The sequence below is a fragment of the Argentina silus genome, assembly GCF_951799395.1.
Source record: "Argentina silus genome assembly, chromosome: 13".
NCBI lineage: Eukaryota > Metazoa > Chordata > Actinopteri > Argentiniformes > Argentinidae > Argentina > Argentina silus.
Window position 1 is genome coordinate 9,268,187 of NC_139667.1, and position 129,741 is coordinate 9,397,927.

General features: G+C 41.7%; 4 protein-coding genes across 4 annotated transcripts in view; all 4 read right to left on the reverse strand.

Annotated features, from left to right (window-relative positions):
* Positions 1 to 21,030, reverse strand: part of LOC310813702 (potassium channel subfamily K member 5-like) — a gene marked incomplete at its 5' end in the record, with an annotated part of 23,489 nt that extends 2,459 nt beyond the window's left edge. Inside the window, 5 exons of the mRNA XM_083682793.1 lie at positions 1 to 3,168; positions 3,713 to 3,881; positions 4,036 to 4,202; positions 4,869 to 4,980; positions 20,845 to 21,030. The exon at positions 1 to 3,168 is cut by the window's left edge and continues 2,459 nt beyond it. Of these exons, the coding sequence (XP_083538919.1) occupies positions 2,228 to 3,168; positions 3,713 to 3,881; positions 4,036 to 4,202; positions 4,869 to 4,980; positions 20,845 to 21,030 (1,575 nt within the window). The 3' untranslated portion in view covers positions 1 to 2,227. The remainder of the gene's footprint in view (positions 3,169 to 3,712; positions 3,882 to 4,035; positions 4,203 to 4,868; positions 4,981 to 20,844) is intronic.
* A 23,410-nt stretch (positions 21,031 to 44,440) lies between these two features.
* On the reverse strand, positions 44,441 to 49,642 carry LOC310814225 (potassium channel subfamily K member 17-like; the record flags this gene model as incomplete). The annotated part of the gene is made up of 5 exons (XM_083683524.1): positions 44,441 to 44,673; positions 44,854 to 45,022; positions 45,737 to 45,903; positions 46,216 to 46,330; positions 49,430 to 49,642. The coding sequence occupies 5 exons, from the start codon at positions 49,640 to 49,642 to the stop codon at positions 44,441 to 44,443; spliced, it is 897 nt and encodes a 298-aa protein (XP_083539650.1).
* A 3,418-nt stretch (positions 49,643 to 53,060) lies between these two features.
* LOC310814226 (potassium channel, subfamily K, member 16-like) lies at positions 53,061 to 56,532 on the reverse strand (the record flags this gene model as incomplete). Its single annotated transcript, XM_083683525.1, has 5 exons — positions 53,061 to 53,284; positions 53,628 to 53,796; positions 54,098 to 54,249; positions 54,411 to 54,525; positions 56,320 to 56,532. 5 exons carry the CDS (start codon positions 56,530 to 56,532, stop codon positions 53,061 to 53,063), a joined length of 873 nt encoding a protein of 290 aa, XP_083539651.1.
* A 2,675-nt stretch (positions 56,533 to 59,207) lies between these two features.
* On the reverse strand, positions 59,208 to 121,408 carry kif6 (kinesin family member 6; the record flags this gene model as incomplete). Its single annotated transcript, XM_083682947.1, has 22 exons — positions 59,208 to 59,295; positions 61,945 to 62,060; positions 62,960 to 63,028; positions 64,552 to 64,637; positions 67,466 to 67,601; positions 67,790 to 67,874; positions 69,191 to 69,241; positions 79,650 to 79,705; positions 80,252 to 80,354; positions 88,925 to 89,122; positions 92,779 to 92,929; positions 96,432 to 96,537; positions 99,398 to 99,501; positions 106,561 to 106,647; positions 106,855 to 106,998; positions 107,275 to 107,481; positions 109,306 to 109,431; positions 111,885 to 111,998; positions 113,148 to 113,295; positions 118,461 to 118,535; positions 119,345 to 119,454; positions 121,349 to 121,408. The coding sequence occupies 22 exons, from the start codon at positions 121,406 to 121,408 to the stop codon at positions 59,279 to 59,281; spliced, it is 2,349 nt and encodes a 782-aa protein (XP_083539073.1). The 3' UTR covers positions 59,208 to 59,278.
* Between the last annotated feature and the right edge of the window lie 8,333 nt (positions 121,409 to 129,741).

Sequence of the window (129,741 nt, forward strand, 5' to 3'; positions counted from 1 at the left end):
CGTTTTGCCACTATGGTGCGCACCTAGCGTACGGAACACATGCTCACAAAAAAGGTGCTCACAAAAAAAAGTGCAGCTTCTGAGTTTGAGTTCTTAATGGGCAGTTAAGACATTCATGTATTTATTTAATTGGGAAATCTTTCATTTCATGGTGCTCACATCAGCATTTGTGTATTAACTGATAATGTTGTTTAAAAACACTGCACTAAGGGAATAGATGTGGGGCTTTGACACTCAATCATTAACACAGTCATCTGGAGCAGTGTTAGCAGCTAACTCATTAACATTGTGTCAAGAAGAAAGTATGCACATCTCTAACTAGACCAGTCAGACAACTGATTAACAATCAGTCTGAAGACGACTCAGTAAATTTTGATCTTTTGGGAAGCTCTCAAACTCAATCTGGGAGAAAGAAAAATAAGATTGGGAGTACAAGATAGCCCTGCTTGACATTGCACAAAACTGATATTGGACATGAAAAGTAACACTGTCAAGGTTTTTGTGTGCAAGTGTGTGTGCAAAAGGGAAGGGAGAGAAAGAGGGGAAGGGGGGAAGGATAGTAAAAAAAAGACCCTGACCATAACCCCATCCAGGCTACAATTGTCAACAACAGTGAAAAGCAATGGACAAGAGATTTTTTTACTCAATTTCACTAATGATGAAATCAATGTATGGAGCAAAACAATAGTATATAAAATCATGAACATTACTGACATGTGTCATGACTGACCTTACAGTACGTCAAGGGAGCACTGATCTGTCACACGCTAACCTTGGCCACCCACGAGTTATGATTGTCATTCATGCCAGCACAAGCCCCCAAGAGTAAATACAGGCAGCAAGGCCATGTCCTGGACAAAGCAGTGCCGGTGGCGACAGTCAGGCACTTTTCCAATGTTTACATGACAAATACAAAGATCTTTCAAAAGGGAGACAGCATAAAAAAAGAGGGGACAGAGTGATAAAAAGGGTTATTGTGACTGGAGGGGCCTGCCCCAATTTTGGATTTCAAATCACAGCAGGCCCAATGTGAAAGAGAAGAGCTACCTGGCTGCTTGAAGCAAAACTAACTGGTAAAGATGAAGTTCACACAACCAGTTTAAGCATGCTCTGTGAAAAAGTCATCTCAGGTTAAAAAATTCCTCAGGAGGACTGTTTCAAAAGAGCAGAATTAGAAGCATTCAAAAGAGACAAGGGACTATTAAATATTAAAAAAAAAAGAGTAAGAAAAAAGAAACCATGAAACAGAGAGTGAGCCTGGAAGTACACACAGGAAACAGGCTTTTAAACTCACAAGGTGGTTCGGTGCTGTGACGCAGGAGGATTGTGTGAGAATGCGTCTGCCAGGCACGCTGGACTACTCTGCACTGGTCCAAAAAATACTTCAAGGTTTCACTTTCCAGGTTGGTTCAAACTGGCTCTGGCAATCTTTGACATAGAAAGTGTCTAACACAGCGAAACAAAATGATAAAAAGAAGAAAAAATAAATCAAAAAGGTGACATTGCACTAAAACCCTCTAAATCAAGGCTCAGGTGGTTCATCTGTATTGAAATGGACCTTATACTGCACTCATCAGTTGATGAATTAAGCAATGAGAGAGATATTTATTTAGGCTTATTTTTCCTTCATTATATAAATATGACAAAAGCACCAATATGGTGAATATAAATAAGGAAGCCAGGGGCCATCCTCTAAGGAATTGTCACCCCCCCCCCCCTAATTTCCTATTAACCTTTAAGCAGAAAATAAGGCATTATGAGATTGATCAACTCAATCTGGTTTCTGATATGGACATTATTCTAACAAATACTGTACATGTGTTCTAAAAAACAGTAGTGAATTAATTGAGGACAACTTTGTATCTCTTGGTTCATACGTGTCACTCCATCTAATCCATAGCCAACATGAAATTCATAGGACAGCACATTTGTTTATGAAGAGAATAAACCGGAGGCCGCACAGCTCTTTGAGTCCATATGCAGCTGGCTGTATCATTTGATCGATTGGGGAGACACAGTATATGTACATGTCTCTAACTCTTTGGTATGGAATGGAACATTTGAAAAGTCCTATTATTATTAAGTTCATAGAGAGGAAGGCTAGGGAATGCCTGAAACACTTCTAAAAACCCTCAAAGTAACCATCCTCATAACAGACTTCAAAACCAACCCAATCTACAAGAGATCAGGAGGATGTAAAATCACTCCAACTCCCAATGAAAGTTCCTCAGGACTCTGTGTTATCCTCCTTCGTATACTCCTCAACAAGCTTCTCATAGGAGTGACCATGTTCCGACCCGTCGCTGGTGAAGACTGACTCTTCAGATTCAGAGCCCTGCTCCTCTTTGGAGTCTGTCTCTGACTCAACATATTCATCACAAGTGGTTATGGACAGCTTGGCTTTGGCATCATCGTTGTTGTCGTCATCCTCCAGGTTGTTATTAAGGAAGTTCTCCTCGTCAATAAAGGTGATGTTTGCATTCTGGAAGATCAGGGACTGGTATTCTTTTGAGTCCCACATTCGACGGCCACCCATACCGCCACCTCCCACTCCTCCCCCATTCTCCTGGTCGACCTCCTTGTCTAGCTGGTTCTCGTACATCCTCTCCTGGTCGCCATCCAGATCCCCCTCCCCCTGGTCCTCTGTTAGCAACATCCCACTCTCAGTGCCCAGGAGGTAGTTTTTGGACTTTGAAAAAGCTACAGTGACCCGGTCGCTGAAGCTGTAGCGCCGCTTCTGCCGTGGCGAACGGTCTAAGCTGAGGATTGTGTGGCCGTTGGATGTAACAGTGTCGCTGCAGCTCTTGGAGCGACATGTCTCCTTAGTTTTGTCAGTGCTGCCGCTGCAGTGCACCCCAGTGTCTTTCTTGGCACCAATCTGCTTGATGAGGTCGTTGTAGCCCTCTTGCTTCTTGGACAAGAAGCTGAAGATGTTGACGTCGTTGGCGGAGGGTGGCAGATGCAGGGCCTTGTGGCTCTCCTTATAGTGTGTCAGCTCGTCTAGGGAGAGCTTGCGCCGCCTCCGTCGTTTCTTCAATGCCTTATGTGCTTCAACTACCATGCGCACCTTCCAATTGAAGAACAGGGAGAGCCAAGCCAGGCCTAGGTAAATCCACACCTCCACAAAGTAACGGTAGAGGGTGGGGTAGTCAGCATTAGGATCCACACCTGAAAAGATGGAATAAAAAGTTAGATTTCATACAAATGTCAAATCATGAACAGACCTTGAAACATTTATTTAGACTTATTTGTACAGCAACATAATTAGCCATAATCTCTTATTTATGTTTGCACAATAAATCATTTAACTTATAATTAGAGCTGTTATCAAATGTCAACTTGATGATTCACAATACTTAGCAGTATCAAAAGAAAGATTAGAAAACAAATTACATTCCATGAAGTATATCTGTAATCAAATGGAAACATTTCTAAGGAAGGAGGAACATTTCAATAATTACAAATTATATAATAAGCAAGTTGGCTTGCCAACACCTACCAACATGTATGCACTTTTTCAAGAATGTTTAAACTAATTTAAGTTTCTCACAGAGAATCATTCAAACCATTTTCAACACTTTGTTTGTGTCAGCATTAGCTACACCTGACCTTATTTATTCAATGGAAGACCACTGTCAGTACATGCATGAAACAGAAGTCTAAACCCCTACAAAAGCCAGTTTGTTGATAAAGCAAGGGTGCAAGAGCTTACCTGCTACAAGGTCACCAAAGCCAATCGTGGTCAGAGTGACAAAAGAGAAGTACAAGCCCTCCACGTAGGTCCAACCCTCTTGAGACATGAATACAAATGGGGGGATGACAAGATGGACCAGCACACCCCATAGGACAAAGATGGCTGTGCAGGTAAATTGGGCCTTCCGCTGAAAAACAAAATAGCAGGTTAAGGGGGACTAATGGACTACAGCAGTGAAGGTAAACACAAGATTTGCTGGTGAAAACCGTTCTTATTAGACAAAAACAAAAGAGAAAAATGAATGCAAGAAGTGAGATGCTCAACTGCTCAAAATGCCTTACCAGTGTTAAACCTCTCTTGGTAAGGTACTGGCCCAGATGCTTGGCCCTGCCTCCAAAAAACTTCCCCAGCTCACTAATCCAGGTAAGACATAAGGGCACCCCAAAGAGCCCATAGAAGATGCAGAACACCCGTCCTGCTGACGTTTTGGGGGCAATGTTCCCATAACCTGTCAGAGCAGGAGGTGAGGGGTTAACTTAAGTATTCAAAGTATCAGAATTCAAAGTTTAACACTTCTTTCTTTGCTGTGGTTTTGCTCAATATTTGAAAAGACTGACTGCTCATAGAGGAAAAAAAAATCCTGGCATAAGAAACAGCACATTTCATAACCACAATTTATAAAATCATCTTCTGAAGCTAAGTGACAGAGACTTGGCAAGGCAGAGAAAATATGTCAACCATTGGAAAACCCTGCGGACATTTCAAGATGTGGCTTGGTACCAAAAGAAGAAAAATTACTCAAACGAAACCAACAATAAAGACTGGTCCTCTAATCAAGATTTTCTTAACCCAGTCCTGTCTTATCTGTTAAATTGTACTTAGATTGTACAGACATAGACAACAGGGGCAAGGAATCCACCCTAACAGAGCATCTATCCCATTGGAGGAAAGTTAAGCAGGTCATTGAGAGATTACAAAAATAAATCCACAAATCATTGCAAGACATACAATTTCCGTGTCTTGTTGACTTCATGGAGACATTCCTTTTTCTCCCCTGCATCAAGTACGATCAGCAGACACAATACAGTAAGCTCTATTTAATTGAATTCACCACATTGGTTTTCCTCAAAATCAAACAGCTCAAGTGTGCCCATTGCACGTCTCCTACACCTACCAATAGTTGTGATAACAGTAGCAGCGAAGATGACTGCATTGGGCCAGTTCCAGTTGTTGAAGGTCTTGCTGCCTGTTATAGTGACACCCTGTCCCGCAGCGTCAGACACCATCTGGGGACAAAAGTAAGAGTCAGTGAGTTAATGGAATTAAGCTTGAGGCAAAACTGGAAATTGACTCCATCCACATTCCTCTAGCTACAAACAACATGTAATGCAGCATAAACACACACACCCAACACCAAATGGTCAATGGACAATTTTCTGGCAAAGCCGTGGGGGGTGGAGGGTTGTTGTGTCTGAGACCCATTTCTCCCACCACATCCTTCCTGTGAGCCATTGATAATATCTCCAGATGCACCGATGAGCTGGCCATTGGCAACGATTGCTCTCAGGGACCCGAGTATCATCCCTTTTATAATCCCAAATTTACTGCTTATGCTGGTAGAGAGACATTAAAAAGATGGGCACTTGTCTATCCTAAACAACCATTTTGCAATCACATTCTAAAAGATAAAAGGGTGACACACATGGTCGTCTTAGGAGTTGGATTTCAGCTGGCAAAAATCCCAGCCTCTGCAATTTCAGTTGAACAAAGGTTTTGGCCTTTCAGTAATAATGTGGATCAAGTGGATTTAAAGGTAGGAACTCTTGATCTCTGGCAATACAAGTCTTATTTGGCTTACACTGGGGAATACGTAGAGGGCTAGTGGAAAATGTGGGGAAACTCATTAAGAATACTGTGAACTCTACTTAAGAAAGTAGCATTGCATATTTACTAGGTCATGCTCTTTTCATATTCAAACTGCACTGGTGCACTTCGTGTATGAATTTTCTTTTCAATATACATAATTGAGCATTGTGCTATACGAAGTGAGGAAAAATCTTTGCAGGGACTCGTGATTTCATGAAATAAGTATTGGTGCAATGCTGAATGGAAAACATGAAGGGGGAAAGAAATGGTTTCCATGGACGACCTAATTAATCATTACAAACTCTGTGCGCTTGAACAGCCACAGGACAAACTGAGGCCATTCCCCCAGGTATGAACACCCCAGGCAATAGCTTCTGAACAGGGATGGGACAATGCATTCCCCCACACCAAAGCTCTCAAATTTCTCTAAATGTGCTCTTGAGGGGAAAATGCGCAGGGCTTGGCAAGACGTGCTTGAGCCCCTAAGTGCTGGCAGTGCAGAAGATGAGGACACTCCGCTCTTTAATAATGGGCTTGTGACAGCTCTGTAATTAGAAGTGCACCAGGGGAGGGAATTTCTTTGCCTGTTGAATCAACACAGTCATCCTTCATCTCCATTGGGCTGCATGGGAAGGGAATTGATGGACATGTTGTACCTTCCAACCCCAACTGGAAATGTCCCCCCACACCAGAGATGAGCGTTATAGGTGTCACATGGAAGGTTGCCTTTAGCTGAAGGAGTATGAATTATGTTGAAGAGCAATATTGGATCATCAGACTACCGACTGTGAGAAAGGAACACCTGTTGACACCAGTTGAACGTTTTTTTACTCACTGGCCAAATAAAATGTGTCTTATTTGCAGTAGGGCTGCGCCTTAAACAGTGTTTTGTTGGCAAAGCATGTGATCCTGCGATCACAAAAAGCTAACAGTAAGGAACTGACTCTAGCCAATCATTTGGAAATGATTAATTGCCCCAGACATTCTGTTGAGATACAGCTGCACAGAAAGGGATTGTTGTTGGTGAAAATGGCACTTACACAAAGCAAACTACTGTACTTTTTGTGTTTGTCATCTACTCTGAATAGCTCATCCTCATCACAGTTATGGGAGCTCCATTCCTCCAACATCTCTCAGAAACCATAAAATAGAAGAGTCTCCAATTGCATACAGACAAAACATCCATAATCCTACCATTATTCCACACTTGAGCGGATCTACAAACCACTGATTCACAAGAAAGGTAGAATGAGTGTGAGGGCAGGGACTGAGCAACTCATACCATGTAGCCTAGATGACAGATTACATCTCAAATTGAAGAGCAGCCAAAAAAGTCAACAATGTAATGGTCAATAACAAGGCCAATTGGGCCAAGGGTCAGCCCTAGGGTCAATCCAAGGTCAAACAGGTGCAGAAAGAAAGGCCATAAAGACAGTGCTATAGTATGTGTAAAAGATGAAAGACACACTGGCCAGCAATACACAGACCTGCTCCTTAGGAAGCCTTTAAGTAGGTCAGTCATACAACCACTCAGGGTAATGTTGAGGAACTGACAATGTGTTTGATGTCTACTACAATCACTTTTATTTTGGCAATATCCTTCATCAATGAAGGCTAAATCCAAAAATGCTTACAGTTGTTTCCTAATATGCTGGAGGGTCTGAAGGAATTTTACCTGATGGGAGAATCTTCTACCAAATAAAACAATTTAATAAAATTGACAGAAAGGATCATTCACATGCAAAATGACTCATCCAGAATGTTAACATCCTCTTTAATAAGTCAAGACAATAACTGCCATCATGAATACGTGTTTTGGTAAGTGCAAGTAAACTACCACACCCCACTACCATGTTGGAATCCTCTCTAAAATGGTATCTAGATTTCAATACAATTCACCATATATCGTATAACATAAAAGAAGCAAGGAATGTAGATAATCCAGGGTGTCAGGTGAAATGGCAACTACGTTTACTGTATAAACAATTTAGGAAAATAATGGAGGCCTTTCCTAAGTTTCCTAAGGCACTTTGCCAAGTAATGTCGTATATTGAGTACTATCAAGACTCTTAAATTCATTGACAGCCTCGAATCTGTTTTTGTAGTTTTATATAACCCAATTGTCCAATAGAACTGTGACTTCCCTTTCATGCAGCCATTTAATCTTACTCTTGGTTTTGTCTTTGTGTCATGTTTGTTACTTTTCTTAGAGGTATTTTATTATATCTTTGCAAAAGATTTAGAAAGTGGAACTTAAAAGAGATCTGTAACCATTAACATCAAGTCTAAACATTGGCTACCAAAGCTTGAAAAATGGGATCCTGAATCAATCAGAAAATAAAAAAAAATATTTTGAAAACAATGGAAATTCCAAGTTACCGCGCAGTTCTTCAAGATGCAAAAACCCAGAATATTAGATAAAGGGACTTATGACAAATGGAGAATCTGTCAAGAAAAGCACACAACAAAAAACAATTGTATTTTTAAATGGTTGCTTGACGCAAGTCACCCGTCAAGTAATTCAAAACGTAGGTTTGGGGCCAATGCTACAGCTGCCACCCCCTAAACCCCAAAGAACTGCCATCCTCCTCTTTTTCCATGTGGTAACTATGAGCAGCATGCCACTGCTGACAGCCACAAGTAAGCCTCTAGCCCTAAGAGGCAGCCTCCAGGGAGCAAATGGATTTCAATGGGAGGTTTCCTTTGCACTCTGACAAACCACTCAAGGGCCAATGCTAATCGAGTGCACTGCAGAGGCTTCAGTAGAAAATAAAACCCATCAGCTGGATGCCCCTTGGGGCAGTAACCCCTAGGTGCCAAATAAAGGTGCCAAATGTGTGTGTGTGTCTGTCTGTCTCTCTGTTAGGAGGAGGGGCGTAAGGAGTATGGGAAATCTTATATTGTGAGTTAGGTCAACTACTTCCGAGGATGGGCTGAGCAGTCAGAATCAGCAGTCAGAAAGACCAAATGTACGGAATTTCTATGAAAATATTGATAAAAAAGATCCTTTGTTTGGTCTGTAAAGCCACAATTATGGTGTAAATATTTGTTGTGTTATCTGAAACTTTATTGAACCACCCTACAGGCCAAGCTCAAGGCCTTCTTGTTTAAAGAAGACCCTTCATCTACTCAACACACACAAGCTATAGTATTAAGATTTTCAGAGGAGGAATTTTAGGTTAGTGTTTCATGATATTCCTGAAATACTATACAGGTGACCTACAAGAAGCTGTTTACATGCATCTGTGCCTATCCCCTTCACTAGGTCCTGATTCCTGAGTTCCCCCAGTTTGCACGTGTTCTCTTGCTACAGTCTGAGCTGAATGACAACACAAAGGAATGGTCTTAACATTATATGACTGGCATCTTAAGAAAGTGGCTGCTCCACATTTTTTGTACAAAGTGAAGGCATGATTTCTCTGCAGGCAGTTCCTACAAATGTTGCTAGGCGTGAGCTCAGAGCCCCACTGCTGTGTCCTGATAACTAAAGAACTGCAAAACCACAATGACAAACTCCAACTGTTATCAGGACAGCTGGCTGCAAAGAGCAGCGCTCCTCTGTGAAGGTACTTTTCCACTCTCAGCGTGAGCGGCTGAGCGCACGAGGCAGTGGTGGTGGGGGACTGGGAACAGCTGCTAGCGAGGCTGATTGACTGTGTCGCAAACAATGGAGTCACTTACTACCCTTTTTCTGTCAGCAAACCGATTGCCAATATGGTGGGTGCAACAATGTTGAGAAATTACTGAAGAGACTGGAGACTTTCATTCCTCAATACACGGGACAAAGTTTCATGAACTGGTTAGAGTTGTACTGTGAATAGGTAAGAGCAGTGAATGGTAAGTAAATGCCACTAGAAAATAACAAATGCAACATTCAATATCTGCCCCTCCATCCACTTTTGTAGATCTGAAAGGATGGGAAAGGTAGAATCAATGTGTAAAAAAAAAAAAAATCAACTTCTGTAGGGAAGGTGAAACATGTGACTAATTATTTCAGATTTTCTGGGTGGCATGGAATTCAGCAATAGGATGAGACATAGGCCTCCTTGGGCCTCTTTGTCCACACTGCCAAAATGGTCTTCTCTCTGATAATAATATGCACACTATTGTCCAAACATGATAATCAGATCACTATCCAATCATGGTACAGTGCATTTAAACATGGTATAACCCCCCCCACACACACACACACACACTGTGCACACATTTACTTTCCCCACACTTTAATTACTATTACTAGGTTGTACGTACTTTTGGTAGCCAGATTGCATCTACAATGCCATCTGATAACCTTACGGACCTCTACACCTCATGCTGGGGTGCGGCTGTATTCTGTTGATAGGTTGCATGCAAATGCAAGGTGCAGTAAATAATCTACATCAAAGATCCATTGTCTTTAGCATCAACTGTCTATTTGGTTCTTACAAAGACAATTTGTATCAATGCAAGCCATGGAATAAATTAGAATAGGGTTCACTGATACACTGTTGTAACCAATTTTGTGGAGACATCATACAAATCAGATTCTCTGTTTTATTGTGGACCAATGTGTTGTATTCACATCCAGTAACTCAACTTGGTACGGAACATTAAAGTGTTGTACTTTTTATTTTCAGCTCTATTTTACAGTACATATAACACCGTTATGGAGTCTTGGAAAAGTTATTTCATGAATTCTTTGTTGCCTTTGTACCCCCTACCCCCACTTCCGGAGAACAGCCCCAGCACATGACAAAGGGGACATGCCACTCACACGGTCACTGCATCATCCACTGCTTCTGTTCCCTTACACTTCTGTTTGCAGACCTCACTAGACGAGAAGTATTTCATTCAGCATGTGTCAAGAAGTGTGTTTGCAAACAGTGCTCCAGCAGTTCCACATTCAAAGGTTTCTTGTTGTTTGGCCGCTCAAACATGATTAGTCATCACTGAGTCAGCTGCCAAACTGCAGCTATTCAATGCCGACAGCTGAGAATTTCACTTCTAAGTCTGTTACTGCTACCTATTCAACAAGCTAAAATGCAAATGTTGGCCTGTCATTCCTTCTGTTGCCAGCCTCTACAATGCAGACTTTCATGCTGAACCATGTAGAATAAGCCTACTCACTGTTTGGTGAAATGTTGCTGGCCACACAAATGTTGTTCATTGTTTGGGAATGCCTAATGAAATTTCATGCCATCCATACAAGTTCAAAGTCTAGATTATATTACTGATAGATTGTTGTTGAAGTTCCAAGAAAGCAATCAAATTCAGTCTCGTGAAAGAGGCAATATAATAAACCAATAAATTCCATTTATCGTGAACAGTATCCTTTTCGGGCATTTGAGGATCATTTTCTGTGGAACTACAGCACAGGCAATAACTGACTGTTGAGACTCTGACCTTAAGAAATGCAACTGTTCTCTTGGATTACAACATTAAAGTCATCCAGTGGCAACACATTTTAGAGCTTTACAGTAGTGGCTTATGCCAACACCGACTGTATTCACATAGGGCACCAACAAAGTGTTGCAGCGGAGCCATTTGTCCATTTTAGAAACCCAACATTACCCTTAAAAGTCAAAAAGCACTCTTGTTGATGGCAAACAAGGGTCCTTCCCCTTCCCGGTTTCTTGTAGACAAGTGATTCCTTGCATTCATTTCTCCATTGACATGAATTCAACCAACTGGCATTAACATTCAATTAACCTCTAATCTGAGTCTGCAAACATGTCTTCACTTCAAAAAGTAGGAACTGAAATGTGTCTGGTCTTAAAATCAAATTTACTATAAACTCCAGCTCAAGGGAGACTAATCACTGGGTGTACAGTATAAAACAAACTGTAGCAAGTAGGCATGGAATAAACCACAACACAAATTAACTGTTGCTTTCAAGTGCCAAAAGCAACTAATGTTCAGGGAAAGTATCATGAAAACTGAGGCCCTCATTCGGATGTGCAGAATCAGCTGAATACTCAAAAAGGTTATCTTGATGAGATGAAGTAGCAGTCAACTACTCTCACACTCAATCTTTGACACTCACTACATCTGACTCAATTCTATAGCAGACAGCTTTTTTACAAGTTGAGGGCCAGATTCAATAAGAGCATACTGCACCTGTTTATTTCCCAAAGAAAATTCAACATTGAAGGTATAACAAAAAGATAAACTAAAGGTTAAGAGAAATAGGTAGAAATATACAAGTGCAGTTTGTACCTGGTGCAAACACTTGGTGAATCTGTCCAGGAAAGCAGACTTTATAGAGCACTGTTTAGTGCAAAGTGCTTTTGGACTCTTGACATAAAAGGCTGGCGTGTCCTCTAATCTTCACTGGCCTGTCATCCAGGGCACCAGTTCATTACATTCCTGTTTAGGAATAGGCTATACCTTTTCCACTTAGGAAAAGGTATAGCCACCAACCTCTTAAACTAACTTTTGCGCTAACTTTTTAAGGGCTTGATGGGCCATAAAATCCAATCCAGTAAAGCCCCTAGTAAAACTGCTACCTCTCCACCTCACACATTCGTAATAATATAACTTGTCTAATGTCCTGTGTCATATAGCCTATAGGCTATCATTTGTCTATAACATTGATTTAGTTACCGTTATGAGACTATGCTCTGGGAGTCCTAATTCCACTTGCTTCTTTTTGAGTTCTCTCTTTCGGGGCCAGCAGTGAGAGAAGGCGGCGGTAATGGCACCACAAGACTCAGAGGGCCTACTCTATCTGTTGCCTCTGGTCCTGCACTGCGTTTGTCACCGCCAGATTGAGGTTGTGGCCAAAACAGTTGAGCCATGGGCAATTCAGGGCCCTGATGGTGGCTGCAATGTTAGCAGCAATGTCAGTCGTTATGGCCGAGAGTTTATTTGCACCTAATTTCTAAAACATAAGTGCGTGCAGAGTGCATCAACAACGTTGTTGTCTGCTGTGTGGTTTTCTGGAAAAGTCTGTAGGCATTTTGACTGTAGCTTCCAGTCAGGTATGACATAGTGGACGTTAAATGACGTGTATGGCGTCATGTTAACTGACGATCACATATACGGTCAGCGAATAGCGGTCTGAACCCGACAGCAGCACTTGATACAGACACATATCCCATCCGTGCAGCTGTTAATGGGCGTTTCAGTTTGAGGTACGAGTGCAGATTAGTTCCCATTAGTGTTCCCATCTCTGGCTATTATCTTTCATGCAAAGATGCAAATCTTCAAGCAAATCTTGCAAATAACCTCGTCCAAATTTGCAGGCTCTCCTTTATAGTCGGGTCAGAACTCGAAATGCTGCCATATTTTTTTTTAGAGAGCTAGTCATTAGCGCTAGTCATCGTTTTCTTTTTGGAAGAGGTCACGTGCAACACCCCAAGTTACACTTCTGAAGGTGAAATATTGTAATTCTTTCTCCGACCATGCTGGCAGGGGCGCTGTTACACACTGTGAATTGACAAACAGAGCTGAATTTGGCAGTTTGATAGATAGAGCAGACATTTTATGAGAGTATTGAAAAGCACACAGTGGGCATTATCAAATCCCGCGGGATACCGTATTACTGTCATTGAAGTTGTGTCCCATTAAACAGTGCAATAGTTCCAGAGAATGTCCACTAGATGGCGCTGCCCATACTATTAGGTGAATAAAGTATTACATTGTTATTGTTCAGTGTTAATTCACAACTTTACCTTCAAATAATAATGATGTATACATGTACATCATCTGAAAGAATATAGATAGGAAAGCAATTAAAGTAAGGCAACAACATTGAGGACTACTCATTGAGAGTAGGGTGGCTGACCAGGATGGGACAAAGATTTGTTGTCTCATTGGGTGGCCAATGATGATTATTGAAAATGGACAGAGTAGATGGTATAGGCAGCAAAGCTATTAGCTAGGCAGGGGCATACATTTAGCTAAACCTAGGGGGTGTATGACTAATTTTCTTTCGGGGACACACTAGACCTGCAAACTTTGAGTCAAAGAAGGTGCAGTAACATCCAGGTGGTTGAATCTCATGAAAGTCTGAGGAGAACCCCAACTGGTTGGAGCATAAATCTCCGAAACAGAGATGCCCTTGAATAGAGCCCCTTATAGTTGAATGCGGCCGGACTCCGAAAGGGGGCTACAGGCTTTTAGAACTGCAACCTCTACTATACAGTGAGAAGGCGCTGTTTGGATAGTGCCCTACCCCGTACAAGGTTGGTGAAACACACAAACAGGTGATCACACCCCTTAAACGCCTTGGTCCTTGTAAATTCATAGTGCACGCACCGGGCAGAGAGTGTTCAGACGCCTATCCTCCGGAGAAGAAGTGACTACTGTAGGTCATAGAAATTACTTCAGGAATGAACATGACGTTAGGACGTATCTCAACCCTAGAGTCGTCAGGGGCAAACTGAGTGCATGAAGGATGAACTGAGAGCGCATGGAGGTCGCTAACGCGCCTGACTGTGGCCAAGGCAAGCAACAAAGCAGTCTTATAAGACAAAGTCGACGGTCACCAAAGGTGGGGACAGATGGCCTGGAGACCAGCAGTTAGTCCCTTCACAAAACGATGGACGGAGGGGATGTGTCCCTATAGTCACCAGGTCCAACATGACATGCCGGATGGCATCCAGGTAGCCTTTAATGGCAGGTTCTGTAAGAAGGAGAGGGCTGTGAGAGTAGAGCACTGAAAAGGCACCACACCCCACCTCTCAAACCAACCCTCAAAACACCCTCCACTTGAGGTTGTGTGGAGGGGGTTCTAGAACCCTGAATCTTGGCTAAATCATGTTCAGGGACTAGCTCTCTGAGTGCAAGTTGGACCTCAACTCAGGGTGGTGTGGGTGGAATATTTGGCCCTGCACATTGTCCTGTGATGTGTAAAGATCTATGACGGCCCTGCCATGATGTGGAGACATCTCTTAGACAACAGGGTGTAGTTGTGATTCCCCTGCTTGGGGGGCCTCCACACGACAGTAAATTCGGTCCCGAATTTAGTCTGTCTGACACGTGTTGCTCTGACCCAATAATGGATGTAAGAAGTTTCTTCTTTCGGTTCAATAAAGCACAAATAGGCTGGGGCTGTACCCCATGCCAAATAAACACACTCTTTCAAACAAGAAAACAGCATTGAAAGACAACAGCAGCAGCGAGGGTCAGCGTTGTTCCCACCATAGTTTTACTGTTTCTGTTTACATATGGAGATAGGTCCACCCCCTCAGTTTACAGGTGACATGTCAGAAGGTCACTACATTATTCATACTGCCCAAACGTCGAGCCTGACTGCCTGGCTTTATCTGTGATGCTCTGCGGCATTCATGCAAAAAAATAAATCATAATATTATGTCGCTCTCTCACTGACCTATTCTTGCATATTGCTCATCTATTGTGGCTGAGGTTTTGCATGTGTATGCCTAGTTCTTGAATGTTTTTTCTTTTCGAATAGGATTTTTATTTGTCTTGCAGGATAGTGATGGGATAAAATTTTTGTAATTTAACAGCAGTACACCTTCCGGTGTGAACCATGGAAATTAATGACCAAAAACTACATTTTAGTGAGAAGTTATGGCTTGTCAAAGACAGGAAATTCTAAATGAGCACCACCACCCTAAAACTTCACCTATGAACTAAATAAGGTTTTCCAGCACACAGCTTTGATATGTGCTATAGTGATTTATATTTTTGCATGACAAGATACAAGTTCGCAACAATGCAAAACAGTCCAATGCACTGTAGATTGCACTCTGTCCATGTAACACAGGATCCTTTTCCTCTCATTGTTCACTGTTACGTGGTAATGTTTTGGGTACAGTCACATGCCTTTGTGACAGTATAAGGTCTAGAAAACTTAAAATATGTGTTCATGTCTGTAAACATTTCCCAAGCTCACTACCACAAATATTATCGTAATTATCCATTATCGTGTAAAGGATTCCTGGACCTGTTATATCAATCACTGTGTAACAAAGAAGAAACATGGTCTGCAAATATGTCCTTAAAATACCCTAGTACTTTTTCAGATCATTGGATAGACATCACTTAGCCATAGTGTTTATATGTGTGTCTGTTTCACAAGAAGTCATGATACAATTAGAATATGGATAGGCTTAAGTTCTATTACATACAAATACATGTGTGTAAACCACCAAACATACCTGCATCAGTGTTTCCTCAGCCTTTTATCTAAAGCAGGGGCTCAGAAGCTCCCAAATCAGCATGCAGGATTTACTTTCAGGACAGATTTTTAGGTGGGGTACAACAAACCTATTCAATGGAACACTGACCTGCATATTCTTCTGCATGCAGCCTGACCTCTATGGGTATGTATTATCACTCTGAAGAGTAGATATCAGAACAAAACAGCACTATAGCAGGTATCAAAACTGTGTGCTGGAAAACCTTGTAAGTGCATAGTTATGGGTGGTGGCACTAATTTTTCATTTCCAGTGTTTTGTGGCTTTTGAGAAGCCATAACTTTTCACTTAAAACATAGTTTTTGGTCATTCAAATCCAAAGTGCAGATTATCAGCTTTTATTTGAAGGTATTTGTGTACATATTGGCTTCACCATTTAGAAATGACAACACTTTTTTACATAGTCCCCCTATTTCAGGGCACCAAAAGTAATGGGACAGACACATATAATGCCCAAATTACCCAAACTCATGTTTAGTATTTGGTCGACAATCCTTTGCATACAATAACTGCCTGAAGTCTGCGAACCATTGGCCCCACCAAACGCTGGGTATCTTCTCTGGTGATGCTCTGCCAGGCCTGTACATTTGCGATTGCTAAGCTCACCAGTGCATGTAGTTTGCTTCCTTGACTTTCATTGACACCTCTTTGGTCCTCATGTTGACAGACAGCAATAGCAGACTCCAAAGGCAAATACAAAATCTAGAATCAATACGAGACTTTGACAGCTCTCTTATGTCTGAACAAATGATGATTTTTGGTGCCCTGAAAAAAGGGGGACTATGGATAAAAAGTGTTGTCATTTCTAAATGGTGAAACCAATACGTACACAAAAGCTGAGAATAACATAAAGCTGAGAATCTCTACTTCAACCTCATAGTAATTTAGTAGTTTGATTTAAAATCCAAACTATTGGAGTATAGAGCCAAAAGAACAAAAATCCTTCACTGTCCCATTACTTACAAAGGGCATTGTATATGATGTTGACCTTGGAGCACTTTGGGTTGGAATTCATCAATTGAATCAGCATAATACACAGAGAACCGGTAGTAACAAATATGAGAGGGCAGGGCTGCCCAATTTGTCCTTTGCATTTTTGCATTAGCTATTGAACCCCTGACCCCATCATTTTTTCCACATTTTGTTATGCTATAGCCGTATTCTAAAATGGATTAAATTATATTTTTTCCCTTATCAATCTACACACAATGCCCCATAATGACAAAGCGAAAACAGATTTTTAGAAATGTTTGCTAATTTATAAAAAAAAAAAAGAAAAACTGAAATATCACATTTACAGACCCTTTGCTATGACAATCGAAATTGAGCTCAGGTGCATCCTGTTTCCATTGATCATCCTTGACATGTTTCTACAACTTGATTGGAGTCCACCTGTGGTAAATTCAATTGATTGGACATGATTTGGAAAAGCACACACCTGTCTATATAAAGTCCCACAGTTGACAGTGCATGTCAGAGCAAAAACCAAGCCATAAGGTCGAAGGAATTGTCCGTAGACCTCCGAGACAGGATTGTGTCAAGGCACAGATCGGAGGAAGGGTACAAAAAATGTCTGCAGCATTGACGATCCCCAAAAAACAGTAGCCTCCATCATTATTAAATTGAGTTTGGAACCACCAAGATTCTTCCTAAATTTGGCTGCCCGGCCAAACTGGGCAATAGGGGGAGAAGGGCCATGGTCAGGGAGGTGACCAAGAACCCAATGATCACTGACAGAGCTTCAGAGTTCCTCTGTGGAGATGGGAGAACCTTCCAGAAGGACAACCATGTCTGCAGCACTCCACCAATCAGGCCTTTATGGTAGAGGGGCCAGACAGAAGCCACTCCTCAGTAAAAAGCACATGACAGTGTGCTTGGAGTTTGCCAAAAGGCACCTAAAGGACTCTTAGACCATGGGAAACAAGATTCTCTGGTCTGATGAAACCAAGATTGTACTCTTTGGCCTGAATGCCAAGCATCACATCTGGAGGAAACCAGGCACCGCTCATCACCCGGCCAATACCATCCCTATGGTGAAGCATGGTGGTGGCATGTTTTTCAGCGGCAGGGACTGGGACGAGGAACAAAGCAAAGTACAGAGAGATCTTTGATGAAGTCCTGAGTACTCTGGAGCAGGTTCTCAGACTGGGGCGAAGGTTGACCATCCAACAGGACAACGACCCTAAGCACACAGCCAAAACAATGCAGGAGTGGCTTCGGACAAGTCTCTGAATGACCTTGAGTGACCTATCCAGAGCCTGGACTTGAACCCGATCGAACATCTCTGGAGAGACCTGAAAATAGCTGTGCAGTGATGCTCCCTATCCAACCTGACAGAGCTTGAGAGGATCTGCAGAGAAGAATGGGAGAAAATCCCCCAAAAAGTGCCAAGCTTGTAGCATCATACCCAGTAATACTCAAGGCGGTAATCGCTGCCAACGGTGCTTTAACAAAGTACTGAGTAGAGGGTCTGAATACTTATTCCATTTAAATATCAGTTTTTTATTTTTTAATAAATTAGCAAAATTCTAAAAACTTGTTTGCGCTTTGTCATTATGGGGTATTGTGGGTAGATTGAGGATTTTTTTTTTTTTTAAATCCATTAAAATAAGGCTGTAACATAACAAAATGTGGAAAAAGTGAAGGGGTCTGAATACTTTCCGAATGCACTGTAGTCCCAGTCATAGTGAAGGACACGCAGCATAGCTTATCCCTTTTTGTAGCTGACGTTACTTTATATTTAATCAATCCTAAAACAATTATGGGAGGAGAAAAAAAAAAAAACGTATGAAGCTGGGAAATACAATATAAAGTCAACCATTTTGGCCCACTGTAATCATGTTTGGAGTGTTTTCAAATCTCAGCATAATGCGTTATTTGTCTTTTCAAAGCACATGGGACTGGGGAAATACTCAGTTGACCCAAAAGGTCTACTGGCCTCCTCCTCAAGTTACCAAGATCACAGCTCTAACAGCTGCCACACAGCACCAACAACTGTCCCAAAAAAAATCTCCCTCTTCTAACAATTCTCTTCCTTTACTCTCCTCTCCCCATTCATCTACACAGGGATTTGGGAGTTGCAAAGGTGCCATCACGGATAGGGGAGGAGGCATGGAGAATGCATGCAGATACCATTTCACTCTGCAACACAAAGAGGAATGACAAAAAGGGGTTGGGGGCTGGACGGGGTGTAAATCATCCTAATACCTCAACATGTGGGGTAGAGAGGAGGACATGTTAAGACATGTGCTGTTTTTGGTCAGATGCATTCAGAAGAGATCTATCCACATATCCATTCTTTCAAATCAGGCCACTACTCCCATGTCAAAATATGAGCACTTTACAGACTAGCAAATCTCAAAACTGTAGTCAGAATAGGCATTCATCTGATTGTTGCTCTGATGTCAAGTCTGCTTCTCTTCTTGGTTCTCATGTCACTGAGATAAAATACACACATTTCCTGCATCTCACATACCAATACAGTACATGTTCCAGAAGGTAGTGTATTGTTCTTATAAGGAAGTCTATTGTTACAGGGTGGCATGCTCAACCTGTTTTGGAAACATTTTCCACTTCTAAGGAAAACCAAGACATTTCACAGATCATGGAAATTATTTAGGACACATTTTAGGATCAAAGATTCATCTGGGAGTCAGCGGGGTGTTTAAATCTGCCTCTGTCTCTAAAATTCCTAATAAAAACAGAGCCAGGCGATCAAAACGCTAAGCTACTCAACAAATTGAGAATAACAACATAATAGCGAAGCTCTCGAACCACCTACGTAATTGTGTGGTGATGACTGCCTAGTGTTTACATTGCTGACACAGAGAGACCATAGAGGTCAATGACACTAGCCCTACTTTGCTGTAAGTATTATCATTTTTACAGGGAGTAAAGTCGTTGGCTTTGGAACACTGAGTACTGAGGCGTTAAAGACTGGGCTGCAGAGGGTCACACCCAGTATCATATCACTGTCCTAGACACAGACATACTGAAACATAACAGTGGTATCTAAATATCATAAATGCAAACAAACCAAGCAATAAATGCAATAAGTGTACAGACACTTTATCTTGTAGAGCAACCATAAATAACTCAAAAATTAAAGTGGCCAGGGCGCACATGCTCCCAATTACAATGGAAGAGGTTGTTAGTGATGTATGATATGATTAAGACATCCAAATGGTGGCAATGAGGTAATCTGATCCCTGATGGGATATTAATGATTGGATGAGGATGAGCTGATCCCACGTTCAGGGGGACCTTGGTTGGCAAGGCTGTGTGAGTGGGGTTGATGAACAATGCAACTTGTTGGTGTTTCTCTAGAGGACACGCTGCATCCTCATTCACGTTTATATGAACCAGTGCACTCTTTTGATAGTGAAATCTACTATCTGCTTACCAGACTCAGGACTTAACAAGCTTGTTCTCCAGCCACCAGCCTGTTCTCTCCGCTAGCGTCTGGCAGTTTCCCTGAGCATCCGGACAGTTTCTACCTCCAAGGCCATAAGACTTTTGAACAGCTAACCCCAACTGCCCATCTGCACTACCTGCTGCTCATCTGCACTTTGAGACTATTTGCACTGACTGACACTCACTCAATCACACGTCAAAAATATTTCCTATTGTGTATATTCAACCTACTGCCTGACTGCCAGTTTGGCTACTTATACTTTATTGTTTTGACCTAGTTCTGGTATTGCACCTTATCTTATTGTGTGTTGCGGTTATTATTATTGGGCATTGCTGACATGTATGTACTTGTGTTAGCACTGCACTGTTGAGAGGAACCATGTATAGTTTAATATGTCTCCTGTATCCAGTGCATAAGACCAATAACATTGACTTGACAATGAATGCAATGCAATCTTATTATAAAATCTTCGCTCACACGTCATCAATTATCAGAAACAAATTATCATGTTCCTGTTTCATGGCGTCAAATATTACATTGTCATTGATGGGTTGCTACAATTGGCCAGTAATAGATCCGATCCTGCCGCAAGTTGCGGGCTTGTTGCCATACAGTGCAAGTGTAAAAAACAAAAACAAAGACTTTGACTAAAATACTCAAACGTCTCCCCGTGTGTGGGAGCGACTGTGACATTATTGCGGTGCAAAGAAGGTTTATTTTCATACCTGCAATATCTTGTCCAAATCATCTTTCGTGAGACAGGGATACTCTTCAAGTATTTTATCCTTTTGTTTAGTGTATTTGTTTGCAGCGAGCTTCCAATTCGGTTCCTCGAGGACTTGGAATATTGCTGCCCCAATAGACAGGTAAAAAATTATTGCAGAAGTCAACAGAGGACCTTTATCCACCATAATTAAGCACAATGGCTCAACTTTAAATCGCGGGAGAGGGACCACGATTTAAATTCGGAGCTGTAGGACCAAGCTCAAACTCAACACCTCAATATTTTAAACAAGGCTTGATGTTTCTTCCTCACGAGTTTCTTGAAAAACTTGTCGAAAACACCCTTGGTAACATTGGATCTAGTGCAAAACAGTATAGTAGTGGACATCAATTAATCAGAAAAGCGCGAATGTGAAAGTTGTGTCAAAATTCCAACACAGTAGTCTGTGGTCAACTCCCAGTTGTTCGCTCTCCACGTGTGCAGATGGTGTAGCAACAAGGTTGAGCTCTCTTAACTCATATATTGTACTACCGAATAAAGGGGGGTGGAGAATGGTTCAAGATCCGCCCATGTGAAAGGCTACTGGGTGTACCTTCTTTGTCTTTTCTTTCAGGTAAACTGTCTATCGGTGTTTTTCCTTCAGGTAAACCGTTTGGCCCCGTGCCTCACATGAACATATTTCAAGTAAACTGCGCAACTGAAAACTTCCAAAATTGGTTATAATAAGGCTCGGCTAGCCAACGCTTATTCCAGCTCATGTTTTGGCAATCAATTAATCGATTTTTGACGCTTGCTACTTTTATACGTTTGAATGTTTAGCTCTCAGCAGCGTGTGACAGTTTTATTGTGAATGTTTATTGAACTCAGTTATAGAAGGAACATTTAAATAAAGATCTATGGAAACTGTTTAGCCTATCCACCTGTACACACAAGGCTACACTAATTATTATATGTACACTCAAGGGTACACTTATGATTCTTGATGGTATTGATGTGTAGCTTTTCTCAGCATTTTCCATGTGTCCTTTAGAACCCTAAGATTAAAATGGAAAGTTACCCGATGTGACAAATGATTTACTGCATTTACGCGGAATGTCTACTGGCAATCCTATCTGTATTGGCAGACCACATTATCACACACTGTCTTGTTAGGGGATATCATATCAAAATCTCCCTAGTCTTATTGCACTATTTGTGCATACCTGCAGTTCAATAGATACTATAGATAATGGAGGTACAACTATGCTAAATCTGTAGTTATCAGTCAGAATAGGCTATATAGTAAGACTTACTCTGTGGCAACATACAGCAAATGACCACCCTTTCACATCTCTGCCAAACAACAACGGACATTTGTCCTACCTACTGTTTCATTTGCAATAGAATGCCACATCTATGTGTCACTGAAGTCATCATGCAAGTATACTTTGCCATACTGTAGTTGGATCTAGCATACTGTGAGGACTTCCTAAGACAATGGTTAGAAATATGTAGTTTTTTTTTACATTGTAAAACATCTGAAGACTTGGAAATTGTATTGTGCCACACCTAATAAACACAACTATATTTCTTGCCACAATGCAGACTCAAGCCTCAACCCATAAGGACCAGGCTGCAACCCGCCAGAGGGTCTGTGAACAAAGCTATACATCTGGTCTCTGGGCACTCTGATGGAAATGCTCTCTTGAGGGTGTTTGATTTGGACAGCTGGATGGTTAGCAATACTGCTTTACTCGCTGTAGGCAACTGACTTGGAGTATGTGTTGGCAACGTGTGCAGGACAACGTGGATGTCGTGCTGCGAACCTGAGGGATAAACTGTAGGCCTTGTTAACCTTGTTATTGTCTCTGACCTTCAGGACAAGAAAGGTGTGGAGGAAGTATTGTGAGATACGGTAGACGTCTTTATCTTAAAGTCTTTTGTATAAACCAAAGCTTTCCTTTCCTGTTGAACCCCAAAGCTGGCCCTTGTGAGTGTGTGTGTGTGTGTGTGTGTGTGTGTTTGTGTGTGTGTGTTTGCGAGCCCATGCACATGTGCATTTGGCCCTGCTCCTATGAAGGCTGTGACTTGGATATTTACTTATGTGAGGTGTCGATTTGAAGAGTCAATATTTAGAAACATCCAGAACGATGGCAACCTCTGGCCTCAAGACATCCCATTCACACTTGCTGCTGTTTCAAGCTTTCGCTTCTCCACTTACTTTTCACCTAGATAGAGTTGACTGTGCCAAATTCCTTCCTGATAGAGAAGAGTAATCTAAGGAACAAAGTTATTGATTAGGCCCCTACAGGCTGTTAAACTTTAAGTCACGTGACAATCATGAAGTCACATGACTGGTTTTGTCCTGCATCAGGAGTGTTTACTACTCTGACCACTCATTTGATTTGTGTGTGTGTGTGCGTGTGTGTTGTTTGTATGCGCGCGCTCGCACTCATGCACACAAGCATCCATGCATGTCAGTATACATGTGTATAAATGTAGGCATACTGTATATAGTTAAACTAATATACATGTAGGGAGAAGTAATTCACCTGTTCTTAGATTGGATACCATAAGCAGAAAAGTCAAGATAGAGGTTTTACACAAAAAAAAAACTTTCTTAATGAAGATGATCAATTCAACCTCAACTTGCATGTTTTACAAACTGATGAGCTATCATGTGTGCATGACTAGTACAAACTGAATACTGACATGTTAAGTCTTGTAGAGTTGTTAAGTATGTGAAACGTTTTTCAAATTGATTCTGTCAACTGATCTAGCTTTAGTTTTCCAAGGACTCTAATCTCTCTATTGGTTTGCATTGGATGATCGGTACATTTGGTGGGCATGTGTTCTCATCACACATGCATCATAGCCCCATCCTTACTTACTTCAATGTTAACGATTTTTTTTTTTATGAAGAGATACATTCTCACATTAAGATCCACTGTGCACTTTTTTACTGCATGCAAACTTGTGATTTTTTTTTTTTTTAATGTTTAATTTTTAAAATTATTATTTATTTAAACAAGGAGATCGTATTGAGACCTGAGTCTCTTTTACAGAAGAGCCCTCTTTTACAGAAGCCATCCACTTAAACAAAATAAAAGCAGAGGTAAGAGTATGATTAGTGGTATATCTGTCACTTGAAGAAGGAGACTGTTTATTTGTCCATGCAATAAATTCTCATCAATTGTAGGAATGTGATACGTGCACCCCGAGACAACACACACACACTGCACACCCCCCCCCCCCTCTAAGACAACACACACACTGCACACCCCCCCCTCTAAGACAACACACACACACTGCACACCCCCCCCCTCTAAGACAACACACACACACTGCACCCCCCCCCCCCTCTAAGACAACACACACGCACTGCACACCCAAGGGAGAACAGAGCTCTGGGCACAGTGCCAGCCATATTCAGCGCCCCTGGAGGGGTTATCGGTTAAGTGCCTTCCTCAAGGGCACAACAGCAGTGGTAGGCACCTTAGATATGATGCCATGATGCTAAATCTTCCAGTTACCAGTTCACATCCAGCTCCCTCCTGGAGTGGGGATCAAACCAGCGACTTGCCGATTGCTGGCCGGCCTCTCTAACCTCTAGGCTACTTGCCACCCCTACTAGGCTACCTGCTGCCCCTACTAGGCTACCTGCTGCCCCTACTAGGCTACCTGCTGCCCCTACTAGGCTACCTGCCGCCCCTACTAGGCTACCTGCCGCCCCTTGTTATAAACTGGAGTGTGCTGTTATATATAACATCCAAGGCTTTTAATGTATTAGTGGGAGCATGCATGTATAAAAGATTGCCATAGTCAACCATAGGTAAAATTGTCGCTTGGACTATCCGAGTCCTACTTTCGTAAGAGAGGCAGGACTTGTTCCTATAAAGAAAGCTGCGTCTGATTCTAACTTTCTTAATTCGATTTTCTTAGTGTATTTTAAAAGAAAGATGCCCATCAATATCAATATAGATGCCCAGATAATGAAGAACTCGCTCAATTGGAGCACCACCCAAAGAACATAAGCATAAATCATCAGATGCATTTTTCTGTGATCTGGAAAATAACATATACATGGTTTTTCTTGCATTAAGTACCAATTTCAATTTAACAAGGGCATTCTGAAGAGCAGTAAATGCAGTCTGAAGCTCCTGTTGAACTGTACAGTAGGGGCAACTACAACAGTATCATTGGCATACAAAGAAGGGGTCTGGGAGGGAAGCATAGTCAACCGACCGAACATCGTCAGGTAAACAACAATTTCTCTCAAACAACAAACCTGTCGAGATAAAATGCTGGTTAAAAGCATCACTTAACCCATTTTTCTCAGTAACAAGGCCAGAGCCTGTCATAACTTGCTTAGGCAGGGAAGAAGAGGAATTCCCACGCTTCAAAGTATTAACTGTTTTCCAGAATTTAGTAGGATCCCAAAAGAATCTGAGCTAGCATTTAGAAATTAGCTGGATTTAGCTTTCTTAATATTGGATGTGCATCTATTTCTCATTTGTCTGCCAATCAGCTACTGAGTCTTCCTTTGGCCCAGGCCAAAAAAAACCCTAGAAAAAACCTTAAACCAGTTTCACAAAGAAGAGAGTTGTCAAATTTGATTACAAAAACCTGAAGTCTCCAGCTGCTGGAGTCAGCCACAGCAGCAGTCTTGCCAGGGTTAACTGTGGTCAACTACAGTGGATAGTGTTATCAGTTGTTTTTGTGACTGCAGCTAGAGCTAATCTGTGATAACCTGTTTATTGCAGCTGGGCTTAATAGATAGCGTGGCACTTAAATTCTTTCAACAATGCCACAATTTCTTTGTCTGTTGTGGAAGTCGGTCATGTCGCTGAATTCACCTTGAAGTTTTCATTGTTAATTTTACTCGTACTTTTAAAGGTGTAAGAAATACACATTTAAAAATCATTTGGAACTCATGCAAGATGGTTGTTAATCACGTTCTGTTACATCTCTAATGTGCCATGTAACCAGTAATGGCTGGATTACTGTTAGAAAATAGCTGACTCGCCAGTTGCCAGTGCCATGAAGAGATCTGACTGTGTTTCTACTGTCTGCCAGGAATCAAGAGAGAACAGTGGGGCAGTTGAACCTTGTCAAATGAGGGCCTGACATAGTCCACTTATGCAAGAAGTATCCTAACATCCTCCTCTCACTCTCTCTTTTTCTCAGGCTTCATTCTAGTGTAGCTTATGATGACGATTAACTTAGTTAATTGACTTAGAGTTGATCATGTCCCACCTGTGCAAATGCATGGGGGTAGGTTTCACTAGAGATGGGGTGGAAATGTCCCCACCCCCCCGACATATGTGGACTAAGCATTTTTTCCCCTGATGATGTGCGTAAGTATTTAGCAAGAAAACTGTTGAAATTATGTTGTATGAATTGCACGAAATGCACTGACAGAAGACCATTCTGCATTTCAGCCTTATGGTGTCTCCCACATTTAGAATTAAAAGTACGCCCATATGCAAATGTATCTAGAATCCAAACAATAATGTAAAACTGGTCATAAATGTATACTGCATTTTGATATACTGTATACTAGGGCTGTCAGTCAATTACCTTTTTTTCCGATTAGTTTATTAATCTGATATGGAAATGTGAACATTTTCAGCCTTATTTCCACTTTACAATTTAGTTTGTCAGAGATTTTCTAAACCCAGAGTGGTGCCTAAACAATGAGTGTGGCAGTAATAGGGTATGTTTACAATGAAATGATGACCTTTGATGGTGCAATTGCCATTCCCATAGTTAAGATACTTTCTTGTCCTTGATGTGACATATAAATACATTTTAAATCACAAATTGATTGATCTGTTCGATTAATCTGTACAGCCCTAATATATTTTTATATTCCATTCAACTCAAATACCAGCCGAATACGTTTTTGTATCAGCCGATAATGCAGTAAAACTTAGTTGTCAGGAAAAGATCACATCCCTTGCTTTTTATTTGATTCAATCTTGGAAGATCAGACAATAGTCATACAGTAGTACGTTGTGAAATGGGGAGGGTGCAGGAATGTCAGAAATGCAAATAGGTTTGCAGTGTGTAAACATTTCATATCAAGAGTCTGCGAGCGATATGGGCATTTCTGTCTTTCGCAGCAGTGCTCGGTCAATAACAAACACACCTGACTAAAGCTATTGAGCTATTATAGAATCCATAATTCTTAAAGCCGTTTCTGGGTATATCATTTAATCATGATACCCATGATTCTGAAGTACATGACTTATTGATTCATCATGAGCATAATACAACTGTCGTACCCCATCCTAACCCAAAACATAAAGTTGTTTTACTCCAACGTTTACAACAGGAACATAAACGAACACTCTACAGCTTCAAAATATGTTTAAAACCCCATTTTGATGTCACAGACTGTCGGTCTTTGAATGCAGAGGAATGCAGAGGTCTATGAGAGTGGGAACATTTCTCCAACCCCGTTCTTCAGCTTTATGTGGTGGGTCTGATGTTCTGTTGATGTTTTTAGAATTGCGGCTTTAACACCCTGTTGTCCTGAACTGTAGATGAGAATCTTTATAGCAGGATGTCAACAGTAGCAGTCAAGGACCCAGTCCTCTGGGGTGACATTATCACAGATTAGCATTGAGAGTCACCGTGGTGGTCTTTTGCAGCACAGAGGAAGGACCCGTGGCCCCTTGGGGGTCACAAATAACTTCCTAAGGGTCAGTGTAGTCAGATAATCGGTACGGAAAAGCTGTATCAGATGACAGAGTGGGGATAGTCTGTTGTTTGTGTAGGGCTTACGTCGTTGAGACCAGGCTTTCCAAGGGAAATCCTTGCAGAAAGTAGCTACAAAGGGGTGGAAATCCGTTTGAAAATGAGTGACTCCTTACAACACATTAAACCAATCAAATACCTTGCTTGGGCAGAGCAAAAAAAAAAAGAATTAAGTGTTTCCCTCAGGTTATCTTTAATTTTCTTCAATGTAGTCCTACGTGGCCGGAAAGTATGACACACATAACAACAAGCAATCATTCTATGGGCATGAGGTTCTTGGAATGTAACATCCAATGAAATTGCAAGTACATACTCCCATCACTCCTTCCAGTTCAATCCAAGCCAGATCTGCTAATCTAAAATTCCCCAGACCTCCAAAAGAGGTGTGAGAACAACAGATTTTGAGGTATGGCAGTGCGAGACTAGTGTAGCGTATATTCAACAGGGTCTCTGTGGATGTCTTTCCAAGAGACCTGTGTCTGTGTTGTGAAATAATGCATCTTCAGATGTGTGTATTATAGCAGTACACCTTTTCACCCAAAACATCAATACCTGAGTCTGAACTCAAAGTGATATTTTCAAATTGGCATAACATCCCTAGGACTGGGACATCTAAACATCAGCATTGAATATGAAATGTTCATCCTACACTTTGGGCTGTAAATATCCATATGCAAGGTGCAATAAAAGTACAGTCAAATTGGTTATTCCAAAAACAAAAGTAAGTTTTGTCATGTTGAAAGGTTAGACATTTTTGCTGTAGAGTTTATCCTTCTCAGAGTCACTCTCTGATATGATTGTCATCAACATTTCTGTATACTTCCTTTGTATTGTTACTATACGTGTCACAGCGATTAGATTATCTTTAAGCAAGGTACAGTAGTTATGACTGTCACATTCACGCAGGTGGTGGTCGGTTACAGGTCGTAAAAAAACTCCCCAATTACTTTCAACGATGGCTACTAGGGCAAAGTATCCTAAGGCAAAGCATGGCAACTGGTAAGCAGTTTTCCGTCTTTTAGATTTGACCTGCCACTGCTCTTATTGGTGTATGATTGCTGTGAAATATTACCGTGCATGAGAGCTTGTATGCTTTACATATTTAGCCTGCCTCTCTCTACCACTCTCTGCTTGCAGCAAATACATTTGCAGGAAAAGTTATGCAATACACCTGCTATGAACTTCTGAATTTTAACCTAGTTAGCCATTTTTACACACAATTGCATGTTTCTGCACGAGTTAGAATGTATTCGGTCATGCTGTTATCATTGCCCTGAGGGAGAGAAGAGTACTCTTTAACCACTGTAATTGTATGCTGAGTGTGTGACCTAATTCTGATGTGGAAAAACTTGTTGAGGATGAATTTACTGAGTTTATTGAAGTCTCTTGCCCTAAGCAACAGGTAATAAACCCACAGACTCAAGATAAATCTACGATAGAGCTCACAGAGCTAGTAGCTACTGAGATACATCATTTTACCCTGCCCACCTCACACTGCAGTTTTGGCTGTAAAATGTGTTTTGGATAGCTTTCAGAAATATACAGTATATGACAACCTGTATCTATGCTGTTATTAGTTAGTTATCCACTTACACTTGTGTATTGCTGCTGATTGGCTTGCAGGGGTTAGCAAAACATGACAGTATTATTATATTACACTTCCATGCACTGTGTGCTACTGCCCTGCAAAACACATTCCAAGCTAAACACAGTGCCTCTCAATAGCCCCGTTTTGACAAGGCCAATTGCTTTTCCACAGTCATTCCCAAGCTTCAACTGTGCTTTCTGTCGGCCTTTTTGGTGCTTACTGGGGCTTTTAGCCTCCTCTGCCCCCTGGTCCTCAGGTCCTCAGGCCTTATCAGGTTTAGATCCAGGGTAGGATTTACTTAACATCTTAGGACTTCTAGTTGACTAGCAAACATGGTGGGTGGCTAGCATAACCCAAGTTATAGCTAGCTGTACCTATACAAGTACACTTGTTCACTAGGCTTGAAGCAAAGGCAGGGCTTTGAGCACCGGCTGGCCACTAGTTAGCCTTGGCACGCACTGGTCTTCACTTAAGTGTAGGAATGTCAGACATGTCAGTGTTATGACTAATGTAGTCGTTACTGTACTTTGAAATACTAAAATCCATTCTTCCAGCATATGGCGTTAACTACCGGAGCTGAGGTGGTTTATCAAACTGGCGGTTTTGTTTCCCAATCATAGATGATAAAAGAGGTTAGCTCAATTTTGGGGTATTTCTGTGTCTTCAGTTTCCTAGGAAATTATCCTTTTGACAATGGAGCATAGGGGTGTGCTGAGTATCATGAAAGCACATACCTTCTGAAACTGGGAATATTGTAGAAGAAGAAATAAAAACGATTGGTCTTTGATTTTGTGTGTGTCAATAAATATGATATACTTTGCATTTGTAATCAACAGTTTGCCAATTCAGTCTGATCATCATGCCCATCGCCACTAGCCCCCTTGCAATTTGACCGACTTACACAGCCTGTTATCAATGATACGGCAGTGAAATAAGTATGTCTAATCACCATATGGAACACTGAATAAGGGACCTCCACCACACCTCACAGCTGTAACGTCTCGTCCGGATTCTTAGTTTTTGTTTGTCTTCGTTTCATGTGATTCATTTTTTGTTTCCTGTTTGTTTTGTGTTCCTCACCTTATCTCACGTTTCAGACACTTCACCACCTGCCCTTGTGTGTTTCCCGCCTGTGTGATTGTTGACCCCTCCCTGATTAGCTTCACCTGTTCCTCATCATCCTTCCCAGTGTATTTAGTCTGTGTGTTTCCCTGTCTCTGTGCCAGTTCATCTTTGTACCTTGTGTCAAGTGTTCCAGTGATTTTTTCTAGTGATAAGTATTCCTGGTTTTTTGATCCCAGAGTGTGTTTGTGCCTTTTTGGATTATCTGCCTGCCTTTTTGAACTGCCTTCTGTGTACCAAACCCTGCTTTGCCTACCCCCTTCCTGGATTATCTGCTTACCGATTGACTGCCTACTTGTGTACCAAACCTTTCTGAAAGTAAAGACTATTCTATTGGATTTAAGGTTTTGTCTCCGAGTCGTGCATTTAAGTCCTTTGTCTGAGTACTCCAGTCATTACAACAGCCATCTGCCACTTGAATGGTGGACAGGAAGGCTATTGTCAACCACCACCCAGGTCATCACACCGTCTCTTGCATAAAATGTGTGTCTCTCAAACATGTAGTTGCATTTGAGCTGACAGTAAAATAATGCTTTACCTGGCTGTGTCCAACTCCATAGCCTACATCCTGACTGCTGTCAAAACTTACAGAGGCCCTAAATTGCCAAGCCTAATACTTCAAACAAAGAATTGGGCCTTGCAAACTGTACGTTTAATGGACTGGCATATGTTTGTGCATTGTCTTTTTACTTGGCTGTACTGTAATGTCAATAGAAAGACACTTGCCTTTTGGGTTATTAATAACTTGGATGTTAGGTGTGCTGAGAGTCTTGACCTCGTGAATGGAGCAAATTATTTTTTCCCAGTCCCATTGTTTTTTGTTTGTGTTTTTTTTCTGTGAGCTTCTCGGAGGGAAGGAAGCCTGCGCAATCAGTGTGCTAATTTGCAATTGGTTGGCCTTTGTTTCTTTTCCACTATGGCTTGATGTATTTCCATGCTAGAAAAAAAAGATACACTAATATATATATATATATATATTAGTGTATCTTTTTTTTCTAGCATGGAAATATATATATATATTAGTGTATGTGCTCTCATGGTCAACCATGTTATAAGCTGTTCCAGGGTTCCTTCCATGCATCTAAGCTGCGTTTAGATACCTTTCTGAAATGAAGGAACTGTCCTTCCCTGTAATTGACCCGGAAACTTCTGACCGACAGCCATAATAACGACTGTTCAAATTGTGCAAGGCATAAAGGAAAGGAGCTTCAAGCATCCTTCTCTACTACCTTCAAGCATCCTTCTCTACTACCTTTAAGCATCCTTCTCTACTACCTTTTACTTGCTGCATGCAACTTTTGTTGAAGCGTTTTGGGAAATTTCACCCCACAATGCATTGCTCCAATAATGACATGTTTGGACAGGTTAAAACACTTTCGTTATGTTCTCTGATACATGTATTGGCACTAGAAGCCCTGGGCCCTCATTGATAACCAAAGTACCCAGAGTGAAAAAATAAAAATAATAATGGACTGGCTGTGTTCAGTCAGGACTTATTTTATATTTTAAAGAGCTTACATTTGAATATAACATATTGACAGACATAATTTGTGTAACTGTACATAGCCTACAGTAAAACAAATGTAAAGCGCCAATGACTAAGTAAAACAAAACACATTACCATCTGTAATGAAATAAGTATACATATTTGCAAGAAGGTCTATACACCAGTAATTTCCTAAACTTCAAAAAGTTAAAGTGGACACAAAATCTTATTTATTTAAATTAAGGACAGATCAAAAACTTCAACAATATCCATTCTAGTCAGGTTAACGACAATTTAACTGAAGAACATTTAAGATAACAATAAAGAAGATGTTTCAGACTTGAAAAGTGAAGAGAAAATGATTAATTACAAGCACACTCAGCTACCCAGCTTACCAGCCACACAGCAGTTTGTGTTTTTGCCCAATTTGTTCGGAAATAAATAGGTATAGATTTTGTTGCGTCAGTCCAGTCATTTGTTAATGTCTTAGTCTGGGACACAGATAGCCTGTCTGATGACTTCTAGACCAAGCTGATTGGCTCAGATCTTTTTTACTGGCCACACTGACCGACTCATCAAAACCAAATGAGATTTCTTCAGATGGTCTCTAGATATCTAGTTTTGATCTTCCACAGTCAAACTCTTCTAAACCAGATGAGATGAGTAGATTTCACATATCATAGGTATAGGTGGGTATTGATATATTCCTATAATCTACAATATATAATGTTTAAGGTTTCTCCTATTTCATTTTATACCCATCAAAGACATGCACAGTTCCATGATTTAATTGAGTAATTGGCATAGAGAGTGGAGGTGATCAATGTATGCAACATTGGTAATTCAATGTTGGAGCCCTTGATCTCTTTGTCCATTGTTAGGCACATAATCCTCCTCCCATGCAAACCGTGTACTGGTTTAAACAATGAGGGAAACCTGGGTTAGTGTCAATTAAATGAAGCAACAGAGATTTGAGCTGTGTTGGAGGTATGCAGAGCTTTTGCTTGAGCCTGCCTGGAATGGGCAGCGTTTGCACTTTTGGGACTATTCCATTGGTTCCATTGTGCCAGGCAAGCTCAAGCAGACACAACTATGTATCTTCACAGCTAAGAAAGTTCACCAGACATGTCTCAAGTCATGTTATTACGGCATGAATATATGATTTCCCTCAAGATCCATGAGTAAGCTGTTGTTCCAAATTTGCCATTATCATCAGTCATGGAGAAGGTCCAGGAGAAGATTAAAATAAAATTAATGTGTCATTACCCTGCGATGAAGGCGATAATGCTGAAATACACCTGTTTTTAGTACTTTACTTTATGGTACTGTTCCACTGGTATCTACCTAGTAGTTAGGTAACTATGTGGCAAAAATGCTTTCAACACTTTCATTGAAACCTCATTGGTCCTCATGTTGATAGACACCAATAGCAGCCTCCAAAGTGAAAGTCTAGAATCAAGACTAGACATTGACAGCTCTCTTAGAGACAAATGATGTGATGTAACACACCTGACTAACAAGAAACACCTGTCAAGCCATGTGTCCCAGTGCTATGAAATAGGAGGACTATGTATAAAAAGTGTTTCTAAATGGTGAAACCAATATGTACAGAAATACCCTAAAATAAAAGCTGACAATCTATATTTTAACCTCATAGTAATTGTTTGATTTCAAACAAATGCTTCACTGTCCCAACAATTATGCAGGGTACTATATATGTGTAGATAGTGTTCACAGTTTAGGACCTCAGGTAGTTTCTTAAGTTTGTATATGTTTTTTTCCTGTTACTGAGCATGTCCCAGGTAAAAGCAGTTAAGATCCCCAAATACAGTTGAAGTCGGAAGTTTACATACACTTCACACAAGTCATTAAAACTATTTTAACCACTCCACAGATTTCATGTTAACAAACTATAGTTTTGTCAAGTGGGTTGTGCATGACCCAAGTAATTTTTCCAACAATTGTTTACAGACAGATTATTTCACTTATAATTCACTATATCACAATTCCAGTGGGTCAGAAGTTTACATACACTAAGTTGACTGTGCCTTTAAACAGCTTAGAAAATTCCAGAAAATGATGTCATGGCTTTAGAAGCTTCTGATAGGCTAATTGACATCATTTGAGTCAATTGGAGGTGTACCTGTGGATGTATTTTAAGGTCTACCTTCAAACTCAGTGCCTCTTTGCTTGACATCATGGGAAAATCAAAAGAAATCAGCCTCAGGAAAAAGATTTTGGACCTCCACAAGTCTGGTTCATCATTGGGTGCAATTTCCAAACGCCTGAAGGTAACACGTTCATCTGTACCAACAATAGTACGCAAGTATAAACACCATGGGACCACGCAGCCGTCATACCGCTCAGGAAGGAGACACGTTCTGTCTCCTAGAGATGAATGTACTTTGGTGCGAAAGGTGCAAATCAATCCCAGAAAAACAGCAAAGGACCTTGTGAAGATGCTGTGGGAAACAGGCCCAAATGTATCTATATCCACAGTAAAACAAGTCCTATATCGACACAACCTGAAAGGCCACTCACCAAGGAAGAAGCCACTGCTCCAAAACTGCCATAAAAAAGCCAGACTACGGTTTGCTACTGCACATGGGGACAAAGATTTTACTTTTTGGAGAAATGTCCTCTGGTCTGATGAAACAAAAATTGAACTGTTTGCCCATAATGCCCACTGTTATGTTTGGAGGAAAAAGGGGGAGGCTTGCAAGCGCACCATCCCAACCGTGAAGCACGGGGGTGGCAGCATCATACTGTGGGGCAACATCTCAAGATATCAGCTAGGAAGTTAATGCTTGGTCGCAAATGGGTCTTCCAAATGGACAATGACCCCAAGCATACTTCCAAAGTTGTGACAAAATGGCTTAAGGACTATTTGCACTCTTAGGCTTTGCTAAGGGAGGAAATACAGTCATGAAAGCCAGTAGGATTTGAATTGTGATATACAACAGAGGCTGTTTGTGTTGCTAGTTAAAGTATGCTGTATAGACATGCCTTTGTTTTGGCTACTGTAACAAGGAAGTACTTCAGGATGAGCAAAGTCATTTTATTGGTTTTTACGCTTGTTGCCTTGCTGTCTCTTCCCGCTTGGTTCATCATTGACTTTATTTGACAGATCAACAGTTCCTGAAACAAACCACTTACCCAATTTCTAAATACGCTCATAAACAGAACACATTCCCACACACACTCATCGATAGTCCAAAGCCCAGTCCTTTCATTGACTGATATTCAATCATTGCAGGCTTTTCCACACTATGCTTTCAGATGCTGCTGTGAAAATTAAGTCCTGATGCCAATTTTGCAATGCTGGATCTGAGGAAACATTTATATTCCCAATGAAAAGTCAACAGAGCTAAATGGTTTGATTGTTACAAGGACTTCATGGTCAGTTACAAGTACGCCATCTGAACTTTTTATGGACTCCCATAGGGCAACGGTCACGAGTTTTTTTTACAAGCTTGAGGGCAGATATGTAATTGACAACTATATTTATCTTGAGTTATTATAGGCACTTACTGTTCAAGAAGACAGAAATGGAGTGAGTCAGCCCTTTTCCCAACAAATTGAAGAAGATCATATGCTGCACTCAGTTCTTCAACCTGTCCTCAAGGGATATCACCTTTTGACTTTGATATTGTGCCTAAAAACTGTACTGTATGGCCATATAAGTGAAATGCTCTGGGACCTATTTAATTTGTTTTCCAGGGTAAGACAGAAACATTATGGCACTTGATAATGCACATTTTGAGTTGTGTAACCAAAAGAACAATGTTTTTATATGCTGTATATTGAAATAAAACCAAAGTAAATTGAATATTAATTTAATTTAAAGAGTGCAATCAATGCTCTCATCTTGGAAACAGTCAGATCACCAATTTCAGAAGTGCTTACCTCTACAAGCTATGTAGCTCAAGCACATGTCATGACCAATTATCTATATACTCTACCAGAATAGATCAGTGGACTCCTCATGTGGTTTGCTGTGGATTATTGAGTTTCTACTTAACATACTATAGTAATGCTTTACACTTGTGTAAGACGTGAAGGTTCATTCATTTTCTTCCCTTTTTCTCTGTCCTATATTGCATAATTACAATAACATAGATGGCAATATGCTTTCTTACATCACCTAGACACCCACAGTATACTGCACCATATACACACGTTTATGAGAGGCCAGTGACATGTCTTTCACACCAGAGCTTTGTGTATTCATGTAAATGTATTAGGTTCATTGACCCAGCAAAGGACGGTATTAACATTGAAGAGAGTGTATTGCATCATGTGTCATGTGACCCTGTGTTACAACTGAGAGGGTGAGCTGTGAATGTCACCGAGGGGCGTTTTATGGACGTCCTCCAAAAGGCAGGAGGAGCCCTTTGGCCAATCACCCGAGCCACTGTATCCAGAAAAACATGTTTCTCTCCCATAGATGATTTACCTGTATAATGCATCAGCTGTCTGACTGACAACAATAACACAACCTTGTGTGCAGTAAATAGTTCATAGCATTTTGGATTGAAGCTCTCTATTTGATACTCTCTCTCATGTGTGCACTCTCTCTCACGTGTGCACACATGACACACAGCCAAAGGGCAAGAAACAGCTTAAATCTTTGACTAGTCTTTCTTATCAATGCCACCTCAACTCTTGTAAGATATGGTGGTGACATAACAGTTCATAAAAAGAGAGGTTTGCACTCACAACTATGGGGTCTTTTCTGATTTCCTTGTGCTCATTCTTGCACTTTTTGCTCCACACTTTCCAAGTTTTGGTATTCCCATTCTGAAAAGGTGTGTATCTTGTCAAATAGGCGTTCCAGGCTTTACGCACTTGGATCACAGCCTCTGCTTCAAAATCACTCCCCTCTATTGGCCAACAGAAATCATCAAGTTCAAATCTAGATAGATTTTTCTATTTTTTCTTCTTCTAGCATTATGACTGCCAATGGCCCCTGGTCCGAGCATTGATTACTTTTTCTTATAATGACTGATGGATAGATGATTCACGTACTTAAACAAATGTATTTGTTGTAAGTCGCTTTGGATAAAGGTGTCTGCTAAATGGGTTAGGGTTAGGGTTAGGGTTTTTTTTGCAATAGTGTTTTAATTGTTTAAATCTATCTATGTAGACTATATTAATTATGGAATGTTGGGGAAGTTGCTGGCTGTAGAAAGTACTGTATGGCGGGTGAAGTGGACTATGTGGATAATTGTATATGTTTTTGGAAGAGAATGCACTATTGCAAGACTATGTACAGGACCGAATATATCTAAATAGACATGGTGCAGCGTGTTGACAGCCAACATAAAGGAATTCTTGAAACATTGATGGACAGAAGTTCCCAGTTGAAGTCCTGATCATCTCAAGGTAATTCATACTGGTAATTCATACTGGTAATTCATACTTTTCTCCCACCACACCGCAAGGGGCATAGGCTGAGTGGTGTGAACATAAACAATGTTGTACTCGTGCCGCTCCAGTTCAGCCTCATCTTATCAAACAGGTTACCTTTAGACGCTGTAGGCCATCTATTTTGGAGACAGCGCTTGAACTAAAATCTCACAAGCAAGGGCTTGGACTGCTGCATATAAATGCCAGAAGTTTGATCGCTAAAATGGATTATGTAAACATGTAGTTTCTTCAGACCAACCAAGACATTTTTGTTATCACTGAGTCATGGTTATCCGCCTCAACTCTGATGTTGCATTGGATGATTATAACAGCCACTGTCTTTTATATCAGGCAGTGGGATGGCCGTCCCTAACCGCTAGAAGGACCCAACACTGGCTCTTGTGTGTACAGTATATAAAGGAATTCTCCATAAACTCCCATAAAATCTTACATCACTTATCACCTGGACCACTTATCAGCCGCGGTCTCAAGATTGGTTTGTCCCCAAGGTCCCACGTGTCTCCTCTGAGCTGGGTAGAACTGCCTTTAGACATTGTGCTCCTTGGGCATGGAATGACCTGCAAGATACACTAAGAGTTGCTGCCTTAGTATCATTGGGCCATTTTAGGAACTTGATTACGGATTCCTCTGTGGAGGGGTGCTCTTGTTATAATTGATTGTTGTTGTCTGTAAAAAAATAAATTGTATTGCCTGTGTAAATTGTGTCCTTGATGTAAATAATAGTGATGTGTACATATTTTGTAATCAGGGCACCCTTGAAAAAGTCCTGATCATCTCAAGGTAATTATTCACTCAGGGAAGTCCCTTTGGTTTCAAAGGGACTTCCCTGAGTGAATAAAGGATAAATAAAAATAAATATGGAAGGTTAGCAAACATACTCTTTCTGCATGAAGGGGGTGATCTTAGCGAATTAAATAATTACCGCCCTATCTCAAGGCTTTCCTGTTTAGCAAAAAAACACGCAGTTCGTTGTGGAGGTGGATGCCTTGGACGTGGGTGTCGGGGTTGTCCTCTCCCAGCGGTCTCCAGAGGACAACAAGCTTCATCCCTGTGCCTTCCTATCCCCGAAACTCTCTCCTGCCGAGAGAAATTATGACGTGGGTAACAAGGAGCTGTTGGTTTCTTAGTTTATGTTTGTCTTTGTTTCATGTTATTCATTCATTGTTTCCTGTTTATTTTTGTGTTCCTTACCTTGTCTCTTGTTTCAGACACTTCACCACCTGCCCTTGTGTGTTTCCTGCCTGTGTGATTGTCTACCCTGCCCTGGCTTCACCTGTTCCTCATCATCCTTCCCTAAGTATTTAGTCTATGTGTTTCCCTGTCTCTGTGCCAGTTTGTCTTTGTCCCTTGTGTCAAGCTTACCAGCAATCTTTGCTAGTGTTTTTGTTTTCCTGGTTTTTGATCTTCACTTATTTTCCTGATGTTCTCTATTGCCATCTCCCTGATGGATTATATGCCTGCATTCTGATTGATTACCTGTTACCAAACTCTGCTAAAAATTCTGCTTCTGTGTTTAGTTCTCTGAGGTGGAGCAAGAAAGAAGGAGAGAAAAAGGCCAGGATGACGCAAGTGGAGAGAAATGTCCCATTTCTCCCTGTTTGCTCATGTAGACCCAATGTTTGTCTTCTTCCCTGCTCAGCCATATGCCCTGCAGAAGTGTGGGCTATGCAGCTGTCCCCATCCATCCATCCATCTGTTTATCTCTTTCTGTTTATCTCTCTCTCTCTCTCTCTCTCTCTCTCTCTCTCTCTCTCTCTCTCTCCCTCTCTCTCCTTGAATCCACTGTACCTCTCCACTGTATAGGTGCTAAGGAATGGGGACTATGTTAGGGTATTTGGATAAATCCTAGTCCACCTTCTAAGGAAATATGGTTGCTTAATACTAGTGGGGACTAGAACCAGATGTATGGGAGACCTATGGTGGTGGTAAGCCAATAATAAACAAGTAGGCAGTTAACAGTGATTGCTCTGTCAAATTAGTCTGGGGTTTAAAATCAGTGTAAAACAAGTGGATGTAAAATTATTTAATTTATTGCACAATGAATAAAGAACATTAAAGTATGATACAAAGGAAAACAGAGCAAGTGAGAAACTTACTCCAAGACAAGACACAAATTAACAAAACACCAAAACTATTGGTTCTTAAAATAGATAATTGACTAGTTATAGGTATAGCCCCATAGTCTGTACTACTGTACACCTACTGTAATTCACTTCTTTACAAAGTTATTTGTATAGACTTGACAGGTGGCCCACATGCTTGTTCCCAATTGAGTAATTATCCAATCAATTTCCCCCTATTAGTCATAGACGACACAGTATAATTTGTATTGCAAAATTAGCTTGATGTGACTGAAGTCACATGAAACTCACTTTACCTATTTAGCAACAACTTGTTCCATCTTGGTATATGTTATTACATATTACATAACCGTAGACACGGCAACCATAAAAAAAAGTGAAAGGCACTCAATAAACGATACAAATTTCAACACAATTTTCAATTTCAATACACATTTCCTCAGTGTCTCTAAAGAATTCCTGGTATGTATGGGCAAGAAGGGTTATCTTATTGGTTAGGCCCTCTGGGTGCAGATCCAATGAGTGGGATGGGTACTCTGCATACTCCCGACAGTAAGACAGTCTCTGCAAAAAATTAACAAGAGAAAAAGAAAGCAACAGGGAGAGAAAATAGTGAAGGCATGGTGCCTTCGATCTGACTCCTAAAGGTAGGGCAGAAGGATGCCTTGCTGGGACAAACTGTCGCTTTATTTTCATCTTATGTGTAAATACTCAGTTTTTAATGTAAACTGCCATGTATCCTAATCAAATTGAACTTGAACTTTATAGACAGTTGGTGACTCGTTTCTTGCCTGTTTCCATGTTTTCAACAGGTCAGATATCACAAGTGTGTATTTCATACATGAACTCACATATAGGTGTATGTTGTAGGCCTATGCATGTTTGCATCCATGTACAGAGGATGGTCAGGTCATACAAACCCTGTGTGTGTGTTTTTTTCATAACTGCTGTGAGCACTTGTGTGGGACACAAGAGTTTAGGTTGAAAGGAAGATCTGTATTCACCCAAGGAATCTGCACTCATTTCACATGGAAAATTCCATTCGTCACATCCTCGGCTTGTGCAAAGTCTCCAGATGGAAATAAATTTGGTGTGGTTTGCATATGCTGACACTTAGTGGCAGATGGATATATATACACACACACACGCGCGCACACGCACACACACACACACACACACACACACACACACACACACACACACACACACACACACACACACACACACACACACACACAGGTACACGTACAAACACACACACACTGAGGTAAATCCATCTCAGTACAAACAAACACACTCATCCTACAGTGCCTCACCACAGGAACACATGCACACACACCACACTCACTCAGCATCTTTCAAGCACACTGCTACTCATCTTGGGATCCATTTAGTAAATTATGTATTTATTTTGTATTATTCATTATTTAAAATTGGCCACAGGGTTGGTTAGTGGTCGTTAAACTGTATTGCAACCTTGCAAAATGTACTGCAACCTTACTGAGGCACAGTTTTAGAAAGACCTGGTGATGCACAGTGTTAGAAAGAGGTCATCATGCCTCACATGTCCCACCATAAAGTCTTTTGTTGTTTAAAGCATGCTGAATATCGAATCACGTCCCCATCAGGATGATATGCAGGTCTAATCACAAGCCATCAGGTTTACAGTAACCTAGAGTAACCGCAGCATATGAGAGGCACTCGTTTTCTCACACATGGTGAGTCCTCATTGAACCGTGGCCAAACAGGTATTTAGTTTGTTATACAACTCACACATCCCTCTTTCTTTCTTTCTTTCTTTCTTTCTTTCTTTCTTTCTCTCTCTCTTTAAAAAATGTTGTACTTGTAAAAAGAAACAACATTGAATTAAAGCTGATAATCTTTACTTTGACCTCATATTAATTGTTTGATTTCAAATCCAAACTGCTGGAGTATAGAGCTAAAAGAAATGAATGGAAACAAAATGCTTCCTGTTTCCAATACTTATGGAGGGCACTGTATCACTGAATATACGTATACAGTGCATTCGGAAAGTATTCAGACCTCTTCACTTTTTCCGCATTATGTTATGTTACAGCCTTATTCTAAAATGGATTGAATTCATTTTTTCCCTCATCAATCTACACACAATAGCAAATAATGACAAAGCGAAAACAGGTTTTTAGAAATTAATTTATTAAAAATAAAATATCACATTTACATAAGTATTCAGACCCTTTACTCAGTACATTGATGACGCACCTTTGGCAGCGATTACAGCCTCAAGTCTTCTTGGGTATGACACTACACTACAAGCTTGGCACACCTGTATTTGGGGAGTTTCTCCCATTCTGGGCCACTCAAGGACATTCAGAGACTTGTCTCGAAGCCACTCCTGCATTGTCTTAGCTGTGTGCTTAGGGTCGTTGTCCTGTTGGAAGGTGAAACTTCGCCCCAGTCTGAGGTCCTGAGTGCTCTGGACTTTCTGTACTTTACTCCGTTCATCTTTCCCTCTATCCTGACTAGTCTCCCAGTCCCTGCCGCTGAGAAACATGCCCACAGCTTGATGCTGCCACCACCATGCTTCACCATAGGGATGGTATTGGCCAGGTGATGAGCGGTGCCTAGTTTCTCCAGACATGACGCTTGGCAAGTTCAATCTTGGTTTCATCAGACCAGAGAATCTTGTTTCTTATGGTCTGAGAGCCCTTTAGGTGCCTTTTGGCAAACTCCAAGCGGGCTGTCATGTGTTTTTTAGTGAGGAGTGGCTTCTGTTTGGCCACTCTACCATAAAGGCCTGATTGGTGGAGTGCTGCAGACATGGTTATCCTTCTAGAAGGTTCTCCTATCTCCACAGAGGAACTCTGGAGCTCTGTCAGAGTGACCATTGGGTTCGTGGTCACCTCCCTGACGATGGCCCTTCTCCCCATATTGCTCAGTCTCTAGGAAGAGTCTTGGTGGTTCCAAACTTCTTCCATTTAAGAATGATGGAGGCTACTGTGTTCTTGGGGTCCTTCAATACAGCAGAATTTTTTTTGTACCCTTCCCCAGATCTGTGTCTCGACACAATCCTGTCTCGGAGGTCTACAGACAATTCCTTTGACCTCATGGCCTGGTTTTTTGACCTTATATAGACAGGTGTGTGCCGTACCAAATCATGTCCAATCAATTGAATTTACCACAGGTGGACTCCAATCAAGCCATAGAAACATCTCACAGATGATCAATGGAAACAGGATGCACCTGAGCTCAATTTCAAGTGTCATAGCAAAGGGTCTGAATACTTATGTAAAGGCGATATTTCAGTTTTTTATTTTTAATAAATTAACAAACATTTCTAAAAACCTGTTTTCGCTCATTATGGGGTATTGTGTGTAGATTGATGAGAACATTTTTTAGTTGAATCCATTTTAGAATTAGGCTGTGTGAAGGGGTCTGAATACTTTCTGAATGCACTGTACATACATTGAATATCTATTGGCACCATCTAGTGGCTATACCCTTTCACCTGAATTTGACATGGATAAATGGCAGAAAGAAATTACAAATAAATACTATATGAAATAGAAATTAAGTCAATCACGAATATCATATATGTTATTGTCAGACCTGGGTCAATCCTGGGCTATGTACCACTAGCTTAACATCAATATCAATATGTACGATAAGCACAATGAAATTGACATGCAAGCACTTGAACATAAAATTCATAGTATTTGCTCGATATTCCATATTGAGCAAAGATATAAAGGCTGTTATCGAAAGGTTTCCAATAGTATACTGTTTCTGTTGCCTATTGTAAAAGTAAAGAAAAACTTAATAAAATAATGACAAATATTTCTGAGAAGCTACCGTCATGTACTGTAATTTTGCTACAGTATAACCATTTTTAAATAGCATGATATAAAAAGCAATTTGCATCTCATCCAATTCAAAGCCCCTGTTCAACTGGTAGACTCCTGTGGTCAGGAGGTTAAAGTGATGTTCCACTATATTCACGTTATACTTCTCTAGCACTAGTTTTCCATATGGCACCCTACCACAGACAGTTTTCACGTGCATTGTTCATATATTTAGATTCTCACAATTACACTTTAAAAAAGTCACTCAAATCCAAAATGTGTCTTTTTTAGTTTCTAAATAAAATACTCTGTTCTTTCTGAAACATACTAAATGCATTATACTTATTTTCTGACTAATGTGCAAGTAGCTGTCTCTGGTGCAGCAGTTATGATTTAAGGAAAGCGTTCTACTGAAAGTCAGAGGTCCCTTCCTATTGGCTCGGCAGTCAGAGAGTTGTGGTGTGAAAACAAGTGGAGCCTGCAACAGAGAAACAGAAAACTTGCCTGTTGGATTGAAACTTCTTTCAATAAAGTAATCAAAGTAATCAAATCAATTCAAAGTGGGTTTATAAATTACTTATTGAAAAAATAATACAGAAAAAAATTATTCAGAAGCAATGTCATAATATATCCTTGATTTGAGTGTTTGGAGTCTGTTTTAGATACTGTTGCGGAATGAATGGGCTTCAATGGGCAAAACAAGCTGACTAAAGGCTGTATATAAAAAAACTAAATAATATATAATATATAATAGATATATGCACCTAAAAATCTAATCCTAATGCAAAATAACTATAAGATGTAAATGTAGTGGAGCATCGCTTTAAGTGTAATATTGTGACAAAAAGTAGCAAAAGAGCAGAAGCCAAAAAGTCAAGTTGACCCACCAGTTGATTCCATTGAGGACCCACACTTTGGACCTTTGGTGGTCCAAAATAAGCATTAATCCAATTTTCTTCCATGGACTTTAATCGGAAAGCCCTCCTTTGACCAGGTAAATAACTTTGATAAGAATAGGGGATCAACGTTGGTCCCAGATAGGGCTGATATTCATTTGTTCACAGTCTGTTGTAATGACACAGAGTTGGTACAGGGCTTACTTAACTGAAAGGACATGGTGTTAATTTGCTGTAATGTTCTAATTTGGAAATGGGAAAATAGCTTTAAAAAACGACACATTTCTGCATTACAGTTGTTTTTACATTACATTGCATTACAGTTGTAGGTCACTAAGGACTATGAAAGTTAAATGGATCACTAACAGTGAAATCAGATGAAATCTCCAGCTCAGTTGTCTTTCTCTATCTCACTCTTTTTTCTTTTTTTTTTTACTCATTCACTGCGGGCTCCTTGACCTCCTCCTTCTCCAGACCTGGGTTGTGAAGTTCTTCCTCCTGCCCACCATCTGCGGAGGTCCACCAGCCTTTGAGGTGGGCGTTGAGCCGCTCCAGGATGTCGATGGTGTGGTTGATGACCAGTGCCAGCCATGCCAGGCCGAAGAAGATCCATGATGCCATGAGGACGCTGTACCAATCTGGGTAAAACCGGTCTGGGTTGCTGTCTGAATGGAGATTCAGAGACTACTTTGGTAAACTCGGTCTGGGTTGCTGTCTAAATGGACATACAGAGACTACTTTTTAGTGGAGAAACATGGTGCTCTCCCCAGGTTCATTACTTGAATGTCCTTTAGTTGGTGCATTATATTGTAATGTATTTGACGCAGGTGTGATTCATACTCTACCTGCCACATAGTCTCCAAAGCCGATGGTGCTCAGCGTGATGAAACAGTAGTAGATGGCCTGGGCGTAGCTCCAGCCCTCGTGCTGCATGAACACCAGCATGGGCATCACAAAGAACAGAGCTGACCCAGAGAGGTAGGACACCAGGTGGATCATGAACCTGGTGCACCGCTAAACAAAAGAAGGGAAGTCATATGGTGTATCCCAATAATCTTTCCTCTATTCCTTGCATCCCCTTTCCTAGCTTCCTCATCATTGGAGGCATTGGAGGTGAAGGTCCAAGGTTCCTCCCCTTAGATATTCTCCTCCAATGCTTTTTGAGAAGGTTGCAAGGAGAGAGGATGAGGAATAGAGAAAAGACTACTGGGATGCAACCAGAGTGACAGACAAACAGAGAGCGGTCTGATTCATTTCCCTTCTATCCGAATTGTGCACTCATTCCTTCTCCCCCGACTTCAAAGGAAAGGATTGGTGTAAGAAACATGTTGGAAACTATCTCTCTTAACTCTCTAACTCATGTCATGCTGCCATCTACAGTCCACACATTGTCCCTATGGGTGGGGGATCAAATCCCCAGGCTGCCTATTCCTTCTGTCAACCTTCACATACAGTACCTCCCCTCTCTTTCACAGAAAATAAAATAAATTTGTTATGAAAAGAAAAGAAAAATACAAATGCTGAAATTTGAGACTATAATTGTTTGAGTTCTTACTTATTTTTGATTGGCTAAGAATATGAAATACATGTGACCTACAAAAATGATTAACATCCACATTTTGGTAACATACTGTTTTCTCCAGACAACACACTTGCACTGTGTTGCACACCTAGCAACTGTGCTATCTGCCTCTCTATCAGACTGTGTGCTGTAAGTAGAACCCTCACCCTGCGTTTGGTCTTCCCCTGGATGAAGTCGCAGGCGTTCCTCTCTATGGCCAGCATATACTTGCCCACCCTGTTTAAGACCACCACGTTGAGAGGGATCCCAAACAGAGCAAAGAACACGCAGAAGATCTGACCTGCCATCGTACTGGGACTCATGTTCCCATACCCTGGAACACAAGTAAAAATGTTTACATATTACAATGAAAGGATGGTTTAGATGTGTCATTATTGCACTTTTGAGTCGACAAACAACGACTTTTACCAGTATATGTTCTAAAAAATGAAGTCATAAATACAATTGGGACTTGTTTTGGTGAAAACAAATGGGACACACAAATGATTAATTGCAAAGGTAGGGGACATGGATGTAACCTCCAGCCATGATTCTACATATTTGTTATTTTCCACCGCTTGTGGAACACCTGATTCAAGTGATCAGTGAATACTGCATTAAAAGACACTGCTCGCTCTAGCCTCACCTATGGTGGTGACCACAGTGGCAGCGAACACAGCAGAGCTGGTGAACTTCCAGAAGCCGTCCATGGTGTAGTTTCCTTTCAGACTCAAACCGGCCTTGGAGGCATCCTGGACCACCTGAAACCCCACACATGGACCACACCAGCATTCATTAATTCGTTAAATTAAATCGAGTCTGGAATTTTTCACCCAACAAGCCCTGTTTACACGCAAGTTTTATTGTTGAGTAAGGAGAGGAGAAAGCCACTTGCTGAGAAGAGTGGAGAGGGAGACTGCTTGAAAACTCGCCTTAGTTACTATCAACAACTGTATTAACTGCCTTTATAGAATACCTTATACTGTATATTTCCAGAAATGAGCCAGATCTGTTGTCACCAGTTTTGTGTATTTGCAAGTGTTGATGCCAATAGCGCTCCATAAGAGAAGGCTTCACGCAGCATGCTTTCAGTTGATCTGATACTCTTGGTGAGGTGCAGGCGAAAAGAGTATGACAGAGCAGAGGCACATTAGTGAATTGGACATTTCTTTTCACAGCCTTTAATACTAATTCAGTAATTAGGACTGACAGAAACAGGGAAAGAACGTAAAAAAGCATTATTTCTGCACAACGAAAATAACAAAAATAACAATGACAAAAACATTTAATTGAACAGGTGCTGCTGCTGTGTATCTATGACTGGAGTAGAGGGAGAGAGAACAGTAAGCGGCTATGAATTATCACACAGCCACGCAAGATTATATTAAAACAGATTAAACACAGCTCTGTTGCGGCAAACTCGAATCAATTGTGAGAAAATCAGGCCTGGCCCGGCCCATCGGGTCCTGTCAGGTCCGGGCTGAAATGTAAAACTCGGATGTAAACATGTTCCCCTCTGTTAAACTAGAACTCCAGCACATTCCCAATTCTACTAGATGTGTGTGTGTTATTTTTCTCGTCTAAGCTGCAACCTGGTGGACAACTTTCAAGGCCACTACTTTGGGTCTCTCCACCATAACTCATTGTTATGTAACAGTCAGCTTGCTTAGCGGCCAGACTGTACTCAGTGCCTCATCTATTTATGATCATTTGATCCCATTCCTGGTATGTAGGTCAATGGACCACAGTTGTCAAGTAGATGTACAGTAGGTATGTCTCGGACCTGTGTCAGGATGGAAATATTGACACAGCCCGTTACATAAAAGTCTTCAAAGGGTGCATCCCAAATATGACACTTACCCCTAAAAGTACACATCACTTCTCAATCTCAGCTTGAACCCACTGTCTCAGTTATATCAGCACATAGGGTTATATACGTAAGGCTGATGCACCGCCCTGTATTACTTAGTTATAAGATGGAACCCAATCTTACATCAATGTTGCTATTGTTATAAGCTTTTGTTTAAAAAAAAACAAAAAAACAAAAAAATTGTTTTATGAAACTATTCTCCTGTTATTGATTCTAGGCTTTGCGTTTGCCTTTGGTGTCTGTCAATATGAGGACCAAAACTAGCAGAAATATAGCCAAAACCTTAAGCTTGCCAAAATCAACAGTTTGGACATCATTAAAAAGAAGAAAAAGCACTGGTGATTTCAGCAATTGCAAACGGGCTGGTAGGCCAAGGTTCTACAGTGAATGACCGAAGAATGCTCACCATAATTAAGAAAACCCTCAAAACAACTGTCCTACTGATCAGGAACACTCTCCAGGAGATAGGCATGAATGTGCCAGAGACTACCATCCACAGAATACATCACCAGCTGAACTACAGAGGCTTCACTGCAAGGCGCAAACCACTAGTTATCCTCAAAAAGGATGGTCACTTACAATTTTGCTAAAAAGTACCTAAAAAGCCTGCAGAGATCTGGAAAAAGTTCTTGTAGACAGATAAGATGAATATTATCATGTACCAGAGTGATAAGGATGGAAAAGGATCTCCCCAATATAATCTCTACTTTAACCTCATAGTAATTGCTTGATTTCAAATCCAAACAAGAAAAAATGCTTCACTCTCCCATCACTTACACAGGCCACTGTAAGTGTAGAAAAACAGAAAAAGTTAGGAGTTAGTAACCGACAAAGAGCTCTAATGAACTACATTTCACAGGCCACGTTGATGATGCAGAAATCAGTCATCAATCAACACAAATTCATACAATGCATTCCCTTCAATGCCACAAATAATTTATTTATACTACTGCTATCAGCATGTGATGCCCCTCATTTTGTAATGATAATAATGAGACAAATTAGGTTAGTTATAGGGCCAGTATTGCCTCTGGTCTTGTTACCATCAATTCCCCATGGTGCTGTGTCTCACTCTTCACCTGTAGAGGGCACCCTTGTTCACATGTAGAGGGCACCCTTGTTCACATGTAGAGGGCACCCTTGTTCACATGTAGAGGGCACCCTTGTTCACATGTAGAGGGCACCCTTGCTCAAACCAAAGTGATAATGCAAGTGACAGTGTCTCCTTGCTCCTCCCAGGGCCTCATTAACAAAATGTTGATGCACACATTTGATCATAAATTGTGTGTACATCAAAATCCAAGCCACATTCCTGATTCATGAACCTTAAAATGTGAAATGTACTTTTATTTTGCATAACGTGTGTGGTTTATAAATGGACCGTCATAACCTGTGATTCACACAACGTTGTCGAAAAAATAGTTTCCTTATGTTAAATAAACAAGCGCTGACATTTAATATGAAAATTAAGCACATTTGACAAATGAGGCCCCAGGTTTGTAGAGTTGAGGTTAGACCAGCAAAGAGTCCTGATTAAGTCAGGGGAAGACACAAGTAAATTAGTGCAGTTTTTCACCCTTATGTTTTACAGTCAATGGTTTCACCTTGAATTTGAATGAAAATTGACTTCCTCCTTGTCTTGACAATTTTTAACAGACTCAGAATATTATCCTTCTTAAAACTTAGAAATGGGCTAACGAGACATGTGGCCTTTCTTACACCACACAACTGAAGGCCATGATAAATTGGAAGCGATCAAGGAATGAAGTTTTTGTCCAAACAAAGCACATTCATCCTCTCATCTGATATCAGCCTGTCAACACACAGTATCCATCTTACTCTGATTCTCTTTCCATAATATTTGTCTGCAACCTCTCTCACTCAGAAACAACCCGCTTGCTCAGTAACCTGCTCACTCTCTCCCTCTCGTTCATACTCTATGCTTCACATGTTTCTAACCCTAACCCTAACCCATGTCTTTCTCCCTCACCTCAGCCAGTTCCTCCAGGCCCTCCTGGTTCAGACAGGGGAAGGTGTTCAGGAGATCGCTCTTGGCCTGAAGTATACGGACTATATCCTGCTGGACCACGCCTCCCTCCAGCTTCCAAAACACCACCCCGCCGATCAACACATAGACCACGTACAGGGCCCCCAAAAGAAGGATTGAAGGGATTCTAGTTAGGCACCGTTGGAGGAAACCCATAATGATGCCGGGGCTCTGGGCTCACAAGGCTTCTGTTCCTCTGTGGCTGGAGAACAGGTGAGCATTTAGCCTGCCAAGGTGCTCCTTTCCATGCGTTGCAGGCAAATGAATCTCGTCTGGCACTCCTGTTTCAACTTCCACAAGCACTACCATGCAAATCTGAGAAGGTATACAAAAACAGAGGAGGGGGGGTGGAGTTTTTCCAGACCATGTAACATGACCAGGAAAACAGTCAGTCATGACAACACTCATCATGGTCAGTAAAAACCTCCTGGCCCTAGCAATAGGTGAGGAGGGAGATGGAAAATGAGGCCCAGTGTGAAATGAGTTAAACTATAGCTTGGGAGAAGGGGGCTCAGTTCCTCTGCTCAAAGTCAAGGCAGTCAGGAGAGAGGTCCAAAAGTAGTGTGGTGGCCACTAAAGGGAAGGACAGACTTAGTTGAACACCTATTATCATAGTTCACAGACAGATTTTGTTAACCTTGGGGTGAAACAGTCCCTATATTTATTGTTAATTAACTACCTGTCTTCAAAAGTGACGAGTGTCTCCAGTTACATTTACATTCTGCAGTTTATGACCCATGAACTTTCATAGCATACTGGTGCATAATTCATTGGGTAACTGCATTGGGCCTGCCTAGACCACGGTTATCACTCAGTATCCTGCATAGGGCCTACCTAGACCACGGTTATCACTCAGTATCCTGCATAGGGCCTACCTAGACCACGGTTATCACTCAGTATCCTGCATAGGGCCTACCTAGACCACGGTTATCACTCAGTATCCTGCATAGGGTCTACCTAGACCACGGTTATCACTCAGTATCCTGCATAGGGCCTACCTAGACCACGGTTATCACTCAGTATCCTGCATAGGGCCTGCCTAGACCACGGTTATCACTCAGTATCCTGCATAGGGCCTGCCTAGACCACGGTTATCACTCAGTATCCTGCATAGGGCCTACCTAGACCACGGTTATCACTCAGTATCCTGCATAGGGCCTACCTAGACCACGGTTATCACTCAGTATCCTGCATAGGGCCTACCTAGACCACGGTTATCACTCAGTATCCTGCATAGGGCCTACCTAGACCACGGTTATCACTCAGTATCCTGCATAGGGCCTACCTAGACCACGGTTATCTCAGTAGCAGTAGTAGTTATCACTCCCAGGTTTAAATGTGTAATTTGAACACGTCTCTTTCACCAGCTGTGTCTGTTCTATTTGCAGTTTCAGAGAAATCTATTCATAAAAAAATGGATAATGGAGTCAAAAACAGAGTCAGACAAATTATAATATGGTCATGTACTGTACCACACTCCCTGTACACTTCCTTCCCCATCACCACTCTTGACAAGAAATCCATCTATCCAGCAGTGATCTACTCATAGGGCCCATTGTGTCTGACTTCCTATAGCCATGTTGATTAATGACTATAATGTGTTTGCTCTAGATAATCCTCCGTGCCCAATACACTGTGCAAACATGCACACCTGTTCAAAAGCACTCAAACGCAAGCAAAGAAACCCACACGCACACATGCACACACACATGCATGCACACACAGAATGGGCTCTATTTTCAGCTGGTGCAAAACGGACACAGTATTAGCAATTTATCTGCGGTAACAGGTGAAATTACCACAGTACTGGAGCACTGTCTCGCCTGTGTTCAGGTGGGTGGAGTAGCGAAAATAGAGGCGTGTTCATGTCAATGAGCAGGTCAAGTGCCATCAGGTGCGCTGAAAGTAGCACTAATATTTCAGTGGTCGCTTTTGCGCTAAGACTGTTAGTATGCCATTAGTTTTACTAGTAGTAACAGTACATGTCATAGAAGAAATGAAGGTCATGTACACGAAAACAAACAAACCATTTTTTATTTGTCAATCACTCAACTCAATGAACTGTTTGGAATGTGGTATTTTCTGCACACACACCCCCCGAGACAACACACATTTTACATTTTAGACATTTAGCAAAAGCGACTTACAACAAGTACATTTGTCTAAAGTAAGTGAATCATTTATACATCAGTCATCATAAGAAAAACAAATCTATGCTAGGACCAGGGGCCATTCACAGTCACAATGCTAGAAGAAGGAAGAATAACCTTTTTTATTTACATGTGCAAATATACTTGGCCAAATAAAATAATTCTGATTTGATTCTGATTCTGACAAGATGTTTCTGTATACTTCAGAATACATTCTCCTGCTGCTGTCAGCAGTTATATAATCAATTAAGACAAGTTAGCCAGTTCTAGTGGCAGCTATCCATGCTCAAACCACAACACCTCCTCCAACATGTTTCACAGATGAGGTGGTATGCTGTAAATCTTGGGCAGATACTGTTTTCTCCACTTGCAATCACTCTGTTACATGGTCATATTCGTCTTATCTGTCCACAATACCTTTTTCCAGACCTCTTCAGGCTTTTTAAGTACTTTTTAGCAAACTGTAACCTGACCATCCTTTTTCAAACTTGTGGTTTGCACTTTGCAGTGAAGCCTCTGTAGTTCAGCTGGTGATGTATTCTCTGGTAGTCTCTGACACATTCTCGTCTACCTCCTGCAGAGTGTTCCTGATTTGTGGGACAGTTTTTTTTTTTTTTTCTAAATTATGGTGAGCATTCTTCGGTCATCCACTGTAGAAGTCTTCCTTGGCATACCATTCATTTGCGATTGCTGAGCTCACCAGTGCTTTCTTTCTTTTTAAATTACATTACAAACTATTGCTTTTGGTAAGTCTAAGGTTTTGGCTATGCTTCTGATCATTTTTGTCAGATTTTTCAGCCTAATAATGGCTTCCTTGACTTGGTCAAGTTATATTAAGTAACTTTTGCTAAATCAATCTTAAAACAACAGTGTAGTGTGACTAAATATAAATTCAGATATCATATCTTACATAAACATTCTTAGCTATGCATACTGACAGCAACACACATACACACTTACACACTTTTTCACGTTTATTGCATTGTCACGCTTGTTGCATGTTTTATTAGCACTATTTACAATATCTCTGCTAATTTGCAGGAGGTGCCACAAGAGTATTGTAAAAGTTTTGGTAGGTGAATATATAATCATTGACATGAACAGCAAAGGGAAAAGACAGTCTTTAGAAGAGACATTTAGTAAGTTGAGATGACATCACCAGGAAATAGTGGCAGCTTTGCCCCAAGATATACTAGATGTAATTTACCTAAATTGTCTTGGGGGGGGGGGGGGGGGGGGGGGGGGAGCAACATGGCAGTTACCACAACATCCAGCCTGACACTGCAACTGCCCACAGTGTCCAGTTCTTCATAGGTCAGGAAATGAGGATATTTTTCCTGGATACACCCAGTACACCCAATATTGGAATATATCCTGTGATACCTCCCATAAGGGCACTCCCACATGCAACAACAAGCCAATTCTTAGACCTTTGGCTGGATGGCCCTCTGAGCTAACCCCTCGTCCCGTTTGCTGGGTGGCACCACCTCCTCCTGGATATTGAAGCTTGGATGTGTTAGCCCAATGGCGTGCTCCATTATTTGAGCGGCCATGTTGAGGATAAGTGCAAGCCATGCCAGCGCAAAGATGATCCACACACCAGCAAGGCTACGGTACACAGTTATGTAGTGCTTGTCCGGGTCGGTCCCTGGGGGAGATGATAGTGCATTAATGAGTCAGAAGTAATAGTCTGACAACAAAAGTTTAATATTTGTATCCATGTACTCAACAAAATAAACATTTCGTAATCAACTATGTGCTCTCAGTGTAAACATGCATTTGACTTTGTTGTTTTATACAGTCCCCTTTGACCCTTCAACAGAAGTAAGATAATAAAACAAACTGTACTATTGTATTTAATTTGATAGATATTGTATTGATGTGAGAATGACATGCTCCCTTCACAACAGTTGATGAGAGTTATCAAACCCTAACGGTTTGACTTCTCATTTTCTGGGATGCAATAGGGATGTGTGCTCAGCCCTACTCACCCACAACGTAATCACCAAATCCGATGGTGCTGAGGGTGATGAAGGCGTAGTAGAAGCTCTCTCCGTACGTCCAGCCCTCGACATAGCTGAACACCAAAGGGGGGATGACCAGGAAGAGTAGGCTGCCCATCATGAGAAACATGGCCACAGCTAGAACTTCCACTGATTGCTTGGTTATGAAGATATTAGTGAGAGATGTGCAGTACATGGCATTAGAGACGAGGAGCATTGTCAAGGTTGTGCTGTCATAACTCAACCACGTCAGCACCTGAATTACATGATTCTTGTCATTACATGCCATGATTGTTGATGCTTTATCACAGAGTTCCAAAGTTACTAATCCTAATTACTCAAGAGTGAGATAAACCTCAATGCCATACAAAAAAACAGGTGTCAATGAACGGGTTCACAAATACATCCATTGATCTTTTCTTTATTTACAGTACACAAGGTCCTGACGATATCCTTACCTTCTGTTGTACTACAGAGAGACGCCCCAGGTGAATAGTAAGACACTTTCCCAGCTGGTTGAGGAAGACCAGATTCAGAGGGATCCCACACAGGGCATAGAACACGCAGAATACTTGACCAGACACAGTGCTTGGGGACAGGTTACCATAACCTGTGAACAGCCTTCTATCAACAATTGTCTACTTCATGACAGACCTGAGATCCAGACAACTTGGGCACTTGGGTCATGGTAATTAAAAAAACATTTTATAATGGAAGAAATGACTTGAAGTCGAAAATAGGCTTTTGTTAGGGAATGGAGAGTGAGCGTACCTATAGTGGTTACCACAGTGCCAGCAAAAAAGAAAGAGCTGCTGAAATCCCAGTTACTTGGGTTGGTGGAGTTTCCTGATGGGTTCACTCCTTTTTCCCAGGCATCCAGTATCACCTGCCAAGTCAAGAGACACAGTTGTTTATTAAGACATATTGTAATGATGGACCCACATACTGTACTAAAGGCTGAATCAAAGCTTAAGATCTGTTTGAATAAGTGTGTGACTTACATAATTATTAATTGATGGGATAATTAAGCATTAAAGCAAAGCTTAGTGTTTCTTAATAGTGTTTCTTAGGTATGGAATGATGTGTAGAGAAAACATCCCTAAAAATCTTGAAAAACAAACTTGCTTTACAGTTTTTTCTTGATTGCTTGAGCACATAAACACACACTTAAACTACATGTCACCAAAGCAAAATCAAAACAGTCTAATTTGTCATCTAATGAAAAATTCCACCATTCCTTTCAAAATTACACTAAATAGTAACTAGAACCATCAGTATGCATTGTGCAGGTTGGCCAACTTTCAATTGAAAACAAAGGTGAACAAATTGAAAAAAAATCTGACCAAAAACAAAAACTCATCAGAAAAACATTGTACTATGTACAGTATTTGTTTGTAGTCCTGCTTCTGTTACAGGGAATATGAATACTTACTATCCATATACATACAATTAATCCAAAATATTCAGAAAGTTAAAATTGCATTACTGATTGTCAGTTGAATTGTTGTGGAATGAGAGTTTACATGGAGTAGATGTAAGTCAACACTTACTCAATTGATTGTTCTGTCTTATGTAGAGAGCTGTGTTAACTATTCAGCAAAACGGTGCCTAACATTAGCATTTTGTGTGAAAGCAATGTACAGTATGCTATTGCGGTGGGAATGTCAACTTGATTGCTTGACACTGTGGAGTCATTCAGATTCCTGGGGACAATAATTTCACAGGACTTCAGGTGGGCAGAGAACATCACCTCCACCATCAAGAAGGCCCAGCAGAGGATGTTCTTCCTGCGGCAGCTGAAGAAATTCAACATGCCGCAGAAAGTGATGGTTGAGTTCTACACAAGCAACATTGAGTCCATCCTCAGCTCATCGATCACCGTCTGGTTCGCTGCCTCCACTGCCAAGGACAAAGGCAGACTGCAGCAGACCATTCGGTCAGCCGAGAAGGTCATCGGCTGCATCCTGCCATCTCTCCTGGACCTGTTCCACTCCAGGACCAGTAAGAGAGCAGGAAAGATCATCGCTGATCCTTCCCATCCTCGTCACCACCTGAGGTTGCCCATGCATAAAATCATTCTGGCAAACATGTTTATTAATGCAGTGGAAATGGTATTGATTGAATCAAATGGAATTAAACCAGGCCGTATATGTGGAAGAGTCTGGTAGCTAGGATGCAGTTTATTGTCCTTCTACAATCTAATAAAATCTATCTATCCATAGATATCATATATTTGCTGAGCTCTGGTCCATTAGGTTGCAATTGACTACACTCATGCATAAAACAAAGGATCAATACTGCATATTCTCACATGTGTGTGTATGATCAAGGGTGCAAACATCTTACATTACACTGGCATTAATTTCAAACAATACTGCTATTAACATTAACAATCAAATACAATTCCTTTATACATAAATGTACATATTCATATCTGTCTAGAGTAAATGGTCCAAAAGATTAGGCAATGACATAATGTTCTATTGGCATAAAGTTCTATTGGTATAATGTTGGCATAATGTTCTATTGTGTTATAACATCGCTGCACAACAGGTTGAAAATGGATGGAAGAATAGAAATGTGACATAAGTATTTTGAAAATGCACTGGAAGAAATGAGCAAATATGCCGAAGGACACAATCAAGATGAAGGACACAATTATTAAGCATTGAACTGAGACCTGCACAAACTTCTCCAGGGCCGGCTCGTCCAGGCAGGAGTAGTTGGTCAGGAAGTGCAGCTTCTCCAGCTGGAAGTGGTTGCGGTTATTGCTCTCAGCTTCCATCTCCAGAAGCTGAAAAATGGTGGCCCCCACCAGCAGGTACAGAAAGTGGGCCAGAACCAGAAGTGCAGTCCAGCTCACCTTGATCTGGGTCAACTGGAACCTCGCCATCAACACTCAAAGCTGGAGTGAACAGAGGGGGAGTGGGAGGATGTGGGTCTGTCCAAAGAAGAAGTTAGTGCTCCTGGGTTGAGGTCCAAAGATGGGATGGTGTGTGCTTCAAGGGCTAAAAATGGCTATTTCCTCATTAAATAAAGGTATGATAGGGCATTGAAAGATGGTGAAATCGTCCAAGTCAGAGAGTATTCATCAAAGTCAGATATCTTTTGTTAGAATATTTTTGTAACGGGTGGATCTCATATGCAGTTCCTCAAAGCAGTCTTCCATCTTTGTGGTCGATGTTACACAATCATCTGACCGAGCTAAATATATGGAAATAATTTGTCAAGATGGCTGAGCGTATCTGATTAAGAAGTGGTAAAGATGAAGTGTTCCCCTTTGATAGAGGTTTTAAGACAATACACAAATGATGCTCAGTATTGTTGTATCTTCAAGGATGGATCCAGAGTGGCATGGATGTCCACACTGAACCAGGGGAAAAGATCCCAGCATTACACCATCTCTTTCTGGTTGGTCGAAGAGTGTCAGGTGTTCCTTACTGGTCAACTGTGGTTCCCCTGACAACTACTGTATACCCCCTGCAACATGCCCCCCCCCCCCCCGCCATTTCCTCTTCTCACTAATAAGAAAGCAGCCACACCATCTCGTCAGCAGAACATAGTTAATATTTGACTTGATGGTTTGTGCTCGTTCAAGTGTGCAGAATTGTTGGATGCATGTTACACACAGACTGTGTTCTTTCATCTCAGAAAATTTCACTTGCACATGTCATGTAACCTTTAACAATTGTCAATAGTGTCAACCAAAGAGAAAGAGTGTCTTGTTATGTGATAGCCTTTGGAGCGAAGCACACCACCAAAGCACACCACCACTGAGTCAGTAAGACTCAAGATATTTCATTATCTCAGATGCTAAAACACCATCAACGTAAAAATACCCCACTGTGAAAATGTTCCAAAGAGGTATCTCCCTAAAACATCTATACTGACAAACTCAGTATGCCTTCTCTCAAATAGTACAGTCATTAACATTATTTGGTTGAAGTGCTCACTGTAAAGGAGGCGAAAAGAACTGTGACCAACAGCCTTTATTGCAGTCCACTAGAGACTGTATTTTTTAACCGGCCTGTGTAGGCAACTTTCAGTTGTGAGTCAGACTGTCAAAGTTCCCTTACTCTACTGTCAAGCACTCTACAGCAAGTTGAGTGGAGAGTAGTGATAACTGGAGAGGAGGCAACTCATACTGTATCATACTGAATCATTTAACATGTTACTTTATTGTAAAATGTAATTATTTTAAAACATGTGTACATGTAAATACTACAACAATCTGTAAATACTACATTATCAAATAAACATTTGAAATTATACAACATAACTTCAATCAATTTAATAGGAAAACAGGATCCATAACCCATAACTAGAGACACATGTAATAGGGGTGAAAATTCTGGTGGGAAAAGAAATTAGGGAATGGGAGGTTCAAGATGGTAAATTAATCAATATGACAAAGCAATGGAAATGTGACAGGTAAGGTTGACAGGGTGTGTGACCAGGGTAAAGTTGTCTAACTCCAAGCCTGAATGCAAATCTCTCTCCTCCCGTCATCTGTGAAACAAATCTCCACAGAGCCATGCAAAAAAGGTTGCTTGCCATCAACAAGATGTGTTTGAGGAGTTTAAAATAGGTGTGGTGTGGTTGGATATAGCGCAGCATCTACTTAAAAACAAACAAACATGTATTTGCGTCAGCAATGTACCATGCCACAAATTAATGAACAAAATGATGATATATTTAATAAAAACATTAGTATTTGGTTGCATAGCATTTATAATACACAATACATTAACATTTTAACATTTACATATTTTGCTGATCTAGGTTGCTCCAGTATTTCTACATCAATTTGTATCAAAATAACAAAAAAACGGGATCTTTCCAGAGTATTAGGGATAAACAGCATTAGATAAGAATAATGGTGATTTAAACATAGCCTACAGGATTTATAACACTAGCCTATTTCACAGACATAGTTGGCCAACACATAAAAACAAATACAAATGTTTGGACTGTATTTGAAATACACCTTTTATAATGCACACACCATAAAAAGATCATGATTCATTCCTTGTTTAAATACAACAGGGTTGTTTGGTGCTGAGTAGCTGTTAGCGTCCGGCCCGGTTAGTGGTTAGCCCCTCTGATATCTGGAGAAAACATTTGTTCAGATCAAATGGGCTTTGGCTGTGATTTATGCTGCTGCTGTTAATCACTGCTCTTCTCAAACTGGTGAGAAGGTGTGTGTGTGTGTGTGTGCGTGTGTGTGTGTGTGTGTGTGTGTGTGTGTGAGACCTGGCGAGAGAATACAGTGTGTGTGTGGTGAAAGAGATAGAGATAGATAGAGAGAGATAGAGAGAGAGAGAAAGAGAGAGAGTGTGTGCGTGTGTGTGTGTGTGTGTGTGTGTGTGTGTGTGTGTGTGTGCGTGCGTGTGTGCGTGTGCATGGAGCCACCTCTGAGGACAAACAGGATTGCACATCAGTCTTTTTCCAGCGTCCATCTTCCTTCCACAATGGACCTCCAAGACACCTGCCCATTCTCCCCATTGAACATCTCAGATTTTGAATCTGTTGGCGGATGTGTTCTGGACAAGCACTCTTTGACCTCATGGTGCAGGGGCTTGAGAAACAGTTGGAAGTGGAGCATTTTGGGAAACCTCTTGCATAATGAATACCACAGTTCATTCCTGAGGTGGCCCTGAAAGTCAAGACATAAGAGAAAATAAGTTGAAATGGGAGAGAGAGAGAAAGAGAAAGAGAGAGAAGGAGGAGGAAATCTTCCCTGGTTTGCCTATTTGCACGCCTGGGTGTTTAAATGTAGAAAGTTCCCTGTCTCTCCGAGCCTGGACCTAGTCACCTGTAAGGTGAATTCTGTGGTAAAAAAAAAACAAAGATGAGGGAGGCAGTTGTCCAGGATGAAGAGTACCAAGTATCTGCCCAGGATTTACAGCATACCACCTCATCTATGAAACATGGTGAAGAGGGTGCTATGGTTTGGGCATGTACAGTTACCATTAGAACTTGTCTTAATTGATGATGATACTGCTGACAGCAGCAGCAGAATATATTCTGAAAAGTCCAGAAACATCTTGTCTGCTCGAGTACAAGCAAATGTCTCCAAATTCATTGGATGAATGCGTCAGTAGGACAATAACCCCAAACATACTGCCTTCCTGATGATAAGCAAAGATGTTAGGCAAAAAAAACTCAAAACAAACAACTGAAGATGGCTGTAGTACAGGCCTGGCAGAGCATCACCAGAGAATATACCCAGCGTCTGGTGGGGTCAATGGGTTGCAGACAGGCAGTTATTGCATGCAAAGGATTGTTGATCAAATACTAAACATGAGTACTTTATTTGGACATTATATGATTTTTTTCCAATACTAATAGTAACTGTTATTTTTTTTCAATACTTATGGAGTGCACTGTATCTACCGCTTTGTTAAAGTTTGTCTTAGGGAGGGGGAGGGCTGGAATAAACCAATATTGGAAATAACAATAACAATAAAGTGCAGTATGTTAGAATAGACTGCATTCCACAGTGCATTTGTGTATGTTTTTGTGAATTAAATATAACTGAGTTGAACTAATATAATTCAGTGGATGATCAGACTTTGAACATCTTTTTGCCATTGTTTCTCTTCTGAATCCTGGACTAAAATTCTGTCACGCGCACGCACGCACGCACGCACATACACACACACACACACACACGTAAAAGGACTCTGCACTGCACCACAAAAAGGACACTCCACTGCACCGCATGCTTTGACAACTTAAGAGCTGTTGTGATAAGAGGGATTGGCCAATGCAGGTGTTGCCAAACAACCAAGGATGCAAAGTGCTACCCTGTCACAACATGGCCACCATCAGGGAAACAGTGCCAATCAATCATGTGATGTATCCTCTCCCCTATGAGAGAGAGAGAGAGAGAGAGAGAGAGAGAGAGAGAGAGAGAGAGAGACAGAGACAGAGAGAAGAGGGATACATAGTCCAAGAGATGGAGAAGGGGAGAGAGAGGGGAAAAGGTAGAGCAAAATAGGAGAGAGAAAGAGGGAGAGAGTGGGAGAGGGAAACAGAGAGAGAGAGAATAGAAGAGAAAAGAAAAGATGAGACGGGAGTCTACCTGTCTACCTGTCTGCTTGTCAAGTAGCTCTATCTGCCTGTCTATCTGCCTAGTGGGACCTCGGGCCAAGGGGTTCGTCATGCTTGATATCTACTGAAATGTCAAACCGCAGAGTAGCAGCTATAGGCAGCCAAGTCCACCTCACTGCTAGCCAAAATCAGCAGCCAGGCTAGGGTCACTAGAGAGAGGGAAGGAGCGAGGAAGGGAGGGAGGGAGGGAGGGATGGAGAGGATGAAGCTGCTGAAAGGATGACAGCGAAACAAGCATGCTTTGGCTCGTTGACGAGAGGCTGGAGATAGCAGTGAAAAGGTGAAGAGGGTCTTGTGAGCGTGGCGAGGGCCTTTCTATGAGACGAAACAGCGGTTGCGTTTGTGGGGAGACAAGGGCAGGGAAGTGATAGCCTCGTCAGCCTGTCTGCCTACAGTACAGTAGATGACGTAACACTGTCTGGTTAATTTATCTTCCAAAAATGAGATGAGCCTCAACATGTACAGGAATCGGAGTGAAAACCACTGTCTTCTGTTGCTCTTGTGGGCAATTTCAACTATAATATAATATATATATATATGCCATTTAACTGACGCTTTTATCCAAAGCGACTTACATTGCAGTGAGTGCATATATTTCAGTATATATGGTCCCAGCGGGAATCATAACTGACTGCTGCAGGACATCATCTCACCAGGAGAGGGCAGTGTTGAGCTGGTATTTGGGCTTAGCGGGGTCATCCACTGTCTTAACAGAGTCAATCACTTGCTGTGTCCCCTATTCTCTACCCTATTCCTGTGCCATCAACCTTGAGGTAAACCCTGAGGTAAACCCTGTCCTAAACCCTAATGGGTCCTCTGTGGCTCAGTTGGTAGAGCTTGGCCCTAACAACGCTTAGGTTGTGGGTTTGTTTCCTGCTTGGACCATATATACTGAAAAATGTATGCACTCACTGCAATGTAAGTCGCTTTGGATAAAAGCATCAGCTAAATGGTATATATTATATATATATGATGAAAGTCCATTGACCAAAAATCTGATTTTATAATCCCTTGAATTATTTGTGGAACATACGTAAGAATATATGAGTTTCTTTTTTCAAGCAGTGAATCTGTCGAACCATATACTATGTATGATCCTTTCCCACAATTTGAAATGGAAGATGCCTGTGTCTCAAATACAGGTCACAGTGTGTCTGTGGGTGTATTTGTCTCCAACAGTATACAGTACCTGTTTTGTTGAGCAGGTTGTGTCTGGCTCTGATGAAGGCCAGGATGTCGGCGTCTGTCTGCTGGTCTCCAGTCAGAGGAATGGAGGAAGGCGCAAGCTCAGTGGAGGACAGGGCTCTGAAACACAATAAAAAATAAAAAATGAACAAAAAAGCTGGAAAAAAACGTGCTGAATTGCCACTGTCATAAAAGTTTAAAATGCCTTTTGGGGTAAAGGGGCTTTTCAAAGCAAGAGAATAGAAAACTTTAACAAGTACCCTTTCACTTCAAGCACCTATAAATAACGATACTACGTCTGTTACCGCAAGGCAGGAGTGGAACAAAAATAGAGTCTTTTTAGTAAAACATGTTTTCTCCATTGCTCCATAGTGAGGTCTTTGATTTGGAGTGTTAATATCATTTGCAGATGTTACATCACGTACAAGATCAGCATACTCAATCCTATAGAAATTGTGCTGCAAAACGGTCTGCTACTGTAGTTTAACATGACTGATGTCTGAATCATTTTGTATCACACACACGCGTGCGCACACACACTCACACTCACACACTCATGCTCACATCCTCTCTAACCCTTCTCAAAATGCACTGGAGGAGAATATCTAAGGGCAGGAACCTTGAATCTTCTCCTCTGATTTTTAAAAAGGAAACTAGCAGACAGGATGCAAGGAATAGAGGAGACTATTGGGATGCACTTAGCTGAGGAAACGGCTACGTCACCCCTAAATCCAGCGGCCCCTCTAAGCCAAGGGAAACTCCTTCCCCGAGATGCTTAACTGCCTCTGCTTTACTTATTATTATTTTCTGGAACATCTGACTGTTTTTTTTCCAAACTGTTAGTACTTTTATTATGACCATCCTATGGTCCTTATTACTGCCCATCCACATTTGTTTGCTCTATCGCAATTCAACACACACACAATTTGCCCAGACTCTAACCCACGGGTAGAGCCCATGAGTCTTGGCTAGTCAACGCACAACACTCAATGATGAGGGAACTTCTCCTATTAGCTCACCTCAGGTCTGGTGCAGATGGAGTGGAGCTCTCTGTGTCTCTCCGTGCAGCACTGCTCTGACGGGGCTCGCTAAACAACAAAACAGCAAGGTGTCATACATGCAGCCCATTATCAGATTTCAATCAGATCAACTGGTACACTGGGAATTCTCCCAGATGACCAGTCCACTACTGGTATATACTGTATATGTGTCTCTTGTTTTTCGAGAATGGCAGTAAAATATTTTATTCACAGGAGGGTGCTAGTGTGCTGTGCTGAGGGCTGCAATCTTTTCTCCACAATCTGAGGAGATATGCTCCAGAAATTCATGAAGCTCTGAAAGTTATCGTAGCTGATACTAAGTAACCTGATTTTGAAACAAAATGATCACAATTTAGCAGATGTGGAGGAAAACATCCACCTATAGAATTTCCAGTTCGCGATAATGCGAATTTGGTCGCAGCATATGCCTTTGAGGTTCAAAAGGACTAGAAATATAGCTGGACTCCATTATACAGTACATCTTGTAATGTTTTGGTATAATAAGCGGACCCAGGTGCGGTGCACATAAAGGGAGGCAGACGAGTAGGTAGCGGTACCAGACAAAAGGTTCTTTACTTAAAGTAGAGTAGGCAAAACAAGATACAAACACAGACTTAATCTTGAAAACAAAAGGAGAACACAGTCTCCAAAAACATTACTTGTGTATTCAAAGGCTTACGTATCTCAAGAGACCAACAAACGGTGAACCCACTGTGAAGACTAAGCAGGGATTGAGGGGAAGTGAGGGTACATAAAGCATCAGTGACAATTAAACACAAGTGCAGGTGATAAGTCCATGAGTGAGGCGGCACAGTGGGTGACACCTAGGGACCGCACTGGGGAGTGCGCCCCCATCCATAACAACTTCTATGACAAAGCAATATAATGGATTATATTTGGCTGTTGTGATCTGGCGACTCCCATATCACGTTTTTAGTTTCAAATTGTTTGAGAAAAATGGTGATCATACTGTAAATGCATAGTGCCACAGATGATTAAGGTTGACGAATGGAATTAACAAAACGCTGTATTACTTTCAACAGCTATTTTGTACTGAGGGGAAAACCTGTTTGGAAAAGGCCTAAGAAACACCAGTTTCAGTCCATAAATCTTGTGAGATTTACAAACCTCCTCTACAGTACATGCAAGGGGAATGGTTCATTAACTGGCTGAAAAAGAGTCAGGGATCATGGGAAAGAGTTGGTTCATCAGAGTGTATTGAAGTGGGCCTTGCTGTGCCAAATAGGGTGACAAGATTCTACTTGGTTCCAAGAACCCTAACGGCTTACCTCAGTTCAGAGCATAGCACTGACAATATCAAAGTTGCTGGATTGCCCCCCATGCGGGAGTTAACAGAACTGAACAGAAGTGTGTCGTCAGGGCCTGCAGGGTATTCAATGCAGGCCCAACAAAAATAACACTTCAGGATGTCTAAGACATAATGATATGTTGTGTAATACCAGTATATCATAATTATTACTAACCTGTCGTTTGAGTGTGTACCGTTAAAATTGAATAATTGACATCTAAGCCACAAGTCAAATCAATCAAAAAGAACAGAGTGGTTTCACCTGGGCTGTGGATGATTAGGAGAGGATGGCTCCAGATTGGTCCATGTTGAACTTTGACCTCTGGCAGTACCCTCTGACCCTGGTGCCTGGTGAGGATAATGAGAGGTAGATGTAGATGTACAGTAGGCCAGTGTTTAAAAGGTTCATACTGCTGTCGCAACGGTGGTCTACCTCAATGCCGCTGCTGTGACAGATGAATTGTGAAGACGTGTAAAGTAGTGCCGTAAGCCACCACAACGGTGGTGACAAGAACTGTGAAGGATGTTTGAAACGAGAATGGTTTGCCTTATCAGTTAGATTGGCTAAAATTTATTTTGGCAGCTCATGAATTACAAAGATGAAGAGTGGAAATGGTTTAAATATTAGGTTATTTTAACGAGGACCAAGCAATGGGACCTCATATATAACGCTATGAGTTAATTAATATGCAATTTCTGATTTTCTGACCGCCCGTCCGATTCAATGGTAGGGGAAACACTGGCACATATATTTCATGTCTGACATCATTTTATGAAGTGTCCATGAAGACATGAATTGTTCTAAATTAAGATTTATCCAAGGACATAATTTCTCTGACAAGACAACAATTTGTCTAAATTGAAACAACAACTACTCCTCACGTAATTCATCCAGGCTGCCATTAGTCAATTCAGAATAATAAACAATTAGGACAAGTGCAGACACAGATACAAGCTACTGTTTCACAACAAGCCCATCCATTAGAATTGCTCAACGATGCTCCCTGGTGGTTGTATTGCTGAGGTGAAACACCTAAAATAAAACGTGTGGTGTTGACTGTCGCAGTACTTCTGCGATACCGTCTCTCAAGCATGAACCTTTTTAAACTACTGTAAATAGAGCAAAATTCATAGGATTACATAGGTCAATAATAACGATATTGCGTTTGTGTTCTGTGATCCTCACTTTTAATTCTCCCTTTGTTTTACCAACGTAATAGAACCATCATGGACATTTAAAAAAAGAAACCACACATTTTGTTGAACATGTTATTCTTCATTTGACCTAAAATCTTTTTCCAGTGTGGAAACATATCTAAACAGTATTTCTAGTGATTGCTTTTCCTTCATAAATTAGCTCTTTTAACACTGCACCTGAAGAAGTTGTCAATATCGAGTTGAGCACGCCATTCCGAAACATTACAGCAATGATATGACGCCTATATAAAAGTGATTAATTTGTAGCAAATGAGACATGATACGTTGGACAGGGGCGAAAAATAAAGCTAAAAATACAGACAGTTACTGTAATCATGTCCATAACCGCCTGAAGTTTACTAGGGAATAAATGTACAGTTCTTCATCCCTATCCTGTCCATAGTTGGCTACAAATGAAAAACTTAAATTTGTTGTATGGGTGTCATATCATTGCTGTAGCATTGGACAGTTCTTGATATGTGTGACATTAATTTTCTGTAGGCTACACATTATGATTCAGCTCCTTTGTGTGCTTGTTTGAGCTCCACTTACAACAAGCTCAAATTGTTTCCCATTAACAAACACAAGCATGACAATTTATTTAGCCACTAGACAGTCTTTTAGAGATACAATTCGAATGTTGAGTACAAGTCAGTCCCACTCCTCCCCTAGAACAGTAAAGTAGTTAGTTCATAAAAGATTGACATGCAAACATTGATTTTACTGTAGCCAAAATGATGTGACACCCATATGAAAGTTAATCATTTACAGCCAAGATACAGTATGTTCAACTGATCTGCCCACTTTCTGGTATAAGAGCATATTATGCATAATTATGATAGACTAGTGGCATTAGAAAATGGGCCAGTGTTGACAACTAATGAACAAAATCATTGAGTTCATGAATATTATGTGAGCTATAAATCATGTTTAAACACATGGGACTTGTTAAATCTTGAATATCAACACTTCAAGTATTAAGGACATAAACTAATTGGACCTTGTAATAAGTTCTGCTTGCTTCCTGCTCTGATGGGCTAGCACAAAACAGAACATGCAAGGCCTATCTGCAAAACTTTATAATCTTTCCATTTGTGATTCAATGAAATTCCGAACCTTGCATGTCAGGATGTGAGGTCCATATTTTCCCATTCATGAGATCAAAACGAGGGAGCAGAAACCGGTCTAGTCTGCTGGTCAGATGTTTTGTTGCGTAACATCGTTGGATGGTTGGATATGATATGTGCACCCCAGCTTATGTGTATGTATGTGTGTCTGCAAAATCACTTAAACTCAATAACTAGAAATGTAAAGCCCTGAAATATAACCAAATGCTGTAAGCAAATGCCATGTTTGACTGTACCACCAATGTATGATCGTTTTATCAGTTCAAGTTCTGGATGGATGAGTGAGGAATAGTAGTATGTGCTGCTGAGACACAGTCACTGTCACTTTCTGGCAGCAAAATTAGCTGACTACTGACGATACTTTGACAACTTGACAATCCAACATTACTTTATAAGTCAAAACAACCTATGAAAATATTTAGTTTAGGCTCGTAACAATCCCTAGGGTGTGGCTCAGATTCTTAAGTACCCCCTAACTACATCAGGGAAACTGATAAACATCCTGTCCTCACTAAGATGTGAAGTAGAAATGTGATGACATTGTTGAAGATGTTATCTGCAGAAACGTTGTGATAATGTGTTGTTGTCTCAGTCCTAAGCTGTTCAGGTCTGATGGATTGCTATGAAATCTTGTTTCTATGTGTTTGCCTCCTATATCTCTTTTGGCCGCAACGGCCTCACTGGTATCGTAACAGCCTTGGAGTGATGATGAAAGGCACATACACCTTTGCGTATAAATACACAGAGACACGTGCACACGTCTCTGGCATGATATGGCAGGCATTACGTCATGCTTACAACAGATTTATGTACTGTTGTCACACAAATGATTACAAAGACAGGTAAGGTCACCTGCAGCCTGGCAGTCTCCTGGCTCCACCAATCCTGAAAGTCTCTCTGGAGCTTGACCTTTGCCCTCTCCAGCAGCAGCTGCAGGTGCTCAATCTCTGTCTTCAACGCTTTCAGACGACCAAAGGTGTTCTTGTACCTGACAAGACACAATAAACCAAATGTATTGAAATACATCTGTTCAATACCTTGCATAACTGCACATCTTCCATCTTTGTATGTATGTGGAAGGATTAACTAAATACCCCACAATAGGCCCAGCATCCTATAGGACACATCCTCATGCAGCAACCTGTTTGCACTCACTGACATACACCATATACTCACATATTTTTCTCCTCCTCAATCTGTTTACGGAGATTTTCTTCCACAGGGTCAACCTCCTCTATTTCTGCAGGGATCCCTGTGACACCTTCAAAATGGAAACGTATACAGTAGTACATGGGGCTTTGGTGGGTGTGGGTGTAATTATTTGTGACAACATGGCCATGCTTTCGAATCAACATGATGATGGTGGCTAATACTCAAAAAGCACACATTAATGAATACAGCTTTCATGTGTAAATCTACAAATGTAGTCCTGGTAAGAGAGGAAAACAAGCTTTGGCAGATAAACCGCATGCATGCAAGCATGCACACATGCACACACAGTACATACTGTATGTGTGTGCGTGTCTGTTCATTTCCTCATAAGACAACCATTTTAATATAGGCCATGGATAATGGAAGCCAGGCTGTTCTGAAGTGTTCTCTGATGCAGGACTCAAATAACCAGACAGGCCTTGGCATATGTGCTGGAGGAAAATGTTTGTAAACTTGGAACCGGCTTTCCTCGTCAAAGCGTTTATGTCACTGATCAAAATAGTCAGAAGGGATCAAAAGTACAGTCAAAGAGTTGTGCCACCCAGTCTCTAGTACTTCCCTGTAAACTACCAATGTATGCAGATTTCCGTTCCATTGAGTAATACATTCATGTTCAGCTAATTCGCTCTTAAAGGAACATTTCACCAATGGTCACCATGACTCAACAGCAAGTTATACATGGTCTTTGTTGTATAAATGTCCAGGAAATATACAAACATTGCATGAATAAGAGAGAAAATAGCCTTTTATTGGACCAAGAAGTAATATGTCCAAATGATGAAATCCTACAACATCCATAGAATTTTGCAGCTCCCAGCCAGCTATGGAGGAACATACGATGCATGTTAGTAAATACAAGTGATAGATGTATGCACTAGCGCAGTGCTTATGGATGAAAGGGTGAACTCACTCCTCTCGAAAGCACCCTGTAGTTTTCAAAACCTTGGGATTACCCCCAAATATGTCATTCAGGATAAAATCTTCAAACTCGCGACACCTAGGTTTGGATCTATAGAATGTATTTGGAAGACGTTTTCACATGCCCATATGTTCGTAAGCTGATCTGCACAACGATTTTGAGGTAAACAAAATTGGTGAAGTGTCCCTTTAAGTCCTATTCCCATACCCCACATCTGCTAAAAGACTTGAGACAAATATAACCCTGTTGAGTAAAAGACATTCTGGAATGAAGAATGATGAGGAAGCTCTTTGTAGATTTTAGAATTGGGGTGATTCCATTGCAAAAAGTGATCCATTAAATTTAAATTACCGGTATTGGCATTGGGACAAAATAATCCTGCTGTTTGACCCCTGGCTGGTGTTGAGGAGAAATGCACACATTGCTTGATTAGGAACACAACCTACCGTGAGCTGCTCTCTGCATTCTGCGCAGCTCCAGCTGTTTCTTCAGCTCATCTGATGAAACAGAGAGGGAGAGAGAGAGAGAGAGAGAGAGAGAGAAAGGGAGACACCCTCACACACACACACACACACACACACACACACACACACACACACACACACACACACACACACAGGGAAAGAGGAGGGATAGAAACGGGAAGAAATGGGGGGAAGACGTCATTTCAAAAGGTCAAAGTTGATTACAACCTATTATGCCTTCATTACAAACACTAGTTTGTCTTCCACTGGTATTTTCCCCCACATGAAGCATATGCAGGCCAAGTCATTAAGGACCGTCAACTGCACTTCAACTACCCAATTGACAAAATGTCCTGTTACCAGTATATTTTTTGCCAACAAGGACAAAACCTTAACCACAGTATCTGTGAAACAATATGATGATTTGGAACAAATGATATGATTTGATATGGAAATCGAAGTCTTTAGTGGGCCGTTAAGTGGTCAAGCCTGTGCATGCGGTGGTATAAGCATGAATAGGATTTCATGCACATTTGAGTAAAGCTCAAAAAGTGTAAATAGTATCAAAAGTCTGAATGGAAGTTCTTTCAGTGTAGTCAGTATATACAGATCGATAGATAGATAGATAGATCGATAGATAGGATGGCCTTGGATAGTTCAGTGTAGTGGGTAGAGAGTTGGCTGGTAAAGTGGTTGAGAGTGGTAGTTGGTTGGTTACGTGGTTGAGAGGGGTAGTAGGTTGGTTAAGTGGTTGAGTGGTTTCAGTGGGGTATAACTGGTAACCAAGAGAGTGCATTGTTGTGTAATCATTCTAAGAATTTATTATGTACTTTTATGTGGTTGAGAGTGGTAGTTTGTTGGTTAAGTACTGTTTTCATGTCTCATGTTGTTTTTATTCAAGAGTTCTAAGTGTAAAGAGTTTCATAAAGTTGAATACAAGCAACTCTGCATGTTGTAAAGTTGGATTGGTGTAAATAGCTTAAAAGCTGTAGGAGGAAACTAGAAAAAGTTCCAGAAGAAACTTTGTGTACTTGCAGTCTTATTTTGGTAGTGGGACGTTTAAATATAGTTAACTGTGGACGATAGATGGATAGATTAGCTAGGTAGTTGAAAGAAAGTAGTAGGTAGTTGGTTGGCTAAGTGGTTGAAAGTGGTAGAAAGTGGGGTAAAACTGGTAGCCAAGAGAGTGCTTTGTTGTGTAATCATTTTGTGTATGTGTTCTGCAGGTCTCCTGTTGTTTTTAGTCTTATTATGGCAGATAAAGTTAGAGATGGTTTGGTTGGTTGGTTGGATGGATAGAATGTGAGATTGATAGATGAGCCAAATGCAAATTTACAGAGTTTAGGTATTTGATTTGATACTAGTGTGAGGTTGAATATGTACATTATAGGCACAGCAATGATGTCTGCTGCCAGCTTCAGGAGATGTGGATCTAGTTCATCTGGGCCAGGAGGCTTTTTAGAATCAATAGAGCTCAGGGCTTTGTGCATCTCAGAAACAGAGAAGGGTCTAAAAGAAAACTGAGAATAGGACTGCACAATTTTTTCAAGACAGAAGATGGCCTGGGAATGTTGTCATTCTGCACTTTATCCTTGTGGAATAGTGATCGAGCTTCAATAAAATGTTGATTAAAAGCATTCAATATGGAAGATTTAAGTTATCACCTGTGACTGAGATTTCAGTTGTGTAGAGATCTGAACAGCGATCTGAACAAATCAAGATTTAGCTAAAATCCAGTGTGACTGGAACGAGATGTTCACGAGCCAGCCAGGAGTAGAACGTTTATAGTAATATGCTGTATGGTTGATGGGGAGGGTCATCTTTTTTTGATCGTTTCCGATTAACAAACATAGGCGTGACACTATCCACCAAAAAGTGCTCTACAAAATAAATGCATAATTATACAACTGAAACCCCAAATCCTGTCTCGCATGAAAATTCCTTGCATTATTAATGCACTCACGCTTATTCATGTCAGACTGCGCTAAACATTTCCACCGCATTTCTGCGCATATGAACATATTTATGTCCATGTAGCTGAAATGCGCTGAATCACCTGAGAAACATTATATCTTATGAGTTAATTAATACGTACTTTCTCGGATACAGTGCCACATATATGCCATGTCTGACATCATTTTATGAAAACTCAAGTGATACAGATACATATGACGGTGAAGGCTCAGGACTGAACACAGGGTGACAATTGAGCCAAGCTTATATGCTGGTCAGATAACTAGACACAAGTGTAGCTAATAAACTAAATAAGGAGAATCAAGAGAAACAGTGAGGAGTCTCTGGCAGAGGAAAAACAGCCACATTAATCTTGGTGACCACAAGTGATAGGCTGTTGAGACAATTAATTAAAATGTTTTCAAGTCCAAGACTAAAAGTTTGATAATAGTTCAAACTCACAGAGGCAAAAATAATGGGAAGAGGAGCAGGGAAGATGAAACAGATCTGGATTGGAGAGGAGGGGAGAGGCTCCACTGCACTGCTGTCGGCCAGGTAACAGCAATTTGAGATGCTGTAGATTAGTTTGTTCTCTGACTGTTTGATTTCTTGTTTTCTAAGCTTGCAAACTAGGCTGTAGGTGTCTTGAAGACTACTACTTTCCAAGAAAATAAATCATGTTTGGAATGATTGTAAACAAAAAACATTCCCAAATACAGCGCAGCACTCTTCCGATACACATAGTTGAGTTGTTGAGATAGAGTTGGTTGGTTAAGTGGTTGAGAGTGGTTTCATTTTAAGAATAAATATGAGCAAAAACGACAGTTGGAATAGAATAGGAGGAGTAGCGGTGGGAATATCTGGAAGAAAAATAATAAAAAGTATGTCGAAGAACAAGAATTGGACTTGCTGAAGTCCACTAATTAAAAACAAACAGGGTTCTTGCGTGACTGAACTTGTGACTGAGTTCACTGAGATTGGCTTGAGGGACAGAGTGCTGCTGGATTAAACACTATGACAGTCTTCATAAACCACGCTTGTGGCTCCAGATATTCTCCAAGGTGGAAGTGAGGAAAACTGGGGAAGCACTTTGGATACACTTTAGGATGGGTCATCACCTCGCTGGTGGCAGCAGTACAGAGGCAACACATGGGCAAGTAATTTGTGTCCACAGTTTCATTTGCTCCACCTCAATCTCCCCATTTAATTTAGTTAGGTGGTTTACTGGGACTATGGGTTTGAGATAGAGATGGACAGGATAAAAGAAAAATGCAATACAAAGTAATCAGTGAAATGGTGTTCAGGTTCTCTATTGTGCGTTGTGCTGCCAGTTTACCTTTCCCACCATTGCAGAGAGTTCTGTGTCCATCGGAGAATGGACAGGTAGAATGGAAACACTAGCCAGGGGGAGATACATTGATGTCCTCCTTAGAGAAAGGAAGAGGAGAAGCCCGTTACCGTAAGAGTCCTATGCCATAACAGGGGTATCAAATGAATTATCTGTGGATTTGGATAGGCAAACAGAGGTTGTTGGAGGACAGAGACAGAGAGAAGTAAACCCCCCCCACCCCCCCAAAAAAAAAAAAAAAAGCAAATGAGAGAAAGATAGTACATGCTGTGAGGAATTTTGTCTTGAGGTTTACTCCGCACTCCCTGAGGTCTTATACAGGTCTGTGAATCGTTTCCCTGTCTTCATAATACTGTATGCTTCTCTCAACCATCCAAATGCGTGTGCGTGAGGCCAAGATGAGAAATGCAGATGATTTACTGCTGTACTGCTGCATCGCCTGAAATCGGTATCCCTACTTGGAGCGTGCATCTTTCATGACTCACCTCTGTCAATGGCAATACAAACTTCTGTTGAGAGTAAGCCTATCAAAAGCTGTCCCGTCCAGAGAGAGGATTCATAGGACATGAATCCAACCATAATGTGGGGTACATGCTGAGAAGGGAGGTCTTACCAGCATACCAACATGCTAAATACAGATGGCATACCAAGGTATATGTTTTTTATTTATCTCTTTTTCAAGGGTGCCCTGATTACAGAAAATATAAACATCAGTCATTACATCGAGATTCAGTTACATAAATTTGTTCTTTTTCATGGTTACAGTTTTGCCAGTTTTGTTTAATGGAAAGTTGTCTGAGGAACATTAGAAGCTCTTGGAACTCTAACACTTTTCATCTGAATTCATCATGACAGCTTCTCTTCACACAGGGAAGAGCAGGAAGCCACTGAAGATGTTGTGATTGTCAGCATATTCATAGAGACTGAAGCCTGATTGGAGGCGCATGTAGACCAAGTCCCCCTCCTCCAGCTGTAGAGTCAGCCCACTGGATACATACTGCCAGCCTGCGTTAGTGTCCTGATCGATAAACATCATCCGCTGGTCATTCTTACACAGGTCTACGTTAACCCATGTTGAGCTTCCATTGTCCATGGCGGTGAATCTGAAGTAGTAGACTCCTCTGACTGGTGCTGTGAAGGCTCCTGTGGATGGGCTGTAGGCTTGGCCGATGTTGGTGATGACGTTAGTGTAGACCACTGTGGTTATACTAGAGACAGGTCCCATCGGAGCACTTAAAGCAGCGGAGAACGCCACCTTGGGTCTCTCTTCCGTCCAGTTCATCAACAACTCCACCTCTCCTCTCAGTTCAGTCACCTGACCCTCGCTGGCCGTCAATCTGGCCCCCATGGCTGACAGTTCTGCTGCTTGAGCTGCATTCTCTTTCTTCAGCTCCTCTACGTCTCCTCTCAGTTCAGTCACCTGACCCTCGCTGACTGTCATTCTGGCCTCCATGGCTGACAGCTCTGCTGCTTGGGCTGCATTCTCTCTCTTCACCTCCTCCACCTGACCCTCGTTGGCTGTCACTCTGGTCCACAATAATATGTTCTCTCTCTCCAGTTCCTCAACGTTGTTCTTGTGAAACTGCAGTTCAGTCTTGGTAACACTCAGCTCTACTCTCTGATCCATCACCTCTCCTCTCAGTTCAGTCACCTGATCCACACTGGCTGACAGTTCTGCTGCTTGGGCTGCATTCTCTCTGTTCAGCTCATCCACCTGACTCTCGCTGGTGGTCACTCTGGTCCCCATGTTCCTCAGCTCCACTCTCTGTTCCACCACCATGTCTCTCAGCGCTCTCAGCTCAGCCCAGATGTCAGGTGTAGTGGTCAAACTCTCCCTGCTCTCTCTATCTTCCTCTCGACCCAGTTGAATGATGTCATTCTCTCTGACCCCCCCACCCTCTCCCTGAGCCCATGCACCAGACAGACAGAACAGCAACACCAGCAGAGCTACTGCACCCCTCATTCTGAAACCACGTCTCTTCAGAACTAATGTAGCTTACTAGGCTGAGACCCCTTCTTTATACACACTCTGGTTGTGGTGAACCAACACATGGGAACTTTAACAGGTGCCCTCAATGGAACATTTCAGAAAACATCCAAGGACTATGTGTGACGGGACAGAACATGGGTAAGTCCTTCAAACAAACTTTGGTTGTTTAAGGTCATGGGAGCATGACAGCTGTTACTCAGACGTAGGGCTGTTTAAAGGTAGACTCCGAGATATGACGTAGCCAGGAAGTAGCAGGGAGACTACAGACAGATTGATACAGTAGCGTCATGCAAGATCACTCATGGAAGATGAAGCAAGTTACAACCATATGTATGGACTGGAATGACTTCATAAAAACTGTGGTGCATGAATTTACATACAGTACATGTGTTTTTACAACTGTTTTGAATGATCGTACCAAAGCATCACACTCCCAGTTAGTATTTACTTTATTTATTTTAATTGGTATAGTTCTTTAGATTTATTTTTTAATTCCACCCCTCAGCTGCTCCCAGCCCATCCCACCTCTCTCGATATACCACCCTCTCTTGGTTTCCTTGTGCCATATATTTTTCGATTGTGCTGTGATGTCTCACATAGTTCCTGACATTTTCAATTGTCAGACCTTGCACAGATTTTAAGCTAAAAATGAATATTTTTGCAAAGAGTATGATTATGTTGATTAATGATTGTCTGTCAGATACTAAGTCGGCACTATGTGGCACACATGTATTACTGCCACATGTCCTCAGAAGTATACTAATACGTCAACCAAATCAGCTGGATTTTCAGGGATACAGAATGTGAATTTTCTAAAAAATGGTCATCCTCATATTGCTGTAGTTGGTTTTTATGAATTAACAAATCATTTTGGATTTCCTAGAATCCTTTGCTGCCACATGCAAAACGCTCAATTCCAGAAACATAGATCAACTGCCATTAGTGACTGAACAAAATATATTTTCTTTGGGGGCAATATAGTCATCTGTCATCATCGCCACTTTCCAGTCTAATCCCTCACCTTCACCTTCACCCTCAAACACAAACACACTCTTGACACATTAAGGATCGCATATATTTTTAGGTTGACAGATCTAACTAGCAATCCAGCGATGGTGTGCCAAATGCGCCACTTGGCTGCCCACTTCATCCCCAGTCACAACCCTCCTCTGCCTCCCTTCCCACCAGGATAGGGTTAAGCGGTGAGACCGGTTCCAAACCCCTGTATGATTCCTCTGCTGTGTGAAGAGATGTGCCGTCATCATAAAGGACTGCTTTTCTGTTCCAAGACTCAACAAATATTTGCCAAGCAAAGACCACAGTGAGTTCTTGGCCCAAGCACCATACATGCATAGGCCTGCAGACTTATCAGTATTCATATAATTCACTGATAAGTAGATATCAATGTACTGTATGAAGTGTGTGTTGTGTTTTCATTTAAATTTCCATTTCACGAGAAACCTGGTTCATGACAGGCAATATCACAATTTAAATTGTGAGAGTAAGTCACGTTAAAATCAAACACGCAATGATAATAAAATGAGAGGATAATTTGTCCATATAAAAAAAGCTGAGAGGATGCCCGGTCTAGAAGCAGGACTATTGTTATGGGTCAGCTTTGGCTGTGTGCTGAGACCCCAATGCTGAAGCAGGCACACAGCATAAACCATTCTTAATGCTTGCTGACAACATTGTCCCTCAAATAAATAACAGCCACTTGAGTGTTTTTTGAATGTTCATCCAAGCTTTTGGGGTGTTGGCCACTGCCTATAAACACAGCAATGGAGATGTGAGAGAGCCTTGGGCCTTTGCAACCTGGGAAGGTGTTTACAGTTACCCCCTATGGTTTCAAGGCCTGGGGCCATGACTGAAACAAAGTTTCCACACCAGCATAAAGACTCTGCTATATAGCGACATTCATGTTACGTTCCTCTCTGGACTTTTCTTGTAATCAGTCGCAAAAGCCCTAGGGCAACTATGCCTTGGCGGCAGCAATGGGGAGAGGATGGGGGAATTGGGAAGAGGTTACCAGATGCTGCAAAGTAGGACATCGCTACATAAATCCCCAAACATCTGCAGAAAAGATCAAGGGACCCTGCTCATTTTCAATTGCTCAATCCCTGTTATCCTGCAGAAGACATACATCAACGGCCCTTCTGATAAATATACAGTGCCCTGTGTAAGCAATGGGACAGTAAGCATTTTCCTTTTTTTGGCTCTACAATCCAAGAGTTTGGATTTGATAATTACTATGAGGTTAAAGTAGAGATTCTTAGATTTAATTTTATGGTATTTGTGTACATTTGGGTCATTGTCCTGCTCTATGATGAAGCACCGTACAACGAGTTTTGGCGGCATTTGCTTGTACTTGGGCTGACAAGCTGTTTCTGTACACTTCAGAATTCATCCTGTTGCTGCTGTCAGCAGTTACATCAACAATTAAGACAAGTGAGCCAATTCCAGTGGAGGCCATCCATGCCCAAGCCACAACACCCCCTCTATCATATTTCACAGATGAGATGGTATGCTGTGGATAATGGGCAGTTCTTTTTCTTCTCCACACTTTACGCTTGGCATCACTCGTGTACATGTTAATCGTTGTCTCATTTGTCCCCAAGACCTTTTTTCAGAACTCTGCAGGCAATTTTAGGTACTTTTTAGCAAACCGTAACCTGGCCATCCTGTTTTGATTTGCGCCTTACAGTGCCTCTGTAGTTCTGCTAGTGAAGTCTTCTGTGGATGGTAGTCTCTGACACCTCCTGATCAGTGTTTTTTCTTAATCATGGTGAGCATTCTTCGGTCATCCACTGTAGAAGTCTTCCTTGGCCTACCACGCCGTTTGCGATTTCTGAGCTCACCAGTGCATTCTTTCCTTTTCATGATGTTTCAAACTGTTGATTTTGGTAGGTTTAAGGTTTTGGCTATGTTTCTGATAGATTTTGTTCTGATATTTCAGCTTCATAATGGTCCCTGACTTGCATTGATAGACAGACACCAATAGCAGGCTCTAAAGGTAAACGCAAAGCCTAGAATGAATACTCAACATTGAGAGCTCTCTTATGACTGGGGGAAAAGGCATAAACAGTGTTGTAATAGTGTTTGATTTAAAATCCAAACTTTTGGAGTTTAGAGCCAAAAGAAGAAAAAATCACTGTCCCATTACTTGCAGGGCACTGTATGTCTCCAAGCTTTTTGGAACGTGTGCTTCTCCAGTGGGACTAGATTTCGTAGCTGTTGCAGTGGCCAAGAACAATACTGGTAGACCAGGATTCTTGGGGCACCCCTGTCTCCACAAGCTACCTCTCTTTTCCCCTCACAGACTCTCATGCTGGGTAGACCCATCAGACAAACCTTCAAGAGGTCCATTTCCACATTATGCTCGGATTGTTCATGCTGTACATTAACAATGAGGCACAGATAGTCTACAATTTCCTGTCACCCCTTACAAGGAAAGACACTGATTATGGCACAATGAAACTGCAAAGAAGGACGGCTTCTAGTGTTTACAAGAAGGATATAAAGTCAATAAGTCAATTTAATTGTCTCACTTGTAAATAGTAAATGCCATTTTGTTGCGGCACTACAGCTAGAACGCTCCTGAGCACCTCCATAATACCAACTGGCCCCTACTGTCAACATTTGATCAGTTAGCATTCCACAATGGTTAAATAAAAAGGAGTCACAGAATCACAGAGTCACTATTTGGTATGACTGGCGCTTCTGATGAACAGCTGTGTCAACACCTCATAAACGCCACAGTTGATGATATTGCAGAACTCCAGGGGTGCTAAGTGTACGCTGGCACTTCAGTGTGGGTGAAGGCTGAATGCCACCAAACAGAAGTGTGTGACTTTCAACACTGTCAATGCCAAGTAATGATGTGCAGCAAACTGCTTAATTTCATTGGTGTCTTATTTGAGCCACAAACAGTCAATGGAACTCAAGGATATATCTTATAATAGTACACATGCACACACAGATGCTACCCAGAGTAATAGTTGGGTGTATTACTGGAGTCTGATGAGATTTCATGGCAACCTTACCCCATTGGTTTTACCCCACACAGAAGAATGACATTAATTTGTCTAATATGGCATTGTTGCTACTGGGAGGCCTACAAGATACTAACTATCATTATGGCCCACATACAGCCATAAGTATAGCTAATTTGTGTTTAGCAATGTGGAGCTAAATGGGAGGCAATTACCATACAATGCCTTGACACTAGGGGAGAGTATGCTGCTGGAACAGCCACTGGGGCATTCCGTTTCTATCGGCTGTCTTCTCAGCCAGTCATCACTCCCTTCTCAGTGTTTTTAGTGTAGGCCATTTCATATAGTAAGCGAGTCAAAACAGCTAATTGCTTTTTTCTAAGACAACATGTTTTAGAACACATTTGTGACCTATACAGTTGCCATAATTCATCCTGGTCATGTGCCTCATAATTGTATACATTTGTATAAATAATTGACTGTGCTTGAATGGCACGATTAAAGCACAACAGAACAAGACAGTAATTTGGTGAACTCATGTCAAAGGCAACTTACAGTCACTTCATAGTTTAGCAGTCCTGTGAGCCTTTCTGTTAGCATTATGATGATCACGAACAATACAGATAACTAATCTAATGGACCAACCACTGCATTGAAGTGCTAACATTCAGTAGCATGGAGCCAGACCCTGGAACCCTGTATATGTTTCAACGTTTGGTGGTGTGAGGGACCATGCCAGGCCCCTTTCTGGCACACCAAGCCTACCTCAGGGACATTACACAGAGAACACAGGGGTGTGCTTATGGAGCGCTCATAAAACAGCCTCAACCAGGGCCAGTAAAATGGCAGAAGAGAGGGTGGTCATGGTCCTGAAAAGGTTCTGGAATGTGCTGAGTGACACTTGTGTGCTCTAGGGAGACAGGACCCCAGTGTATGTCCATTCATTAACGTTCTCCATGCAGGATCGACTGTTTGCACGGGGGAATTGAGGAACGTACATATAAACTGTAGGGCCCGAGCCAGAGAATGTTGTTTGCCATTAAGATAATTATGATGATGGTAATGATGACAATGAAATGCGGAGTTGTCTTCACAGCTTCAGAGCGCAAATTGATTTCCGGTACATAGTTTATAGCACTCTGCTAGAAGGTGACTTACTGACTCTACTTCTGGATCCGTTCACCCGCTCTCCGTACGATTTGGCCTCAGCAAACCTGCACAGAAAAGCACAAGCTAGTGGGCAACAAACAAACGCAACGACAGAACAAATTTCACTGAAATAATTAAACCTAGGAATACAGTTAAGCCAGCAAAGCCCTGTTTCTCTCTCGGTACATTTGGCCAGACTGGGTAAGGGAAAGGGCTGTGCTGTGAGGGTGTGTGCAAACGTGCGTCTGAGTGAGTGAGCGTGCACAGTGCCACAGTGCCACAGGTCTCCACCTTGCTACCCTTGGTATCCATTAACTGCACATTTTACAAGGCTCAACTGTGCATTGAAAAGGGGGCGGAGGGGGACATAATGCCGTGCAGTACAATGCCGTTAGAGTGGAACAGTATTCAGAGCCCCCTGACCTCCTCCTCGTTGTCTTTCATTCTTTTAGTGATGACAAGAAGCATGGCTGTCTCATATTGCTCTGTGACAAATTCTCTTCACATTCTCTTGTGAACATCAATTTAAGACCAAGGTAAACATCAATTGAAACAGAAACTAAACTGAATCCCAAGTTGCACAACCTGCAACGCCTTCAGTGCCCTCTGACCTCTGTTTGAGCAGGGCCTTGTTGTCCTCGATGGTCAGACGGTCCTCGTGATCCCTCCTGAAGATCTCAAAGGCCTCCTGCCTGCCCATAGACAGCTCAAGTCCTAAAAGGGGGGGGGGGGATACAGTCAGTCTGGTGGCAAGGCTAAAGGCCTGCTAATGCTAAGAATTGTACACAGTAATTGTATCATGTTCATGAGCCATATACGATAACCCCCCCCCGCGGAGAACTGCAGTGGCTGGTTCCAATAAGCATATTTCCTAATTGAAATTCATTTTAAACTTCATACTCCAACTGGCCAAAACAGACTGTTTTAGACTGTTTAATCATGTTTTGTAAGGAAAGACAGCAGTTAACAACTAAATAACCAAAAACTGTTGTTGGCAAGTCTAAGGTTTTGGATATGTTTAAAATAGTTTCTTTCTAATTTCTCAGTCCAATAACGGCTTCCTTGACTTGCAGTGACAACTCTTTAGTCTTCATGTTGACAAACACCAATAGCAGACTCCAAAGGCAAACGCAAAGCCTAGAATCAATACTAAATGTTGACAGCTCTCTTATGCCTACATAAATCATGTGAAGGAACACATCTAACCAGAAACCCCTGTCAAGCCAATTTTCCAATTTCCTGAAATAGGGGGACTACGTATAAAAAGGGTTGTAAATGAATAAATGGTGAAACCAATCTGAAAAAAGAAAACATTGAATTAAAGATGAGAATCTCTACTTTAACCTCATAGTAATTGTTGGAGTGTGTTGGAGTGTTGAAGTACAGATCTAAAAGAAGACAAAATGCTTCCTCTTTCCAATTCTTATGGAGGGCACTCTCTATATTTTAAATGTAGTTAATGGGAGATTTTTAATTAGTAAAAAATCCCATCTTTCAAGAATCCCTGAGCTACCAAGCAGAAAATACTTAAAAAAACAAAAAACAAAATACATTATCTGTGCTAATGCGGGTAGCTATGCTAATGTGCTACAGTAACTAGGTATAATACAACTGATGCTCGTGAAGATGAGCCGAGCATTCCAGACTGGTCTGCCCGATCTCCCCCCCCTTTTCCAACTCAGGCACCAAACTTTAGTCTGGCAACCAGATGGGTGCTATAAAGCCAAGTCCATATCCCTAACCTCCCACCTATCACTAATTATATATCCAAGGGATCATTACCCACTCTCTCACAGTTTAGAAGACACATAAACACAAATACAAACAGCCAAAAATGAACCTGGTCTGCATCACTGGGAGGGTGGAAACTGTTTTGGATATTGCCAAGGAAAATGAATGCCACAGGTGCATGGAGGATAGATAATGGGTTGGTGTTTATCAAACTTTCTAAATAAAACTATACACATATGTGCCGAATTCAACATTACATGTATTACAGATTACACCAAATGACAACAAAAAATAGTTTTTTTACTCTGATGAGAGGTAAGTTTATGGGATAATGAGCAACACAGCCTGGTTCCATCACATCAGATTGTTTGCTATTGGGTTTGTTTTTTCATGTGGAGATTCTGATCCCCTATATTTCTATCCAGTCTCAATCCCACTGAAACCCAAAATCCTTCATGTGCACTTTGTTCAGAAAATAAAGAGAGATTAGCCATTCCCTGTATATCTAAGACCATAGAAGGGGGCAGAGTATTTTGCTGCAGAGCACCCATCTCTGGAATAACCTTCCAATTTATGTTAGGGAGTCAGATTCAGTCTCAATTTGATTGGAGTAATTTTCTGTGGGCATGCCCTGCGCAAATGGTCAGGTCGGGGCTGGGTCAGCCTGGGTGGCTGGTGTTGGCCTCCCTGATGCAGGTGTAACACCGAGTTGGTACGGCTTGAGGAGGGTGGCAGCTGCGTGGGCCGATTTCAGGTCCTTCTTTCCTTTCAGTGGTGGGTGGGCTCTTGCTGTGTGGGGGTTTGGGTTGGCTGGGGCCTCTGCTGTAGGCCCTCCCCATGCCGTACGGGCAGGGATGGTCGCAATGTTGGCTCTGGGCGATTACGGGCTCTTGATGCTTCCCCCCCGATGTCCCTCTGGTGGGCCGGCCTGTGACGGAGTGGACCTGGTGTAAGCTGGCAATGTCCTCTAGATGTGCCGGGGGCCCCAGCCCACCTGCTTTAAGCAGATTCTCTCCTACTGTTTAATGTATCAGATTTTCAGTTTTCCACAGCCTCTAATCTTTATTCTTCTTTCTGCTTATCTGTCCGAGAGGCTGTGAGACCCTCAAAACTAGAATCCAGTTCCTGAAATCTTCCTGGCTCCCCCACCCTATATCATCCACCCTATATCCTGGTCCTTCCTTCCTTGCTTTCTTGAGGTCTACGGTTCGATGTAAATTCATATTGTCTTTGTAAAAACCACTATACAAATAAATGTGATGGATTGATTGACTACACAGTAATATGAATAATACAATATAAACAAAGATTCCTGTACTTGTCTGAGGAAGCTGAAACTAATTAGAGGAAATAGACAAGAGGCCTGAGTAAGATTTATTGTAAGGCATTTTGGAATTGTGTTTTTATTTTGTGAAAGTCCTGATTAAAAACAGGAAGCATCTCACAGACTGCTCTTGCAACAACCAATCTCAACAAATTTGTCTGAGGGCTACTAGAGGGAAACAGACCCTGTTGCCTCTCATAAACAGTACATTCCTGAAATATCTGTCCGAAAGTAAAATGACATCATCACACTATGTTGTACTAACATAACTTGTGGGGTAATGAGATCAGATAATGGTTTGGCCAAGTTTCCTAATTAATCTTTTCAATGCCTTTAAGTGATGACAAACCAGTTTCAAACAATAGGAATGTTATGCATGGAATCTTGAAGACCAACAGAATTCTTGCCCTAAAATTAAATTGGCTGGTTGTCCAAAACATTTTCAAAGATAAGTGAGAATCACGGATAAAAGATTATTGATGGGGAAATCCTTGAGCTTTACATGACCTATGAGTTTCAGGTGAGTAGAGTTTCTGCACAATGAATGACAAAAAATGAAAAAAAAAGTATCAGATGAAAATCAAACAATCTCCCCCTGGGTACTGAAGACCTCTGCGATAGGGAGACACAGACCCCCACAGATCGAGACACCCAGACTTCAACAGCCATCCAAGCCTGCATGTCTGTTGTTATCCCCTTCAGATGGGTTACATATCACCCTGTCAAAGAGCTTGATAGTTCCCTAGCCTGCTAAGACCATTATCTCCCCATTACATACGATCAGGATTTAAAGTAAAGATTAATGTGCATCCACTACATAATTCCACCATCTCTTATCTCATGACAGTTGCTGTAGGCAAGACCACAAATCACCATAATCCTGAAATATAACAGGGACACTCGGTCTCTCTTCTTCACGCTCTATAAAACCTACGTTCAAGACAATAAATAAAAGATATTACCAAAGTAAGCTAGGGTCAAGTATGACAAAACAGATTGAGGGTCTAGACTGCAATTCAGAGCATGGAAGGTCAGTTCCTTGAGTCCTGGTACTGTTTCACCATACTCTGAATGTTACAATGAATCATAACTCCACTGTGGAGGAGAATGGGGGTGGTACATCAGAGTTAGCAATGGGAGTTGGACTCACCAGCAACTCATCTGGCACTTTCTCATTATGGTCAGATATTCGCACCTAATTTAGCTTAATTTATCTAATGGGGACATGCAAGAACTACAACTACTATATTGCCCCCTTTTCTGAGGTGTTTCTGATGATAGCTGAGTCGAGGTGTCTGGCATGATGCATTGTGGGGAGAGTTGTGTAATCATGAGGTGAGAATTTAAGAGACGCAGATGGCCTCCTTCTGTATGGTAGGGCAGTGTCATGGTCTTCTGTATGGTAGGGCAGCGTCATGGTCTTCTGTATGGTAGGGCAGTGTCATGGTCTTCTGTATGGTAGGGCAGTGTCATGGTCTTCTGTATGGTAGGGCAGTGTCCAGCATTTCCATGGAAAGGTCACATGTACATTAAAGTTAATCCAAGAGGACCAGAGAGCAGCAAGTTCCCCCACCATAGTCTCACATAGCCATACCTCCACATTGTTCTCACACCTCCTAGATTAGCCCATCTGGCTTGGATTGAATTTGACAGAGCGATGGGAGAATGTGCTGAACCCTGCCCCCACATGCCCGTAGAATGGTTGCTTGTTGTTTTGTCATCGTTTCCGACAGGGTAGGACTAGTATGCATATTGTTGTTGCCTATGCTAGCGTGCAACATTGATGAAAATTTAAGAAAACCTGAAGGTAAAACTTAATTTTGTTTTTTTGGAGCTCCAGCCAAGCAAGGTATTTGATTGGTTTGACGTGTTGTGTCACTAATTTCAAAAGGTTTTCCACGCCTTTGTAGCTACTTTCTGCAAAAGATTTCCCAAGGTTTTCCGAACTAGGAAAGCCTGGTCTCAACAAGGTGAGGAGAAAGGGCTCAGATTAGGTTTAAATTGAAACATATTACCTTACAGCAACACACTGAACATGGTTGAAGTAAAGAAAGTGAACTTTTATTCGCTGAAATAATTTATAAAGAAAAGACAGATATAAATCACACTGAGTTTAATAATAAACCCAGTTTCCATTGAGGTGGAGCCCAGGGTTAAGGCAATAGAAACAAAAGCAGAGACTCCAACATTCCGATTAGTAGAGAAGGGAGCATGCGTTCTTCCTGCAGCTGCTCTATCTGTGTTCTTAAGTCCGTTCTTTTTTATTTTTTTTATGTTCTTAAGTCCTTTGATGACACAGACACAAAGCACTTCTGGGGAACATCAAGCCTATCCCACTGGCTCACGGCGCATGCTGTTGGAAGTCTGCACTGTGTAATGCATTGCAACACAGCAGAGACAATGGATGAATTTCTCATGAAGTATGAGACAATTGCAGGAACATTCCAGAGCTGACTTGTGACCTGGGAGTTGATGAAATGTGAGTTTGCATATTTATTTAACCTTTATTTATAAAGGGGAAACACACTATAATAATACTAATAATACTAATAATAATACTAATAATAATAATAATATATGCCATTTAGCTGACGCTTTTATCCAAAGCGACTTATATTGCAGTGAGCACATACATTTTTCAGTATATATGGTCCCAGCGGGAATAAAACCCACAACCTTTGCATTGTTATTGCCACAGAGGACCACACTGAGATCAAGGCCTCTTTTGCACTCTGTCCACAATATTTAGCATGTAGATCTGCTTCTGATGTTATCAGAGTTGTGTATCAGACTTACTTTCTTTGCTGATTGGACACTTTTAACCGAACCATCTCACAGTACATGGTTCACACAATTCAGTTTTCATTCAAATTAAAGGGATAGTTAACTTGCTGCGACATTCAGATGGTACACTCACTGAACACTATTAGGAGCACCTGTACACCTTCTCATGGTGGAGGTGGTGTAATGTTTTGGGGAATGTTTTCTTGGCACACTTTGGGCCCGTTAATACCAATCAATCATCGCTTGAATGCCACAGCCTATTTGAGTATTGTTACTGACCATGTGCATCCCATGCAAGTGGCTCCGGTCCCCCACCGAGTCTGTAACACCATTTGTAATAGATTTCAGAATATGGAACATGTCTTCTTGACATCAGATATAAATCAATGCACCATGATGATTCTACAGCAAACAGGCACTATATATTTGCTCGCATACCTGCTTGGGGCCTACATAAACAGGATCTGCAGTGTACGGCATAAACTCAGCAATGCTTATATCATGATCAGCAGAGGGCCTATTTTCCTTCAGGTAAACCATTTTCCATTCACTGACAGTGGTCCACAACATGTAAATATCTATCACTCAACATGAGAGGAAGCGTCTCTGAAAATGTAATTTGAAGGGGGAGAGCTGTTGCCTTTCGCGTGCCCTTGCCAAAAACAGCCAAGCATGTTTTTTTAGGTACTCCAAGTCCTACAACGAACCCAAAAAGATTCTGCTGTGTTCGCAACAAGACACATTCTTGTGCGTTTGACAGAATCGGTCTGTGTCCTCTCTTTTGGTTTTAAGTCAAATCAACAGCAGGATTCCCATTTCACGTGTCCTCAAATGCCTATGACAATAAAAAATGACTGCCCATTCACATTATTTGTCAACTGGAATGTTGTACTCTATGCACATTAGCTGCTATTTGTTATAGTTATGTATTTTAGGGTCACATTTCATATCTTAAAACCAATGGAACGTGCTGTGTCAACCAAAGCTTCATGCTGAGTGATGCTAAAATACATTTTAAAATGTGTTAATTTCTTCGCAATTTGTATGTGGTCTTTACATTGTCAGTGATTGGGCAGCCATAGAGTAAATATGATGTAATCCTATAGTCACAACGCTACAGTGTGTCTCTGTTGCGGATCATATTTTAGTCCAGACAAAGATCTACATGAGGCACCGGGCCTACATTAACCAAAAATGCAAATATTTGAGCAGATATCCCCTGATGTAAGTGAACAGCTGTATCCAATAGTCATTAACCTCCGTTCCTCCTTTCTTCCGTCCAAAGACAGTTCATTTGAACTTCAGGAAGAATGTGGTTCTTGAAGCCGTGGCGTGTGTGGTTCAAGAGCGAAGGATGCAGTAATGTGACAGGTCAACCAGATGGAGATGGATTCCACAGAGTTCATAATTCCCCACAGCAACGGGGAAAGCAATAAACAAGGGGCACGTGGGGAGAGGAGAGAGGGTAGTGAGGTCTCTAGCACTCCGCTGAGGTATCCCAGACGACCAGAGTTGTACGAGTTGGAGCGCAAACTGTTCAGAGAGACCGGTGTGAAGACGCTCACATAATTTATCAGTGTTGTATAAACCATCTCTTCAGGGCCGTCCGTCACTGCCCTGCCGACCTCCTCTCCTCGATGAGTGATTGATTCACTCCCTAACAAGTGCTGGACTGGGTTCAAACATTTAATAGGCTCTTCTTTCAGAACCCTGTTTGCAATTATTTCTTGTTGGTTCTATTACCGAGCCGGGCATTATTACCCAAAAATGTCGAGGAGGGCCCGATGGTGCTTTGGTTTTGTGGAGACAAGAACACAGGCTCAGTTTTGATGAGTCACTGGCTGGCACCCCTCACCCAGGGCTATGATCACTGTAATTATCGGGGCTTAGCTTTATCATCACGCTCAAGTCCCAGCTAAACCAAAATTAAGCGGGCAAAGCTAACGAGGGAGGATCTCTCCAGAGAAGATGCTCAATAGCTTGACTTTCTGAAAACCCTACATTTTTAATTCCTCCAGTTTTAGCTAAACCGTCTATAGGCAGTGCTGCAGTCCAACAAAAGCAACAGCCTTGGGTCCGTGCTAACTATTACTGGGTCTTCATTACAACCCTCCCAACCCACCTCATAATATCTCTATGGGAAGCCTGGGCTTTGTTGATGCGTGTCAAAACTGTGTGGAAACAGCCCCCTCTTGGCTCTTGGCTGAAACAGAACTGTATTGACACTGTAAATTGGAGACCACCCATGGGAGTGATCTGCAGGTTACTGGAACTAAGCAAAACAGGCTTCTGCTTAATTAGATCAAATTGGCGAGAAGCCAAAAGCCTAGTCTACAGTGAGGGCCTCTCAAGGTTTAAACTGAGCAAAGTATGTTAATTTGTAACGTGGGGAGATGACTCAGAGATGACGTTTCCTTTGAAAAGAAGACAGTGGATGGAACTCAGTGTTGCAAGGTTAATGGCGAACCAGGATTATAAAAATATTGTTCAATATAGCATCATGTAGCATCATGGATGAGGAGAAACTGAATGGAAATATGTTATGTTTTTTTGTTGTTTGTCATATACCAGGTTTGTTTGAAAAGTATCCACAGCCTTCATAATATACTGGACCCCAGACCTTTATACAACATATGACAGGTTCTGAACTCATCAGCTCTTAATAAGCAACAAAATTCAGCCACGTGAATCCATCCGTGCAAACGATGCTCCTGATAACGTAGTTTAAAAATAGTGCAGTGGTGGGACTTTTGCGTGGTTGAGTTTTCGCCATACAGTAATCCTGAAGCAGAGGATTTGTTATGCATTTGAAATCTCTCCAAAGACAACCCCGACAGAGAGTGAAAATCAGCGCGACCACAAGCAAAGAGTCCTGACATTCCGATTGGGAGAGATCACCCCTCCGCGCTGTGCCTCTCCCCTGATTTATTTCCTATTCATTGCCTCTCCTCCGGTTAATATACCGAGCATCCCGTTTAATAGAGTTCACGTCCCTGGAACTGTGAAACTTTTATTTGGTTTAATGGATCGTTATGATCATGAAAACCTCCTTTTATTATATAAGCAGATATTGGTGGGCTTACTGTAGCCACTGGGCTAGCCGGAAGGCTCTGGAGGCTAGAAATGGTGACAGCCAATCTGAGCCCTGTTATAGTTCAGTCTATGCCCCATTTAAACTTGTACTGACATTGTGTCATGAGGAGTATGGGTATTGGTCTGACTTAAATACAACTAAAATACAACTCAAACTTTGGTCTGACTTTAATTCAATTCTCTCTCACAATGCAACCCCCTGTGTGGTAAACATAATGCCACAGTGACAAGAAATGTGCTATTTTGATGACTTGACATAATGTACTATTGCTAGGAAATATGAAGAGCCACAACACTTTGTGAATGTGATTGACAACTGTGATATCGATATGGAGTGTGAGTTGCTGCGTACCCCTTTTCCTATGCAGGGTGTCTGATGTTCCTCGGTCCTCAACGACAGCCTCCATGCCCCCCTCCCCTGTCAGTGACGCTGCGGACAACCTCAAGGAACTCTGGGAAACCAGGGGGTGGCCGTTTGGGGTGTTGGCTAGTTGAGTGGCGATGTCCTGAGTCCTCCTCTTCTCCTTCTTCAGCATGCTTACAAGGATACCTGTGGTGCTTAGGTTAAGAGAAAATGGCCTTTTCGTTTTTGGCACACATAAACTGGGTTAAGCAAAGAATCCCTTTACCTTTACGACCCTTGCAACAACGGCTGTAAGTTGGTGCCCCTCTGTTAGGTTTCTCAGAGGGGTGTAGGAATGGAATAGTCATATTGCGTATAGTCAATGGGTGCCATAAAGTGCCAGCGATAGGACATCAAGGATCAACAATACAGTTCTATTCTATTCTTTCCTCAAAGTGAGTGGCATATAATGTTTTTAAACATCTTCACAGATAGCCATATTACATGGCACAATGGCATTCATAGTTAGGGAGGAGGCATTACTACAACATGTCTGTGAAGGACATTAAATCTGGAAGAAGATGATCTCTTAGCATAGGTTGGGATCGATTCCATTTTAATTCCATCAATTCAAGAAATGAATTGAAATTCCAATTCAAGAATAGAAAAATGAAAACAGAAACATTGACAGTAAAAGCCTTTCCCCCCAATTCCTTAATAGGAATTTCTCTTCACTTGAATTAAGGAATTGATTTCCGTGCAGGCCAGGATAATATCCAGCTCCCCTTGCAATAAATACTACAAAAAAGAGGAGCATTAATAATGACTTCCTTGGTCTGCCGAAGAAGCAGCATGACCATGCTCTAGGTTTTTAATATCAGACTGCTGATGTGTGCTCAATCTCTGACCTTACAGGCACAGTGAGATGTCATGGTCTGGTATGACTTGGTGGAGAGAAGAGGAGCCGTGGAGGCTGGGGAGACGAGCCAAAATTCCGGAGCATCTTCTACTGCTGTGGTGTGTGTGTGTGTGTGTGTGTGTGTGTGTGGTGCGTGTGTGTGTGTGTGTGTGTGCGTGCGTGCGTGCGTGCGTCAGACAGTAAGCACATAAAGTGAGTGCAAAAGAGTGAGTGCAAAAGAAGAAGAAAGTCCTCAAATCCAGTTCACAATCCTCTTCCAATACCATGTTTCATCTCACAATACAACACCTCAGTCCATTAGGGTAATTTACAGTAATGGTTTCCCTTCCACCACTGCTCTGCACTTCACACAGACATTCCTACAAAGCTCTCAAAGAATGGTTTCAAAGGACTGCCACTTAGATTGTATCACTGTGTAAACTGACGGATGAGGATCAAACATGAATTCACAAATCATTATTAAATCATCAATGTTGTCCTCGTCTGCTTGTTTTAGCTGCTTAATTGCAATAGTAAAGATAAAGATTTCAAATATTAAGAAATATTTCTGATATTATTTGTTTTGTCCCAGGTTTGTAACTGTAGTCTTCGAATAACCAGGGGAGATGTTGGTTAGAGTAAAGGGAGGGGTCTTCAGCCAACTAAGATGGGGTGTTTCTGGAATAGAAGGTAGCAGGAGCTAATCTTGCTAGCTTGTGCAAAGTGCAAATAATCAGTTGGAACAGAGTGAGTCAGCGGTGGCGTGTTTGAACCCCTGTTCTCAGTGCAGGAGGATCTTGTGTGTGTCTGTGTGTGTGTCTTCATTACAACTCCCAGGGAGGAGTTTCAATGGGGTGTGTGCTAACAGCACCAGGAGATGTTATTTATGAAAATGCTGACAAAGATAAGAGTAACCAAATGATTTAACGACTGGTAGTTTTCCTCGAAAGCACGGTACTGGTGTGCTATGCTGGTGTACGTCTGAACTGGTGTAGTACAGCATATTCACCACTATCCAGGTTTTTTTAAATTTATTATTTGATGACCAGAATCATAATTACAACACCTTAAGAAAATTTATCAGAACAAGACCAATAAATTGGTAATCTGGAACCTTCCTCCCAAACATGGAGTTCTCTACAGCCCATCATTGCAGTGGTGCACTTGCTAAGCATAAAGACTTGTACCACCAGGTTCAGGGACAGTTTCTACCCTCAAACTATGAGACTAATGAACAACTGAATCTCATGACCGTCTTATATATGCATTACTTCACCTCACTACACACCACACATTGCTGCTGCTGCCACTGTACACATTTTTATTTCTACCTGGTGCTCTACTGCTTCTGTGTCTTATTATATTAAAAGAAAATAGAAATATTATTCTATTGTCATACAGTCCACTGTATCCCAGTACATATGAACATATAAACTTGAACATAAATTCCACATCAAAATATGTTGAATGTTCCCAGTGGGATGTCACACTGCTTCTAAATTAATTTTTTCAAACATCCCTTGTTTTTCTTTTCTCCGTAGCCTCTATTATGTTGTTCCTTGTTTGAGGTAGATGTCATCTCACCAGTAGGGAGACTAAGTGTTCCCAGGCGACCCTGTGGTACAGTAAACAGGGGGTGGAGGAGGGGGGGAAATACCCAGACTCTGTGGGTTTGTTCCATGGGGAGGTCTCCCACAATTAACCATGCAGAGTTCTGGCGAAGCTAGCCTGGTGGCAGAGGAACCAATCCCTCAAGGCAGCAGTTTCGAGGGGGGCTGGGGCAGACACACTGTTGTAAAGACGGTGGAAGTACTGCTTATTAGCAAGCTGCTGCAGGGTTGTTAGGGTTAGGGTCTGTATCTGCATGGTTACTAAGGACATGGCTGGGTGTGAAGTCATCCCAGCAGGGTTGCTGGAAGATAATAAGATCCCTAAGACTGCTGATGCTGATGGGTGGACAGATACTGTAACTCTATCTGTACACACCAATAGGATGACTACTATGAGTTAATCTTATGAATGACAAATCTACATGGTCTAAAGGCTGACACTACAGTGCAATGCATCACAGCCCTACAATAATCATAAATATATCAATTGTTCAGTAATCAAATGGTTGGTCATAATCTATATATATATAATGAATCATGCATTAATTTCAGATTTATCTATAGCATATTAATTGACATACTGCAGATATAACAACAATTTATTTGTGTGCTTTGATCCCCAAACCCAATGACTTATCTTAGAAATAATGTACTTCTTTTGTATTGAAAGATAATCTCTTCCAAACATAAGAGGTATTGGCAAGGGGCTATATAATATAGAAAACCGATGTTTGGACATGTGTAACTAATTGCAAGTCATTTTGAAGGGGATTCTCTACAACGGGGAGAGGATTTCACATTACACACTTTGCTCCAAGACATACTATCATGATGAAATGCATGATAATCTCCTATTTATTTTGGATACCCATATTTGCTGCTAAATAAACAAGTAGACATCTCCATTTTCCATCTAATGTATTCCCATCTCATCACATATAGTCATGAGGGGAAGAAAGGGGGAATATTTCCAGAGGCAATTTGAAATATCATCCTAAGACAAGAACAATTATCATTAATGGCGGTAATTACAATCATTAGCAGTTCAAGAGATATTAAAACAACATTACACGTGTCAATTTGGGGTAAATTTGGAATTTGGATTACATAATTCACAATGTATGTGTTTGTGGAAATTGCTATCCAGTTGTCACAGTCATATACTGGCACACTTACTTTAGGTTAAATATCGTTTAGCCTCCACTACATCACTGGTAATAACTGTGGCATCAACATTGTACTTACATAGTATTTGGTTGATTCAAATCAATGATGATCTACGTAACACAGACACAGATAATAAAAAGAAATCGTGTTTACAAGATGTTGTTGCGGTCACAGTGCAGGAAGGATACTGATCTCATTATCCCGTTGTGTTAGCATTTCCCTCAGCTTGATAGGCTCTGCAGGCTGGGGGCTGTCATGTGGGTCTAACACTCCCACAGGTGGAAGAGGGCTGCGGTCACCACCCCTGTCCCGAACAGACAACCTCTCCTGCACCATTACCTGCAAAAGGGGGGAACGTGTAGAGAAGTAAACAGTACTGTAAGCAGCCCTGGGTCAAATCACCTACATTTGTCAAATACTTTCAAATGCTTTAGATTCAAATGATTGTTAAATCAAGCACACTGAGAGAGAGAGAGAAAGACAGACAGAGAGACAGGGCGTGCGCACGAGAGGGGAAAGAGAAAGATAAAATAGTCCCCTGATCACCAATATACCCTGTGGTTGACCAAAGTCATTCTATAATGTATTGCACACACATTGCCACAGAGAGACTACCCAGCCAGGGATAAAGTGTGCTCAGTCAAATACACTGAAAGGGAGTTAATCTGACCATGATTTAGTGTAAGGAGATGTGATTCATGTTTCCCTAGTGTTCCTTAGAGATGTTCCATGGATGGCGTAGGGTGTGTTTCTAGTATGGGGTGAAAAGTGTGGATCCAAAGCCCAGGAATGAGGGTGAGGTCAGGGACATAGAGCAGAGGCGTCACCTCCTGGTTTCATGTCAGCACACTAGATGACAAGGGAGGTGACGCTCAGGGTTAACACTTGAAGCCTTCATTACTAACCAAAGTATGTCTGGAGACCTCTATTTGTTGACGTGCTTTCAGTGTAATCATTAAATTAGATGAATACCACGCAAAACATAATGAACTGGTTGTGTTTAGTCAGGACTTAAGAATAATTAAGAATATAATATTTTGTATGTTAATATATTACATATTGAATAGAACATATCGACAGACATCATTGGTGTGACTGTACATACATAGCCTACTGTAATAAGATAAATAAACCCACTGTCAAATGTGCAAATATAACAAGTAAAACAGAACACAGTCCAAATCCTTCTGTCTCTATGCTCCACCATGCAAACCACATTCAAAACAAATATTTATGTTGTCTCCTAGCTTATAGCAAACAATTGAGTTAATCACAAAAGTGTTCAAAATGTCTGTAATCAGGGCGAATTTGTTCATCTCCCTGCACATAGATATCATGCTCTTATCAATCAGACACACCTACCTGTAGGCTACTGTAGCCTACATGCACACATGGTGGTTTTAATAGACTTAGATCAATTGGCTTGAATAAAACAAATGTAATAAGCCTACTCTTTGAAATACAGGTGTGATGAAGGGTATGTGTCTGTTTTTCGCAGGCTTGGTGCGTGTTGCTCTGGCTTCTATTTACATGTAATTGCTTTGATCATGTAAATAATTGCTATTGTTTTTCTGCCTGTGTGCACAAGTCATTATGGTGAAATTGGTAAGCCATTCATAACTGTAAGGTCAGTTTCAATTCACCATGATAAACACCAAGCTACGGTGAGGGAGCACAAATGGACTATTCACACCATTTTGGAGCAGGTGTTAATCGCGCCTCAGGACGTGAAATGTGAGATGATTTTTTTCTGAGTGAAAGAACACTATTACGTTTTGAACACTATTATGTTAAAAACAGACATTTACGAAAAGTCACGAAAAGAGGAGGGCATGGGTTTCACAATGGCAGAGTTATTACATATTGAATAGAACATATAGTGTCACATCCCGCCCATGTACGTCCGTTTGTATGACCAATGTTAAACAGAAACATGTAGAAGAGAAGGCACAGGCATGGGCTGTATCTACCTTTCCATGTCTCCCTCTCTTTATTACCAGGGATTCGAAGGGGAAAGTCAAAGCCCTGGGGTAGTGGAAACTCCATTCAATCAACGTTGCATTTCATATCGCTGGTCACTGGTCACAAAGGGAAATAAGACGAGGTGACGAATCCTTTTAAGAGTACTGAAACACAACCACGGAGGAAGAGATGGCTGTAGATATTGGCTTTATATTATTCTCCCCTTCTTAGCGAAGAAAGACAGAGAAGAGTGGAGTGGAGGTAAACAAATTCAAACCAGTTATCAAAATTCCTCCTGAATCGCCAAGTGTGACTGGGGAGATGCACAGAGGAATGTAAACGCAAGAGGAGACAGAGTTTGGAGAGAAACCGGAGGGATAAGCAGATACTCAAGTGGGATTTGGAAGGACTTCTGTTGTCAGCTCCAACCAGAATGGGCCCAAGCATGGAGCTGACACGGTGAACTGAAAATAACCCACATTTTCATCTGAGGGAGGAGTGGTGACACATGTAGTACCATCAATTTCCAAAACCATGGACACTAGCAAAATAGAAATGCCGTGGCCAAACACATTGTGACCAGAATGTTATGATAAACATATCATTTAAGGAACTACATGTGGTCAAAACTAGTGTTTTCCCAAGTTGTGGTATGACTACCACAGGAGAACCTCTGAATTCTAAGAAGTACATACGAAAGACAATGTGTAATAGCATACTTCTCTTTTGCAGTATTAAGCCAAATTTGTAATGAAATTCTCACTGAAAGCCCTAGTGTATACCTTCATCATTTACATACATTTAAATGACAGACAACAATATGAATGTACAGTCATTGCTGCGTGGACTATCCTTGTAAAGCCAGACAGTGTTCTTCCAACAGTGGGCCTCCAGCTGTAGAGTCTGGGGTCGAGATGATGTCTAGACTGACACATTTTTGTCAGATGAGTGCATTAGTTAGGCCCATTAGTGGTAGTCAGACAAAAATGCTTGGGAACAAGTGGTCTAAATCAACATGTCTCAAGTCATCTGGTGACTAACTTCAATGTGCTGCTCAAACCACAACAGGTCAACATTCAACATCTCCCTTCTAATTGGTTGAGAAAACAAGCTGGATAAACTTTGAAGGTCCAGCCAACCCATGAAGAAACCTTGGGAAAATCTTGCGGGACCTTCTTAATTAAAAGGCAAATCCGACTGAATAAGATGTTGTCTGATTGTTCACCAGTGGAACCTCTGTAGAAATTCCCATTCAATCAATATTGCAAAATGAAGATGGCATCTGAGAATGAGCACCATATCATCCACTTCTAGATCTTGAGGAATGCGCTCCAAGTGGTTAAGTCAGATTAAACGGAAATCTTCCTCGACTGAACACTGCTCAAAAGCACTGAGAACTGGCCAAATGTGGACGATCAATGGGCAAGCAGTGATGCACATGCACTCCATGAGAGCTGTCAGAGGGGGGAAGAATGTGCAAAGTGCATCCTGGTCTGAGTGGTCAGACACAGGAGAGCCAAGTGTACAATGGAACTGGACAGCTGAGGCTTGCTGAGTCCACATCCAAAACAAGGTAGTCAAATGCATTGCACTTTCTGGTAACACTTTATATGAGGCACACACGTATAACACATTATAACAGTTATGTCTGTTTATAAGAAAAAAAAGGAAAATTAAGACTACAGTTGTGTATCCCTGCCTTGGAGCTATGGTTACTGTGGTCAGTCTTCTCTGTAAGGGGTTGTCATGCTTATAAGATAATGACGGGTATATAGACTGACACATGATGACAGTGTTTGTGTGGTAGGTAGAGGAGAGGAGAGAGAGAAATAGACAGATAAAGAGAGTGAGAGAGAGAAAAGGGGACAGTTTATGGTACCTTCAGCAGAGAGAAACAGTAATGTATTTTTCTCATGTCAGGTCCCAATGCCATTGTAACCTCAACATCAGGGTCATCCAGGAAGACCTTGACCACCTCCTCCAACCTGAACAAAGACAAACACTGATGTTAGCATGTGCACACACACACACACGTTTTTTTAAGACTTCAACAGTGAAATAGTTCAAATCTATATTTGAGCTCAACTTCTGTTTAAAGGTCAAGTCCAATCAAAGAGAACTATTTACTTAAAATGTGCAACAATTCCACTGGGCTAGCCTGTTGATAAACTATCGCTAGATGATAGTCCAAACATACGCTCCTCAAGCTCTAGAAGCAGCCACTAGAAAAGAGGAGGGGCAAGCGTATCCCATGTATATACGGCAACATGCAGTCCCATTTTCCGCTAAAACATCACTAACATGCTAAGTTTACATAAGGAAGGACGTAAAACAAACTGTGTGCTCTTATTTCAAGGCCCTGCAAGTCATCAAGTTTTTCAAATGTAAAGCTGGGTTTCAAAATTTCCCTCAATGCCATTTCCAATATTTATGTAGCAAAGAATCATGTTCTTTAAAACTTAGGCTTGAATTCAGTCAATTGCAGATAGTAGCTCTCCCAACTGTGCTTTCTGAAGTGTGCTTGATTATCTCTGCAGCTTGTCTTTGGTGGGGAGAATAAACACCGGAGAAGATACCCAGCGCCTGGTGGGGTCAATGAGTCGCAGACGTACATTTACATTTATGGCATTTAGCAGACGCCTTTATCCAAAGCGACTTAAAAAAAACAAATAGACTTCAGGCAGTTATTGCATGCAAAGGGATTGTCGACCAAATACTAAACATGAGTGCTTAATTTGGACGTATCATATGAATCTGTCCTATTTTTTTTGGTGCTCTGAAATAGGGGGACTATGTATAAAACGTGTTGTAACTTCTCAACAACAAAAATAAAATAAAATAATAGTTGACAATCTCTACTTTAACCTCATAGCAGTTATTTAGATTTGATTTAGAATCCAAACTTTTGGAGTATTAAGACAAAAGAAGAAAAAAAATGCTTCACTGTCCCAATACTTACATAGGTACATACTGTATGCAGAATACTAAGCAGCCAAACAGATTGCCCCACCACTTGACAGATACATGTTTGGAAATGTGACAACAAATAAGCCATGATAAGCATGATGGTCTGTATAGTCATGGCAGACATCATTAAAATCCTCCTGCTTGAGTTTGACCACAGAGTGGGGAACCAGGCATAATCAGCCAAGGAGGGGAAATAATAAAACGCTGGATCGAGGGGGCCGGGAAAGGTAAAGAGATCAGTTAAAGAGGGGAGCTGTGCCACATGTTTAAAAAAAGCCCAGGACCTGAACTTAGGCCCTGATCAGGTCTCCAAGTTTCAATCTGAATGCAAGGGTTAAGATCAGAAAATCAAGAGGTCTTTAAATAGTCCCTTGAGGAACCCCTAAGGTCGAAATAGGCACATCAACGTGGCTTCAACCTCTTGGCATCTTTCAGCCTACGCTATGTGGAGGCATTACTACACAGTCCCAAATAAAACAGTTGAGAAGATGGATGTTCTACTGTGTGCTAAAACTGGCTAAAGCAAACAATTTAGCCTCTAAATACGAAATCGCTATTTTTTTCCCTCTGTCTTTCTCTCCGTCATGTGCTGTAAACAATTTGGAAGGATGACATGAGCCAGCGCAGCACTACTCCCTTCCTCACTGTCCTGAAATGACTGCGTCACTGAGGTCTACTGCTGCTCAGATCATTACAGACACACAACCAACGCTCCTCCGGCCAAGCAACGCCCACTGCGTCCTCCAGAACTTTCTAAACTTATACAGAACTTTCAGAGCTTTTTTCTCCTGGCCTTGTCTGTCATCATGTGTGATAATATCATTGATTTTGTATGGTCAGGATAACAATATATCACATACACGTTAAACGTTAAACTTAAAAACTGACCTGTAAAAGCAGGGCCCAGCCATGACAAAACTGGCATTTCAGTCAAGGTTTTCTCAGTGGATTGTGCATGTCTAGCCCCTACTCTTGCAAAGCTTTTGTGCCATGCTGGATTTTGCCCCTAATTCAATATGGCGGCCATAATACCACTGAATGGAGGTTTAGTCACCTACAAATGTAAAAAGAAATTTGCACCTACAAATGCAAAGGATTGTCGACCAAATACTAAACAGTTCATTTGGGCATCTGATTAATCTGTCCCATCTCTTCTGGGTACCCTGAAACAGAGGGACTATGCATACAAACTGTTGTAATTTCTGAATAGTGAAACCAATGTGTACACAAATACCATCAAGTAAAAGGTGAGAATCTCTAGTATAACCTCATAGTAGTTGTTTGATTTCAAATACAATCTTTTGGAGTGTAGAGCTTCACTGTCCGATTACTTACTTACAAGACTTATGATGGTCAGGGAAATCTACACGGTGTGACCTCGGCAGCTAATATCCACGCAATTATGGAGTTACCTCTCCCGTCCACTAGAAGGAAAGTCATAGGATTCTTGGGTATGTGTGGATTCTATTGCAGATTTGCTGCTCCCGCCCAGTGGGTGTTCAGGTGGAGCCTGGTGTTGCAGGCTCCACCTGAACTAATATTATAGTGGGGGCCTTGTCAGGGCCTGAGGGGTCATTGAGTAAAGGGGGTTGGCAAGAGCTTTGGCTGGCCCTTACAAGAGTATTGGGACTTAAATCCACCACGTGCTAAGTGACTCCATCTCCTCCTTAGTTACATACACCATACAGTTCCACTCTCACGTCTATGCCACACTGGGGGAAGAGTTACCGAGCTAATGGCTAGCCTAGATAGACCTTAGACTGAGCCAGACAGGTAGGCTTGGGGAATAGTTTATAATGAAATATAGCATTCAGTGGCTTGCTTTCTCTATAAACAGTCATGTATTTGAATGATTGGATAATATGAATGCAGGCATACTTATGAATCTCTTCTTGAGTAAGCTCGTCCTCTCTCTGCTCTCCTGTCACCATAAAGAGTTCTTCTTTCAGGGACTGGATCTCTCTTTTTAGACGCACAATCAGCTAGAGGAAAACACAAATACACACATACACTGTGATAAGCAGGAGAACACACACAAAGAGACACAGTCATAGACTATCATTGACTTGCTTGCACACACACACACACACACACACACACACACACACACACACACACACACACACACACAGCAGGAGATATCACATTCAACCACCGAAAATATATGATCATTATGAAGGAAAGAACACACACATAGGCCAATGCCAATGCCAATTGATGACAGAATCACCCCAAAAATGGACCTTGTGGCGACGTGGTTTTAAGGACAGTCTACTCTAACCAGTTCCAGACAACTGGATGCTCCAACGAGAAAACACAGGAAGCTCTGATACCGCATCAAAACATTAAGTAGCATTAACCAACTATGAAGGAAAAAAAGAACACATAAAGTCTCCTGCTCCTGTCCACACGTGTTTGGTTTAACCACTGGCTGGACTCTGTTACTGTAAATATAGAAAGGTCAAATCTCTCACCATGCCAAGACATCTCTTACCAGATGATAGAGGACACTTAGCAAATAAAAAAAAAAGAGTAATAAAATAGGGAAAATAAAACATACTAAAAAAGAACAGTATACAAAAAGTTGAAGCAGGATTTCACCTTTATGTTTTCTAAAACATTTTGAAATTAAATAAATTCAACTACGACACACCATTTCTTAACATAGCTTTTCTGTTAGACAGTCCACTATGTGCTTTGCAACTAGTGGGTACCACAAGTTTAAACAGGGCCCAAAGTGGAATGTCTAAAAGCCTGGCAGCATATATGGATTTGGACATTATCATCAGAAGTACAGTGTCTTCAGAAAGTGTTCAGACCCCTTCACTTTTTCCACATGTTGTTGTGTTATACTACACTAAAGTGACAGGCAAGGAGTGGTGGAGAGGATCGTGTTGGCCTTGAGGTCTGTGGACAGAGAGAGTCGAATGATGAGGAAAGAGTGGACAGGATGGTGGAGTAGGGTGGAGGAGGCTGCATCAGTGGATAGAAGGGAGAAGGATTCAACAGAGGGTAGGGAGGATCAAGACAGAGGAAGAGAGAGTGGTGAGGAAGAGGGTGCGACTAGAGGACACAGTGTGGGTAGAGACTGACTGGGAGGGGGTGGATTTGAGGGGAAGGGAGAAGGATACAAAATGATGATCAGAAACTGGAAGAGGGGTAGCAGTAAAGTTGGAGGTATGGGAGGATCTGGTGAAGACAAGGTTGAGCTGATTGCCCGCCTTATGAGTCGGAGGAGAGTGGGACAGGTTAAGGCCGAAGGTGGAGAGAAGGTCAAGTACTCCAGACGAGTGAAGCTTCTCTGACTGGATGTTGAAGTCACCCAGTAGTGAGAGTAGTGTACCGTCCTCAGGGAAGAAGCTGAGAAGGACATCCATCTCATCTACGAAGTGGTCAAGCTGACTTTGTGGACAATAGATAACGACAATGTGAATGCAAGGGTATAACTATGTTGGAAAAGAAGAAGAACAATGACCACTCATACCCATTTTATTTCTACAGTTCCTCTATGTGCTTCTATCAGTCCTGCACAGTAGAACAATAAAAGAGATTAGATTCTAAAGCCTCTGGGCCGTCTGGGGTCAGAGGTTGAGGGGGAACCGGCTAGACATGTCTATCCACTTTTGAAGCTCAGCATCAGTATCCAGGCAGCACAATCTCCAGCGGTTCCCCATAGCTTGAACCTGACACACTTTGGTTAAATGTTGGTGTGTGTGTGAGACTGTTGCCAAAATTATCCGCAATATTTCAAATCGAGAGGATGGGACATTGTCCATCATTAATCATTTCAGAAGGCACTCGTCTGTCTCCCGCCCGTCCCCTTCCTAGACTCCCCCTAATAACACACTGACACACTGGAAGACTCCCAACTATTCCAGCAGCAAATAAAAAGGAAAGCAACAACTATGTGCCAGTATCACAACTAGGACAGGGGTCACTGAATGTCAAGCAAAGGCCTGGAAGGTGACCTTAACAAAGCAGTGCTACTTCTTGCAAATCGAGTACCTCCACCCAATTCCAGAGGTCTATGTAAAAACAAAAATTCATCATGTAGTGAAAATTAGGGTTCACAAAGGTAACTGAATTCAATACCTGCATCATGATCAAACCTCTAAGAAATCACCACAAAGCTGAGTATGACAAGTTTGCAAATGCTACCAACAAGAAGGATAGCACACAGCCAACTTTGCAACTACGCTGGAGCAGAGGGAGAAAATGTCAAGACACAACCCGAAGGCAATGAAAGTACTTGTATCGGTACTCTGTATCGGCAAGTACACAAACTGAGTACCCAGTACTTTAACTCGGTCAGAAAAAAAATGTGTATCGGTGCATCCCTTGTTTCAGCCCTAGTTCCATAATTAACCATTTTTCACCAAAGGCCGGTCCACACTCTCTTTTTACCCATTACACCCATCTGAAGCCGCTCCCAACATATTTTTACCCTTCACACAAGTCGGCTCATGTAATATTCCCAGCTGCGTCCTCAAAGCCTGACCAGTGGTCACTGGTCACTGAGAATGGTTTTCTTCTATTTCGAACTGTGAACCCACACTGGTACCAAAAGGCCACAACTGTCTCCAATAGGCCCAGAATAAAATCTGGGCAAGGCCATGTGACATATGATGTCAGCACCTACCATACATATTGTAAGGTCAGAGCGGTGCAGCATACAGTGCCCGCCATAAATCTTGGAAAGAGGAAGCATTTTGGCTACTTTTAGCTCTAACAGTTTGGATTTGAAATCAAACAATTACTGTGAGGTTAAAGTACAGTTTCTCAGCTTTAATTCAATGTTTTCTTTCTACGTCACCCTATTTCAAGGCACCAAAGGTATTGGAAAATTGGCTTGACAGGTGTTGCTGCTTAGTCAGGTGTGTTAGAAAGATAGCCAAAGCCTTAGCCATACCAAAATCAACAGTTCGTAACATCATTAAAAAAGAAAGAAAGCACTGGTGAGCTCAGCAATTGCAAATAGGCTGGTAGGCCAAGGAAGACTTAATCCTAAGAAAAAATCCAAAACAACTGTGTGTTTACCATCCGAGGAATACGGCACCAGCCGAACTACAGAGGTTTCACTGCAAGGTGCAAACCACTAGTTAGCTTTAAAAATGATGGTCAGGTTACAGTTTGCTAAAAAAGTACCTAAAAAGCCTGCAGAGGTATGGAAAACGGTATTGTGGACAGATAAGACGAATAATATCATGTACCAGAGTGATTGCAAGAGAAAGTTTGGAGATAAAAGGATCAAAGATTTACAGCATGCCACCTCATCTGTGAAACATGGCAGAGAGGGTGCTATAGTTTGGGCATGTATAGATGCCACAAGAACTGGCTAAGTTGTCTTCATTGATGATGTTACTGCTGACAGCAGCAGCAGAAGTGTACAGAAACATCTTGGTCTGCTCGAGTACAAGCAAACGCCTCCAAATGTATTGGATGGCGCTTCATCATACAGTAAGACAATGACCCCAAACATACTGCCATAGCAACTAGGGAGTTTTTCAGGGCCAAAAAGCGGAACGTTATTCACAGGCAAAGTCAATCTTCTGCATTATGAAACGACACCAGCCTAGGGTGAGGTGTCCTGCACTCTACTGTAATGAGCACTACTGTAGCTCGCTTTTTTTCCCAAGGCCTTTACCATGTGAGCTTCCCTGATGAGACAGAAGCCCGCAGGAATTTTCACACCCACTTCCCAAACATGTCTCTCAGGCTTCTGTTTGACTACTCAGGGATGTCTGGTCAGAGATGGGGGGTGAAGGGAGAGGCTGAGGGGGCTGTGAGGGTCCTCTCTGCCCATCGCTTAACCGAAGGCAGACAAGATAAGAGACAATGTATTGACTCTTTGGGGGGAAAGGTCTTGGGGTGCACTTCTGCTTTAGAGAAATACATTACTCATTCACATAATACTTTACACTGCCAATACCCATCACACAAAGGTACATCAAAATAGTGTCAGGAATGGTCTTGACTGCTCTGCTTCCTCCACCTTCTAAAGCTCATCCACCACCAAATGTGTGTCCTCTTACCTAAAAAGGACTATTTTGTTTTGAATTCTGATTCCTAAGACAAGTCTGTATTGACAAGGTTTTAAGAGTGTGGCAGAAATGGACAGCAGGATTGTGCATAAAACAGATCTGTCATCCATCAATCTAAGGAGGGCCCGGCTGGCTTCAAGTCTGTCTACACAGACTGTGTCCGCCAAAATGGGAGCATGAAATGTCACTCCAAACCAATATGAATGACATCATTCTAATAATCTGCAGTTGCACCAAAAAGAGAGATAGAGAAAATGAGAGAGAGAGAGGCCACTTGTCCAGGAGATGGGTACAGCAGTGACTCTATTCCCCAGCGCTGTACTGTATGTGCCTGGACCCAAATTGAACCAGCCAGACACCGGCTCAATTAACAACCAGCCGCAGACTCTCTTAAAAATACCTCTGCAGGGTTTGGAAATGGCCAGCCAAGCCCCATAGTAATACACTACCATACCCTCGCAAAAGTAAGGAAGGGATACTGTAATCAGTGTTTCCCATGGGTTTTATTCTTTAGGCTGGGCACAAGGGCTTGCAGAGCAATAACCAGATATAACCTGACACAAATATACACAATTGAATCAAATTTTAGGTGGAGGGAAAACACAGAGAATGAAAATGAGAAGGAGAGAGATGGATAGATGAGTCGGGTGAGCATTTCAAAAACAAATCCTCCTCTTTTAGGGTAGCGGTATCGTCTTTACAACCACAGCTTTTGACTCGGCGCCTAGGAAAAATGGAGGAACACACTACTGGGTGATTCAGAGTGCAGTCCTCCACAGTTCACCCCTGTTAACCTACTGTTCCCATTGAGAGATGTGCTATATTGCTCTTCCTCTGTAACTGTTATTTGGAACTTGAAGCACCAAATGGCCCTTGGGTACAAAAAGCAATCAATGGGAGCTCATTGTCTCTCTACTACATGCAGCTGTTTGCCATTCAACCTGCCCCACCGGCAAACATTATTATTATTTTTTGTATGAATCTTAATCAAGTAGCAAGCCAGTGTGTGTGTGTGTGTGTGCGTGTGTGTGCGTGTGTGTGTGTGTGTGTGTGTGTGTGTATCTACAGTATACAGTATCTGTTTGTCTCCAGCTGGATGCATCGTAAGGAGAGGCTGTGAGGTATTGGGATGAGAAATGTGCCATGACTAAGTCGGGGTATGTAAACAGAACAGGGTTAGAATGCAAACAGCCCCATGAGCAGTTTAATGCCCAATCCCATCAACAACTTCCACTAGAATAGAATACATTTTGTGATCGGATTGAGGCCACATTCAGTGACGGTGATTTCATTGGCCAGGTTAACACTAGAAGCCCCGGGCCCTCATTATGAATCAAAGTACCCAGAGTGACGTCTGGAGACCTCCATTTACTGACATAAGCGTAACCTCATTGAGGCCAGGCTTTCCTAGTTTGGAAAGCCTGGGGACATCTTTTGCAGAAAGTAGCTACAAAGGCGTGGCAACCCGTTTGAAATGAGTGAAGCCTCACGACAGGTTAAACCAATCAAATACCTTGCTCGGGCGGAGCTAAAAAAAACTTAATTCAGTTTTCCTTAAGGTTTCCTTCCATCTTCTTCAAAGCTAGCATGGGCAATAACTCTGCAAAATAGTCCTACCAGTCTGAAAAGATGGCACATAACAAACAAGCAACCATTCAACGGCCATGTGGTGGGAGGGTTCTTGGAATGTAACATCCAATGAAATTGTGAGGACATTCTCCCATCACTCTGTCCAGTTCAATCCCAGCCAGAACAGGTAATCTACAATTCTCCAGACCTCCAAAGGAGGCATGAGAACAAAATCATTTGGAGGTATGGCTACGCAAAACTAACATCACTTTAAGCAATGTCATTTGATCAACATCATGCAAAAAATAATGAACTGGTTGTGTTTGGTCAGGACATTTTGTATTTTAAAGAGCTTAGATAGTGAATATAACATATTGACAATTGAAAGTAAAACAGAACACAAATCTGAAGCATGTAAGGAAATAAAATGATACATATTTGCAAGAAGGGCTATACACCAGTCATTTGCAAGTATCACACGGGTCACATGTGATCGTTTTAATCATGCAAATACAGTGCCTTCAGTAAGTATACACTCCCCTGGACCTTTTCCACATTTAGTTGTGTTACAACCTTTAAAATAGATTTAAGTATTCACCCCCTTTGCTCCTAAAATGAGCTCAAATGCAAACATGTCCTCAACAAGTCACTCAATAGGTTGAACTGAGTCCATCTGAGTGCAAGGATAATTGTTTATGTGATTTCTGAATTTTTTTATAGGGTTTCTCATTTGCATAGGAATCAACTACACACTTTGTGGATCAGGTTGTCATTACAAACTGAGCAAATGGAGAGGAACACAACTGCTCAGGAACGCTACCCTGCGGCCTGGGGAGACTTCTACCAAAATCTACCAAGTTAAATGGCTGAGAGGAAAAAGCACAATCAACAACATAATCTCAGTCACTCTACAAAATTGGTCTGGCAAAGAAAATCCCTTAATGAAAAAAAAAAATTCACATCCATAATTGTGTTTGCAACAATGAATTCAAGTGATACAGCAAACAAAGTGGCTGGAATTGTGTTTATTTGGTTTCACTACAAAGCATTAAGTTTAGTGCGTAATTGATTCCTATGCAAATCAGAGACCCTATAAAAACAAAGATATTAATTCCAAAATTACATTAACTACTGTCTGAATACTTTCCGAAGGCACTGTATACTGCAAGCGTTTTTTCTGCTGGTCATCAGCTGCAGTCGAAACAAACCCACTGTGGTCAACGAAATATGACATATGTACATATGCTACACCGGTTTGCGTTCCAAAAGCATATTTCTACACTTGTGTTTTCTTGTGTTTTTTTGCTGCTTCTGGTGTGGCATACTAAAAACAATGCACAAGTAACCAAAAGAGATGCACGCAGTGTAGTTTGACTGTAGTACTTAAGCCACTGTGTGAGAGTGGTGAGGTTATGAGACTGACTCACTGACCAGGGCAGGGTCCAGCTCTTCATTCAGCAGCGCCTCGTTCCTGATGAGAGCCACGCGCTGGGCAAAGCGACATGTGGAGATGGACTCCTGATGGACGGAGAGCCAGAGAGAAAAGAAGATGGAGACAATGAGATAAGAGAGGGGGGTGGGGGGTGAGCAAGGGAAAAAGAAAGGAGAGATAGTCATTGAGACTTCATTGTGGATGTCCTTTCACTGAGCTATTACAGAGTCAGCTGTTATTGGAAAGCACCTCAAAAAACAAATAAGTGCCAAACAAGTAATCTGGACTCTTACTTGTATGTCCCTCTTGTCTATGGACACGGTGGCGATCATGGTGGTCATACAGTTGCCTCCCAGGCTGTCTCTCAGTACAGACGTCATCATAGAATTCCTGTACGGGATGTGTGAGCGGTTCTTCTCTGAGAGAGCAATGATGACCTGCCGGGGAGATGGACATAAATAGCCCAGTGATCGATCTTTTGTTGGCTCTCTCACACACTGGAAGGACCCCATCTATTACTACACAATTGGCACTTCGATGTCTGCAGGAATGACTCATGATATCTGTCGGTTGGTATGCATGTACATTTGAACTGCTTTGCCCTTGCTCTCTGAGATGATCTGAACTGAGCTGAATGGAACAAAACATTGAACACTGACCACAACCTGAATTGAACTGAAGTTGATTGAATTGAACTGAATGGGAACTCTGACCTGCTCCAGGTAGTGTAGGGAGAGGTTGATGTACTTGGCTTCGGTGAGAAGCTGACCTCCCACGCCAGTCTTGCCCACCCTCTCTGACCCAGCCAGGTCCACCAGGTGGAGTTTGGAGCGCCGCAGGGTGGCAGAGCCGGGTTCCCGGCCACACACGTGCACGGTAAAGATACAGTGAGAGCGCGTGGACGCCTGGTTCATTGGGGTCTGGACAGAATCAGAACAGGGGTTATGCAAAAGAGAACATGACAATGAAATGAGAATTAAAGGAGTGAGGGGGGCTATTTGCATCTAAACACCCATTATCATTCTTGCAATAACATATCTGCAGGAGGTAGTGTACAAAAATAAAAACACCACACACATTTAACTGCTTAAAAAGGCAGCTCAGACATTGACACATTGGCCACAAACCACATAAGAGTGGCTTATCCGTTGATACTCATCAAATGGATGCTGCTTATTATCCCATGTCTACTAATGACATCCAATGATATGAGATCAAAAGACATAGTACAGGGTTGTGTATTTCCCAACTTGTATATCATCATTCGATAGGAAAAGCCACAGTGGACACACCATGTTCAAGGTATTTTTTATTCCGTTTTTGAGGGACTTTCCATATTACAAAAACAAGAAACCATTTTTTTTTCTTTCGTTTTCTATTTTCCTCTCTGTTTCCCCTCCCTGGGTAGTGGATCAAAGCCCTGCCATGTGTGACTGATAAACATATGGATGGCTATTAACAAAAGCTGAGGTTGATTTTCCGAGGTTAAGAATAACAGCGGGTCAGAGTCAGGGGGTGACTAGAGCCTGACTCACCAGGACAACAAGGTGCACTAACTGGTAAAAGATGAGGTGCTGCTGATGTCCACGTAGACGCTGTAGAAGGAATGGGAAGCTAAACAGACACGCTATAAGTTGCCCCTATCCACTGATACAGGGTCAGATGTAATGGTTAAGGTTAGAATTGAGGGTAGGGTAATCTGATCCTAGATCTAGGGTGTTATCAACTTCTATCTCAAGCATTAACAACAGGTACAGTACTGTAGGTAAACCATAATATATGACAACACCTGTATGGAGGGGTCCTGATGTCCTGGGATGTAGTGGAGAGTAAACACACCTCAACCACGTTTCTGTTTTAATGGTGAATAGAATTTACCCACCGCTGACGAAAGTACCTCTCCCTTTCTCTCTCACCTACTCTTCCTCATTCACTCTCCCTTCTCTCTCTGTCCAGCCTCCCTCTTCCACGTAGTCACCAACAAGTCCTCTTTCACTCGCTCCTCCATACTCACTTTCTCCCTCTCCCTCTTTCTTGATCACCGTCATCCCCTCTTTCATATTTCCTTATAACAGCAGCATGCAAGGATGACTCACTGAAACCCACCAGGCGACCCTGTACGACCTCCGTGCAGCCACATGTTGACCCAACGCTGACCACACATTGACCACACATGGAGTGCGGGATGAGTCAGCGAGGCTAAAACAAGGAGTCTGGGTGAAACCCCATGCAAGAAGACCCCTGACTCAACAATAGCCTTGCTGTGAGGGCAAGTTACTAGGACCACCAGCTGTGCTACACTCAAGACTCGAGGAAGACCAGAGGTGAGGGAGAAGGGATGGAGAATGGGGACCAGATGAAAGGAAACACTGTTTTTTTTTTTGGGGGGGGGGGGGGGGGGGGCAAGTCTCCAAGAGAATGAGCTAATGGTCTTCTGAGTGTGGTGTGAATGGATGTGTCATCTTTTATCTACATGAGAGTAGAGAGTGAAAGAGGAAACAGTGTTCTCTGGAGAGAGTGTTCTATGTACTTTGTTAAAGGAATATGAGTACTGGGACTGAGAACTCTGGCATTGATCAGTGTTGAGTATTTGGTTCCTTGGAGCATAAGGGAGGCTTCAAGTGCAGTCAGTCCCAAAGAAGGAAGCCTTAACAAAGCTTTATTTGTGAGTGGATGGTTATGAACAAACTCTTGGATTGCTGAAGACTACCTAGCCTCCAAGCCCTTGCTCCCTCCCTCCTCACCTCTGCAATCATGCGATTGGTGTCTCCCAGGAAGAGCAGGTTCAGAGCCTCCTCCTCATTGGCTGATTGCTGGAGTGACAGGTTCCTGAGGTGAATGTTCTGGTCCGGGTCTTCCATGATGGTCACCTTTCTGGGGACAATATTGCAACCACAGCAATAAGACACCAATACACCACTTGCCATTTCAAAGAACAGTTGAGAAACAGTCTAAAAAGTAAAAGTTTGCTTTAGACATGGACATTGACTTCACAAGCATGACATTAGTCCTACTTTACAAATGATAAAAGATATTTAAGAAAAACTTTGCAGACAGTATGTGGTCAAAATACAATAATCTACTGCATCATTCAAGCCATTCAGAAAATGAATTATGTTACATCATCCACTCCCCCTTCTGCTAGGCCAGCCTCAAATCCAAACAAAGCACATGTGCTACTCAGTGGGCTAGGGCCTGCGTCGTACGCTTTATCCGGGGGATTAGAATGTGATAATAGACAGGCTCACTTTGGAAAACAGTGGATGACTTATTGCCCACATCAAGTGACACGCAGTAGAAACAGCTTGGACAGATGCAAGGGGAGCTGGGCTCTGAGAAGCCATGGCCATGTCACTCATGCCACCCACAGAAAATATCTAATTGACAGGTCGAAGGATACAAAACAGTGGGGTCATTTTGATTGATACCAAGCAGATCTGGATCAAAGATATACTGTATGTCAGACACTTAATAATATTTGCTGTGTGCTTGATTTAGCTTGGAGTTTGCTTGATCTTTTTTTTTGTTCTACTGGTTCCATTGTGACAGGCCAACTAAATCAAGCACAGCTCAAGTATTTGATGTAGGTAATTGATCCAGGTCTAGGTAGTAGTCCCCAACTTATCTGCAAATGTTACTCCAGGGGATGATGGAGGGAGAAATCGGAGGACAAGCTCATTCTAATGCATGGAATGGAATCAGTGTTTGATACCATTCCTCATTTGATACCATTCCTCATCCTTGCATTACAATGAGCCTGTCCTCCAATTTCTACCTCCACCAGCCTATCATTGAAAATTGACAATTATTTTCATTGAGCATTTTCTTTCCATTCATGAATCACATTTTAATTAATTTCCAGCCTTCACTTATGGTTAGGGTTATGACTGAAACCCTGGTGACTCCTCTGATTCATAGAGAATGAAAGGGAACAAACATCTCAAGAAAACCAGAGGCATGGTGGAGTAAATTGATAGCCAGCAGCATTGACCAAAAAGACACATTATAAAAGACAGACATTGTGGCTTTTGTGATAGCCATACACTTGATGTTAAGTTTCCTTGTTTCTGACCTCCCAGCTTCCTCGAAGTGTAAATAAACAAGAAAAAAGACGGAATGGCTGGATGGCCTCCTCAAAACGTCAATGCAACCCAAATTAAAGGACTAGGGTTATCATTGGTTTGGGGGGGGTGTGGGGGCTAGAGTGTTGTATACAGATACGGAACTTGAAAAGATACATTTAAAAGTTGAGTTTAGAGTGGTTTGTTTGCATTGCGAATTCACACTGTGACTCCACTTGGGATGGGGGTTTGGCATAATAGGCCTACTGCTGACTGACGTGTGTGTGTGTGTGTGTGTGTGTGTGTGTGTGTGTGTGTGTGTCTGTAATTTGCGGCTCTTTAAATCTTGAGCTGGTGGGGGGGGCAGACATGGACAAAAGATGGGAGGGAGACAGGGAGCTAAGGAGTGAAATAGAGAAAAGGGAGGGAGGGTTAGAGAAAGACAGAGAGAGAGTAAGAGAGGTCGGCAGGACAGAAGTAAAGCAAATTTAAAAAAATAAAATAAAAAAATAAAAAAGACAAACTATCCAAAACACTGTACCTAAATGTTAAAGAGAATACCACACATTGTGCCGTACTGTCATATAATGTGTGCACATCACACCAAAACAAATACAATGAATAGTGAGGAGAGTGAAAGAAAGAAAAGATGGAAGATAGGAGGAGAGAGAACAGCGATAAGAGAAAGAACACAAGAGAGAAAGATAATTATGGCTAAAGCTACTTGCGAGAAGCCACAGACAGAAGTGGCAACCAACTATGAATAAATGCCAGCCCACAGGCAGGGGAAGATGACAACTCACCTCCTGTGGTTTGAGTGATTATCAGGAGAAGCACATCTATTCGTGTCACTGTCACAGACAGCCATTTGTCAGGTGACCGTTAGTAAAGCAATGTTAATACTGAGGTCCAGTCTCCATATTTCACCACTCAGAGGCTCTGGGTCAGCCTGACACACTAGAAGCTACCATACTGATATAGAATTCAGCCTGAGACTAAAAGTTACCATACTGATATAGGATTCAGAGCCAACAAGTAGGTGTAAATGACCATCGGGTTACATACATTTATATAAAAATAAAAAAAATGGTTTGAGGGATATTAAAAAAATAAATTCTAACATGCAACTTTCCTGGACTAGTAAAAAGACAGAGATACCAGAATAGAATGTATAGAGATGCACAGTATACACCTCAGATGAACATTCTGTGCAATGTAGTCTAAGTTAAAGGAGAGAGCAGAAGAGAGGGTGAGGGTAATACTGACGGTAAGTCCTCCAGGCGAGACGCCTCGTGCCGGGGATCCAGTAAGTCGTAGCCCACCTCGTTATAGATCTCCAGGTATGAGATGTGAGTGGTGTACACCATACTGCTGTCCTGTGGACAATCAAAAATGATATCCATTACCTACTACACAATATATTTTTCAGAGATTTAATTTGTTTTGTTTTTTTCAACAAAACACAGGCACTCAACAAAGCTCAGAGGTGTTTTGCCTCTTGTGGGTAGGTACTTTGGACTAAACTTGGCCCCCACACTTGTGAATTTGTTGTGTAATGCACTGCATTGAACATACTGTGTTTCACATGCATGCGCAGAATTCACTAAGACTAGACAGCACAACCTATTCTGTGACTGACCTGCTGAGGTGTTGATAGAGGTAGACAGACAGACAGACAGACAGACAGACAGACAGACAGACAGACAGACAGACAGACAGACAGACAGACAGATACTTGATCCCAGAGGGGAAATTAAGGCGCTACAGCAGCTTACATCACAAAAAACAGCAGCAAAATAAAGTGACAATAGAAAATAGAGATAAGAGAGTGAGACTGACCTGGCTGAAGTGGTGACGGAGGTAAGAGAGTGAGACTGACCTGGCTGAAGTGGTGATGGAGGTAAGAGAGTGAGACTGACCTGGCTGAGGTGGTGACGGAGGTAAGAGAGTGAGACTGACCTGGCTGAAGTGGTGATGGAGGTAAGAGAGAGGGAGACTGACCTGGCTGAAGTGGTGACGGAGGTAAGAGAGTGAGACTGACCTGGCTGAAGTGGTGATGGAGGTAAGAGAGTGAGACTGACCTGGCTGAGGTGGTGACGGAGGTAAGAGAGTGAGACTGACCTGGCTGAAGTGGTGATGGAGGTAAGAGAGGGTGAGACTGACCTGGCTGAAGTGGTGATGGAGGTAAGAGAGGGTGAGACTGACCTGGCTGAGGTGGTGACGGAGGTAAGAGAGTGAGACTGACCTGGCTGAAGTGGTGACGGAGGTAAGAGAGTGAGACTGACCTGGCTGAAGTGGTGATGGAGGTAAGAGAGTGAGACTGACCTGGCTGAGGTGGTGACGGAGGTAAGAGAGTGAGACTGACCTGGCTGAAGTGGTGATGGAGGTAAGAGAGTGAGACTGACCTGGCTGAGGTGGTGACGGAGGTAAGAGAGGGAGACTGACCTGGCTGAAGTGGTGACGGAGGTAAGAGAGTGAGACTGACCTGGCTGAAGTGGTGATGGAGGTAAGAGAGTGAGACTGACCTGGCTGAAGTGGTGATAGAGGTAAGAGAGGGTGCGGGGGATGATGCCCCGGTCACTGTACCGCTCTGCCCCTCCTGTGATGGTGAAAGTCTTCCCACTGCCCGTCTGGCCATAGGCAAAGATGGTACCGTTGTATCCCCCCAGAACACTGCAGACAAAACCAGAACTGTCGTTAGGCATGCTTCAGTAGCCTACAGTATATCAAATGTGATATGGTCAAATGTGATATGGTCAAATGTGATATGGTCAAATGTGATATGGTCAAATGTGAAATGTACAATGTGATATGGTCTCTGCAGGGAGATATTAACAAGCAGCTGAGAGACACAGACACATTTTCCAACCAGTAGCTTTATAAGATGTTGCAACTACCTGTACAATGGTTTAACTATACAGTCATGTGGTGGATTTAAATATGATATGGAAGAGTGTTGCTGCTGTCGTGTAATGGAGAGTAAAATGTATTCTGGTTACTTGCTTCTATCTGGTTAACAACTAATTGCAAGGTAACGGCAAGTTGTGATGGAAGTGATGGGTTAGGCCAAATAAAGATGATTTAGGTGAAACTGTTCCTACATTCCTCACATGCTTTCCCCCACCTCACCATTCTCAGGCACATTTCACATTACATTTTTAGCATTTAGCAGACGCCTTCATCCAAAGCGACTTACAGCAAAAGGCACACCATAAGCGGCGGAAAGGGAGGGACCCACACACACTCCGAATCCCGAAAGACTGACCCAACTCACATCCCAAAATTCCCAAATTTGACTGAATTGACCTTAAACTGTAAATCCGCAGGAAAAGACGACTGCACCAAGCTGTTATGGCGACAGACATCTGCCCTTGAAAAGGAATGTTGGGTGAGTGAAGGAAAGGACTTCAACTCAGTGAGACTGAGTAGAGCTGGTTGAAAGTGTGTTTTAGTTGGGCACTGAACTGGCCACCTAACGTGCAGTGCGTTGCCATGAAAACCGTGTTGAGGGGACCTAACCTGTATGAGTGAAATATGTGAAACATCCAATAAGATTGATGTAAATCATTTGGAGAAGCGGAGGGGTGTGTGTGGGTTGACATGATCAAAGGTGAGCAGACATTCAGTCCTCTCTAGGAGGCTAATGTAAGGGAACACAATATCAAGATACTGTATTTTGCACGTATCATTAAAGTGTAAACTATATTTCTAAATAATAAGTCTCAAGCCAATTCTAATGGAACATTCAGCCCCTTATTTGAAGGCGGTGTGCAGGGCTTCCCTTCTGTACACATTGCCATACCCTGTGTGAAAAAAGAAAAGGATATCATCGGTCAGTCCATATTACAAATAACATGAGAATGGTCGGTTTTAGACTCTTTAGCTTAGGTTTAGACTGCCATTGGGCAGCCACTTCACTCTCAGTGTGATTCATGTCAGGCAAAGGGGGACAGAAACTGGCTCTGTGTTGTAACATCAGGACTAATGATGCGGCTTTGACCTGACCACTTAAGTCTGGGCGTTTCCCAAAGCTAGTTCCTGTTTACACCTCAGTCTTCTTGGAGATTGGCAGAACTGCTTTCAGGGCACGTGGCCATCCCTTACTTCTCCTTCTTCTAAAGCCGGGTCTTTAATCATTACTGCCATTACTACTGGTTTACTGTAAATGCTGTGGTGGATGGGGGTGCATGGTTTGGGTTACAGCTCGGTAAAGATGACGATTGGCGTTCAAATGCAGGCTGTTTTTGGATGAACTACAAAGGATCGCTGCTCTATCTTGGGCACTGACTTTTACAACAACTTGACAGATATTACCGCATACTTGATGTGGAAAAGCAAAGTAAAAGATAGGGGTCTGTTTGCATAGACTTATAGATGTGATGATCCAACTGCTGATTCTTATTCTCTGTGATCCCTGACTAGACCTTCCTGCAATGGGAGTTTGAGGAAAACATGAATGTCTATCCATATAAAGCTGAAAACAATGTTTTGGGGCTTAAAATCACACATTTAAGTTAACGCTGTCTCCTTCACACTAGACTAGTGTGCCATGGCTCAGAATGAGACAACCTAAACAAAACCTAGAAAATGCAATTAAACACAAGAGCTGAAGAAATGCCTGATTCTAAGTCAACTATCTTAATTAACAGGTACCTTTGTTTCAACATCCGTAAGTTGGCGATCATACCGAATATGTCAAATCAATGTTTTTGAAGGCAAACCATCCTTTGAACTTCCATTCATCACCAGTGGGAGAATAACAGTAACATTGTGTTACTCACCTCTTCAATTTAGCCACTGGTGAGAGTCGGTTTAAAAGGTTAAACCCCTCTGTAATTCAGAACATTCCATCAGCAATCTGTAAATGGGCATCCAAAAACCCTAGACAGCAGACTAGGAAATATCTGACAATGGGGAGAGACTGCTCATGGCTAGACTGCCCCCCCCCCCCCCACACACACCTCAAAGTCACATCCGGACCAAAAAACAGCGAAGGAAGCCAGTCTCCAAACGGTTTGATATGATGATGACTGTTTGTCCTCATAAGTCGATGTCTCACGTCTGCCAATCCAATGGGAACACAGTTAAGAGGTCCATTGGGGAGGGTAACCAAATACACAAACAACTAAGGCTCCGTCTGAGTTAGGTCAAAGACATCTGAGTCCTAAGCCACTCCAGATGTCTCACATGATGTTTAAATGTGTCTTGATACTGAAGATAATGCAAAGCACTTGTGGATTCCACAAATAGCCCTATTATGACTAAGATGTGGAATTAAGACCAGAATGGAAGGGAGAAAGACAACCAATCGAGCAGGGGAGAGAGTGAGTGAAGGGAAAGGAAGAACCTAGTTCTGATAACAAAAACATGACCAACATTTTATCACAGGAAATTCCAAGTAAATGCCCTCTTTGCAGTTTTCCCTTTGGGAGCAAACCCTAAATTAGCCTAACCTTAGGGCAAGGGTAAAATTCTCTCAGACACCATGTGAGAGTCCCTAAGTCGAGCCAAGTTTGACGAGACACCATGAGCTTTAAACAAATATCATTAGAAATCCTACTTAAATGACAATTGAAATGGCTCTGATATCCTTTACAGCTCTGTACTGGAAGGGATTACGAGATTCTGTAAGTAGAACATAATGGATAGATTAGTGTCAACTTGCCCGATGTCCCAAACAAGACCTTCTTGGTAAAAGAAAACAACCTAATGAGGTAGTGCCATATGATAGTCTAGAAAGGTCATTAGTGTTAGCTGTGGGATCATCCAGGAACAATTGCTATGGTCTTTCAGCAAACATTTATATTTTGTCCCTCTCATTTTTCATGTATCCTCAAGTAATGGCAAAGAGTGCTAAGACAAACTAAAATGACAAAAACAAACAACACAGACATTCCCCAAAGTAGAAGGACACCCAAAAGAGATCAGAATGATCATGTGCGTGAAATTACGGATTGTGAATCAATGAGTAATCTGATGGGTTTTATGAGCTTTGGCAGAAATAGACAGTCTGTTGGGAAGTTGGTCTGAGCTGTGCAGCGAAACAATTCCACAGTCAAAACCTAGTGAAGTGTTGTAGGTGAATCAATTGGGGGGGTTAGGGTCAGGGTCAACTCAGCCCAACCCCAGTTAGGAGAGTAGGGCCAAGAAGCAGATGCAGAGGACTAGCGGTTGCAGTGCCACCTCGCTCTTGATTTATGCGTACCTCTATGGGAGCCAGTAGCGATGACACTGTTGTATTTCAGATATAGATAGAATTGGCATTCCAAACCTTCCCCCCCTCTCTGTGGACAGTCCATTTCCTATGAAGCATCCAAAAAAACCGATTACATTATTCTCAGTGCTTTGTCCCTTGAGAAAAGGGTGTGGCAACACAACCTCCTTGCCACTCTGTCCCTATCCTTGGTCTCTGTAATTATAGGCATTGCTATTCCGCAAGATGGGTGGGGTTGAGGACTTCAATGAGAAACAATGAGTTGGTTTTTTAATATTTTTTAAGCAGATTTCCCAAAGTTTTTGCTGTAGGACTAAGTACTGTTTCAGAGACTGCTATTTGATTTCTCCATGATGGTCTTGGGAAGGACACATTGGAGAATGCCCTATAGCTGAAAGGTGTGATGGCTGTCCTCTCCATCAACCTCCTACCTCACTGTACTGCTTGGTAGGAGATGTTCCCACGGTGATAATGGCAAATAAGATTTTTGCCACTTGTAAAGTGCAACTGAAGAGCACCAGAAAATGAGTTTACTGTGAGTTTAATGTGGAGGGGTGACCAAGAATGAATTAGAGAGCAACAGTACAACAAAACCTTGATGAGCCTCTGGGAGGATACCCACTCTGCATTGTGGTGAGAAGCTTCTCACATGCACATGATTGCAGCGTGTGCCACCCCGCCTGCCAGCTCTCCCACTTAGTGGTTTGGCCGTCGATAACAAGCAAAAAATCACATTCTCTCTTCATTTCCATCTTTGCCCTAGCTCAGCTTACCGTCTGCACGGCGGGTTTCCTGTCAACATGCCTGGCACAGTCTGTGTGGTCCAGTCCTGGCCACAGCATTCAACAGAAGCCTATAGATCACGAGCGCTGTGTTTGGTGTATATACATATATATATATATGGTGTATATAGATATTGGTTATATACAGAGGAGGCTGTCAGAGGTGGAAATCTGAGGATGTCATGGGGTACATGCCGCCTATGCCATTATGGAAGGCTACTGTGCATACATTTTACCTCCACAAGTGAAAAAATATAGCAAGGCTACCTTGCGCATTGGTGGCTGAACTGGATCAATTGTTTATTTTTTTATAGGGTTCAGAGGGGTATATGTGGGATAAAAAAAATAGTCAAATTGTGCTGTATGAAGGCCGCCTTAATTTACAAAATGGTCATTGTAGCCTGGTCGCTGGAGAGAATGCTGTGCGTAGTGTACTGCTGGAGCGCAAATTGTGCAACGTGAGATTGAAAGCGCAACTGTGTTGGACAATCAACAGAGGATAGTACTGGCCACACTGCACAAATCGTCAGACTTTTCACTGGGCATCAAAGAGGCGTCTGGAGAACGTCTGGGAAGTACAAAGTAAGGACATCCTTATCCTGAGGATTTCATGCCGTTTCCATGCCGATTTTGGAAATTGGTCAGCAACAAGATAATTGTTCTAAAATTGCAAATTGCGTATTCATGGCATTACTTGCCTTCCAGCATATCATTGCCAGATATGCACAATAGCATAAACTGTATTTTAAAATGACAAATAAATAATCTAATTTATTCCCTCTAGGCCTATATTTTTTAACCATACAAATCCAACAACAAGCTATAGCCTATAATGAACTCACCTGTCTGCGACTGGCTTGGCAATGGCTTCAAAAATGTCCTCTTGTTTAACTGTTTGATCAAACACCTCTTGGAATCTGGAAGTAAGGGTGAAAATTAAGGAATTAGCTAGCACTCCACCATGAAAGGATGGAGGAGAGGTCCTCCTAATCAACAAGTTAGTACTGAATGATAGCACAACTAGTAGCTCCTTTAATTCATTTTTCAAGTAGACAAACCCTCCACTAGGGTTCTCATTCTATCCTCAAAGTCAGACCCACCCTAGCAAATGATGTCCAAGGAAAGATGGGAAAGGTCTAACAAGGATACGCCCCTGATGCTTTTAAATGTGGGATTTTATTTCCAGGAGGGCACAAGGCAACCTCTGCATTCTATTAAAAGGTCCTGTGATTGAGGGCTCTGGATGTCCACTGCTAACTCCAAAACTGTGAATTTAGGGCTTGGAAGCGTGGCATGGGTCCTGCCCAGTGGATATAAGGACTGCTGCCCTCACTGCCAGACTGAAACAGATGTTGCAGCTCTCTGATTACGTATATAATGGGAATTGAGCAGTATGTTGGCGAAGACTCTCTGTTCCTTTACAAAATTGGACAGAGGGCTTAAAATAGCCTGCCTCTCCTGATTTTAATTGGATATCTCCCCCCTTCCCTTCATACTAGAGCTACAAGACCAACCAGAGACTGAACAAATTTTAAAAAATGTAGTAGTGTTTATTGGTAATAATTTTGGTTATTATCAAATTCGCCTTGCAAATGGCAAATGACATCAACTGACTTCCACAGCCTGGGAACAATAAGCCAGGTGAATGCAACTCTATCACACATTGAAGGTAGATGATAACTTTAATTCAGTAATCCAATGATGGATGTAGATGTCAGATGCTCACCTGAACTTGTAACTCTCCTTCTTGTTGTTAATGAAGCCATCAGCCAGGTCTTTGGGCAACAGAAACTCTAAACAAGAGCCTGTATGTTCCTCATTGTCCACAGAATACACCTGGAAGGGAGAGGGAGACAAGGCTTGTCAACATAGGCTAGACCTTCTTCGGGATATTGAGAGGTCTTGTGGCCATACATACAGCCAACTATATTTGGATCTGAAATGTAACAGGCCACTATTTCAGAAGTAATTAGCCTAGACTAGATGCTCGGACTCGTCCACACATACACACAGATTTGCACGCACACACACAAACACACACACACGATGGGTGACGTGTAGGCTTGTGACCTATATGGTCATGTAGGCTATGTCTAGTGTGTGCGCTGGGAGTATGTGGCAACCTTAAATGGTATTTAGTGTGCAATTGTAAAGCCTAGGGTAAAAGGGTAGATCCAGTCTCTCCTCCTTGGCCCAAAATACTGTGAGGTTGCGTCAACATAGTGCTGTGGTCACAAGTGGTAGCCTCAATGAAGCTTAAGGCCAAAAATGGAAAGACAGGACAGCAGTTACGCAAGTTAACGAAACTAATAGACATGGTCAAAAACTGAGCTTGGCGAGGCAATGTTGAACACCCCCCCCCCCCCCCCCCTTAGCTGTTGTTTTGAGCGCTAACATATGTCCCGGCATATGTTTCAGATGGACACTGATGCAATCTCATGTCCCTGGAGTCCCAGAAAGATAAAGCCTAAATTATTGGATTGTGCTTTAACCACCACTGCTCTGGTGGATCTAAGAAAGACAGACATCGGAAGAACTCAAACAGGTCAGGGACTCTCTCTGTCTGCTAGTTCCAGTAACAACTGTCCAACCTGCTAAAGTGCCACTAAACCCCTCTATGCAGCCTAGGCCTAATTCTTCCATTCAATGCCATGCCTGAACAATAAAAACTGTATTGGATGGTGCATCTTGAAGAGAAGGGATTTGGGCAGTGTTCATTTTTGCTTGAGGTTGAGACTAGTGAAGTGCACACTGTGGAGGACAGGGCACATGTTAGCCCTTGATGAGGTAACAGCTTACACCGCTGGAGCCCCAATGCATAGACCTACACTCACTGAACACTTTATTAGGAACACTATACTAATACTGGGTAGGGCATCCCCTTGCTCTCAAAACAGCCTTAATTCTTTGAAGATGTTGAAAACATTCCTTTGAGATTCTGGTCCATGATGACATGATTGCATCACGCAATTCCTGCAGTTTTTTTTTTTTTTTTTTTTTTAAGTGCAGTGTCCCACTTTCTGCAAGACAAAGCACATCTAGTGTTGAAAACATGTCCCTTTGCTTCACCAGACTATTAACATCACCCATACACTCTATGCACTGAAGTTCACTAATTGTGCTCACGCTGGCAGGTCTCCACCATACAGCAATGGAGAATATTACAATATATCGTGATATTTTCTAAAGTAATATTATGACTAAGAAAATGTGGGTATAGCCCAACCCTTACACACATCCACAGACAGTTCAGAGCACAGGGTCAGCTACACTGCAGCCGCCCTGGGGCAATTAAGGGCAGACCAAGGTGCCTTGATCAAGTCTACTACTTTACTACATTTCAAGTTTATCTTTAAGGAGTATACCAGGTTGTTATTAATAGGGCCAAATCGTAGGTTACCCCTGTCACTAATACCAGCATCCATAATGACATCAACATCAGCTAGCATGATGAGGCATTGATAAGCATGGATGACCAAACAAATGTAGTCTGCATAGCTAGCTGGCTCTAAATTCATTGAATTGCATGCATTAACGTGTAGCTTAACATTCCTTAAAGTAGCCTAATCCATCGCTAACAAGCTGTGAAATAAAGTTGCTTAGCCAAAGAGAGTAAATTAGCTGGCTTTGCAGTACCTATCATGCAACTTCAATAACAGTAGCTACGTTGTTAGCTCGCTGTCACTCAAACATGCACCTCCTTGCACACGCAGTACCACAACGCACTCACCGATGTGTTTTTCTTTGTGGGTTTAACACGGGCAAAGATCTGGATGGTCTGTTTTACCATGTTCTTTTCATATATAAATGATATTTAGACGTATTTGTCTTGCTGGAGTTTCTAGCTGGCTAATGAACTATGACGCTCCAGTCATCCTCTGGGTTTGTTGTAGCAATTGTGGTTGCCAGGTGAGGGGTCACGTGATGATCAGCGCTTGAACACCTGATTGGAAGAACATTGTTGTGATGGTAGACTTCAGTAGTGAAGAGAATAAAATAAGTGGTGTTGTGATGGTAGACTTCAGTAGTGAAGAGAATAAAATAAGTGGTGTTGTGATGGTAGACTTCAGTAGTGAAGAGAATAAAATAGGTGGTGTTGTGATGGTAGACTTCAGTAGTGAAGAGAATAAAATAGGTGGTGTTGTGATGGTAGACTTCAGTAGTGAAGAGAATAAAATAGGTGGTGTTGTGATGGTAGACTTCAATGCTGAAGAGAATAAAATAGGTGGTGTTGTGATGGTAGACTTCAGTGTTGAAGAGAATAAAATAGGTGGTGTGATGGTAGACTTCAGTGCTGAAAAGAATGGAATAAAATAGGTGGTGTTGTGATGGTAGATTTCAATGCTGAAGAGAATAAAATAAGTGGTGTTGTGATGGTAGACTTCAGTACTGAAGAAAATAAAATAGGTGGTGTTGTGATGGTAGAGTTCAGTGCTGAAGAGAATAGTGTTAAGATCTACTTTGAAGATGAAGCCATTTATTTAGGATGTACAGAATATGATACTATGTATGTATGCTATTATAAATATGTTGCATATCTCTGTATGAACAAATTGACAATTCTTTCTTATACAAAATCCCATAATGTATATTGAATTAAACCTTTTTAGTGAAGTAATTCATATAAACTACAGGTTAGTCGGGTTCAATCTTGAACTCAAACAAGCCCATAGTCTATGATCGCTGTACGTCTCATTGAGGCAAAAGCTCTCGGAGATGCAGAAGCAATACTGTCTCTGACCACTACGCTACTTCAATCAGGACACTTACGTCGGTTTAATCATATTTATGAAAATGGTAATACATTTAAATTTGCCGTAATTTAATGGCTCTGCTCTGTATAGCTGTCCACCTGAAGCTTAAACAACATAAAATACAAAATAACATAAGCAGGGAGCCCATAACTATCAACCCCCCCGTAGGTAGGTAAATACAGAGCGACAGAGCGGGTGGTGGGTGGGAAGACCAACAAGTGAAACTATCATAGCAGGTGGTGATGTTTTGCATACATGTGAATTAGCTGTCCATCACATGATGGCTGCGTTTTACATGAAAAATGTATTAATTTTGTCTTCTAAATGTTGAGGAGGGGGGAGGGGGGGGGCAGCATCAGGTCTCCATTGTACAAACATTATACAGGGTGCAGCTGTACTCAGTGTAAGCTACTGCAAGTTACTCAGCCAGCTTTTCACTGCTCCTAGTCACACTCATATCCGGGACCATCACAGGCTTTGGATTGCACTGCTTCAATACAGAGGTGCATTAGGCACAAGAAGTGGGAATGAGTGGTTGTCTTCAGTTCTGCTGTGTGAGTGTTCATTTATGGTTAAGTCTCTCCCTCTGTATACCCTGTTTAGCTGGGCATTAATAGTAAAGCGTGTCTTCAGACATCAATAGTGTCAGGAACAGGAGATTGCACAAATTACGCTGACTCATTCCATTGGCAATGATGCAAGTGGATGATGGAGGCATACAGTCCACATGCTGTTAGTGCTCCAACATTCTTCACATTTTAACTATGGGGTCCATTCATGCAGTGAAATAATAAAGCAAAATAATAATAATATTATTGGAATAACAAACAAAGTATTTTGAGCAAGAATATAGCACTTGCTTGCTAAAGAAAGAATAGAATTGATTCCCCAACTTCAGGATCAAACTTTCCAACCTAGCATTGCCATGGTAAAATGAAGAAAATACTTGAGTAGTGTGGCTACAGGCTACGCCTCTCTGTATATGTCTCTTCAGGCCCTCTCTGCCTTGTTTACAAAGCAAACATTTCATGACTTATCAAATTAGGGAATTCCACGCGTAACTTATCAGTACAACCTAAACACTTAGCTCACACAGGGGGGAACATTCATGTGAGAGGAATTGTAAGGGATCAGAATTTGACGTGATGTTTTAATTTGCTCTCCTAATGGTAGAAAATGCGGCCTGGCATTCCTTTGGTTTGGCTGTGTTTTTAGGACCCTGGCCGTGTTATGCAATAGGGGACTGTGTAAGAGCACATTGTAGCGTCGTTTCCAGGAGCGCTGGCACAATCGACTGCATGCGTGCTGTGGCAGCAGGTATGGTGTGCCTGTCAAGCTGTTAGTGTTAGGCTGAGATTGAATTTGAGTATGATTGATTACCACTGCCTGTAAAGACGCTACAAATGCCTGAATTCCATGTGAACTGATTGAGATTGTGTAGGACTTCAAAGAATAAAGCAACTTTTTGTTGAGCTTGTATGCTGTCCCATCCTTAGTTTTAATTTTCTCATAGTTGATGTTTCACTCCCCGAACATTTGGCAAAGGCAGGCTTACCATGCCTCGGTAAACAGGAGAGCACTGTTGAAAGAACAGTGGGTAGCTCTAATACTCCACAATAGAACAAGCTGACTACTTGATGACAGTGCTGAATTTGATATGTAAACATGTACTGTAGGTGGTTGGTCATGTGATTAGTAACCTTGTTCGAGACATGAAGACATGTTAGCTCCTCCCTAAGCCAACGCCTAGGCTTTAGCGTGTCTAACACAGTCTTGGCGTGCCGGTGACTTGGGTCTGAATCCAGATGGTCACATATATGTAACATGTCAATGTGATCCTTCAACATGTTGTAGAAGAGTACAGACAGATTTCACTTGGTTTTGAGAAACTTACCGGCACCGGTGACATCCTCATCAGTCTACAATGGAAAAAATAGGGGCAATAGGGGTTTAGATCGATATGTTTTCCATTGTAGATTGATGAGGACGTGGCCGGTGTTGTACCCTTCTACAACATGCTATTTACATCAAAAAGATTAGATTTGGTTAAAAAAAATCTGAACCCATCCTTTAATAGAATGCTGCCTATTTATAGTATAATCTATGTTTTGCATTCAGAGAAATACTTTCTCTTGATCTTAGATGGTGCTAGTCTCTCCCTGTTTCTTCCAATGCATATACCAAGCAGGGTCAACATAACATGACACCTTTGAACTTTCATGGTGTGAAAATGTCTAAATTCTGCTAACCTCTTTACCCTCACATTTATTTGCTTGTTATGGACATTGCATGACATTATATTTGAAATTACATTATCGTGTGACCCCTACAATCTCAAGAACAGTTGGATTTCCCCACAGACTTCAAAAATAGCTAATTCGAAGCAGACGAGGACAAACCCAAGCACCCTCAGCATTCACCAAACAAGACCAGTAGTAAACATATCCCTGGGTTTGCTGGGGTTGTTTTGAAGCTGTGAACTTTTTCATATCCTGTTTTGGCCTCAGTGTTGTCTTTAGCTAAGCATTGACATAGCTGTGGTTTTGCCCGTAGGAGGCAACCGTCCTCAATGAAACAATCAGTGGATTTCAAACCATGGATGACACATCTCATCAAAACAAGGAATGACACTCTGTCAGCCTTTCCTTTGTCAGGACACCACAAGGTTTTGCATGACTAGTTCACACGGACCTGTCCTACTCTGCAGACCACATTCCTCCCCTTGGTGAAGTGTGCTACTGTACCAGTCACTGACACTCTAAGACTAATTAGGTATGCTATTGTTGATAAGCAACATACTGTAACCTAGTGCACTTGTGCATTTCAGTGGTAGTGTATTTGTTCTCAAAGAAGTTATGTGACATGGGATTTTCTCTCATGTTCCGGCAAGAACCAGTTGAGCGGTGTCATGTTATTATCAAGGTGCTTTCCACACACACACGCACACTTACACGCACACTTACACGCACACACACACACACACACACACACACACACACACACACACACACACACACACACACACACACACACACACACACACACATTTGCACACAGAATTTTGGTTAATCTCTAAGGCTGTTAGAGGCCAACATGGGGGTAAACATGTCAGTTATCAGATTAAAGCACCATTTAGATAAGTGCAAGAACAGCATTGCACCAGGGCAGCCATTGTTTTTCAATGGAGGACGCGACTGCGCTTCCTAATTAGCTGCTTCCTAAGTGGCTGCTTCCTAAGCGGCATCATGGGCCGCAGAGGTTTTTAAATATATTATACTCTGAGCCAAAGCTGCACCGTACCTAGCATTGAGCCCAGTGCATGTCGCTTATCATGTGTAGGTGCCTTAAGAAGTCCAAAAGTAGATGATATACTGATTTACTTGTATATAGTAAATCTGATGATATACTTTGTGTGTGTGCATTTGAGTGTTTTGATTCATGTGAGTTGTTTTTGTGTATGTCATCGTGATTACTTCACCAAGGTATTTCTAAACTGAAACCTCAAAGTTAAAGGACTATACCCTCAGACAACAATGCAAAGAGAAAACCCGTTTTTTTGGTACTCTCTGCCAAGTTTCGCTAGTTATATTTTTCTCTCTCAAAGTGCTGGGAAACAGTCAAAGCTGTGGGCTTACCCTCAGAGGAATTATGCTTGCCTAAGAGTCTATGCTACACTTACATTTGTACTTGCTACTGGGTTTCCTTTGTTTTGTGAGATAAATGTTTAACAGATTTGATTTTCACAGCCAACTCTGAGCTCCCTGATACAAATTGTAGAGGTGTGACAAAATGAACCCTACTGTCTCCAAATCTCAATCTTAATCAATCCCTTGTGAGGGCTGTTGGGCTTTATTTAAAAAAATAAAAAGAAGAAGAAGATGCTTTTGATCTGGCCCTCTCCATACTGCTCTCATTACAGAGCAGGAGAAGATGATGCCTCGATAGACCCATTTCAGAGGGTTGGTGGTCGGGCTTGTTGTTATGACCGTCTGTTATCAGTGTGTCAGAGTTGTCCCTGGGACGAGGGGTAAATGGCCACAGAGTCTCAGAGATGCAGTGCCAGGCTGCGCATCTGTCTTGGTTGTTAATTAGAGACGGTCTCCTTGTGGCATACTGAAAACATTGCGTGTGGGCTACTGGGTGTCCCCACAACATCCAAGCTAACCTTACTACTGTATATATATATACTCATACACACAGTGATACACACGTGCATGCACACATACGCAGATTCATGCACGCACAGCCTTGGTTGGCCCCTCTCTCCACCCAACTACATAGGACAGTGCCTCAGAAATGTCTTTACACACAACAGTTCCTCATGGGATCATTACTGGGAAACAAAATGTTTTGACACCACTAGATTCAGTAGGAGTCTCAACTACAACCGTACACTACAACTACTACACAAGAACTACTACACTAAAACTACTACAGTACATGACAACTACTACAGTACAGTACACTACAACTACGACACTAAAACTACTACACTACACGACAACTACTACAGTACACTACAACTACTACACTGCAACTACAACTACTACACTACAACTATTACAGTACACTACAACTACTACACTGCAACTACTAAAATACACTTCAACTGCTACACTACACTACAACTACAACACTACAACTATTACAGTACACTACAACTACTACACTGCAACTACTACAATACACTTCAACTACTACACTACAACTACTAGACTACAACAACTACAGTACAACTACTACAGTACACTACAACTACTACACTACAACTACTACATTACACTACAACTACTACAGTACACTACAACTACTAAAGTACACTACAACTACTACACTACAACTACTACATTACAACTACTACATTACACTACAACTACTACACTACAACTACTACATTACACTACAACTACTACAATACAACTACTACAGTACACTACAACTATTACACTACACTACACTATAAGTACTACATTTCCAAACTAAATAAAGTGTGTTGTAAGTGTAGTTCATATTGCACCATTAAATCAAGTAATTGAGTCTCTTCAGAGAATTTGAGATGATTTGGGCATGACATTTCAAACATGCCAACTAACTGTAGGGTTAACTTGCATTAGGTTTTGGTCAAAAATGCTAACAATTAGCTGTTAGTTACAGTGCCTACATAAAGAACCAAAGTGTTGATTGAAGTTTGTCCGTGTCCATAGACTCATTTCTGGGTAAGGAATGAAATATGTGATTTTGTCATTTGGGTGAACTATCCCTTTAAGTCAGGTCTAGGTCTATTTTAATGCAACTGGACCCTGGTTAAAGTCAAGCTATGTTTGGGGGTGAACAGTTATGTCATTGTGGTGTGGTGGTTCAGTGAAAAGGCTTGCTAAAAGGAGAGGCTTAGGTGGGGTTTTTAACCAGGTTGTCTGGTCAGCACATTCCCCACTACCTCAACACACACTGGCTTGCTATGTGCTTTGTCCTGTCAGGGGGCTCTGCGTGTGTCACATTAGTGTCTATGAGTGTTTGTGTAAATATACCTGTGTGTGTGTGTGTGTGTGTCTGTGTGTGTGTGTGTGTGTGTGTGTGTGTGTGTTTGAGTGTTTTTGATTGAGTTATTTTTCTGTATGTCATCTTGATCTGTTTCACCCAGGTATTTCAAAACTGAAACGTCAAAGTTAAAGGACTATTCCCCTCAGAAAACATGCAAAGACCACAGCCATTTTTTCAGTACTCTCTGCCAGGTTTTGCTATATTTATTTGTTTGCTATAACTATTTTTGTTTTACTCATATAACAAACAACGTTGTCATCACAACTAGGCCCATGTGTAGCTTTCGCCTGTACGTCTAGGACTAGTTATAGCTAGCTAGCTAGCTACATTATGTGAAAGCTAGACAGACAATCATATGACATTGTGCCTTTGCTAGGATAATGATGTATGCCCTAACGTTGTTTATGCCCGATAAATCAGAAAATGAGCTTTCTATCTACGTAGTGTGTAACTGGAGAAGCCATATCAGGCCAGGATCTAGAATAATCAAAACAGGAGGTGAGAACACACATCTTTGATACCTGCTATAGTGCTGTATGTTGGTCTACTGTACTTCAACATGTTCACCACTGGGCAGGTTGCTTAGGATTCAAAGCTTCTCTCAAACAGCCTAATTCATACTCCTAGTGTATGTTTTCTCCAAGATAGTGATTTATATTTTGCATAGCAACATACAAGTTCCTTTTATTGCAACACAACTAAGTTGGAGGAATTTGTTTTCAGTACAGCATGGTGCTGTGTGCTGGAAACCTGTGTTAGTGCATAGGTGAAGTTATGGGTGGTGGTGCTCATTTTGAATTTCCTGTCTTTTGCGGCTTTTGAAAAACCATAACTTCTCACTTACAACTGAGTTTTTTTGGTCATTAATAGGCTAATGAGAGTTCAATATCAAATGGTTTGACCAAACAATCAGGCTGACTGAATTTGCATGGTTTCATACTGAATCTCCACTCAAAGCAAATGTGAAGCAAATGCAAAATTACATGCTAATCTAGTTGATGATGATGGTGGTGATGATGATGATGATGATGTGATGAATGTACTCCATTGCTTGCCTTTCATATGTCTCTGTCTACCATTGAACTTGTAGAAATGTAGAAAATGCTGAGTGCTTATCTCAGGAAATCACCAGTGGTGGAGGGAATCTATTTACAGTCCCGGATTTGAGCAGCTTTGCTACTTTCTTTTTTAACACACAGTTTTTGGTCGGAGGCGGATTCCAAGGGAATTCTTTGGGGCTTTGGTTACGTGCTTTCGCTCTGAGGGTTCTGCCCTCTGTTATGCTAGACGGCCGGGTGACATTGCCAAAACAACTGTTATACTCAGGCACAATGGACTTAGTCTGCATTCCTTAAATACTGTATCTGTTTCTCTGAGACACAAAGCATATTCTGGGATTAACAAGTAGCCATAAAGAATGACAATGGAGACTTTCACTGGTTGTTGTTTGCATGCGCTTCAAGTGATGCAAATGCAAAATGGTAGCCTAAGTGATAATGTGCAACTTGCATTTCAACTGACATTATTTTAAATGTCTCTGTTTTCCGTCATGAATTCATTCTTGCACCAATCCATACATCATGTACTGTTTTATTTGCACAACATATCAAAGGATACATCCTCGCAACAGTGTGCAAAACTATATATTCTATGGCCATTTTTCCAATAGAATTGTCATTGTTAAAGAAAATGAATGCATGGTTTGTACTTGCTTTGCATAATTTGTCTTTATTGATGTACCAAATAACACAATGAAAATTATCTGTCTGCATTAGTGAATCCACTTCATCAGACACACACACACACACACACACACACACACACACAC